Raw genomic sequence first — 139,215 nt, 5'->3', positions numbered from 1 at the left:
TTTTTCTCTTTTGCGAATATTGATTATTTATGTAGGGAGAAAAATTCTGAGTCAGTTTAATTAATCGACCTGTAAATTTCAAAGTGTTTGAATCAATAATTACCAAGGTGCATTTTTTGTTTTTATTATATTTAAGACTTCCATCGACAGAGCTCCGATAGCCTAATGGCTAGACCGTTGGGTTCCTAGCGCGTGGTACTGGGTTCGAGTCCCGGCCGGAAAGGAAATCTTAAATGCAAATATTTTTTTCTAATTTTATAATTCTTTTTTTTTTATTTTTCCCTTTTGCGAAGTCAGTCAGTCAGTCTGACAGTCAATCAGTCAAGCACTCAGTTATTCAGTCTCAGTCAGTCAGTCCAGTCAGTCAGTCACTCAGTCAGTCAGTTAGTCCTTCAGCCAGTCAGTCAAGCAGTCAGTCATTTAGTCTCAGTCAGTCAGTCATTCAGTCAGTCAGTCAGTCAGGCAGTCAGTCAGTCAGTCAGTCGGTCAGTCCTGTGCAGTCAGTTAGTCACTAAAGCAGTCAGTCAGTCTCAGTCAGTCAGTCAGTCCAGTCCAGTCTCAGTCAGTCAGTCAGTCAGTCTCGGTCAGTCAGTCAGTCAGTCATTCAGTCAGTCAGTCAGTCAGTCAGGCAGTCAGTCAGTCGGTCAGCCTTATTCAGTCAGTCTGTCAGTCAGTCAGTCAGTCAGCCTTATTCAGTCAGTCTGTCAGTCATCCTTATTCAGTCAGTCTGTCAGTCAGTCAGTCAAGCAGTCAGTCAGGTAGTCAAGCAGTCAGTCAGTCAGTGTCAGTCAGTCATTTAGTCATTCAGTCAGTCAGTGAAATAGCCAGTCAGAGAGTCAAGCAGTCAGTCATTCAGTCTCAGTCAGTCTGTTAGTCAGTCAGTCAGTCAGTCAGTCAGTCAGTCCAGTCTCAGTCAGTCAGGCAGTTAGTCAGTCAGTCTCGGTCAGTCAGTGAGTCAGTCAGTCAGTATCAGTCAGTCAGTGAGTCAGTCTGTCAGTCAGGCAGTATCAGTCAGGCAGTAAGACTCCGCTCGACAGAACTCCGATAGCCTAATGGCTAGACCGCTGGTCTTCCAAGCGAGTGGCCTGGGTTCGAGTCCCAGCCGGAGCGAATATCTACGATGTATATATTTCTTTTCTAATTTGAAAATCCTTTTTTTTTTTCAATTTCTTTCCTTTGCAATTATTGATTATTTATGTAGGGAAGAAAATTCTGAGTCAGTTTAATTTTTCGACACTAAGATTTCAAAGTGTTTAAATAAAAAATTACCAAGGTGAATTTTTTGTTTTTATTATATTTAAAACTCCCTCCGACAGAGCTCCCATAGACTAATGGCTAGAGTGTTAGGCTTCCAAGCGAGTGGCCCTGGGTTCGAGTCCCAGCCTGAACGAAAATCTTCAATGTATACTTTTAGTTTCTAATTTGAAATTTCTTCTTCTTTTTTTTTTAATTTTTCTCTTTTGCGAATATTGATTATTTATGTAGGGAGAAAAATTCTGAGTCAGTTTAATTATTCGACCTGTAAATTTCAAAGTGTTTGAATCAATAATTACCAAGGTGCATTTTTTGTTTTTATTATATTTAAGACTTCCATCGACAGAGCTCCGATAGCCTAATGGCTAGACCGTTGGGTTCCTAGCGCGTGGTACTGGGTTCGAGTCCCGGCCGGAAAGGAAATCTTAAATGCAAATATTTTTTTCTAATTTTATAATTCTTTTTTTTTATTTTTCCCTTTTGCGAAGTCAGTCAGTCAGTCTGACAGTCAATCAGTCAAGCACTCAGTCATTCAGTCTCAGTCAGTCAGTCCAGTCAGTCAGTCACTCAGTCAGTCAGTTAGTCCTTCAGCCAGTCAGTCAAGCAGTCAGTCATTTAGTCTCAGTCAGTCACTCATTCAGTCAGTCAGTCAGTCAGGCAGTCAGTCAGTCAGTCAGTCGGTCAGTCCTGTGCAGTCAGTTAGTCACTAAAGCAGTCAGTCAGTCTCAGTCAGTCAGTCAGTCAGTCAGTCCAGTCCAGTCTCAGTCAGTCAGTCAGTCAGTCTCGGTCAGTCAGTCAGTCAGTCATTCAGTCAGTCAGTCAGTCAGGCAGTCAGTCAGTCGGTCAGCCTTATTCAGTCAGTCTGTCAGTCAGTCAGTCAGTCAGCCTTATTCAGTCAGCCTTATTCAGTCAGTCTGTCAGTCATCCTTATTCAGTCAGTCTGTCAGTCAGTCAGTCGGTCAGTCCTGTCCAGTCAGTTAGTCAGTCAAGCAGTCAGTCAGGTAGTCAAGCAGTCAGTCAGGTAGTCAAGCAGTCAGTCAGTCAGTGTCAGTCAGTCATTTAGTCATTCAGTCAGTCAGTGAAATAGCCAGTCAGAGAGTCAAGCAGTCAGTCAGTCAGTCTCAGTCAGTCAGTTAGTCAGTCAGTCAGTCAGTCAGTCCAGTCTCAGTCAGTCAGTCAGTCCTGTCTCAGTCAGTCAGGCAGTTAGTCAGTCAGTCTCGGTCAGTCAGTGAGTCAGTCAGTCAGTATCAGTCAGTCAGTATCAGTCAGTCAGTGAGTCAGTCTGTCAGTCAGGCAGTATCACTCAGGCAGTAAGACTCCGCTCGACGGAACTCCGATAGCCTAATGGCTAGACCGCTGGTCTTCCAAGCGAGTGGCCTGGGTTCGAGTCCCAGCCGGAGCGAATATCTTCAATGTATATATTTCTTTTCTAATTTGAAAATTCTTTTTTTTTTTTTTTCAATTTCTTTCCTTTGCAATTATTGATTATTTATGTAGGGAAGAAAATTCTGAGTCAGTTTAATTTTTCGACACGAAGATTTCAAAGTGTTTAAATAAACAATTACCAAGGTGCATTTTTTGTTTTTATTATATTTAAAACTCCCACCGACAGAGCTCCCATTGACTAATGGCTAGAGTGTTAGGCTTCCAAGCGAGTGGCCCTGGGTTCGAGTCCCAGCCTGAACGAAAATCTTCAATGTATACTTTTAGTTTCTAATTTGAAAATTCTTCTTTTTTTTTAATTTTTCTCTTTTGCGAATATTGATTATTTATGTAGGGAGAAAAATTCTGAGTCAGTTTAATTATTCGACCTGTAAATTTCAAAGTGTTTGAATCAATAATTACCAAGGTGCATTTTTTGTTTTTATTATATTTAAGACTTCCATCGACAGAGCTCCGATAGCCTAATGGCTAGACCGTTGGGTTCCTAGCGCGTGGTACTGGGTTCGGGTGCCGGCCGGAAAGGAAATCTTAAATGCAAATATTTTTTTCTAATTTTATAATTCTTTTTTTTTTATTTTTCCCTTTTGCGAAGTCAGTCAGTCAGTCTGACAGTCAAGCACTCAGTCATTCAGTCTCAGTCAGTCAGTCCAGTCAGTCAGTCACTCAGTCAGTCAGTTAGTCCTTCAGCCAGTCAGTCAAGCAGTCAGTCATTTAGTCTCAGTCAGTCAGTCATTCAGTCAGTCAGTCAGTCAGGCAGTCAGTCAGTCAGTCAGTCGGTCAGTCCTGTGCAGTCAGTTAGTCACTAAAGCAGTCAGTCAGTCTCAGTCAGTCAGTCAGTCAGTCAGTCCAGTCCAGTCTCAGTCAGTCAGTCAGTCAGTCTCGGTCAGTCAGTCAGTCAGTCAGTCATTCAGTCAGTCAGGCAGTCAGTCAGTCGGTCAGCCTTATTCAGTCAGTCCGTCAGTCAGTCAGTCAGTCAGCCTTATTCAGTCAGTCAGTCGGTCAGTCCTGTCCAGTCAGTTAGTCAGTCAAGCAGTCAGTCAGGTAGTCAAGCAGTCAGTCAGTCAGTGTCAGTCAGTCATTTAGTCATTCAGTCAGTCAGTGAAATAGCCAGTCAGAGAGTCAAGCAGTCAGTCAGTCAGTCTCAGTCAGTCTCAGTCAGTCTCAGTCAGTCAGTTCGTCAGTCAGTCAGTCAGTCAGTCAGTCAGTCAGTCAGTCCAGTCTCAGTCAGTCAGGCAGTTAGTCAGTCAGTCTCGGTCAGTCAGTGAGTCAGTCAGTCAGTATCAGTCAGTCAGTAAGACTCCGCTCGACAGAACTCCGATAGCCTAATGGCTAGACCGCTGGTCTTCCAAGCGAGTGGCCTGGGTTCGAGTCCCAGCCGGAGCGAATATCTTCAATGTATATATTTCTTTTCTAATTTGAAAATTCTTTTTTTTTTCAATTTCTTTCTTTTGCAAATATGGATTATTTATGTACGGAAGAAAATTCTGAGTCAGTTTAATCATTCGACCTTTAGATTTCAAAGATTTTAGATCAATAATTACTAAGGTGCATTTTTTGTTTTTATTATAATTAAGACACCGATCAACAGAGATCCGATAGTATATTGGCGAGAGCGTTGGGCTTCCATGAGTGTCGCCCTGGGTTCAAATCCCAGCCGGAAAGGAAATCTTAAATGCAAATATTTTTTTCTAATTTTATAATTCTTTTTTTTTATTTTTCCCTTTTGCGAAGTCAGTCAGTCAGTCTGACAGTCAATCAGTCAAGCACTCAGTCATTCAGTCTCAGTCAGTCAGTCCAGTCAGTCAGTCACTCAGTCAGTCAGTTAGTCCTTCAGCCAGTCAGTCAAGCAGTCAGTCATTTAGTCTCAGTCAGTCAGTCATTCAGTCAGTCAGTCAGTCAGGCAGTCAGTCAGTCAGTCAGTCGGTCAGTCCTGTGCAGTCAGTTAGTCACTAAAGCAGTCAGTCAGTCTCAGTCAGTCAGTCAGTCAGTCAGTCCAGTCCAGTCTCAGTCAGTCAGTCAGTCAGTCTCGGTCAGTCAGTCAGTCAGTCATTCAGTCAGTCAGTCAGTCAGGCAGTCAGTCAGTCGGTCAGCCTTATTCAGTCAGTCTGTCAGTCAGTCAGTCAGTCAGCCTTATTCAGTCAGTCTGTCAGTCAGTCAGTCGGTCAGTCCTGTCCAGTCAGTTAGACAGTCAAGCAGTCAGTCAGGTAGTCAAGCAGTCAGTCATTTAGTCATTCAGTCAGTCATTTAGTCACTCAGTCAGTCAGTGAAATAGCCAGTCAGAGAGTCAAGCAGTCAGTCAGTCAGTCTCAGTCAGTCAGTTAGTCAGTCAGTCAGTCAGTCAGTCAGTCAGTCCAGTCTCAGTCAGTCAGGCAGTTAGTCAGTCAGTCTCGGTCAGTCAGTGAGTCAGTCAGTCAGTATCAGTCAGTCAGTATCAGTCAGTCAGTGAGTCAGTCTGTCAGTCAGGCAGTATCACTCAGGCAGTAAGACTCCGCTCGACAGAACTCCGATAGCCTAATGGCTAGACCGCTGGTCTTCCAAGCGAGTGGCCTGGGTTCGAGTCCCAGCCGGAGCGAATATCTTCAATGTATATATTTCTTTTCTAATTTGAAAATTCTTTTTTTTTTTCAATTTCTTTCCTTTGCAATTATTGATTATTTATGTAGGGAAGAAAATTCTGAGTCAGTTTAATTTTTCGACACGAAGATTTCAAAGTGTTTAAATAAACAATTACCAAGGTGCATTTTTTGTTTTTATTATATTTAAAACTCCCACCGACAGAGCTCCCATAGACTAATGGCTAGAGTGTTAGGCTTCCAAGCGAGTGGCCCTGGGTTCGAGTCCCAGCCTGAACGAAAATCTTCAATGTATACTTTTAGTTTCTAATTTGAAATTTCTTCTTCTTTTTTTTTTTAATTTTTCTCTTTTGCGAATATTGATTATTTATGTAGGGAGAAAAATTCTGAGTCAGTTTAATTATTTGACCTGTAAATTTCAAAGTGTTTGAATCAATAATTACCAAGGTGCATTTTTTGTTTTTATTATATTTAAGACTTCCATCGACAGAGCTCCGATAGCCTAATGGCTAGACAGTTGGGTTCCTAGCGCGTGGTACTGGGTTCGAGTCCCGGCCGGAAAGGAAATCTTAAATGCAAATATTTTTTTCTAATTTTATAATTCTTTTTTTTTTTTATTTTTCCCTTTTGCGAAGTCAGTCAGTCAGTCTGACAGTCAATCAGTCAAGCACTCAGTCATTCAGTCTCAGTCAGTCAGTCCAGTCAGTCAGTCACTCAGTCAGTCAGTTAGTCCTTCAGCCAGTCAGTCAAGCAGTCAGTCATTTAGTCTCAGTCAGTCAGTCATTCAGTCAGTCAGTCAGTCAGGCAGTCAGTCAGTCAGTCAGTCGGTCAGTCCTGTGCAGTCAGTTAGTCACTAAAGCAGTCAGTCAGTCTCAGTCAGTCAGTCAGTCAGTCAGTCCAGTCCAGTCTCAGTCAGTCAGTCAGGCAGTCAGTCAGTCGGTCAGCCTTATTCAGTCAGACTGTCAGTCAGTCAGTCAGTCAGCCTTATTCAGTCAGTCTGTCGGTCATCCTTATTCAGTCAGTCTGTCAGTCAGTCAGTCGGTCAGTCCTGTCCAGTCAGTTAGTCAGTCAAGCAGTCAGTCAGGTAGTCAAGCAGTCAGTCAATCAGTGTCAGTCAGTCATTTAGTCATTCAGTCAGTCAGTGAAATAGCCAGTCAGAGAGTCAAGCAGTCAGTCAGTCAGTCTCAGTCAGTCAGTTAGTCAGTTAGTCAGTCAGTCAGTCAGTCAGTCCAGTCTCAGTCAGTCAGGCAGTTAGTCAGTCAGTCTCGGTCAGTCAGTGAGTCAGTCAGTCAGTATCAGTCAGTCAGTGAGTCAGTCTGTCAGTCAGGCAGTATCACTCAGGCAGTAAGACTCCGCTCGACAGAACTCCGATAGCCTAATGGCTAGACCGCTGGTCTTCCAAGCGAGTGGCCTGGGTTCGAGTCCCAGCCGGAGCGAATATCTTCAATGTATATATTTCTTTTCTAATTTGAAAATTCTTTTTTTTTTCAATTTCTTTCCTTTGCAAGTATTGATTATTTATGTAGGGAAGAAAATTCTGAGTCAGTTTAATTTTTCGACACGAAGATTTCAAAGTGTTTAAATAAACAATTACCAAGGTGCATTTTTTGTTTTTATTATATTTAAAACTCCCACCGACAGAGCTCCCATAGACTAATGGCTAGAGTGTTAGGCTTAAAAGCGAGTGGCCCTGGGTTCGAGTCCCAGCCTGAACGAAAATCTTCAATGTATACTTTTAGTTTCTAATTTGAAATTTCTTCTTCTTTTTTTTTTAATTTTTCTCTTTTGCGAATATTGATTATTTATGTAGGGAGAAAAATTCTGAGTCAGTTTAATTATTCGACCTGTAAATTTCAAAGTGTTTGAATCAATAATTACCAAGGTGCATTTTTTGTTTTTATTATATTTAAGACTACCATCGACAGAGCTCCGATAGCCTAATGGCTAGACCGTTGGGTTCCTAGCGCGTGGTACTGGGTGCGAGTCCCGGCCGGAAAGGAAATCTTAAATGCAAATATTTTTTTCTAATTTTATAATTCTTTTTTTTTATTTTTCCCTTTTGCGAAGTCAGTCAGTCAGTCTGACAGTCAATCAGTCAAGCACTCAGTCATTCAGTCTCAGTCAGTCAGTCCAGTCAGTCAGTCACTCAGTCAGTCAGTTAGTCCTTCAGCCAGTCAGTCAAGCAGTCAGTCATTTAGTCTCAGTCAGTCAGTCATTCAGTCAGTCAGTCAGTCAGGCAGTCAGTCAGTCAGTCAGTCGGTCAGTCCTGTGCAGTCAGTTAGTCACTAAAGCAGTCAGTCAGTCTCAGTCAGTCAGTCAGTCAGTCAGTCCAGTCCAGTCTCATTCAGTCAGTCAGTCAGTCTCGGTCAGTCAGTCAGTCAGTCAGGCAGTCAGTCAGTCGGTCAGCCTTATTCAGTCAGTCTGTCAGTCAGTCTGTCAGTCATCCTTATTCAGTCAGTCTGTCAGTCAGTCAGTCGGTCAGTCCTGTCCAGTCAGTTAGTCAGTCAAGCAGTCAGTCAGGTAGTCAAGCAGTCAGTCAGTCAGTGTCAGTCAGTCATTTAGTCATTCAGTCAGTCAGTGAAATAGCCAGTCAGAGAGTCAAGCAGTCAGTCAGTCAGTCTCAGTCAGTCAGTTAGTCAGACAGTCAGTCAGTCAGTCAGTCAGTCAGTCCAGTCTCAGTCAGTCAGGCAGTTAGTCAGTCAGTCTCGGTCAGTCAGTGAGTCAGTCAGTCAGTATCAGTCAGTCAGTGAGTCAGTCTGTCAGTCAGGCATTATCAGTCAGGCAGTAAGACTCCGCTCGACAGAACTCCGATAGCCTAATGGCTAGACCGCTGGTCTTCCAAGCGAGTGGCCTGGGTTCGAATCCCAGCCGGAGCGAATATCTTCAATGTATATATTTCTTTTCTAATTTGAAAATTCTTTTTTTTTCAATTTCTTTCCTTTGCAATTATTGATTATTTATGTAGGGAAGAAAATTCTGAGTCAGTTTAATTTTTCGACACGAAGATTTCAAAGTGTTTAAATAAACAATTACCAAGGTGCATTTTTTGTTTTTATTATATTTAAAACTGCCACCGACAGAGCTCCCATAGACTAATGGCTAGAGTGTTAGGCTTCCAAGCGAGTGGCCCTGGGTTCGAGTCCCAGCCTGAACGAAAATCTTCAATGTGTACTTTTAGTTTCTAATTTGAAATTTCTTCTTCTTTTTTTTTTAATTTTTCTCTTTTGCGAATATTGATTATTTATGTAGGGAGAAAAATTCTGAGTCAGTTTAATTATTCGACCTGTAAATTTCAAAGTGTTTGAATCAATAATTACCAAGGTGCATTTTTTGTTTTTATTATATTTAAGACTTCCATCGACAGAGCTCCGATAGCCTAATGGCTAGACCGTTGGGTTCCTAGCGCGTGGTACTGGGTTCGAGTCCCGGCCGGAAAGGAAATCTTAAATGTAAATATTTTTTTCTAATTTTATAATTCTTTTTTTTTTATTTTTCCCTTTTGCGAAGTCAGTCAGTCAGTCTGACAGTCAATCAGTCAAGCACTCAGTCATTCAGTCTCAGTCAGTCAGTCCAGTCAGTCAGTCACTCAGTCAGTCAGTTAGTCCTTCAGCCAGTCAGTCAAGCAGTCAGTCATTTAGTCTCAGTCAGTCAGTCATTCAGTCAGTCAGTCAGTCAGGCAGTCAGTCAGTCAGTCAGTCGGTCAGTCCTGTGCAGTCAGTTAGTCACTAAAGCAGTCAGTCAGTCTCAGTCAGTCAGTCAGTCAGTCAGTCCAGTCCAGTCTCAGTCAGTCAGACAGTCAGTCTCGGTCAGTCAGTCAGTCAGTCAGTCAGTCAGTCAGGCAGTCAGTCAGTCGGTCAGCCTTATTCAGTCAGTCTGTCAGTCAGTCAGTCAGTCAGCCTTATTCAGTCAGTCTGTCAGTCATCCTTATTCAGTCAGTCTGTCAGTCAGTCAGTCGGTCAGTCCTGTCCAGTCAGTTAGTCAGTCAAGCAGTCAGTCAGGTAGTCAAGCAGTCAGTCAGTCAGTGTCAGTCAGTCATTTAGTCATTCAGTCAGTCAGTGAAATAGCCAGTCATAGAGTCAAGCAGTCAGTCAGTCAGTCTCAGTCAGTCAGTCAGTCAGTCAGTCAGTCAGTCAGTCCAGTCTCAGTCAGTCAGGCAGTTAGTCAGTCAGTCTCGGTCAGTCAGTGAGTCAGTCAGTCAGTATCAGTCAGTCAGTGAGTCAGTCTGTCAGTCAGGCAGTAAGACTCCGCTCGACAGAACTCCGATAGCCTAATGGCTAGACCGCTGGTCTTCCAAGCGAGTGGCCTGGGTTCGAGTCCCAGCCGGAGCGAATGTCTTCAATGTATATATTTCTTTCCTAATTTGAAAATTCTTTTTTTTTTTCAATTTCTTTCCTTTGCAATTATTGATTATTTATGTAGGGAAGAAAATTCTGAGTCAGTTTAATTTTTCGACACGAAGATTTCAAAGTGTTTAAATAAACAATTACCAAGGTGCATTTTTTGTTTTTATTATATTTAAAACTCCCACCGACAGAGCTCCCATAGACTAATGGCTAGAGTGTTAGGCTTCCAAGCGAGTGGCCCTGGGTTCGAGTCCCAGCCTGAACGAAAATCTTCAATGTATACTTTTAGTTTCTAATTTGAAATTTCTTCTTCTTTTTTTTTAATTTTTCTCTTTTGCGAATATTGATTATTTATGTAGGGAGAAAAATTCTGAGTCAGTTTAATTATTCGACCTGTAAATTTCAAAGTGTTTGAATCAATAATTACCAAGGTGCATTTTTTGTTTTTATTATATTTAAGACTTCCATCGACAGAGCTCCGATAGCCTAATGGCTAGACCGGTGGGTTGCTAGCGCGTGGTACTGGGTTCGAGTCCCGGCCGGAAAGGAAATCTTAAATGCAAATATTTTTTTCTAATTTTATAATTCTTTTTTTTTATTTTTCCCTTTTGCGAAGTCAGTCAGTCAGTCTGACAGTCAATCAGTCAAGCACTCAGTCATTCAGTCTCAGTCAGTCAGTCCAGTCAGTCAGTCACTCAGTCAGTCAGTTAGTCCTTCAGCCAGTCAGTCAAGCAGTCAGTCATTTAGTCTCAGTCAGTCAGTCATTCAGTCAGTCAGTCAGTCAGTCAGTCAGTCAGTCAGTCAGTCTCAGTCAGTCAGTCAGTCAGTCAGTCCAGTCCAGTCTCAGTCAGTCAGTCAGTCAGTCTCGGTCAGTCAGTCAGTCAGTCATTCAGTCAGTCAGTCAGTCAGGCAGTCAGTCAGTCGGTCAGCCTTATTCAGTCAGTCTGTCAGTCAGTCAGTCAGTCAGCCTTATTCAGTCAGTCTGTCAGTCATCCTTATTCAGTCGGTCTGTCAGTCAGTCAGTCGGTCAGTCCTGTCCAGTCAGTTAGTCAGTCAAGCAGTCAGTCAGGTAGTCAAGCAGTCAGTCAGTCAGTGTCAGTCAGTCATTTAGTCATTCAGTCAGTCAGTGAAATAGCCAGTCAGAGAGTCAAGCAGTCAGTCAGTCAGTCTCAGTCAGTCAGTTAGTCAGTCAGTTAGTCAGTCAGTCAGTCAGTCCAGTCTCAGTCAGTCAGGCAGTTAGTCAGTCAGTCTCAGTCAGTCAGTGAGTCAGTCAGTCAGTATCAGTCAGTCAGTGAGTCAGTCTGTCAGTCAGGCAGTATCAGTCAGGCAGTAAGACTCCGCTCGACAGAACTCCGATAGCCTAATGGCTAGACCGCTGGTCTTCCAAGCGAGTGGCCTGGGTTCGAGTCCCAGCCGGAGCGAATATCTTCAATGTATATATTTCTTTTCTAATTTGAAAATTCTTTTTTTTTTCAATTTCTTTCCTTTGCAATTATTGATTATTTATGTAGGGAAGAAAATTCTGAGTCAGTTTAATTTTTCGACACGAAGATTTCAAAGTGTTTAAATAAACAATTACCAAGGTGCATTTTTTGTTTTTATTATATTTAAAACTCCCACCGACAGAGCTCCCATAGACTAATGGCTAGAGTGTTAGGCTTCCAAGCGAGTGGCCCTGGGTTCGAGTCCCAGCCTGAACGAAAATCTTCAATGTATACTTTTAGTTTCTAATTTGAAATTTCTTCTTCTTTTTTTTAATTTTTCTCTTTTGCGAATATTGATTATTTATGTAGGGAGAAAAATTCTGAGTCAGTTTAATTATTCGACCTGTAAATTTCAAAGTGTTTGAATCAATAATTACCAAGGTGCATTTTTTGTTTTTATTATATTTAAGACTTCCATCGACAGAGCTCCGATAGCCTAATGGCTAGACCGTTGGGTTCCAAGCGCGTGGTACTGGGTTCGAGTCCCGGCCGGAACGAAAATCTTCCATGTATATATTTCTCTTCTAATTTGAAGATTCTTTTTTTTTCAATTTCTTTCTTTTGCAAATATGGATTATTTATGTACGGAAGAAAATTCTGAGTCAGTTTAATCATTCGACCTTTAGATTTCAAAGATTTTAGATCAATAATTACTAAGGTGCATTTTTTGTTTTTATTATAATTAAGACACCGATCAACAGAGATCCGATAGTATATTGGCGAGAGCGTTGGGCTTCCATGAGTGTCGCCCTGGGTTCAAATCCCAGCCGGAAAGGAAATCTTAAATGCAAATATTTTTTTCTAATTTTATAATTCTTTTTTTTTTATTTTTCCCTTTTGCGAAGTCAGTCAGTCAGTCTGACAGTCAATCAGTCAAGCACTCAGTCATTCAGTCTCAGTCAGTCAGTCCAGTCAGTCAGTCACTCAGTCAGTCAGTTAGTCCTTCAGCCAGTCAGTCAAGCAGTCAGTCATTTAGTCTCAGTCAGTCAGTCATTCAGTCAGTCAGTCAGTCAGGCAGTCAGTCAGTCAGTCAGTCGGTCAGTCCTGTGCAGTCAGTTAGTCACTAAAGCAGTCAGTCAGTCTCAGTCAGTCAGTCAGTCAGTCAGTCCAGTCCAGTCTCAGTCAGTCAGTCAGTCAGTCTCGGTCAGTCAGTCAGTCAGTCATTCAGTCAGTCAGACAGTCAGCCTTATTCAGTCAGTCTGTCAGTCAGTCAGTCAGTCAGTCAGTCAGCCTTATTCAGTCAGTCTGTCAGTCAGTCAGTCGGTCAGTCCTGTCCAGTCAGTTAGTCAGTCAAGCAGTCAGTCAGGTAGTCAAGCAGTCAGTCAGTCAGTGTCAGTCAGTCATTCAGTCAGTCAGTGAAATAGCCAGTCAGAGAGTCAAGCAGTCAGTCAGTCAGTCTCAGTCAGTCAGTTAGTCAGTCAGTCAGTCAGTCAGTCAGTCAGTCCAGTCTCAGTCAGTCAGGCAGTTAGTCAGTCAGTCTCGGTCTGTCAGTGAGTCAGTCAGTCAGTATCAGTCAGTCAGTGAGTCAGTCTGTCAGTCAGGCAGTATCATTCAGGCAGTAAGACTCCGCTCGACAGAACTCCGATAGCCTAATGGCTAGACCGCTGGTCTTCCAAGCGAGTGGCCTGGGTTCGAGTCCCAGCCGGAGCGAATATCTTCAATGTATATATTTCTTTTCTAATTTGAAAATTCTTTTTTTTTTCAATTTCTTTCCTTTGCAATTATTGATTATTTATGTAGGGAAGAAAATTCTGAGTCAGTTTAATTTTTCGACACGAAGATTTCAAAGTGTTTAAATAAACAATTACCAAGGTGCATTTTTTGTTTTTATTATATTTAAAACTCCCACCGACAAAGCTCCCATAGACTAATGGCTAGAGTGTTAGGCTTCCAAGCGAGTGGCCCTGGGTTCGAGTCCCAGCCTGAACGAAAATCTTCAATGTATACTTTTAGTTTCTAATTTGAAATTTCTTCTTCTTTTTTTTTAATTTTTCTCTTTTGCGAATATTGATTATTTATGTAGGGAGAAAAATTCTGAGTCAGTTTAATTATTCGACCTGTAAATTTCAAAGTGTTTGAATCAATAATTACCAAGGTGTATTTTTTGTTTTTATTATATTTAAGACTTCCATGGACAGAGCTCCGATAGCCTAATGGCTAGACCGTTGGGTTCCAAGCGCGTGGTACTGGGTTCGAGTCCCGGCCGGAACGAAAATCTTCCATGTATATATTTCTCTTCTAATTTGAAGATTCTTTTTTTTTTCAATTTCTTTCTTTTGCAAATATGGATTATTTATGTACGGAAGAAAATTCTGAGTCAGTTTAATCATTCGACCTTTAGATTTCAAAGATTTTAGATCAATAATTACTAAGGTGCATTTTTTGTTTTTAGTATAATTAAGACACCGATCAACAGAGATCCGATAGTATATTGGCGAGAGCGTTGGGCTTCCATGAGTGTCGCCCTGGGTTCAAATCCCAGCCGGAAAGGAAATCTTAAATGCAAATATTTTTTTCTAATTTTATAATTCTTTTTTTTTTATTTTTCCCTTTTGCGAAGTCAGTCAGTCAGTCTGACAGTCAATCAGTCAAGCACTCAGTCATTCAGTCTCAGTCAGTCAGTCCAGTCAGTCAGTCACTCAGTCAGTCAGTTAGTCCTTCAGCCAGTCAGTCAAGCAGTCAGTCATTTAGTCTCAGTCAGTCAGTCATTCAGTCAGTCAGTCAGTCAGGCAGTCAGTCAGTCAGTCAGTCGGTCAGTCCTGTGCAGTCAGTTAGTCACTAAAGCAGTCAGTCTCAGTCAGTCAGTCAGTCAGTCAGTCCAGTCCAGTCTCAGTCAGTCAGTCAGTCAGTCTCGGTCAGTCAGTCAGTCAGTCATTCAGTCAGTCAGTCGGTCAGCCTTATTCAGTCAGTCTGTCAGTCAGTCAGTCAGTCAGCCTTATTCAGTCAGTCTGTCAGTCATCCTTATTCAGTCAGTCTGTCAGTCAGTCAGTCGGTCAGTCCTGTCCAGTCAGTTAGTCAGTCAAGCAGTCAGTCCGGTAGTCAAGCAGTCAGTCAGTCAGTGTCAGTCAGTCATTTAGTCATTCAGTCAGTCAGTGAAATAGTCAGTCAGTGAAATAGCCAGTCAGAGAGTCAAGCAGTCAGTCAGTCAGTCTCAGTCAGTCAGTTAGTCAGTCAGTCAGTCAGTCAGTCAGTGAGTCCAGTCTCAGTCAGTCAGGCAGTTAGTCAGTCAGTCTCGGTCAGTCAGTGAGTCAGTCAGTCAGTATCAGTCAGTCAGTGAGTCAGTCTGTCAGTCAGGCAGTATCAGTCAGGCAGTAAGACTCCGCTCGACAGAACTCCGATAGCCTAATGGCTAGACCGCTGGTCTTCCAAGCGAGTGGCCTGGGTTCGAGTCCCAGCCGGAGCGAATATCTTCAATGTATAAATTTCTTTTCTAATTTGAAAATTCTTTTTTTTTTTCAATTTCTTTCCTTTGCAATTATTGATTATTTATGTAGGGAAGAAAATTCTGAGTCAGTTTAATTTTTCGACACGAAGATTTCAAAGTGTTTAAATAAACAATTACCAAGGTGCATTTTTTGTTTTTATTATATTTAAAACTCCCACCGACAGAGCTCCCATAGACTAATGGCTAGAGTGTTAGGCTTCCAAGCGAGTGGCCCTGGGTTCGAGTCCCAGCCTGAACGAAAATCTTCAATGTATACTTTTAGTTTCTTATTTGAAATTTCTTCTTCTTTTTTTTAATTTTTCTCTTTTGCGAATATTGATTATTTATGTAGGGAGAAAAATTCTGAGTCAGTTTAATTATTCGACCTGTAAATTTCAAAGTGTTTGAATCAATAATTACCAAGGTGCATTTTTTGTTTTTATTATATTTAAGACTTCCATCGACAGAGCTCCGATAGCCTAATGGCTAGACCGTTGGGTTCCTAGCGCGTGGTACTGGGTTCGAGTCCCGGCCGGAAAGGAAATCTTAAATGCAAATATTTATTTCTAATTTTATAATTCTTTTTTTTTATTTTTCCCTTTTGCGAAGTAGGTTAGTCAGTCTGACAGTCAATCAGTCAAGCACTCAGTCATTCAGTCTCAGTCAGTCAGTCCAGTCAGTCAGTCACTCAGTCAGTCAGTTAGTCCTTCAGCCAGTCAGTCAAGCAGTCAGTCATTTAGTCTCAGTCAGTCAGTCATTCAGTCAGCCAGTCAGTCAGGCAATCAGTCAGTCAGTCAGTCGGTCAGTCCTGTGCAGTCAGTTAGTCACTAAAGCAGTCAGTCAATCTCAGTCAGTCAGTCAGTCAGTCAGTCCAGTCCAGTCTCAGTCAGTCAGTCAGTCAGTCTCGGTCAGTCAGTCAGTCAGTCATTCAGTCAGTCAGTCAGTCAGGCAGTCAGTCAGTCGGTCAGCCTTATTCAGTCAGTCTGTCAGTCAGTCAGTCAGTCAGCCTTATTCAGTCAGTCTGTCAGTCAGCCTTATTCAGTCGGTCTGTCAGTCAGTCAGTCGGTCAGTCCTGTCCAGTCAGTTAGTCAGTCAAGCAGTCAGTCAGGTAGTCAAGCAGTCAGTCAGTCAGTGTCAGTCAGTCATTTAGTCATTCAGTCAGTCAGTGAAATAGCCAGTCAGAGAGTCAAGCAGTCAGTCAGTCAGTCTCAGTCAGTCAGTTAGTCAGTCAGTTAGTCAGTCAGTCAGTCAGTCCAGTCTCAGTCAGTCAGGCAGTTAGTCAGTCAGTCTCGGTCAGTCAGTGAGTCAGTCAGTCAGTATCAGTCAGTCAGTGAGTCAGTCTGTCAGTCAGGCAGTATCAGTCAGGCAGTAAGACTCCGCTCGACAGAACTCCGATAGCCTAATGGCTAGACCGCTGGTCTTCCAAGCGAGTGGCCTGGGTTCGAGTCCCAGCCGGAGCGAATATCTTCAATGTATATATTTCTTTTCTAATTTGAAAATTCTTTTTTTTTTCAATTTCTTTCCTTTGCAATTATTGATTATTTATGTAGGGAAGAAAATTCTGAGTCAGTTTAATTTTTCGACACGAAGATTTCAAAGTGTTTAAATAAACAATTACCAAGGTGCATTTTTTGTTTTTATTATATTTAAAACTCCCACCGACAGAGCTCCCATAGACTAATGGCTAGAGTGTTAGGCTTCCAAGCGAGTGGCCCTGGGTTCGAGTCCCAGCCTGAACGAAAATCTTCAATGTATACTTTTAGTTTCTAATTTGAAATTTCTTCTTCTTTTTTTTAATTTTTCTCTTTTGCGAATATTGATTATTTATGTAGGGAGAAAAATTCTGAGTCAGTTTAATTATTCGACCTGTAAATTTCAAAGTGTTTGAATCAATAATTACCAAGGTGCATTTTTTGTTTTTATTATATTTAAGACTTCCATCGACAGAGCTCCGATAGCCTAATGGCTAGACCGTTGGGTTCCAAGCGCGTGGTACTGGGTTCGAGTCCCGGCCGGAACGAAAATCTTCCATGTATATATTTCTCTTCTAATTTGAAGATTCTTTTTTTTTCAATTTCTTTCTTTTGCAAATATGGATTATTTATGTACGGAAGAAAATTCTGAGTCAGTTTAATCATTCGACCTTTAGATTTCAAAGATTTTAGATCAATAATTACTAAGGTGCATTTTTTGTTTTTATTATAATTAAGACACCGATCAACAGAGATCCGATAGTATATTGGCGAGAGCGTTGGGCTTCCATGAGTGTCGCCCTGGGTTCAAATCCCAGCCGGAAAGGAAATCTTAAATGCAAATATGTTTTCTAATTTTATAATTCTTTTTTTTTTATTTTTCCCTTTTGCGAAGTCAGTCAGTCAGTCTGACAGTCAATCAGTCAAGCACTCAGTCATTCAGTCTCAGTCAGTCAGTCCAGTCAGTCAGTCACTCAGTCAGTCAGTTAGTCCTTCAGCCAGTCAGTCAAGCAGTCAATCATTTAGTCTCAGTCAGTCAGTCATTCACTCAGGCAGTCAGTCAGGCAGTCAGTCAGTCAGTCAGTCGGTCAGTCCTGTGCAGTCAGTTAGTCACTAAAGCAGTCAGTCAGTCTCAGTCAGTCAGTCAGTCAGTCAGTCCAGTCCAGTCTCAGTCAGTCAGTCAGTCAGTCTCGGTCAGTCAGTCAGTCAGTCATTCAGTCAGTCAGTCAGTCAGGCAGTCAGTCAGTCGGTCAGCCTTATTCAGTCAGTCTGTCAGTCAGTCAGTCAGTCAGCCTTATTCAGTAAGTCTGTCAGTCAGTCAGTCGGTCAGTCCTGTCCAGTCAGTTAGTCAGTCAAGCAGTCAGTCAGGTAGTCAAGCAGTCAGTCAGTCAGTGTCAGTCAGTCATTCAGTCAGTCAGTGAAATAGCCAGTCAGAGAGTCAAGCAGTCAGTCAGTCAGTCTCAGTCAGTCAGTTAGTCAGTCAGTCAGTCAGTCAGTCAGTCAGTCCAGTCTCAGTCATTCAAGCAGTTAGTCAGTCAGTCTCGGTCAGTCAGTGAGTCAGTCTGTCAGTCAGGCAGTATCATTCAGGCAGTAAGACTCCGCTCGACAGAACTCCGATAGCCTAATGGCTAGACCGCTGGTCTTCCAAGCGAGTGGCCTGGGTTCGAGTCCCAGCCGGAGCGAATATCTTCAATGTATATATTTCTTTTCTAATTTGAAAATTCTTTTTTTTTCAATTTCTTTCCTTTGCAATTATTGATTATTTATGTAGGGAAGAAAATTCTGAGTCAGTTTAATTTTTCGACACGAAGATTTCAAAGTGTTTAAATAAACAATTACCAAGGTGCATTTTTTGTTTTTATTATATTTAAAACTCCCACCGACAGAGCTCCCATAGACTAATGGCTAGAGTGTTAGGCTTCCAAGCGAGTGGCCCTGGGTTCGAGTCCCAGCCTGAACGAAAATCTTCAATGTATACTATTAGTTTCTAATTTGAAATTTCTTCTTCTTTTTTTTTAATTTTTCTCTTTTGCGAATATTGATTATTTATGTAGGGAGAAAAATTCTGAGTCAGTTTAATTATTCGACCTGTAAATTTCAAAGTGTTTGAATCAATAATTACCAAGGTGTATTTTTTGTTTTTATTATATTTAAGACTTCCATGGACAGAGCTCCGATAGCCTAATGGCTAGACCGTTGGGTTCCAAGCGCGTGGTACTGGGTTCGAGTCCCGGCCGGAACGAAAATCTTCCATGTATATATTTCTCTTCTAATTTGAAGATTCTTTTTTTTTTCAATTTCTTTCTTTTGCAAATATGGATTATTTATGTACGGAAGAAAATTCTGAGTCAGTTTAATCATTCGACCTTTAGATTTCAAAGATTTTAGATCAATAATTACTAAGGTGCATTTTTTGTTTTTAGTATAATTAAGACACCGATCAACAGAGATCCGATAGTATATTGGCGAGAGCGTTGGGCTTCCATGAGTGTCGCCCTGGGTTCAAATCCCAGCCGGAAAGGAAATCTTAAATGCAAATATTTTTTTCTAATTTTATAATTCTTTTTTTTTTATTTTTCCCTTTTGCGAAGTCAGTCAGTCAGTCTGACAGTCAATCAGTCAAGCACTCAGTCATTCAGTCTCAGTCAGTCAGTCCAGTCAGTCAGTCAGTTAGTCCTTCAGCCAGTCAGTCAAGCAGTCAGACATTTAGTCTCAGTCAGTCAGTCATTCAGTCAGTCAGTCAGTCAGGCAGTCAGTCAGTCAGTCAGTCGGTCAGTCCTGTGCAGTCAGTTAGTCACTAAAGCAGTCAGTCAGTCTCAGTCAGTCAGTCAGTCAGTCAGTCCAGTCCAGTCTCAGTCAGTCAGTCAGTCAGTCTCGGTCAGTCAGTCAGTCAGTCATTCAGTCAGTCAGTCAGTCAGTCGGTCAGCCTTATTCAGTCAGTCTGTCAGTCAGTCAGTCAGTCAGCCTTATTCAGTCAGTCTGTCAGTCATCCTTATTCAGTCAGTCTGTCAGTCAGTCAGTCGGTCAGTCCTGTCCAGTCAGTTAGTCAGTCAAGCAGTCAGTCAGGTAGTCAAGCAGTCAGTCAGTCAGTGTCAGTCAGTCATTTAGTCATTCAGTCAGTCAGTGAAATAGTCAGTCAGTGAAATAGCCAGTCAGAGAGTCAAGCAGTCAGTCAGTCAGTCTCAGTCAGTCAGTTAGTCAGTCAGTCAGTCAGTCAGTCAGTGAGTCCAGTCTCAGTCAGTCAGGCAGTTAGTCAGTCAGTCTCGGTCAGTCAGTGAGTCAGTCAGTCAGTATCAGTCAGTCAGTGAGTCAGTCTGTCAGTCAGGCAGTATCAGTCAGGCAGTAAGACTCCGCTCGACAGAACTCCGATAGCCTAATGGCTAGACCGCTGGTCTTCCAAGCGAGTGGCCTGGGTTCGAGTCCCAGCCGGAGCGAATATCTTCAATGTATATATTTCTTTTCTAATTTGAAAATTCTTTTTTTTTTCAATTTCTTTCCTTTGCAATTATTGATTATTTATGTAGGGAAGAAAATTCTGAGTCAGTTTAATTTTTCGACACGAAGATTTCAAAGTGTTTAAATAAACAATTACCAAGGTGCATTTTTTGTTTTTATTATATTTAAAACTCCCACCGACAGAGCTCCCATAGACTAATGGCTAGAGTGTTAGGCTTCCAAGCGAGTGGCCCTGGGTTCGAGTCCCAGCCTGAACGAAAATCTTCAATGTATACTTTTAGTTTCTAATTTGAAATTTCTTCTTCTTTTTTTTAATTTTTCTCTTTTGCGAATATTGATTATTTATGTAGGGAGAAAAATTCTGAGTCAGTTTAATTATTCGACCTGTAAATATCAAAGTGTTTGAATCAATAATTACCAAGGTGCATTTTTTGTTTTTATTATATTTAAGACTTCCATCGACAGAGCTCCGATAGCCTAATGGCTAGACCGTTGGGTTCCAAGCGCGTGGTACTGGGTTCGAGTCCCGGCCGGAACGAAAATCTTCCATGTATATATTTCTCTTCTAATTTGAAGATTCTTTTTTTTTCAATTTCTTTCTTTTGCAAATATGGATTATTTATGTACGGAAGAAAATTCTGAGTCAGTTTAATCATTCGACCTTTAGATTTCAAAGATTTTAGATCAATAATTACTAAGGTGCATTTTTTGTTTTTATTATAATTAAGACACCGATCAACAGAGATCCGATAGTATATTGGCGAGAGCGTTGGGCTTCCATGAGTGTCGCCCTGGGTTCAAATCCCAGCCGGAAAGGAAATCTTAAATGCAAATATTTTTTTCTAATTTTATAATTCTTTTTTTTTTATTTTTCCCTTTTGCGAAGTCAGTCAGTCAGTCTGACAGTCAATCAGTCAAGCACTCAGTCATTCAGTCTCAGTCAGTCAGTCCAGTCAGTCAGTCACTCAGTCAGTCAGTTAGTCCTTCAGCCAGTCAGTCAAGCAGTCAGTCATTTAGTCTCAGTCAGTCAGTCATTCAGTCAGTCAGTCAGTCAGGCAGTCAGTCAGTCAGTCAGTCGGTCAGTCCTGTGCAGTCAGTTAGTCACTAAAGCAGTCAGTCAGTCTCAGTCAGTCAGTCAGTCAGTCAGTCCAGTCCAGTCTCAGTCAGTCAGTCAGTCAGTCTCGGTCAGTCAGTCAGTCAGTCATTCAGTCAGTCAGACAGTCAGCCTTATTCAGTCAGTCTGTCAGCCTTATTCAGTCAGTCTGTCAGTCAGTCAGTCAGTCAGTCTGTCAGTCAGTCAGTCAGTCAGCCTTATTCAGTCAGTCTGTCAGTCAGTCAGTCGGTCAGTCCTGTCCAGTCAGTTAGTCAGTCAAGCAGTCAGTCAGGTAGTCAAGCAGTCAGTCAGTCAGTGTCAGTCAGTCATTCAGTCAGTCAGTGAAATAGCCAGTCAGAGAGTCAAGCAGTCAGTCAGTCAGTCTCAGTCAGTCAGTTAGTCAGTCAGTCAGTCAGTCAGTCCAGTCTCAGTCAGTCAGGCAGTTAGTCAGTCAGTCTCGGTCTGTCAGTGAGTCAGTCAGTCAGTATCAGTCAGTCAGTGAGTCAGTCTGTCAGTCAGGCAGTATCATTCAGGCAGTAAGACTCCGCTCGACAGAACTCCGATAGCCTAATGGCTAGACCGCTGGTCTTCCAAGCGAGTGGCCTGGGTTCGAGTCCCAGCCGGAGCGAATATCTTCAATGTATATATTTCTTTTCCAATTTGAAAATTCTTTTTTTTTTCAATTTCTTTCCTTTGCAATTATTGATTATTTATGTAGGGAAGAAAATTCTGAGTCAGTTTTATTTTTCGACACGAAGATTTCAAAGTGTTTAAATAAACAATTACCAAGGTGCATTTTTTGTTTTTATTATATTTAAAACTCCCACCGACAAAGCTCCCATAGACTAATGGCTAGAGTGTTAGGCTTCCAAGCGAGTGGCCCTGGGTTCGAGTCCCAGCCTGAACGAAAATCTTCAATGTATACTTTTAGTTTCTAATTTGAAATTTCTTCTTCTTTTTTTTTTAATTTTTCTCTTTTGCGAATATTGATTATTTATGTAGGGAGAAAAATTCTGAGTCAGTTTAATTATTCGACCTGTAAATTTCAAAGTGTTTGAATCAATAATTACCAAGGTGTATTTTTTGTTTTTATTATATTTAAGACTTCCATGGACAGAGCTCCGATAGCCTAATGGCTAGACCGTTGGGTTCCAAGCGCGTGGTACTGGGTTCGAGTCCCGGCCGGAACGAAAATCTTCCATGTATATATTTCTCTTCTAATTTGAAGATTCTTTTTTTTTTCAATTTCTTTCTTTTGCAAATATGGATTATTTATGTACGGAAGAAAATTCTGAGTCAGTTTAATCATTCGACCTTTAGATTTCAAAGATTTTAGATCAATAATTACTAAGGTGCATTTTTTGTTTTTAGTATAATTAAGACACCGATCAACATAGATCCGATAGTATATTGGCGAGAGCGTTGGGCTTCCATGAGTGTCGCCCTGGGTTCAAATCCCAGCCGGAAAGGAAATCTTAAATGCAAATATTTTTTTCTAATTTTATAATTCTTTTTTTTTTATTTTTCCCTTTTGCGAAGTCAGTCAGTCAGTCTGACAGTCAATCAGTCAAGCACTCAGTCATTCAGTCTCAGTCAGTCAGTCCAGTCAGTCAGTCACTCAGTCAGTCAGTTAGTCCTTCAGCCAGTCAGTCAAGCAGTCAGTCATTTAGTCTCAGTCAGTCAGTCATTCAGTCAGTCAGTCAGTCAGGCAGTCAGTCAGTCAGTCAGTCGGTCAGTCCTGTGCAGTCAGTTAGTCACTAAAGCAGTCAGTCTCAGTCAGTCAGTCAGTCAGTCAGTCCAGTCCAGTCTCAGTCAGTCAGTCAGTCAGTCTCGGTCAGTCAGTCAGTCAGTCATTCAGTCAGTCAGTCGGTCAGCCTTATTCAGTCAGTCTGTCAGTCAGTCAGTCAGTCAGCCTTATTCAGTCAGTCTGTCAGTCATCCTTATTCAGTCAGTCTGTCAGTCAGTCAGTCGGTCAGTCCTGTCCAGTCAGTTAGTCAGTCAAGCAGTCAGTCCGGTAGTCAAGCAGTCAGTCAGTCAGTGTCAGTCAGTCATTTAGTCATTCAGTCAGTCAGTGAAATAGTCAGTCAGTGAAATAGCCAGTCAGAGAGTCAAGCAGTCAGTCAGTCAGTCTCAGTCAGTCAGTCAGTCAGTCAGTGAGTCCAGTCTCAGTCAGTCAGGCAGTTAGTCAGTCAGTCTCGGTCAGTCAGTGAGTCAGTCAGTCAGTATCAGTCAGTCAGTGAGTCAGTCTGTCAGTCAGGCAGTATCAGTCAGGCAGTAAGACTCCGCTCGACAGAACTCCGATAGCCTAATGGCTAGACCGCTGGTCTTCCAAGCGAGTGGCCTGGGTTCGAGTCCCAGCCGGAGCGAATATCTTCAATGTATAAATTTCTTTTCTAATTTGAAAATTCTTTTTTTTTTTTCAATTTCTTTCCTTTGCAATTATTGATTATTTATGTAGGGAAGAAAATTCTGAGTCAGTTTAATTTTTCGACACGAAGATTTCAAAGTGTTTAAATAAACAATTACCAAGGTGCATTTTTTGTTTTTATTATATTTAAAACTCCCACCGACAGAGCTCCCATAGACTAATGGCTAGAGTGTTAGGCTTCCAAGCGAGTGGCCCTGGGTTCGAGTCCCAGCCTGAACGAAAATCTTCAATGTATACTTTTAGTTTCTTATTTGAAATTTCTTCTTCTTTTTTTTAATTTTTCTCTTTTGCGAATATTGATTATTTATGTAGGGAGAAAAATTCTGAGTCAGTTTAATTATTCGACCTGTAAATTTCAAAGTGTTTGAATCAATAATTACCAAAGTGCATTTTTTGTTTTTATTATATTTAAGACTTCCATCGACAGAGCTCCGATAGCCTAATGGCTAGACCGTTGGGTTCCTAGCGCGTGGTACTGGGTTCGAGTCCCGGCCGGAAAGGAAATCTTAAATGCAAATATTTATTTCTAATTTTATAATTCTTTTTTTTTATTTTTCCCTTTTGCGAAGTAGGTTAGTCAGTCTGACAGTCAATCAGTCAAGCACTCAGTCATTCAGTCTCAGTCAGTCAGTCCAGTCAGTCAGTCACTCAGTCAGTCAGTTAGTCCTTCAGCCAGTCAGTCAAGCAGTCAGTCATTTAGTCTCAGTCAGTCAGTCATTCAGTCAGCCAGTCAGTCAGGCAGTCAGTCAGTCAGTCAGTCGGTCAGTCCTGTGCAGTCAGTTAGTCACTAAAGCAGTCAGTCAATCTCAGTCAGTCAGTCAGTCAGTCAGTCCAGTCCAGTCTCAGTCAGTCAGTCAGTCAGTCTCGGTCAGTCAGTCAGTCAGTCATTCAGTCAGTCAGTCAGTCAGGCAGTCAGTCAGTCGGTCAGCCTTATTCAGTCAGTCTGTCAGTCAGTCAGTCAGTCAGCCTTATTCAGTCAGTCTGTCAGTCAGCCTTATTCAGTCGGTCTGTCAGTCAGTCAGTCGGTCAGTCCTGTCCAGTCAGTTAGTCAGTCAAGCAGTCAGTCAGGTAGTCAAGCAGTCAGTCAGTCAGTGTCAGTCAGTCATTTAGTCATTCAGTCAGTCAGTGAAATAGCCAGTCAGAGAGTCAAGCAGTCAGTCAGTCAGTCTCAGTCAGTCAGTTAGTCAGTCAGTTAGTCAGTCAGTCAGTCAGTCCAGTCTCAGTCAGTCAGGCAGTTAGTCAGTCAGTCTCGGTCAGTCAGTGAGTCAGTCAGTCAGTATCAGTCAGTCAGTGAGTCAGTCTGTCAGTCAGGCAGTATCAGTCAGGCAGTAAGTCTCCGCTCGACAGAACTCCGATAGCCTAATGGCTAGACCGCTGGTCTTCCAAGCGAGTGGCCTATGTTCGAGTCCCAGCCGGAGCGAATATCTTCAATGTATATATTTCTTTTCTAATTTGAAAATTCTTTTTTTTTCAATTTCTTTCCTTTGCAATTATTGATTATTTATGTACGGAAGAAAATTCTGAGTCAGTTTAATCATTCGACCTTTAGATTTCAAAGATTTTAGATCAATAATTACTAAGGTGCATTTTTTGTTTTTATTATAATTAAGACACCGATCAACAGAGATCCGATAGTATATTGGCGAGAGCGTTGGGCTTCCATGAGTGTCGCCCTGGGTTCAAATCCCAGCCGGAAAGGAAATCTTAAATGCAAATATATTTTCTAATTTTATAATTCTTTTTTTTTTTATTTTTCCCTTTTGCGAAGTCAGTCAGTCAGTCTGACAGTCAATCAGTCAAGCACTCAGTCATTCAGTCTCAGTCAGTCAGTCCAGTCAGTCAGTCACTCAGTCAGTCAGTTAGTCCTTCAGCCAGTCAGTCAAGCAGTCAGTCATTTAGTCTCAGTCAGTCAGTCATTCAGTCAGTCAGTCAGTCAGGCAGTCAGTCAGTCAGTCAGTCGGTCAGTCCTGTGCAGTCAGTTAGTCACTAAAGCAGTCAGTCAGTCTCAGTCAGTCAGTCAGTCAGTCAGTCCAGTCCAGTCTCAGTCAGTCAGTCAGTCAGTCTCGGTCAGTCAGTCAGTCAGTCATTCAGTCAGTCAGTCAGTCAGGCAGTCAGTCAGTCGGTCAGCCTTATTCAGTCAGTCTGTCAGTCAGTCAGTCAGTCAGCCTTATTCAGTAAGTCTGTCAGTCAGTCACTCGGTCAGTCCTGTCCAGTCAGTTAGTCAGTCAAGCAGTCAGTCAGGTAGTCAAGCAGTCAGTCAGTCAGTGTCAGTCAGTCATTCAGTCAGTCAGTGAAATAGCCAGTCAGAGAGTCAAGCAGTCAGTCAGTCAGTCTCAGTCAGTCAGTTAGTCAGTCAGTCAGTCAGTCAGTCAGTCAGTCCAGTCTCAGTCATTCAAGCAGTTAGTCAGTCAGTCTCGGTCAGTCAGTGAGTCAGTCTGTCAGTCAGGCAGTATCATTCAGGCAGTAAGACTCCGCTCGACAGAACTCCGATAGCCTAATGGCTAGACCGCTGGTCTTCCAAGCGAGTGGCCTGGGTTCGAGTCCCAGCCGGAGCGAATATCTTCAATGTATATATTTCTTTTCTAATTTGAAAATTCTTTTTTTTTCAATTTCTTTCCTTTGCAATTATTGATTATTTATGTAGGGAAGAAAATTCTGAGTCAGTTTAATTTTTCGACACGAAGATTTCAAAGTGTTTAAATAAACAATTACCAAGGTGCATTTTTTGTTTTTATTATATTCAAAACTCCCACCGACAGAGCTCCCATAGACTAATGGCTAGAGTGTTAGGCTTCCAAGCGAGTGGCCCTGGGTTCGAGTCCCAGCCTGAACGAAAATCTTCAATGTATACTTTTAGTTTCTAATTTGAAATTTCTTCTTCTTTTTTTTTAATTTTTCTCTTTTGCGAATATTGATTATTTATGTAGGGAGAAAAATTCTGAGTCAGTTTAATTATTCGACCTGTAAATTTCAAAGTGTTTGAATCAATAATTACCAAGGTGTATTTTTTGTTTTTATTATATTTAAGACTTCCATGGACAGAGCTCCGATAGCCTAATGGCTAGACCGTTGGGTTCCAAGCGCGTGGTACTGGGTTCGAGTCCCGGCCGGAACGAAAATCTTCCATGTATATATTTCTCTTCTAATTTGAAGATTCTTTTTTTTTTCAATTTCTTTCTTTTGCAAATATGGATTATTTATGTACGGAAGAAAATTCTGAGTCAGTTTAATCATTCGACCTTTAGATTTCAAAGATTTTAGATCAATAATTACTAAGGTGCATTTTTTGTTTTTAGTATAATTAAGACACCGATCAACAGAGATCCGATAGTATATTGGCGAGAGCGTTGGGCTTCCATGAGTGTCGCCCTGGGTTCAAATCCCAGCCGGAAAGGAAATCTTAAATGCAAATATTTTTTTCTAATTTTATAATTCTTTTTTTTTTTATTTTTCCACTTTGCGAAGTCAGTCAGTCAGTCTGACAGTCAATCAGTCAAGCACTCAGTCATTCAGTCTCAGTCAGTCAGTCCAGTCAGTCAGTCAGTTAGTCCTTCAGCCAGTCAGTCAAGCAGTCAGTCATTTAGTCTCAGTCAGTCAGTCATTCAGTCAGTCAGTCAGTCAGGCAGTCAGTCAGTCAGTCAGTCGGTCAGTCCTGTGCAGTCAGTTAGTCACTAAAGCAGTCAGTCAGTCTCAGTCAGTCAGTCAGTCAGTCAGTCCAGTCCAGTCTCAGTCAGTCAGTCAGTCAGTCTCGGTCAGTCAGTCAGTCAGTCATTCAGTCAGTCAGTCAGTCAGTCGGTCAGCCTTATTCAGTCAGTCTGTCAGTCAGTCAGCCTTATTCAGTCAGTCTGTCAGTCATCCTTATTCAGTCAGTCTGTCAGTCAGTCAGTCGGTCAGTCCTGTCCAGTCAGTTAGTCAGTCAAGCAGTCAGTCAGGTAGTCAAGCAGTCAGTCAGTCAGTGTCAGTCAGTCATTTAGTCATTCAGTCAGTCAGTGAAATAGTCAGTCAGTGAAATAGCCAGTCAGAGAGTCAAGCAGTCAGTCAGTCAGTCTCAGTCAGTCAGTTAGTCAGTCAGTCAGTCAGTCAGTCAGTGAGTCCAGTCTCAGTCAGTCAGGCAGTTAGTCAGTCAGTCTCGGTCAGTCAGTGAGTCAGTCAGTCAGTATCAGTCAGTCAGTGAGTCAGTCTGTCAGTCAGGCAGTATCAGTCAGGCAGTAAGACTCCGCTCGACAGAACTCCGATAGCCTAATGGCTAGACCGCTGGTCTTCCAAGCGAGTGGCCTGGGTTCGAGTCCCAGCCGGAGCGAATATCTTCAATGTATAAATTTCTTTTCTAATTTGAAAATTCCTTTTTTTTTCAATTTCTTTCCTTTGCAATTATTGATTATTTATGTAGGGAAGAAAATTCTGAGTCAGTTTAATTTTTCGACACGAAGATTTCAAAGTGTTTAAATAAACAATTACCAAGGTGCATTTTTTGTTTTTATTATATTTAAAACTCCCACCGACAGAGCTCCCATAGACTAATGGCTAGAGTGTTAGGCTTCCAAGCGAGTGGCCCTGGGTTCGAGTCCCAGCCTGAACGAAAATCTTCAATGTATATACTTTTAGTTTCTAATTTGAAATTTCTTCTTCTTTTTTTTTTAATTTTTCTCTTTTGCGAATATTGATTATTTATGTAGGGAGAAAAATTCTGAGTCAGTTTAATTATTCGACCTGTAAATTTCAAAGTGTTTGAATCAATAATTACCAAGGTGCATTTTTTGTTTTTATTATATTTAAGACTTCCATCGACAGAGCTCCGATAGCCTAATGGCTAGACCGTTGGGTTCCTAGCGCGTGGTACTGGGTTCGAGTCCCGGCCGGAAAGGAAATCTTAAATGCAAATATTTTTTTCTAATTTTATAATTCTTTTTTTTTATTTTCCCCTTTTGCGAAGTCAGTCAGTCAGTCTGACAGTCAATCAGTCAAGCACTCAGTCATTCAGTCTCAGTCAGTCAGTCCAGTCAGTCAGTCACTCAGTCAGTCAGTTAGTCCTTCAGCCAGTCAGTCAAGCAGTCAGTCATTTAGTCTCAGTCAGTCAGTCAGGCAGTCAGTCAGTCAGTCAGGCAGTCAGTCAGTCAGTCAGTCGGTCAGTCCTGTGCAGTCAGTTAGTCACTAAAGCAGTCAGTCAGTCTCAGTCAGTCAGTCAGTCAGTCAGTCCAGTTCAGTCTCAGTCAGTCAGTCAGTCAGTCTCGGTCAGTCAGTCCGTCAGTCATTCAGTCAGTCAGTCAGTCAGGCAGTCAGTCAGTCGGTCAGCCTTATTCAGTCAGTCTGTCAGTCAGTCAGTCAGTCAGCCTTATTCAGTCAGTCTGTCAGTCATCCTTATTCAGTCAGTCTGTCAGTCAGTCAGTCGGTCAGTCCTGTCCAGTCAGTTAGTCAGTCAAGCAGTCAGTCAGGTAGTCAAGCAGTCAGTCAGTCAGTGTCAGTCAGTCATTCAGTCAGTCAGTGAAATAGCCAGTCAGAGAGTCAAGCAGTCAGTCAGTCAGTCTCAGTCAGTCAGTTAGTCAGTCAGTCAGTCAGTCAGTCAGTCAGTCCAGTCTCAGTCAGTCAGGCAGTTAGTCAGTCAGTCTCGGTCAGTCAGTGAGTCAGTCAGTCAGTATCAGTCAGTCAGTGAGTCAGTCTGTCAGTCAGGCAGTATCAGTCAGGCAGTAAGACTCCGCTCGACAGAACTCCGATAGCCTAATGGCTAGACCGCTGGTCTTCCAAGCGAGTGGCCTGGGTTCGAGTCCCAGCCGGAGCGAATATCTTCAATGTAAATATTTCTTTTCTAATTTGAAAATTCTTTTTTTTTCAATTTCTTTCCTTTGCAATTATTGATTATTTATGTAGGGAAGAAAATTCTGAGTCAGTTTAATTTTTCGACACGAAGATTTCAAAGTGTTTAAATAAACAATTACCAAGGTGCATTTTTTGTTTTTATTATATTTAAAACTCCCACCGACAGAGCTCCCATAGACTAATGGCTAGAGTGTTAGGCTTCCAAGCGAGTGGCCCTGGGTTCGAGTCCCAGCCTGAACGAAAATCTTCAATGTATACTTTTAGTTTCTAATTTGAAATTTCTTCTTCTTTTTTTTTTAATTTTTCTCTTTTGCGAATATTGATTATTTATGTAGGGAGAAAAATTCTGAGTCAGTTTAATTATTCGACCTGTAAATTTCAAAGTGTTTGAACCAATAATTACCAAGGTGCATTTTTTGTTTTTATTATATTTAAGACTTCCATCGACAGAGCTCCGATAGCCTAATGGCTAGACCGTTGGGTTCCTAGCGCGTGGTACTGGGTTCGAGTCCCGGCCGGAAAGGAAATCTTAAATGCAAATATTTTTTTCTAATTTTATAATTCTTTTTTTTTTATTTTTCCCTTTTGCGAAGTCAGTTAGTCAGTCTGACAGTCAATCAGTCAAGCACTCAGTCATTCAGTCTCAGTCAGTCAGTCCAGTCAGTCAGTCACTCAGTCAGTCAGTTAGTCCTTCAGCCAGTCAGTCAAGCAGTCAGTCATTTAGTCTCAGTCAGTCAGTCATTCAGTCAGTCAGTCAGTCAGGCAGTCAGTCAGTCAGTCAGTCGGTCAGTCCTGTGCAAACAGTTAGTCACTAAAGCAGTCAGTCAGTCTCAGTCAGTCAGTCAGTCAGTCAGTCCAGTCCTGTCCCAGTCAGTCAGTCAGTCAGTCTCGGTCAGTCAGTCAGTCAGTCATTCAGTCAGTCAGTCAGTCAGGCAGTCAGTCAGTCGGTCAGCCTTATTCAGTCAGTCTGTCAGTCAGTCAGTCAGTCAGCCTTATTCAGTCAGTCTGTCAGTCATCCTTATTCAGTCGGTCTGTCAGTCAGTCAGTCGGTCAGTCCTGTCCAGTCAGTTAGTCAGTCAAGCAGTCAGTCAGGTAGTCAAGCAGTCAGTCAGTCAGTGTCAGTCAGTCATTTAGTCATTCAGTCAGTCAGTGAAATAGCCAGTCAGAGAGTCAAGCAGTCAGTCAGTCAGTCTCAGTCAGTCAGTTAGTCAGTCAGTCAGTCAGTCAGTCAGTCAGTCCAGTCTCAGTCAGTCAGGCAGTTAGTCAGTCAGTCTCGGTCAGTCAGTGAGTCAGTCAGTCAGTATCAGTGAGTCAGTCTGTCAGTCTGTCAGTCAGGCAGTATCAGTCAGGCAGTAAGACTCCGCTCGACAGAACTCCGATAGCCTAATGGCTAGACCGCTGGTCTTCCAAGCGAGTGGCCTGGGTTCGAGTCCCAGCCGGAGCGAATATCTTCAATGTATATATTTCTTTTCTAATTTGAAAATTCTTTTTTTTTTCAATTTCTTTCCTTTGCAATTATTGATTATTTATGTAGGGAAGAAAATTCTGAGTCAGTTTAATTTTTCGACACGAAGATTTCAAAGTGTTTAAATAAACAATTACCAAGGTGCATTTTTTGTTTTTATTATATTTAAAACTCCCACCGACAGAGCTCCCATAGACTAATGGCTAGAGTGTTAGGCTTCCAAGCGAGTGGCCCTGGGTTCGAGTCCCAGCCTGAACGAAAATCTTCAATGTATACTTTTAGTTTCTAATTTGAAATTTCTTCTTCTTTTTTTTTTAATTTTTCTCTTTTGCGAATATTGATTATTTATGTAGGGAGAAAAATTCTGAGTCAGTTTAATTATTCGACCTGTAAATTTCAAAGTGTTTGAATCAATAATTACCAAGGTGCATTTTTTGTTTTTATTATATTTAAGACTTCCATCGACAGAGCTCCGATAGCCTAATGGCAAGACCGTTGGGTTCCAAGCGCGTGGTACAGGGTTCGAGTCCCGGCCGGAACGAAAATCTTCCATGTATATATTTCTCTTCTAATTTGAAGATTCTTTTTTTTTTCAATTTCTTTCTTTTGCAAATATGGATTATTTATGTACGGAAGAAAATTCTGAGTCAGTTTAATCATTCGACCTTTAGATTTCAAAGATTTTAGATCAATAATTACTAAGGTGCATTTTTTGTTTTTATTATAATTAAGACACCGATCAACAGAGATCCGATAGTATATTGGCGAGAGCGTTGGGCTTCCATGAGTGTCGCCCTGGGTTCAAATCCCAGCCGGAAAGGAAATCTTAAATGCAAATATTTTTTTCTAATTTTATAATTTTTTTTTTTTTATTTTTCCCTTTTGCGAAGTCAGTCAGTCAGTCTGACAGTCAATCAGTCAAGCACTCAGTCATTCAGTCTCAGTCAGTCAGTTAGTCCTTCAGCCAGTCAGTCAAGCAGTCAGTCATTTAGTCTCAGTCAGTCAGTCAGTCAGTCAGTCAGGCAGTCAGTCAGTCAGTCAGTCAGTCGGTCAGTCCTGTGCAGTCAGTTAGTCACTAAAGCAGTCAGTCAGTCAGTCAGTCAGTCCAGTCCAGTCTCAGTCAGTCAGTCAGTCAGTCTCGGTCAGTCAGTCAGTCAGTCATTCAGTCAGTCAGTCAGTCAGGCAGTCAGTCAGTCGGTCAGTTAGTCCTTCAGCCAGTCAGTCAAGCAGTCAGTCATTTAGTCTCAGTCAGTCAGTCATTCAGTCAGTCAGTCAGTCAGGCAGTCAGTCAGTCAGTCAGTCGGTCAGTCCTGTGCAGTCAGTTAGTCACTAAAGCAGTCAGTCAGTCTCAGTCAGTCAGTCAGTCAGTCCAGTCCAGTCTCAGTCAGTCAGTCAGTCAGTCTCGGTCAGTCAGTCAGTCAGTCATTCAGTCAGTCAGTCAGTCAGTCGGTCAGCCTTATTCAGTCAGTCTGTCAGTCAGTCAGTCAGTCAGCCTTATTCAGTCAGTCTGTCAGTCATCCTTATTCAGTCAGTCTGTCAGTCAGTCAGTCGGTCAGTCCTGTCCAGTCAGTTAGTCAGTCAAGCAGTCAGTCAGGTAGTCAAGCAGTCAGTCAGTCAGTGTCAGTCAGTCAGTGAAATAGTCAGTCAGTGAAATAGCCAGTCAGAGAGTCAAGCAGTCAGTCAGTCAGTCTCAGTCAGTCAGTTAGTCAGTCAGTCAGTCAGTCAGTCAGTGAGTCCAGTCTCAGTCAGTCAGGCAGTTAGTCAGTCAGTCTCGGTCAGTCAGTGAGTCAGTCAGTCAGTATCAGTCAGTCAGTGAGTCAGTCTGTCAGTCAGGCAGTATCAGTCAGGCAGTAAGACTCCGCTCGACAGAACTCCGATAGCCTAATGGCTAGACCGCTGGTCTTCCAAGCGAGTGGCCTGGGTTCGAGTCCCAGCCGGAGCGAATATCTTCAATGTAAATATTTCTTTTCTAATTTGAAAATTCTTTTTTTTTCAATTTCTTTCCTTTGCAATTATTGATTATTTATGTAGGGAAGAAAATTCTGAGTCAGTTTAATTTTTCGACACGAAGATTTCAAAGTGTTTAAATAAACAATTACCAAGGTGCATTTTTTGTTTTTATTATATTTAAAACTCCCACCGACAGAGCTCCCATAGACTAATGGCTAGAGTGTTAGGCTTCCAAGCGAGTGGCCCTGGGTTCGAGTCCCAGCCTGAACGAAAATCTTCAATGTATACTTTTAGTTTCTAATTTGAAATTTCTTCTTCTTTTTTTTTTAATTTTTCTCTTTTGCGAATATTGATTATTTATGTAGGGAGAAAAATTCTGAGTCAGTTTAATTATTCGACCTGTAAATTTCAAAGTGTTTGAACCAATAATTACCAAGGTGCATTTTTTGTTTTTATTATATTTAAGACTTCCATCGACAGAGCTCCGATAGCCTAATGGCTAGACCGTTGGGTTCCTAGCGCGTGGTACTGGGTTCGAGTCCCGGCCGGAAAGGAAATCTTAAATGCAAATATTTTTTTCTAATTTTATAATTCTTTTTTTTTTATTTTTCCCTTTTGCGAAGTCAGTTAGTCAGTCTGACAGTCAATCAGTCAAGCACTCAGTCATTCAGTCTCAGTCAGTCAGTCCAGTCAGTCAGTCACTCAGTCAGTCAGTTAGTCCTTCAGCCAGTCAGTCAAGCAGTCAGTCATTTAGTCTCAGTCAGTCAGTCATTCAGTCAGTCAGTCAGTCAGGCAGTCAGTCAGTCAGTCAGTCGGTCAGTCCTGTGCAAACAGTTAGTCACTAAAGCAGTCAGTCAGTCTCAGTCAGTCAGTCAGTCAGTCAGTCCAGTCCTGTCCCAGTCAGTCAGTCAGTCAGTCTCGGTCAGTCAGTCAGTCAGTCATTCAGTCAGTCAGTCAGTCAGGCAGTCAGTCAGTCGGTCAGCCTTATTCAGTCAGTCTGTCAGTCAGTCAGTCAGTCAGCCTTATTCAGTCAGTCTGTCAGTCATCCTTATTCAGTCGGTCTGTCAGTCAGTCAGTCGGTCAGTCCTGTCCAGTCAGTTAGTCAGTCAAGCAGTCAGTCAGGTAGTCAAGCAGTCAGTCAGTCAGTGTCAGTCAGTCATTTAGTCATTCAGTCAGTCAGTGAAATAGCCAGTCAGAGAGTCAAGCAGTCAGTCAGTCAGTCTCAGTCAGTCAGTTAGTCAGTCAGTCAGTCAGTCAGTCAGTCAGTCCAGTCTCAGTCAGTCAGGCAGTTAGTCAGTCAGTCTCGGTCAGTCAGTGAGTCAGTCAGTCAGTATCAGTGAGTCAGTCTGTCAGTCTGTCAGTCAGGCAGTATCAGTCAGGCAGTAAGACTCCGCTCGACAGAACTCCGATAGCCTAATGGCTAGACCGCTGGTCTTCCAAGCGAGTGGCCTGGGTTCGAGTCCCAGCCGGAGCGAATATCTTCAATGTATATATTTCTTTTCTAATTTGAAAATTCTTTTTTTTTTCAATTTCTTTCCTTTGCAATTATTGATTATTTATGTAGGGAAGAAAATTCTGAGTCAGTTTAATTTTTCGACACGAAGATTTCAAAGTGTTTAAATAAACAATTACCAAGGTGCATTTTTTGTTTTTATTATATTTAAAACTCCCACCGACAGAGCTCCCATAGACTAATGGCTAGAGTGTTAGGCTTCCAAGCGAGTGGCCCTGGGTTCGAGTCCCAGCCTGAACGAAAATCTTCAATGTATACTTTTAGTTTCTAATTTGAAATTTCTTCTTCTTTTTTTTTTAATTTTTCTCTTTTGCGAATATTGATTATTTATGTAGGGAGAAAAATTCTGAGTCAGTTTAATTATTCGACCTGTAAATTTCAAAGTGTTTGAATCAATAATTACCAAGGTGCATTTTTTGTTTTTATTATATTTAAGACTTCCATCGACAGAGCTCCGATAGCCTAATGGCAAGACCGTTGGGTTCCAAGCGCGTGGTACAGGGTTCGAGTCCCGGCCGGAACGAAAATCTTCCATGTATATATTTCTCTTCTAATTTGAAGATTCTTTTTTTTTTCAATTTCTTTCTTTTGCAAATATGGATTATTTATGTACGGAAGAAAATTCTGAGTCAGTTTAATCATTCGACCTTTAGATTTCAAAGATTTTAGATCAATAATTACTAAGGTGCATTTTTTGTTTTTATTATAATTAAGACACCGATCAACAGAGATCCGATAGTATATTGGCGAGAGCGTTGGGCTTCCATGAGTGTCGCCCTGGGTTCAAATCCCAGCCGGAAAGGAAATCTTAAATGCAAATATTTTTTTCTAATTTTATAATTCTTTTTTTTTTATTTTTCCCTTTTGCGAAGTCAGTCAGTCAGTCTGACAGTCAATCAGTCAAGCACTCAGTCATTCAGTCTCAGTCAGTCAGTTAGTCCTTCAGCCAGTCAGTCAAGCAGTCAGTCATTTAGTCTCAGTCAGTCAGTCAGTCAGTCAGTCAGGCAGTCAGTCAGTCAGTCAGTCAGTCGGTCAGTCCTGTGCAGTCAGTTAGTCACTAAAGCAGTCAGTCAGTCAGTCAGTCAGTCCAGTCCAGTCTCAGTCAGTCAGTCAGTCAGTCTCGGTCAGTCAGTCAGTCAGTCATTCAGTCAGTCAGTCAGTCAGGCAGTCAGTCAGTCGGTCAGTTAGTCCTTCAGCCAGTCAGTCAAGCAGTCAGTCATTTAGTCTCAGTCAGTCAGTCATTCAGTCAGTCAGTCAGTCAGGCAGTCAGTCAGTCAGTCAGTCGGTCAGTCCTGTGCAGTCAGTTAGTCACTAAAGCAGTCAGTCAGTCTCAGTCATTCAGTCAGTCAGTCCAGTCCAGTCTCAGTCAGTCAGTCAGTCAGTCTCGGTCAGTCAGTCAGTCAGTCATTCAGTCAGTCAGTCAGTCAGTCGGTCAGCCTTATTCAGTCAGTCTGTCAGTCAGTCAGTCAGTCAGCCTTATTCAGTCAGTCTGTCAGTCATCCTTATTCAGTCAGTCTGTCAGTCAGTCAGTCGGTCAGTCCTGTCCAGTCAGTTAGTCAGTCAAGCAGTCAGTCAGGTAGTCAAGCAGTCAGTCAGTCAGTGTCAGTCAGTCAGTGAAATAGTCAGTCAGTGAAATAGCCAGTCAGAGAGTCAAGCAGTCAGTCAGTCAGTCTCAGTCAGTCAGTTAGTCAGTCAGTCAGTCAGTCAGTCAGTGAGTCCAGTCTCAGTCAGTCAGGCAGTTAGTCAGTCAGTCTCGGTCAGTCAGTGAGTCAGTCAGTCAGTATCAGTCAGTCAGTGAGTCAGTCTGTCAGTCAGGCAGTATCAGTCAGGCAGTAAGACTCCGCTCGACAGAACTCCGATAGCCTAATGGCTAGACCGCTGGTCTTCCAAGCGAGTGGCCTGGGTTCGAGTCCCAGCCGGAGCGAATATCTTCAATGTATAAATTTCTTTTCTAATTTGAAAATTCCTTTTTTTTTCAATTTCTTTCCTTTGCAATTATTGATTATTTATGTAGGGAAGAAAATTCTGAGTCAGTTTAATTTTTCGACACGAAGATTTCAAAGTGTTTAAATAAACAATTACCAAGGTGCATTTTTTGTTTTTATTATATTTAAAACTCCCACCGACAGAGCTCCCATAGACTAATGGCTAGAGTGTTAGGCTTCCAAGCGAGTGGCCCTGGGTTCGAGTCCCAGCCTGAACGAAAATCTTCAATGTATACTTTTAGTTTCTAATTTGAAATTTCTTCTTCTTTTTTTTTTAATTTTTCTCTTTTGCGAATATTGATTATTTATGTAGGGAGAAAAATTCTGAGTCAGTTTAATTATTCGACCTGTAAATTTCAAAGTGTTTGAATCAATAATTACCAAGGTGCATTTTTTGTTTTTATTATATTTAAGACTTCCATCGACAGAGCTCCGATAGCCTAATGGCTAGACCGTTGGGTTCCAAGCGCGTGGTACTGGGTTCGAGTCCCGGCCGGAACGAAAATCTTCCATGTATATATTTCTCTTCTAATTTGAAGATTTTTTTTTTTTCAATTTCTTTCTTTTGCAAATATGGATTATTTATGTACGGAAGAAAATTCTGAGTCAGTTTAATCATTCGACCTTTAGATTTCAAAGATTTTAGATCAATAATTACTAAGGTGCATTTTTTGTTTTTATTATAATTAAGACACCGATCAACAGAGATCCGATAGTATATTGGCGAGAGCGTTGGGCTTCCATGAGTGTCGCCCTGGGTTCAAATCCCAGCCGGAAAGGAAATCTTAAATGCAAATATTTTTTTCTAATTTTATAATTCTTTTTTTTTATTTTTCCCTTTTGCGAAGTCAGTCAGTCAGTCTGACAGTCAATCAGTCAAGCACTCAGTCATTCAGTCTCAGTCAGTCAGTCCAGTCAGTCAGTCACTCAGTCAGTCAGTTAGTCCTTCAGCCAGTCAGTCAAGCAGTCAGTCATTTAGTCTCAGTCAGTCAGTCATTCAGTCAGTCAGGCAGTCAGTCAGTCAGTCAGTCGGTCAGTCCTGTGCAGTCAGTTAGTCACTAAAGCAGTCAGTCAGTCTCAGTCAGTCAGTCAGTCCAGTCCAGTCTCAGTCAGTCAGTCAGTCAGTCTCGGTCAGTCAGTCAGTCAGTCATTCAGTCAGTCAGTCAGTCAGGCAGTCAGTCAGTCGGTCAGCCTTATTCAGTCAGTCTGTCAGTCAGTCAGTCAGTCAGCCTTATTCAGTCAGTCTGTCAGTCAGTCAGTCGGTCAGTCCTGTCCAGTCAGTTAGTCAGTCAAGCAGTCAGTCAGGTAGTCAAGCAGTCAGTCAGTCAGTGTCAGTCAGTCATTTAGTCATTCAGTCAGTCAGTGAAATAGCCAGTAAGAGAGTCAAGCAGTCAGTCAGTCAGTCTCAGTCAGTCAGTTAGTCAGTCAGTCAGTCAGTCAGTCAGTCAGAGTCAGTCAGTCCAGTCTCAGTCAGTCAGGCAGTTAGTCAGTCAGTCTCGGTCAGTCAGTGAGTCAGTCAGTCAGTATCAGTCAGTCAGTGAGTCAGTCTGTCAGTCAGGCAGTATCAGTCAGGCAGTAAGACTCCGCTCGACAGAACTCCGATAGCCTAATGGCTAGACCGCTGGTCTTCCAAGCGAGTGGCCTGGGTTCGAGTCCCAGCCGGAGCGAATATCTTCAATGTATATATTTCTTTTCTAATTTGAAAATTCTTTTTTTTTTCAATTTCTTTCCTTTGCAATTATTGATTATTTATGTAGGGAAGAAAATTCTGAGTCAGTTTAATTTTTCGACACGAAGATTTCAAAGTGTTTAAATAAACAATTACCAAGGTGCATTTTTTGTTTTTATTATATTTAAAACTCCCACCGACAGAGCTCCCATAGACTAATGGCTAGAGTGTTAGGCTTCCAAGCGAGTGGCCCTGGGTTCGAGTCCCAGCCTGAACGAAAATCTTCAATGTATACTTTTAGTTTCTAATTTGAAATTTCTTCTTCTTTTTTTTTAATTTTTCTCTTTTGCGAATATTGATTATTTATGTAGGGAGAAAAATTCTGAGTCAGTTTAATTATTCGACCTGTAAATTTCAAAGTGTTTGAATCAATAATTACCAAGGTGCACTTTTTGTTTTTATTATATTTAAGACTTCCACCGACAGAGCTCCGATAGCCTAATGGCTAGACCGTTGGGTTCCAAGCGCGTGGTACTGGGTTCGAGTCCCGGCCGGAACGAAAATCTTCCATGTATATATTTCTCTTCTAATTTGAAGATTCTTTTTTTTTTCAATTTCTTTCTTTTGCAAATATGGATTATTTATGTACGGAAGAAAATTCTGAGTCAGTTTAATCATTCGACCTTTAGATTTCAAAGATTTTAGATCAATAATTACTAAGGTGCATTTTTTGTTTTTATTATAATTAAGACACCGATCAACAGAGATCCGATAGTATATTGGCGAGAGCGTTGGGCTTCCATGAGTGTCGCCCTGGGTTCAAATCCCAGCCGGAAAGAAAATCTTAAATGCAAATATTTTTTTCTAATTTTATAATTCTTTTTTTTTTATTTTTCCCATTTGCGAAGTCAGTCAGTCAGTCTGACAGTCAATCAGTCAAGCACTCAGTCATTCAGTCTCAGTCAGTCAGTCCAGTCAGTCAGTCACTCAGTCAGTCAGTTAGTCCTTCAGCCAGTCAGTCAAGCAGTCAGTCATTTAGTCTCAGTCAGTCAGTCATTCAGTCAGTCAGTCAGTCAGTCAGTCAGTCAGTCAGTCAGTCAGTCAGTCAGTCGGTCAGTCCTGTGCAGTCAGTTAGTCACTAAAGCAGTCAGTCAGTCTCAGTCAGTCAGTCAGTCAGTCAGTCCAGTCCAGTCTCAGTCAGTCAGTCTCGGTCAGTCAGTCAGTCAGTCATTCAGTCAGTCAGTCAGTCAGGCAGTCAGTCAGTCGGTCAGCCTTATTCAGTCAGTCTGTCAGTCAGTCAGTCAGTCAGCCTTATTCAGTCAGTCTGTCAGTCATCCTTATTCAGTCAGTCTGTCAGTCAGTCAGTCGGTCAGTCCTGTCCAGTCAGTTAGTCAGTCAAGCAGTCAGTCAGGTAGTCAAGCAGTCAGTCAGTCAGTGTCAGTCAGTCATTTAGTCATTCAGTCAGTCAGTGAAATAGCCAGTCAGAGAGTCAAGCAGTCAGTCAGTCAGTCTCAGTCAGTCAGTTAGTCAGTCAGTCAGTCAGTCAGTCCAGTCTCAGTCAGTCAGGCAGTTAGTCAGTCAGTCTCGGTCAGTCAGTGAGTCAGTCAGTCAGTATCAGTCAGTCAGTGAGTCAGTCTGTCAGTCAGGCAGTATCAGTCAGGCAGTAAGACTCCGCTCAACAGAACTCCGATAGCCTAATGGCTAGACCGCTGGTCTTCCAAGCGAGTGGCCCTGGTTCGAGTCCCAGCCGGAGCGAATATCTTCAATGTATATATTTCTTTTCTAATTTGAAAATTCTTTTTTTTTTCAATTTCTTTCCTTTGCAATTATTGATTATTTATGTAGGGAAGAAAATTCTGAGTCAGTTTAATTTTTCGACACGAAGATTTCAAAGTGTTTAAATAAACAATTACCAAGGTGCATTTTTTGTTTTTATTATATTTAAAACTCCCACCGACAGAGCTCCCATAGACTAATGGCTAGAGTGTTAAGCTTCCAAGCGAGTGGCCCTGGGTTCGAGTCCCAGCCTGAACGAAAATCTTCAATGTATACTTTTAGTTTCTAATTTGAAATTTCTTCTTCTTTTTTTTTAAATTTTTCTCTTTTGCGAATATTGATTATTTATGTAGGGAGAAAAATTCTGAGTCAGTTTAATTATTCGACCTGTAAATTTCAAAGTGTTTGAATCAATAATTACCAAGGTGCATTTTTTGTTTTTATTATATTTAAGACTTCCATCGACAGAGCTCCGATAGCCTAATGGCTAGACCGTTGGGTTCCAAGCGCGTGGTACTGGGTTCGAGTCCCGGCCGGAACGAAAATCTTCCATGTATATATTTCTGTTCTAATTTGAAGATTCTTTTTTTTTTCAATTTCTTTCTTTTGCAAATATGGATTATTTATGTACGGAAGAAAATTCTGAGTCAGTTTAATCATTCGACCTTTAGATTTCAAAGATTTTAGATCAATAATTACTAAGGTGCATTTTTTGTTTTTATTATAATTAAGACACCGATCAACAGAGATCCGATAGTATATTGGCGAGAGCGTTGGGCTTCCATGAGTGTCGCCCTGGGTTCAAATCCCAGCCGGAAAGAAAATCTTAAATGCAAATATTTTTTTCTAATTTTATAATTCTTTTTTTTTTATTTTTCCCATTTGCGAAGTCAGTCAGTCAGTCTGACAGTCAATCAGTCAAGCACTCAGTCATTCAGTCTCAGTCAGTCAGTCCAGTCAGTCAGTCACTCAGTCAGTCAGTTAGTCCTTCAGCCAGTCAGTCAAGCAGTCAGTCATTTAGTCTCAGTCAGTCAGTCATTCAGTCAGTCAGTCAGTCAGTCAGTCAGTCAGTCAGTCAGTCGGTCAGTCCTGTGCAGTCAGTTAGTCACTAAAGCAGTCAGTCAGTCTCAGTCAGTCAGTCAGTCAGTCAGTCCAGTCCAGTCTCAGTCAGTCAGTCTCGGTCAGTCAGTCAGTCAGTCATTCAGTCAGTCAGTCAGTCAGGCAGTCAGTCAGTCGGTCAGCCTTATTCAGTCAGTCTGTCAGTCAGTCAGTCAGTCAGCCTTATTCAGTCAGTCTGTCAGTCATCCTTATTCAGTCAGTCTGTCAGTCAGTCAGTCGGTCAGTCCTGTCCAGTCAGTTAGTCAGTCAAGCAGTCAGTCAGGTAGTCAAGCAGTCAGTCAGTCAGTGTCAGTCAGTCATTTAGTCATTCAGTCAGTCAGTGAAATAGCCAGTCAGAGAGTCAAGCAGTCAGTCAGTCAGTCTCAGTCAGTCAGTCAGTGAGTCAGTCTGTCAGTCAGGCAGTATCAGTCAGGCAGTAAGACTCCGCTCGACAGAACTCCGATAGCCTAATGGCTAGACCGCTGGTCTTCCAAGCGAGTGGCCTGGGTTCGAGTCCCAGCCGGAGCGAATATCTTCAATGTATATATTTCTTTTCTAATTTGAAAATTCTTTTTTTTTTCAATTTCTTTCCTTTGCAATTATTGATTATTTATGTAGGGAAGAAAATTCTGAGTCAGTTTAATTTTTCGACACGAAGATTTCAAAGTGTTTAAATAAACAATTACCAAGGTGCATTTTTTGTTTTTATTATATTTAAAACTCCCACCGACAGAGCTCCCATAGTCTAATGGCTAGAGTGTTAGGCTTCCAAGTGAGTGGCCCTGCGTTCGAGTCCCAGCCTGAACGAAAATCTTCAATGCATACTTTTAGTTTCTAATTTGAAATTTCTTCTTCTTTTTTTTTAATTTTTCTCTTTTGCGAATATTGATTATTTATGTAGGGAGAAAAATTCTGAGTCAGTTTAATTATTCGACCTGTAAATTTCAAAGTGTTTGAATCAATAATTACCAAGGTGCATTTTTTGTTTTTATTATATTTAAGACTTCCATCGACAGAGCTCCGATAGCCTAATGGCTAGACCGTTGGGTTCCAAGCGCGTGGTACTGGGTTCGAGTCCCGGCCGGAACGAAAATCTTCCATGTATATATTTCTCTTCTAATTTGAAGATTCTTTTTTTTTTCAATTTCTTTCTTTTGCAAATATGGATTATTTATGTACGGAAGAAAATTCTGAGTCAGTTTAATCATTCGACCTTTAGATTTCAAAGATTTTAGATCAATAATTACTAAGGTGCATTTTTTGTTTTTATTATAATTAAGACACCGATCATCAGAGATCCGATAGTATATTGGCGAGAGCGTTGGGCTTCCATGAGTGTCGCCCTGGGTTCAAATCCCAGCCGGAAAGAAAATCTTAAATGCAAATATTTTTCTATAATTCTTTTTTTTTTATTTTTCCCATTTGCGAAGTCAGTCAGTCAGTCTGACAGTCAATCAGTCAAGCACTCAGTCATTCAGTCTCAGTCAGTCAGTCCAGTCAGTCAGTCACTCAGTCAGTCAGTTAGTCCTTCAGCCAGTCAGTCAAGCAGTCAGTCATTTAGTCTCAGTCAGTCAGTCATTCAATCAGTCAGTCAGTCAGGCAGTCAGTCAGTCAGTCAGTCGGTCAGTCCTGTGCAGTCAGTTAGTCACTAAAGCAGTCAGTCAGTCTCAGTCAGTCAGTCAGTCAGTCAGTCCAGTCCAGTCTCAGTCAGTCAGTCTCGGTCAGTCAGTCAGTCAGTCATTCAATCAGTCAGTCAGTCAGGCAGTCAGTCAGTCGGTCAGCCTTATTCAGTCAGTCTGTCAGTCAGTCAGTCAGTCAGCCTTATTCAGTCAGTCTGTCAGTCATCCTTATTCAGTCAGTCTGTCAGTCAGTCAGTCGGTCAGTCCTGTCCAGTCAGTTAGTCAGTCAAGCAGTCAGTCAGGTAGTCAAGCAGTCAGTCAGTCAGTGTCAGTCAGTCATTTAGTCATTCAGTCAGTCAGTGAAATAGCCAGTCAGAGAGTCAAGCAGTCAGTCAGTCAGTCTCAGTCAGTCAGTTAGTCAGTCAGTCAGTCAGTCAGTCAGTCAGTCCAGTCTCAGTCAGTCAGGCAGTTAGTCAGTCAGTCTCGGTCAGTCAGTGAGTCAGTCAGTCAGTATCAGTCAGTCAGTGAGTCAGTCTGTCAGTCAGGCAGTATCAGTCAGGCAGTAAGACTCCGCTCGACAGAACTCCGATAGCCTAATGGCTAGACCGCTGGTCTTCCAAGCGAGTGGCCTGGGTTCGAGTCCCAGCCGGAGCGAATATCTTCAATGTATATATTTCTTTTCGAATTTGAAAATTCTTTTTTTTCAATTTCTTTCCTTTGCAATTATTGATTATTTATGTAGGGAAGAAAATTCTGAGTCAGTTTAATTTTTCGACACGAAGATTTCAAAGTGTTTAAATAAACAATTACCAAGGTGCATTTTTTGTTTTTATTATATTTAAAACTCCCACCGACAGAGCTCTCATAGACTAATGGCTAGAGTGTTAGGCTTCCAAGCGAGTGGCCCTGGGTTCGAGTCCCAGCTTGAACGAAAATCTTCAATGTATACTTTTAGTTTCTAATTTGAAATTTCTTCTTCTTTTTTTTTAATTTTTCTCTTTTGCGAATATTGATTATTTATGTAGGGAGAAAAATTCTGAGTCAGTTTAATTATTCGACCTGTAAATTTCAAAGTGTTTGAATCAATAATTACCAAGGTGCATTTTTTGTTTTTATTATATTTAAGACTTCCATCGACAGAGCTCCGATAGCCTAATGGCTAGACCGTTGGGTTCCAAGCGCGTGGTACTGGGTTCGAGTCCCAGCCGGAACGAAAAGCTTCCATGTATATATTTCTCTTCTAATTTGAAGATTCTTTTTTTTTCAATTTCTTTCTTTTGCAAATATGGATTATTTATGTACGGAAGAAAATTCTGAGTCAGTTTAATCATTCGACCTTTAGATTTCAAAGATTTTAGATCAATAATTACTAAGGTGCATTTTTTGTTTTTATTATAATTAAGACACCGATCATCAGAGATCCGATAGTATATTGGCGAGAGCGTTGGGCTTCCATGAGTGTCGCCCTGGGTTCAAATCCCAGCCGGAAAGGAAATCTTAAATGCAAATATTTTTTTCTAATTTTATAATTCTTTTTTTTTTTATTTTTCCCTTTTGCGAAGTCAGTCAGTCAGTCTGACAGTCAATCAGTCAAGCACTCAGTCATTCAGTCTCAGTCAGTCAGTCCAGTCAGTCAGTCACTCAGTCAGTCAGTTAGTCCTTCAGCCAGTCAGTCAAGCAGTCAGTCATTTAGTCTCAGTCAGTCAGTCATTCAGTCAGTCAGTCAGTCAGGCAGTCAGTCAGTCAGTCAGTCGGTCAGTCCTGTGCAGTCAGTTAGTCACTAAAGCAGTCAGTCAGTCTCAGTCAGTCCAGTCCAGTCTCAGTCAGTCAGTCTCGGTCAGTCAGTCAGTCAGTCATTCAGTCAGTCAGTCAGTCAGGCAGTCAGTCAGTCGGTCAGCCTTTTTCAGTCAGTCTGTCAGTCAGTCAGTCAGTCAGCCTTATTCAGTCAGTCTGTCAGTCATCCTTATTCAGTCAGTCTGTCAGTCAGTCAGTCGGTCAGTCCTGCTCAGTCAGTCAGGTAGTCAAGCAGTCAGTCAGTCAGTGTCAGTCAGTCATTTAGTCATTCAGTCAGTCAGTGAAATAGCCAGTCAGAGAGTCAAGCAGTCAGTCAGTCAGTCTCAGTCAGTCAGTTAGTCAGTCAGTCAGTCAGTCAGTCAGTCAGTCCAGTCTCAGTCAGTCAGGCAGTTAGTCAGTCAGTCTCGGTCAGTCAGTGAGTCAGTCAGTCAGTATCAGTGAGTCAGTCTGTCAGTCAGGCAGTATCAGTCAGGCAGTAAGACTCCGCTCGACAGAACTCCGATAGCCTAATGGCTAGACCGCTGGTCTTCCAAGCGAGTGGCCTGGGTTCGAGTCCCAGCCGGAGCGAATATCTTCAATGTATATATTTCTTTTCTAATTTGAAAATTCTTTTTTTTTTCAATTTCTTTCCTTTGCAATTATTGATTATTTATGTAGGGAAGAAAATTCTGAGTCAGTTTAATTTTTCGACACAAAGATTTCAAAGTGTTTAAATAAACAATTACCAAGGTGCATTTTTTGTTTTTATTATATTTAAAACTCCCACCGACAGAGCTCCCATAGACTAATGGCTAGAGTGTTAGGCTTCCAAGCGAGTGGCCCTGGGTTCGAGTCCCAGCCTGAACGAAAATCTTCAATGTATACTTTTAGTTTTTAATTTGAAATTTCTTCTTCTTTTTTTTTTAATTTTTCTCTTTTGCGAATATTGATTATTTATGTAGGGAGAAAAATTCTGAGTCAGTTTAATTATTCGACCTGTAAATTTCAAAGTGTTTGAATCAATAATTACCAAGGTGCATTTTTTGTTTTTATTATATCTAAGACTTCCATCGACAGAGCTCCGATAGCCTAATGGCTAGACCGTTGGGTTCCAAGCGCGTGGTACTGGGTTCGAGTCCCGGCCGGAACGAAAATCTTCCATGTATATATTTCTCTTCTAATTTGAAGATTCTTTTTTTTTTCAATTTCTTTCTTTTGCAAATATGGATTATTTATGTACGGAAGAAAATTCTGAGTCAGTTTAATCATTCGACCTTTAGATTTCAAAGATTTTAGATGAATAATTACTAAGGTGCATTTTTTGTTTTTATTATAATTAAGACACCGATCAACAGAGATCCGATAGTATATTGGCGAGAGCGTTGGGCTTCCATGAGTGTCGCCCTGGGTTCAAATCCCTGCCGGAAAGGAAATCTTAAATGCAAATATTTTTTTCTAATTTTATAATTCTTTTTTTTTAATTTTTCCCTTTTGCGAAGTCAGTCAGTCAGTCTGACAGTCAATCAGTCAAGCACTCAGTCATTCAGTCTCAGTCAGTCAGTCCAGTCAGTCAGTCACTCAGTCAGTCAGTTAGTCCTTCAGCCAGTCAGTCAAGCAGTCAGTCATTTAGTCTCAGTCAGTCAGTCATTCAGTCAGTCAGTCAATCAGGCAGTCAGTCAGTCGTTCAGTCCTGTGCAGTCAGTTAGTCACTAAAGCAGTCAGTCAGTCTCAGTCAGTCAGTCAGTCAGTCAGTCCAGTCCAGTCTCATTCAGTCAGTCAGTCAGTCTCGGTCAGTCAGTCAGTCAGTCATTCAGTCAGTCAGTCAGTCAGGCAGTCAGTCAGTCGGTCAGCCTTATTCAGTCAGTCTGTCAGTCAGTCAGTCAGTCAGCCTTATTCAGTCAGTCTGTCAGTCAGTCAGTCGGTCAGTCCTGTCCAGTCAGTTAGTCAGTCAAGCAGTCAGTCAGGTAGTCAAGCAGTCAGTCAGTCAGTGTCAGTCAGTCATTTAGTCATTCAGTCAGTCAGTGAAATAGCCAGTCAGAGAGTCAAGCAGTCAGTCAGTCAGTCTCAGTCAGTCAGTAAGTCAGTCAGTCAGTCAGTCAGTCAGTCAGTCAGTCCAGTCTCAGTCAGTCAGGCAGTTAGTCAGTCAGTCTCGGTCAGTCAGTGAGTCAGTCAGTCAGTATCAGTCAGTCAGTGAGTCAGTCTGTCAGTCAGGCAGTATCAGTCAGGCAGTAAGACTCCGCTCGACAGAACTTCGATAGCCTAATGGCTAGACCGCTGGTCTTTCAAGCGAGTGGCCTGGGTTCGAGTCCCAGCCGGAGCGAATATCTTCAATGTATATATTTCTTTTCTAATTTGAAAATTCTTTTTTTTTTCAATTTCTTTCCTTTGCAATTATTGATTATTTATGTAGGGAAGAAAATTCTGAGTCAGTTTAATTTTTCGACACGAAGATTTCAAAGTGTTTAAATAAACAATTACCAAGGTGCATTTTTTGTTTTTATTATATTTAAAACTCCCACCGACAGAGCTGCCATAGACTAATGGCTAGAGTGTTAGGCTTCCAAGCGAGTGGCCCTGGGTTCGAGTCCCAGCCTGAACGAAAATCTTCAATGTATACTTTTAGTTTCTTATTTGAAATTTCTTCTTCTTTTTTTTTAATTTTTCTCTTTTGCGAATATTGATTATTTATGTAGGGAGAAAAATTCTGAGTCAGTTTAATTATTCGACCTGTAAATTTCAAAGTGTTTGAATCAATAATTACCAAGGTGCATTTTTTGTTTTTATTATATTTAAGACTTCCATCGACAGAGCTCCGATAGCCTAATGGCTAGACCGTTGGGTTCCAAGCGCGTGGTACTGGGTTCGAGTCCCGGCCGGAACGAAAATCTTCCATGTATATATTTCTCTTCTAATTTGAAGATTCTTTTTTTTTTCAATTTCTTTCTTTTGCAAATATGGATTATTTATGTACGGAAGAAAATTCTGAGTCAGTTTAATCATTCGACCTTTAGATTTCAAAGATTTTAGATCAATATTTACTAAGGTGCATTTTTTGTTTTTATTATAATTAAGACACCGATCAACAGAGATCCGATAGTATATTGGCGATAGCGTTGGGCTTCCATGAGTGTCGCCCTGGGTTCAAATCCTAGCCGGAAAGGAAATCTTAAATGCAAATATTTTTTTCTAATTTTATAATTCTTTTTTTTTTATTTTTCCCTTTTGCGAAGTCAGTCAGTCAGTCTGACAGTCAATCAGTCAAGCACTCAGTCATTCAGTCTCAGTCAGTCAGTCCAGTCAGTCAGTCACTCAGTCAGTCAGTTAGTCCTTCAGCCAGTCAGTCAAGCAGTCAGTCATTTAGTCTCAGTCAGTCAGTCATTCAGTCAGTCAGTCAGTCAGGCAGTCAGTCAGTCAGTCAGTCGGTCAGTCCTGTGCAGTCAGTTAGTCACTAAAGCAGTCAGTCAGTCTCAGTCAGTCAGTCAGTCAGTCAGTCCAGTCCAGTCAGTCAGTCTCGGTCAGTCAGTCAGTCTCGGTCAGTCAGTCAGTCAGTCATTCAGTCAGTCAGTCAGTCAGGCAGTCAGTCAGCCTTATTCAGTCAGTCTGTCAGTCAGTCAGTCAGTCAGCCTTATTCAGTCAGTGTGTCAGTCATCCTTATTCAGTCAGTCTGTCAGTCAGTCAGTCGGTCAGTCCTGCCCAGTCAGTTAGTCAGTCAAGCAGTCAGTTAGGTAGTCAAGCAGTCAGTCAGTCAGTGTCAGTCAGTCATTTAGTCATTCAGTCAGTCAGTGAAATAGCCAGTCAGAGAGTCAAGCAGTCAGTCAGTCAGTCTCAGTCAGTCAGTTAGTCAGTCAGTCAGTCAGTCAGTCAGTCAGTCCAGTCTCAGTCAGTCAGGCAGTTAGTCAGTCAGTCTCGGTCAGTCAGTGAGTCAGTCAGTCAGTATCAGTGAGTCAGTCTGTCAGTCAGGCAGTATCAGTCAGGCAGTAAGACTCCGCTCGACAGAACTCCGATAGCCTAATGGCTAGACCGTTGGTCTTCCAAGCGAGTGGCCTGGGTTCGAGTCCCAGCCGGAGCGAATATCTTCAATGTATATATTTCTTTTCTAATTTGAAAATTCTTTTTTTTTTCAATTTCTTTCCTTTGCAATTATTGATTATTTATGTAGGGAAGAAAATTCTGAGTCAGTTTAATTTTTCGACACGAAGATTTCAAAGTGTTTAAATAAACAATTACCAAGGTGCATTTTTTGTTTTTATTATATTTAAAACTCCCACCGACAGAGCTCCCATAGACTAATAGCTAGAGTGTTAGGCTTCCAAGCGAGTGGCCCTGGGTTCGAGTCCCAGCCTGAACGAAAATCTTCAATGTATACTTTTAGTTTCTAATTTGAAATTTCTTCTTCTTTTTTTTTTAATTTTTCTCTTTTGCGAATATTGATTATTTATGTAGGGAGAAAAATTCTGAGTCAGTTTAATTATTCGACCTGTAAATTTCAAAGTGTTTGAATCAATAATTACCAAGGTGCATTTTCTGTTTTTATTATATTTAAGACTTCCATCGACAGAGCTCCGATAGCCTAATGGCTAGACCGTTGGGTTCCAAGCGCGTGGTACTGGGTTCGAGTCCCGGCCGGAACGAAAATCTTCCATGTCTATATTTCTCTTCTAATTTGAAGATTCTTTTTTTTTTAATTTCTTTCTTTTGCAAATATGGATTATTTATGTACGGAAGAAAATTCTGAGTCAGTTTAATCATTCGACCTTTAGATTTCAAAGATTTTAGATCAATAATTACTAAGGTGCATTTTTTGTTTTTATTATAATTAAGACACTGATCAACAGAGATCCGATAGTATATTGGCGAGAGCGTTGGGCTTCCATGAGTGTCGCCCTGGGTTCAAATCCCAGCCGGAAAGGAAATCTTAAATGCAAATATTTTTTTCTAATTTTATAATTCTTTTTTTTTATTTTTCCCTTTTGCGAAGTCAGTCAGTCAGTCTGACTGTCAATCAGTCAAGCACTCAGTCATTCAGTCTCAGTCAGTCAGTCCAGTCAGTCAGTCACTCAGTCAGTCAGTTAGTCCTTCAGCCAGTCAGTCAAGCAGTCAGTCATTTAGTCTCAGTCAGTCAGTCATTCAGTCAGTCAGTCAGTCAGTCAGTCAGTCGGTCAGTCCAGTCCAGTCTCAGTCAGTCAGTCAGTCAGTCTCGGTCAGTCAGTCAGTCAGTCATTCAGTCAGTCAGTCAGTCAGGCAGTCAGTCAGTCGGTCAGCCTTATTCAGTCAGTCTGTCAGTCAGTCAGTCAGTCAGCCTTATTCAGTCAGTCTGTCAGTCAGTCAGTCGGTCAGTCCTGTCCAGTCAGTTAGTCAGTCAAGCAGTCAGTCAGGTAGTCAAGCAGTCAGTCATTTAGTCTCAGTCAGTCAGTCATTCAGTCAGTCAGTCAGTCAGGCAGTCAGTCAGTCAGTCAGTCGGTCAGTCCTGTAAAGTCAGTTAGTCACTAGAGCAGTCAGTCTCAGTCAGTCAGTCAGTCAGTCAGTCCAGTCCAGTCTCAGTCAGTCAGTCAGTCAGTCTCGGTCAGTCAGTCAGTCAGTCATTCAGTCAGTCAGTCAGTCAGGCAGTCAGTCAGTCGGTCAGCCTTATTCAGTCAGTCTGTCAGTCAGTCAGTCAGTCAGCCTTATTCAGTCAGTCTGTCAGTCATCCTTATTCAGTCAGTCTGTCAGTCAGTCAGTCGGTCAGTCCTGTCCAGTCAGTTAGTCAGTCAAGCAGTCAGTCAGGTAGTCAAGCAGTCAGTCAGTCAGTGTCAGTCAGTATTTTAGTCATTCAGTCAGTCAGTGAAATAGCCAGTCAGAGAGTCAAGCAGTCAGTCAGTCAGTCTCAGTCAGTCAGTTAGTCAGTCAGTCAGTCAGTCAGTCAGTCAGTCCAGTCTCAGTCAGTCAGGCAGTTAGTCAGTCAGTCTCGGTCAGTCAGTAAGTCAGTCAGTCAGTATCAGTCAGTCAGTGAGTCAGTCTGTCAGTCAGGCAGTATCAGTCAGGCAGTAAGACTCCGCTCGACAGAACTCCGATAGCCTAATGGCTAGACCACTGGTCTTCCAAGCGAGTGGCCTGGGTTCGAGTCCCAGCCGGAGCGAATATCTTCAATGTATATATTTCTTTTCTAATTTGAAAATTCTTTTTTTTTTCAATTTCTTTCCTTTGCAATTATTGATTATTTATGTAGGGAAGAAAATTCTGAGTCAGTTTAATTTTTCGACACGAAGATTTCAAAGTGTTTAAATAAACAATTACCAAGGTGCATTTTTTGTTTTTATTATATTTAAAACTCCCACCGACAGAGCTCCCATAGACTAATGGCTAGAGTGTTAGGCTTCCAAGCGAGTGGCCCTGGGTTCGAGTCCCAGCCTGAACGAAAATCTTCAATGTATACTTTTAGTTTCTAATTTGAAATTTCTTCTTCTTTTTTTTTAATTTTTCTCTTTTGCGAATATTGATTATTTATGTAGGGAGAAAAATTCTGAGTCAGTTTAATTATTCGACCTGTAAATTTCAAAGTGTTTGAATCAATAATTACCAAGGTGCATTTTTTGTTTTTATTATATTTAAGACTTCCATCGACAGAGCTCCGATAGCCTAATGGCTAGACCGTTGGGTTCCAAGCGCGTGGTACTGGGTTCGAGTCCCGGCCGGATCGAAAAGCTTCCATGTATATATTTCTCTTCTAATTTGAAGATTCTTTTTTTTTTTCCATTTCTTTCTTTTGCAAATATGGATTATTTATGTACGGAAGAAAATTCTGAGTCAGTTTAATCATTCGACCTTTAGATTTCAAAGATTTTAGATCAATAATTACTAAGGTGCATTTTTTGTTTTTATTATAATTAAGACACCGATCAACAGAGATCCGATAGTATATTGGCGAGAGCGTTGGGCTTCCATGAGTGTCGCCCTGGGTTCAAATCCCAGCCGGAAAGGAAATCTTAAATGCAAATATTTTTTTCTAATTTTATAATTCTTTTTTTTTATTTTTCCCTTTTGCGAAGTCAGTCAGTCAGTCTGACAGTCAATCAGTCAAGCACTCAGTCATTCAGTCTCAGTCAGTCAGTCCAGTCAGTCAGTCACTCAGTCAGTCAGTTAGTCCTTCAGCCAGTCAGTCAAGCAGTCAGTCATTTAGTCTCAGTCAGTCAGTCATTCAGTCAGTCAGTCAGTCAGGCAGTCAGTCAGTCAGTCAGTCGGTCAGTCCTGTGCAGTCAGTTAGTCACTAAAGCAGTCAGTCAGTCTCAGTCAGTCAGTCAGTCAGTCAGTCCAGTCCAGTCTCAGTCAGTCAGTCTCGGTCAGTCAGTCAGTCAGTCATTCAGTCAGTCAGTCAGTCAGGCAGTCAGTCAGTCGGTCAGCCTTATTCAGTCAGTCTGTCAGTCAGTCAGTCAGTCAGCCTTATTCAGTCAGTCTGTCAGTCATCCTTATTCAGTCAGTCTGTCAGTCAGTCAGTCGGTCAGTCCTGTCCAGTCAGTTAGTCAGTCAGGTAGTCAAGCAGTCAGTCAGTCAGTGTCAGTCAGTCATTTAGTCATTCAGTCAGTCAGTGAAATAGCCAGTCAGAGAGTCAAGCAGTCAGTCAGTCAGTCTCAGTCAGTCAGTTAGTCAGTCAGTCAGTCAGTCAGTCCAGTCTCAGTCAGTCAGGCAGTTAGTCAGTCAGTCTCGGTCAGTCAGTGAGTCAGTCAGTCAGTATCAGTCAGTCAGTGAGTCAGTCTGTCAGTCAGGCAGTATCAGTCAGGCAGTAAGACTCCGCTCGACAGAACTCCGATAGCCTAATGGCTAGACCGCTGGTCTTCCAAGCGAGTGGCCTGGGTTCGAGTCCCAGTCGGAGCGAATATCTTCAATGTATATATTTCTTTTCTAATTTGAAAATTCTTTTTTTTTCAATTTCTTTCTTTTGCAAATATGGATTATTTATGTACGGAAGAAAATTCTGAGTCAGTTTAATCATTCGACCTTTAGATTTCAAAGATTTTAGATCAATAATTACTAAGGTGCATTTTTTGTTTTTATTATAATTAAGACACCGATCAACAGAGATCCGATAGTATATTGGCGAGAGCGTTGGGCTTCCATGAGTGTCGCCCTGGGTTCAAATCCCAGCCGGAAAGGAAATCTTAAATGCAAATATTTTTTTCTAATTTTATAATTCTTTTTTTTTTATTTTTCCCTTTTGCGAAGTCAGTCAGTCAGTCTGACAGTCAATCAGTCAAGCACTCAGTCATTCAGTCTCAGTCAGTCAGTCCAGTCAGTCAGTCACTCAGTCAGTCAGTTAGTCCTTCATCCAGTCAGTCAAGCAGTCAGTCATTTAGTCTCAGTCAGTCAGTCATTCAGTCAGTCAGTCAGTCAGTCAGGCAGTCAGTCATTCAGTCAGTCGGTCAGTCCTGTGCAGTCAGTTAGTCACTAAAGCAGTCAGTCAGTCTCAGTCAGTCAGTCAGTCAGTCAGTCAGTCTCGGTCAGTCAGTCAGTCAGTCATTCAGTCAGTCAGTCAGTCAGGCAGTCGGTCAGCCTTATTCAGTCAGTCTGTCAGTCAGTCAGTCAGTCAGCCTTATTCAGTCAGTCTGTCAGTCATCCTTATTCAGTCAGTCTGTCAGTCAGTCAGTCAGTCAGTCGGTCAGTCCTGTCCAGTCAGTTAGTCAGTCAAGCAGTCAGTCAGGTAGTCAAGCAGTCAGTCAGTCAGTGTCAGTCAGTCATTTAGTCATTCAGTCAGTCAGTGAAATAGCCAGTCAGAGAGTCAAGCAGTTAGTCAGTCAGTCTCAGTCAGTCAGTTAGTCAATCAGTCAGTCAGTCAGTCAGTCAGTCCAGTCTCAGTCAGTCAGGCAGTTAGTCAGTCAGTCTCGGTCAGTCAGTGAGTCAGTCAGTCAGTATCAGTCAGTCAGTGAGTCAGTCTGTCAGTCAGGCAGTATCAGTCAGGCAGTAAGACTCTGCTCGACAGAACTCCGATAGCCTAATGGCTAGACCGCTGGTCTTCCAAGCGAGTGGCCTGGGTTCGAGTCCCAGCCGGAGCGAATATCTTCAATGTATATATTTCTTTTCTAATTTGAAAATTCTTTTTTTTTCAATTTCTTTCCTTTGCAATTATTGATTATTTATGTAGGGAAGAAAATTCTGAGTCAGTTTAATTTTTCGACACGAAGATTTCAAAGTGTTTAAATAAACAATTACCAAGGTGCATTTTTTGTTTTTATTATATTTAAAACTCCCACCGACAGAGCTCCCATAGACTAATGGCTAGAGTGTTAGGCTTCCAAGCGAGTGGCCCTGGGTTCGAGTCCCAGCCTGAACGAAAATCTTCAATGTATACTTTTAGTTTCTAATTTGAAATTTCTTCTTCTTTTTTTTTTATTTTTCTCTTTTGCGAATATTGATTATTTATGTAGGGAGAAAAATTCTGAGTCAGTTTAGTTATTCGACCTGTAAATTTCAAAGTGTTTGAATCAATAATTACCAAGGTGCATTTTTTGTTTTTATTATATTTAAGACTTCCATCGACAGAGCTCCGATAGCCTAATGGCTAGACCGTTGGGTTCCTAGCGCGTGGTACTGGGTTCGAGTCCCGGCCGGAAAGGAAATCTTAAATGCAAATATTTTTTTCTATTTTTATAATTCTTTTTTTTTATTTTTCCCTTTTGCGAAGTCAGTCAGTCAGTCTGACAGTCAATCAGTCAAGCACTCAGTCATTCAGTCTCAGTCAGTCAGTCCAGTCAGTCAGTCAGTCAGTCAGTTAGTCCTTCAGCCAGTCAGTCAAGCAGTCAGTCATTTAGTCTCAGTCAGTCAGTCATTCAGTCAGTCAGTCAGTCAGGCAGTCAGTCAGTCAGTCAGTCGGTCAGTCCTGTAAAGTCAGTTAGTCACTAAAGCAGTCAGTCTCAGTCAGTCAGTCAGTCAGTCAGTCCAGTCCAGTCTCAGTCAGTCAGTCAGTCAGTCTCGGTCAGTCAGTCAGTCAGTCATTCAGTCAGTCAGTCAGTCAGGCAGTCAGTCAGTCGGTCAGCCTTATTCAGTCAGTCTGTCAGTCAGTCAGTCAGTCAGCCTTATTCAGTCAGTCTGTCAGTCATCCTTAATCAGTCAGTCTGTCAGTCAGTCAGTCGGTCAGTCCTGTCCAGTCAGTTAGTCAGTCAAGCAGTCAGTCAGGTAGTCAAGCAGTCAGTCAGTCAGTGTCAGTCAGTCTGTCAGTCATCCTTATTCAGTCAGTCTGTCAGTCAGTCAGTCGGTCAGTCCTGTCCAGTCAGTCAGGTAGTCAAGCAGTCAGTCAGGTAGTCAAGCAGTCAGTCAGTCAGTGTCAGTCAGTCATTTAGTCATTCAGTCAGTCAGTGAAATAGCCAGTCAGAGAGTCAAGCAGTCAGTCAGTCAGTCTCAGTCAGTCAGTTAGTCAGTCAGTCAGTCAGTCAGTCCAGTCTCAGTCAGTCAGGCAGTTAGTCAGTCAGTCTCGGTCAGTCAGTGAGTCAGTCAGTCAGTATCAGTCAGTCAGTGAGTCAGTCTGTCAGTCAGGCAGTATCAGTCAGGCAGTAAGACTCCGCTCGACAGAACTCCGATAGCCTAATGGCTAGACCGCTGGTCTTCCAAGCGAGTGGCCTGGGTTCGAGTCCCAGCCGGAGCGAATATCTTCAATGTATATATTTCTTTTCTAATTTGAAAATTCTTTTTTTTTTCAATTTCTTTCCTTTGCAATTATTGATTATTTATGTAGGGAAGAAAATTCTGAGTCAGTTTAATTTTTCGACACGAAGATTTCAAAGTGTTTAAATAAACAATTACCAAGGTGCATTTTTTGTTTTTATTATATTTAAAACTCCCACCGACAGAGCTCCCATAGACTAATGGCTAGAGTGTTAGGCTTCCAAGCGAGTGGCCCTGGGTTCGAGTCCCACCCTGAACGAAAATCTTCAATGTATACTTTTAGTTTCTAATTTGAAATTTCTTCTTCTTTTTTTTTTTTTTAATTTTTCTCTTTTGCGAATATTGATTATTTATGTAGGGAGAAAAATTCTGAGTCAGTTTAATTATTCGACCTGTAAATTTCAAAGTGTTTGAATCAATAATTACCAAGGTGCATTTTTTGTTTTTATTATATTTAAGACTTCCATCGACAGAGCTCCGATAGCCTAATGGCTAGACCGTTGGGTTCCAAGCGCGTGGTACTGGGTTCGAGTCCCGGCCGGAACGAAAATCTTCCATGTATATATTTCTCTTCTAATTTGAAGATTCTTTTTTTTTCAATTTCTTTCTTTTGCAAATATGGATTATTTATGTACGGAAGAAAATTCTGAGTCAGTTTAATCATTCGACCTTTAGATTTCAAAGATTTTAGATCAATAATTACTAAGGTGCATTTTTTGTTTTTATTATAATTAAGACACCGATCAACAGAGATCCGATAGTATATTGGCGAGAGCGTTGGGCTTCCATGAGTGTCGCCCTGGGTTCAAATCCCAGCCGGAAAGGAAATCTTAAATGCAAATATTTTTTTCTAATTTTATAATTCTTTTTTTTTTATTTTTCCCTTTTGCGAAGTCAGTCAGTCAGTCTGACAGTCAATCAGTCAAGCACTCAGTCATTCAGTCTCAGTCAGTCAGTCCAGTCAGTCAGTCACTCAGTCAGTCAGTTAGTCCTTCATCCAGTCAGTCAAGCAGTCAGTCATTTAGTCTCAGTCAGTCAGTCATTCAGTCAGTCAGTCAGTCAGGCAGTCAGTCATTCAGTCAGTCGGTCAGTCCTGTGCAGTCAGTTAGTCACTAAAGCAGTCAGTCAGTCTCAGTCAGTCAGTCAGTCAGTCAGTCAGTCTCGGTCAGTCAGTCAGTCAGTCATTCAGTCAGTCAGTCAGTCAGGCAGTCGGTCAGCCTTATTCAGTCAGTCTGTCAGTCAGTCAGTCAGCCTTATTCAGTCAGTCTGTCAGTCATCCTTATTCAGTCAGTCTGTCAGTCAGTCAGTCGGTCAGTCCTGTCCAGTCAGTTAGTCAGTCAAGCAGTCAGTCAGGTAGTCAAGCAGTCAGTCAGTCAGTGTCAGTCAGTCATTTAGTCATTCAGTCAGTCAGTGAAATAGCCAGTCAGAGAGTCAAGCAGTCAGTCAGTCAGTCTCAGTCAGTCAGTTAGTCAATCAGTCAGTCAGTCAGTCAGTCAGTCCAGTCTCAGTCAGTCAGGCAGTTAGTCAGTCAGTCTCGGTCAGTCAGTGAGTCAGTCAGTCAGTATCAGTCAGTCAGTGAGTCAGTCTGTCAGTCAGGCAGTATCAGTCAGGCAGTAAGACTCCGCTCGACAGAACTCCGATAGCCTAATGGCTAGACCGCTGGTCTTCCAAGCGAGTGGCCTGGGTTCGAGTCCCAGCCGGAGCGAATATCTTCAATGTATATATTTCTTTTCTAATTTGAAAATTCTTTTTTTTTCAATTTCTTTCCTTTGCAATTATTGATTATTTATGTAGGGAAGAAAATTCTGAGTCAGTTTAATTTTTCGACACGAAGATTTCAAAGTGTTTAAATAAACAATTACCAAGGTGCATTTTTTGTTTTTATTATATTTAAAACTCCCACCGACAGAGCTCCCATAGACTAATGGCTAGAGTGTTAGGCTTCCAAGCGAGTGGCCCTGGGTTCGAGTCACAGCCTGAACGAAAATCTTCAATGTATACTTTTAGTTTCTAATTTGAAATTTCTTCTTCTTTTTTTTTATTTTTCTCTTTTGCGAATATTGATTATTTATGTAGGGAGAAAAAATCTGAGTCAGTTTAGTTATTCGACCTGTAAATTTCAAAGTGTTTGAATCAATAATTACCAAGGTGCATTTTTTGTTTTTATTATATTTAAGACTTCCATCGACAGAGCTCCGATAGCCTAATGGCTAGACCGTTGGGTTCCAAGCGCGTGGTACTGGGTTCGAGTCCCGGCCGGAACGAAAATCTTCCATGTATATATTTCTCTTCTAATTTGAAGATTCTTTTTTTTTTCAATTTCTTTCTTTTGCAAATATGGATTATTTATGTACGGAAGAAAATTCTGAGTCAGTTTAATCATTCGACCTTTAGATTTCAAAGATTTTAGATCAATAATTACTAAGGTGCATTTTTTGTTTTTATTATAATTAAGACACCGATCAACAGAGATCCGATAGTATATTGGCGAGAGCGTTGGGCTTCCATGAGTGTCGCCCTGGGTTCAAATCCCAGCCGGAAAGGAAATCTTAAATGCAAATATTTTTTTCTAATTTTATAATTCTTTTTTTTTATTTTTCCCTTTTGCGAAGTCAGTCAGTCAGTCTGACAGTCAATCAGTCAAGCACTCAGTCATTCAGTCTCAGTCAGTCAGTCCAGTCAGTCAGTCACTCAGTCAGTCAGTTAGTCCTTCAGCCAGTCAGTCAAGCAGTCAGTCATTTAGTCTCAGTCAGTCAGTCATTCAGTCAGTCAGGCAGTCAGTCAGTCAGTCAGTCGGTCAGTCCTGTGCAGTCAGTTAGTCACTAAAGCAGTCAGTCAGTCTCAGTCAGTCAGTCAGTCAGTCAGTCCAGTCCAGTCTCAGTCAGTCAGTCAGTCAGTCGCGGTCAGTCAGTCAGTCAGTCATTCAGTCAGTCAGTCAGTCAGGCAGTCAGTCAGTCGGTCAGCCTTATTCAGTCAGTCTGTCAGTCAGTCAGTCAGTCAGCCTTATTCAGTCAGTCTGTCAGTCATCCTTATTCAGTCAGTCTGTCAGTCAGTCAGTCGGTCAGTCCTGTCCAGTCAGTTAGTCAGTCAAACAGTCAGTCAGGTAGTCAAGCAGTCAGTCAGTCAGTGTCAGTCAGTCATTTAGTCATTCAGTCAGTCAGTGAAATAGCCAGTCAGAGAGTCAAGCAGTCAGTCAGTCAGTCTCAGTCAGTCAGTTAGTCAGTCAGTCAGTCAGTCAGTCAGTCAGTCCAGTCTCAGTCAGTCAGGCAGTTAGTCAGTCAGTCTCGGTCAGTCAGTGAGTCAGTCAGTCAGTATCAGTCAGTCAGTGAGTCAGTCTGTCAGTCAGGCAGTATCAGTCAGGCAGTAAGACTCCGGTCGACAGAACTCCGATAGCCTAATGGCTAGACCGCTGGTCTTCCAAGCGAGTGGCCTTGGTTCGAGTCCCAGCCGGAGCGAATATCTTCAATGTATATATTTCTTTTCTAATTTGAAAATTCTTTTTTTTTTCAATTTCTTTCCTTTGCAATTATTGATTATTTATGTAGGGAAGAAAATTCTGACTCAGTTTAATTTTTCGACACGAAGATTTCAAAGTGTTTAAATAAACAATTACCAAGGTGCATTTTTTGTTTTTATTATATTTAAGACTTCCATCGACAGAGCTCCGATAGCCTAATGGCTACACCGTTGGGTTCCTAGCGCGTGGTACTGGGTTCGAGTCCCGGCCGGAAAGGAAATCTTAAATGCAAATATTTTTTTCTAATTTTATAATTCTTTTTTTTTTATTTTTCCCTTTTGCGAAGTCAGTCAGTCAGTCTGACAGTCAATCAGTCAAGCACTCAGTCATTCAGTCTCAGTCAGTCAGTCCAGTCAGTCAGTCACTCAGTCAGTCAGTTAGTCCTTCAGCCAGTCAGTCAAGCAGTCAGTCATTTAGTCTCAGTCAGTCAGTCATTCAGTCAGTCAGTCAGTCAGGCCGTCAGTCAGTCAGTCAGTCGGTCAGTCCTGTGCAGTCAGTTAGTCACTAAAGCAGTCAGTCAGTCTCAGTCAGTCAGTCAGTCAGTCAGTCCAGTCCAGTCTCAGTCAGTCAGTCAGTCAGTCTCGGTCAGTCAGTCAGTCAGTCATTCAGTCAGTCAGTCAGTCAGGCAGTCAGTCAGTCGGTCAGCCTTATTCAGTCAGTCTGTCAGTCAGTCAGTCAGTCAGCCTTATTCAGTCAGTCTGTCAGTCATCCTTATTCAGTCAGTCTGTCAGTCAGTCAGTCGGTCAGTCCTGTCCAGTCAGTTAGTCAGTCAAGCAGTCAGTCAGGTAGTCAAGCAGTCAGTCAGTCAGTGTCAGTCAGTCATTTAGTCATTCAGTCAGTCAGTGAAATAGCCAGTTAGAGAGTCAAGCAGTCAGTCAGTCAGTCTCAGTCAGTCAGTTAGTCAGTCAGTCAGTCAGTCAGTCAGTCAGTCCAGTCTCAGTCAGTCAGGCAGTTAGTCAGTCAGTCTCGGTCAGTCAGTGAGTCAGTCAGTCAGTATCAGTCAGTCAGTGAGTCAGTCTGTCAGTCAGGCAGTATCAGTCAGGCAGTAAGACTCCGCTCGACAGAACTCCGATAGCCTAATGGCTAGACCGCTGGTCTTCCAAGCGAGTGGCCTTGGTTCGAGTCCCAGCCGGAGCGAATATCTTCAATGTATATATTTCTTTTCTAATTTGAAAATTCTTTTTTTTTTCAATTTCTTTCCTTTGCAATTATTGATTATTTATGTAGGGAAGAAAATTCTGAGTCAGTTTAATTTTTCGACACGAAGATTTCAAAGTGTTTAAATAAACAATTACCAAGGTGCATTTTTTGTTTTTATTATATTTAAAACTCCCACCGACAGAGCTCCCATAGACTAATGGCTAGAGTGTTAGGCTTCCAAGCGAGTGGCCCTGGGTTCGAGTCCCAGCCTGAACGAAAATCTTCAATGTATACTTTTAGTTTCTAATTTGAAATTTCTTCTTCTTTTTTTTTTAATTTTTCTCTTTTGCGAATATTGATTATTTATGTAGGGAGAAAAATTCTGAGTCAGTTTAATTATTCGACCTGTAAATTTCAAAGTGTTTGAATCAATAATTACCAAGGTGCATTTTTTGTTTTTATTATATTTAAGACTTCCATCGACAGAGCTCCGATAGCCTAATGGCTAGACCGTTGGGTTCCTAGCGCGTGGTACTGGGTTCGAGTCCCGGCCGGAAAGGAAATCTTAAATGCAAATATTTTTTTCTAATTTTATAATTCTTTTTTTTTTATTTTTCCCTTTTGCGAAGTCAGTCAGTCAGTCTGACAGTCAATCAGTCAAGCACTCAGTCATTCAGTCTCAGTCAGTCAGTCCAGTCAGTCAGTCACTCAGTCAGTCAGTTAGTCCTTCAGCCAGTCAGTCAAGCAGTCAGTCATTTAGTCTCAGTCAGTCAGTCATTCAGTCACTAAAGCAGTCAGTCAGTCTCAGTCAGTCAGTCAGTCGGTCAGTCCAGTCCAGTCTCAGTCAGTCAGTCAGTCAGTCTCGGTCAGTCAGTCAGTCAGTCAGTCAGTCAGTCAGGCAGTCAGTCAGTCGGTCAGCCTTATTCAGTCAGTCTGTCAGTCAGTCAGTCAGCCTTATTCAGTCAGTCTGTCAGTCATCCTTATTCAGTCAGTCTGTCAGTCAGTCAGTCGGTCAGTCCTGTCCAGTCAGTTAGTCAGTCAAGCAGTCAGTCAGGTAGTCAAGCAGTCAGTCAGTCAGTGTCAGTCAGTCATTTAGTCATTCAGTCAGTCAGTGAAATAGCCAGTCAGAGAGTCAAGCAGTCAGTCAGTCAGTCTCAGTCAGTCAGTTAGTCAGTCAGTCAGTCAGTCAGTCAGTCAGTCCAGTCTCAGTCAGTCAGGCAGTTAGTCAGTCAGTCTCGGTCAGTCAGTGAGTCAGTCAGTCAGTATCAGTCAGTCAGTGAGTCAGTCTGTCAGTCAGGCAGTATCAGTCAGGCAGTAAGACTACGGTCGACAGAACTCCGATAGCCTAATGGCTAGACCGCTGGTCTTCCAAGCGAGTGGCCTGGGTTCGAGTCCCAGCCGGAGCGAATATCTTCAATGTATATATTTCTTTTCTAATTTGAAAATTCTTTTTTTTTTCAATTTCTTTCCTTTGCAATTATTGATTATTTATGTAGGGAAGAAAATTCTGAGTCAGTTTAATTTTTCGACACAAAGATTTCAAAGTGTTTAAATAAACAATTACCAAGGTGCATTTTTTGTTTTTATTATATTTAAAACTCCCACCGACAGAGCTCCCATAGACTAATGGCTAGAGTGTTAGGCTTCCAAGCGAGTGGCCCTGGGTTCGAGTCCCAGCCTGAACGAAAATCTTCAATGTATACTTTTAGTTTCTAATTTGAAATTTCTTCTTCTTTTTTTTTAATTTTTCTCTTTTGCGAATATTGATTATTTATGTAGGGAGAAAAATTCTGAGTCAGTTTAATTACTCGACCTGTAAATTTCAAAGTGTTTGAATCAATAATTACCAAGGTGCATTTTTTGTTTTTATTATATTTAAGACTTCCATCGACAGAGCTCCGATAGCCTAATGGCTAGACCGTTGGGTTCCAAGCGCGTGGTACTGGGTTCGAGTCCCGGCCGGAACAAAAATCTTCCATGTATATATTTCTCTTCTAATTTGAAGATTCTTTTTTTTTTCAATTTCTTTCTTTTGCAAATATGGATTATTTATGTACGGAAGAAAATTCTGAGTCAGTTTAATCATTCGACCTTTAGATTTCAAAGATTTTAGATCAATAATTACTAAGGTGCATTTTTTGTTTTTATTATAATTAAGACACCGATCAACAGAGATCCGATAGTATATTGGCGAGAGCGTTGGGCTTCCATGAGTGTCGCCCTGGGTTCAAATCCCAGCCGGAAAGGAAATCTTAAATGCAAATATTTTTTTCTAATTTTATAATTCTTTTTTTTTTATTTTTCCCTTTTGCGAAGTCAGTCAGTCAGTCTGACAGTCAATCAGTCAAGCACTCAGTCATTCAGTCTCAGTCATTCAGTCTCAGTCAGTCAGTCCAGTCAGTCAGTCACTCAGTCAGTCAGTTAGTCCTTCATCCAGTCAGTCAAGCAGTCAGTCATTTAGTCTCAGTCAGTCAGTCATTCAGTCAGTCAGTCAGTCAGGCAGTCAGTCATTCAGTCAGTCGGTCAGTCCTGTGCAGTCAGTTAGTCACTAAAGCAGTCAGTCAGTCTCAGTCAGTCAGTCAGTCAGTCAGTCAGTCTCGGTCAGTCAGTCAGTCAGTCATTCAGTCAGTCAGTCAGTCAGGCAGTCGGTCAGCCTTATTCAGTCAGTCTGTCAGTCAGTCAGTCAGCCTTATTCAGTCAGTCTGTCAGTCATCCTTATTCAGTCAGTCTGTCAGTCAGTCAGTCGGTCAGTCCTGTCCAGTCAGTTAGTCAGTCAAGCAGTCAGTCAGGTAGTCAAGCAGTCAGTCAGTCAGTGTCAGTCAGTCATTTAGTCATTCAGTCAGTCAGTGAAATAGCCAGTCAGAGAGTCAAGCAGTCAGTCAGTCAGTCTCAGTCAGTCAGTTAGTCAATCAGTCAGTCAGTCAGTCAGTCAGTCCAGTCTCAGTCAGTCAGGCAGTTAGTCAGTCAGTCTCGGTCAGTCAGTGAGTCAGTCAGTCAGTATCAGTCAGTCAGTGAGTCAGTCTGTCAGTCAGGCAGTATCAGTCAGGCAGTAAGACTCCGCTCGACAGAACTCCGATAGCCTAATGGCTAGACCGCTGGTCTTCCAAGCGAGTGGCCTGGGTTCGAGTCCCAGCCGGAGCGAATATCTTCAATGTATATATTTCTTTTCTAATTTGAAAATTCTTTTTTTTTCAATTTCTTTCCTTTGCAATTATTGATTATTTATGTAGGGAAGAAAATTCTGAGTCAGTTTAATTTTTCGACACAAAGATTTCAAAGTGTTTAAATAAACAATTACCAAGGTGCATTTTTTGTTTTTATTTTATTTAAAACTCCCACCGACAGAGCTCCCATAGACTAATGGCTAGAGTGTTAGGCTTCCAAGCGAGTGGCCCTGGGTTCGAGTCCCAGCCTGAACGAAAATCTTCAATGTATACTTTTAGTTTCTAATTTGAAATTTCTTCTTCTTTTTTTTTATTTTTCTCTTTTGCGAATATTGATTATTTATGTAGGGAGAAAAAATCTGAGTCAGTTTAGTTATTCGACCTGTAAATTTCAAAGTGTTTGAATCAATAATTACCAAGGTGCATTTTTTGTTTTTATTATATTTAAGACTTCCATCGACAGAGCTCCGATAGCCTAATGGCTAGACCGTTGGGTTCCAAGCGCGTGGTACTGGGTTCGAGTCCCGGCCGGAACGAAAATCTTCCATGTATATATTTCTCTTCTAATTTGAAGATTCTTTTTTTTTTCAATTTCTTTCTTTTGCAAATATGGATTATTTATGTACGGAAGAAAATTCTGAGTCAGTTTAATCATTCGACCTTTAGATTTCAAAGATTTTAGATCAATAATTACTAAGGTGCATTTTTTGTTTTTATTATAATTAAGACACCGATCAACAGAGATCCGATAGTATATTGGCGAGAGCGTTGGGCTTCCATGAGTGTCGCCCTGGGTTCAAATCCCAGCCGGAAAGGAAATCTTAAATGCAAATATTTTTTTCTAATTTTATAATTCTTTTTTTTTTATTTTTCCCTTTTGCGAAGTCAGTCAGTCAGTCTGACAGTCAATCAGTCAAGCACTCAGTCATTCAGTCTCAGTCAGTCAGTCCAGTCAGTCAGTCACTCAGTCAGTCAGTTAGTCCTTCAGCCAGTCAGTCAAGCAGTCAGTCATTTAGTCTCAGTCAGTCAGTCATTCAGTCAGTCAGTCAGTCAGGCAGTCAGTCAGTCAGTCAGTCGGTCAGTCCTGTGCAGTCAGTTAGTCACTAAAGCAGTCAGTCAGTCTCAGTCAGTCAGTCAGTCAGTCAGTCCAGTCCAGTCTCAGTCAGTCAGTCAGTCAGTCGCGGTCAGTCAGTCAGTCAGTCATTCAGTCAGTCAGTCAGTCAGGCAGTCAGTCAGTCGGTCAGCCTTATTCAGTCAGTCTGTCAGTCAGTCAGTCAGTCAGCCTTATTCAGTCAGTCTGTCAGTCATCCTTATTCAGTCAGTCTGTCAGTCAGTCAGTCGGTCAGTCCTGTCCAGTCAGTTAGTCAGTCAAACAGTCAGTCAGGTAGTCAAGCAGTCAGTCAGTCAGTGTCAGTCAGTCATTTAGTCATTCAGTCAGTCAGTGAAATAGCCAGTCAGAGAGTCAAGCAGTCAGTCAGTCAGTCTCAGTCAGTCAGTTAGTCAGTCAGTCAGTCAGTCAGTCAGTCAGTCCAGTCTCAGTCAGTCAGGCAGTTAGTCAGTCAGTCTCGGTCAGTCAGTGAGTCAGTCAGTCAGTATCAGTCAGTCAGTGAGTCAGTCTGTCAGTCAGGCAGTATCAGTCAGGCAGTAAGACTCCGCTCGACAGAACTCCGATAGCCTAATGGCTAGACCGCTGGTCTTCCAAGCGAGTGGCCTGGGTTCGAGTCCCAGCCGGAGCGAATATCTTCAATGTATATATTTCTTTTCTAATTTGAAAATTCTTTTTTTTTCAATTTCTTTCCTTTGCAAGTATTGATTATTTATGTAGGGAAGAAAATTCTGAGTCAGTTTAATTTTTCGACACGAAGATTTCAAAGTGTTTAAATAAACAATTACCAAGGTGCATTTTTTGTTTTTATTATATTTAAAACTCCCACCGACAGAGCTCCCATAGACTAATGGCTAGAGTGTTAGGCTTCCAAGCGAGTGGCCCTGGGTTCGAGTCCCAGCCTGAACGAAAATCTTCAATGTATACTTTTAGTTTCTAATTTGAAATTTCTTCTTCTTTTTTTTTTAATTTTTCTCTTTTGCGAATATTGATTATTTATGTAGGGAGAAAAATTCTGAGTCAGTTTAATTATTCGACCTGTAAATTTCAAAGTGTTTGAATCAATAATTACCAAGGTGCATTTTTTGTTTTTATTATATTTAAGACTTCCATCGACAGAGCTCCGATAGCCTAATGGCTAGACCGTTGGGTTCCTAGCGCGTGGTACTGGGTTCGAGTCCCGGCCGGAAAGGAAATCTTAAATGCAAATATTTTTTTCTAATTTTATAATTCTTTTTTTTTTATTTTTCCCTTTTGCGAAGTCAGTCAGTCAGTCTGACAGTCAATCAGTCAAGCACTCAGTCATTCAGTCTCAGTCAGTCAGTCCAGTCAGTCAGTCACTCAGTCAGTCAGTTAGTCCTTCAGCCAGTCAGTCAAGCAGTCAGTCATTTAGTCTCAGTCAGTCAGTCATTCAGTCAGTCAGTCAGTCAGGCAGTCAGTCAGTCAGTCAGTCGGTCAGTCCTGTGCAGTCAGTTAGTCACTAAAGCAGTCAGTCAGTCTCAGTCAGTCAGTCAGTCAGTCAGTCCAGTCCAGTCTCAGTCAGTCAGTCAGTCAGTCTCGGTCAGTCAGTCAGTCAGTCAGTCAGTCAGTCAGGCAGTCAGTCAGTCGGTCAGCCTTATTCAGTCAGTCTGTCAGTCAGTCAGTCAGCCTTATTCAGTCAGTCTGTCAGTCATCCTTATTCAGTCAGTCTGTCAGTCAGTCAGTCGGTCAGTCCTGTCCAGTCAGTTAGTCAGTCAAGCAGTCAGTCAGGTAGTCAAGCAGTCAGTCAGTCAGTGTCAGTCAGTCATTTAGTCATTCAGTCAGTCAGTGAAATAGCCAGTCAGAGAGTCAAGCAGTCAGTCAGTCAGTCTCAGTCAGTCAGTTAGTCAGTCAGTCAGTCAGTCAGTCAGTCAGTCCAGTCTCAGTCAGTCAGGCAGTTAGTCAGTCAGTCTCGGTCAGTCAGTGAGTCAGTCAGTCAGTATCAGTCAGTCAGTGAGTCAGTCTGTCAGTCAGGCAGTATCAGTCAGGCAGTAAGACTCCGGTCGACAGAACTCCGATAGCCTAATGGCTAGACCGCTGGTCTTCCAAGCGAGTGGCCTGGGTTCGAGTCCCAGCCGGAGCGAATATCTTCAATGTATATATTTCTTTTCTAATTTGAAAATTCTTTTTTTTTTTCAAATTCTTTCCTTTGCAATTATTGATTATTTATGTAGGGAAGAAAATTCTGAGTCAGTTTAATTTTTCGACACGAAGATTTCAAAGTGTTTAAATAAACAATTACCAAGGTGCATTTTTTGTTTTTATTATATTTAAAACTCCCACCGACAGAGCTCCCATAGACTAATGGCTAGAGTGTTAGGCTTCCAAGCGAGTGGCCCTGGGTTCGAGTCCCAGCCTGAACGAAAATCTTCAATGTATACTTTTAGTTTCTAATTTGAAATTTCTTCTTCTTTTTTTTTAATTTTTCTCTTTTGCGAATATTGATTATTTATGTAGGGAGAAAAATTCTGAGTCAGTTTAATTACTCGACCTGTAAATTTCAAAGTGTTTGAATCAATAATTACCAAGGTGCATTTTTTGTTTTTATTATATTTAAGACTTCCATCGACAGAGCTCCGATAGCCTAATGGCTAGACCGTTGGGTTCCAAGCGCGTGGTACTGGGTTCGAGTCCCGGCCGGAACAAAAATCTTCCATGTATATATTTCTCTTCTAATTTGAAGATTCTTTTTTTTTTCAATTTCTTTCTTTTGCAAATATGGATTATTTATGTACGGAAGAAAATTCTGAGTCAGTTTAATCATTCGACCTTTAGATTTCAAAGATTTTAGATCAATAATTACTAAGGTGCATTTTTTTGTTTTTATTATAATTAAGACACCGATCAACAGAGATCCGATAGTATATTGGCGAGAGCGTTGGGCTTCCATGAGTGTCGCCCTGGGTTCAAATCCCAGCCGGAAAGGAAATCTTAAATGCAAATATTTTTTTCTAATTTTATAATTCTTTTTTTTTTATTTTTCCCTTTTGCGAAGTCAGTCAGTCAGTCTGACAGTCAATCAGTCAAGCACTCAGTCATTCAGTCTCAGTCAGTCAGTCCAGTCAGTCAGTCACTCAGTCAGTCAGTTAGTCCTTCAGCCAGTCAGTCAAGCAGTCAGTCATTTAGTCTCAGTCAGTCAGTCATTCAGTCAGTCAGTCAGTCAGGCAGTCAGTCAGTCAGTCAGTCGGTCAGTCCTGTGCAGTCAGTTAGTCACTAAAGCAGTCAGTCAGTCTCAGTCAGTCAGTCAGTCAGTCAGTCCAGTCCAGTCTCAGTCAGTCAGTCAGTCAGTCTCGGTCAGTCAGTCAGTCAGTCAGTCAGTCAGTCAGGCAGTCAGTCAGTCGGTCAGCCTTATTCAGTCAGTCTGTCAGTCAGTCAGTCAGTCAGCCTTATTCAGTCAGTCTGTCAGTCAGTCAGTCGGTCAGTCCTGTCCAGTCAGTTAGTCAGTCAAGCAGTCAGTCAGGTAGTCAAGCAGTCAGTCAGTCAGTGTCAGTCAGTCATTTAGTCATTCAGTCAGTCAGTGAAATAGCCAGTCAGAGAGTCAAGCAGTCAGTCAGTCAGTCTCAGTCAGTCAGTTAGTCAGTCAGTCAGTCAGTCAGTCAGTCCAGTCCAGTCTCAGTCAGTCAGTCAGTCAGTCTCGGTCAGTCAGTCAGTCAGTCATTCAGTCAGTCAGTCAGTCAGGCAGCCAGTCAGTCGGTCAGCCTTATTCAGTCAGTCTGTCAGTCAGTCAGTCAGTCAGCCTTATTCAGTCAGTCTGTCAGTCATCCTTATTCAGTCAGTCTGTCAGTCAGTCAGTCGGTCAGTCCTGTCCAGTCAGTTAGTCAGTCAAGCAGTCAGTCAGGTAGTCAAGCAGTCAGTCAGTCAGTGTCAGTCAGTCATTTAGTCATTCAGTCAGTCAGTGAAATAGCCAGTCAGAGAGTCAAGCAGTCAGTCAGTCAGTCTCAGTCAGTCAGTTAGTCAGTCAGTCAGTCAGTCAGTCCAGTCTCAGTCAGTCAGGCAGTTAGTCAGTCAGTCTCGGTCAGTCAGTGAGTCAGTCAGTCAGTATCAGTCAGTCAGTGAGTCAGTCTGTCAGTCAGGCAGTATCAGTCAGGCAGTAAGACTCCGCTCGACAGAACTCCGATAGCCTAATGGCTAGACCGCTGGTCTTCCAAGCGAGTGGCCTGGGTTCGAGTCCCAGCCGGAGCGAATATCTTCAATGTATATATTTCTTTTCTAATTTGAAAATTCTTTTTTTTTTCAATTTCTTTCCTTTGCAATTATTGATTATTTATGTAGGGAAGAAAATTCTGAGTCAGTTTAATTTTTCGACACGAAGATTTCAAAGTGTTTAAATAAACAATTACCAAGGTGCATTTTTTGTTTTTATTATATTTAAAACTCCCACCGACAGAGCTCCCATAGACTAATGGCTAGAGTGTTAGGCTTCCAAGCGAGTGGCCCTGGGTTCGAGTCCCAGCCTGAACGAAAATCTTCAATGTATACTTTTAGTTTCTAATTTGAAATTTCTTCTTCTTTTTTTTTTAATTTTTCTCTTTTGCGAATATTGATTATTTATGTAGGGAGAAAAATTCTGAGTCAGTTTAATTATTCGACCTGTAAATTTCAAAGTGTTTGAATCAATAATTACCAAGGTGCATTTTTTGTTTTTATTATATTTAAGACTTCCATCGACAAAGCTCCGATAGCCTAATGGCTAGACCGTTGGGTTCCAAGCGCGTGGTACTGGGTTCGAGTCCCGGCCGGAACGAAAATCTTCCATGTATATTCTCTTCTAATTTGAAGATTCTTTTTTTTTCAATTTCTTTCTTTTGCAAATATGGATTATTTATGTACGGAAGAAAATTCTGAGTCAGTTTAATCATTCGACCTTTAGATTTCAAAGATTTTAGATCAATAATTACTAAGGTGCATTTTTTGTTTTTATTATAATTAAGACACCGATCAACAGAGATCCGATAGTATATTGGCGAGAGCGTTGGGCTTCCATGAGTGTCGCCCTGGGTTCAAATCCCAGCCGGAAAGGAAATCTTAAATGCAAATATTTTTTTCTAATTTTATAATTCTTTTTTTTTATTTTTCCCTTTTGCGAAGTCAGTCAGTCAGTCTGACAGTCAATCAGTCAAGCACTCAGTCATTCAGTCTCAGTCAGTCAGTCCAGTCAGTCAGTCACTCAGTCAGTCAGTTAGTCCTTCAGCCAGTCAGTCAAGCAGTCAGTCATTTAGTCTCAGTCAGTCAGTCATTCAGTCAGTCAGTCAGTCAGGCAGTCAGTCAGTCAGTCAGTCGGTCAGTCCTGTGCAGTCAGTTAGTCACTAAAGCAGTCAGTCAGTCTCAGTCAGTCAGTCAGTCAGTCAGTCCAGTCCAGACTCAGTCAGTCAGTCAGTCAGTCTCGGTCAGTCAGTCAGTCAGTCATTCAGTCAGTCAGTCAGTCAGGCAGTCAGTCAGTCGGTCAGCCTTATTCAGTCAGTCTGTCAGTCAGTCAGTCAGTCAGCCTTATTCAGTCAGTCTGTCAGTCATCCTTATTCAGTCAGTCTGTCAGTCAGTCAGTCGGTCAGTCCTGTCCAGTCAGTTAGTCAGTCAAGCAGTCAGTCAGGTAGTCAAGCAGTCAGTCAGTCAGTGTCAGTCAGTCATTTAGTCATTCAGTCAGTCAGTGAAATAGCCAGTCAGAGAGTCAAGCAGTCAGTCAGTCAGTCTCAGTCAGTCAGTTAGTCAGTCAGTCAGTCAGTCAGTCAGTCAGTCCAGTCTCAGTCAGTCAGGCAGTTAGTCAGTCAGTCTCGGTCAGTCAGTGAGTCAGTCAGTCAGTGAGTCAGTCTGTCAGTCAGGCAGTATCAGTCAGGCAGTAAGACTCCGCTCGACAGAACTCCGATAGCCTAATGGCTAGACCGCTGGTCTTCCAAGCGAGTGGCCTGGGTTCGAGTATCAGCCGGAGCGAATATCTTCAATGTATATATTTCTTTTCTAATTTGAAAATTCTTTTTTTTTTCAATTTCTTTCCTTTGCAATTATTGATTATTTATGTAGGGAAGAAAATTCTGAGTCAGTTTAATTTTTCGACACGAAGATTTCAAAGTGTTTAAATAAACAATTACCAAGGTGCATTTTTTGTTTTTATTATATTTAAAACTCCCACCGACAGAGATCCCATAGACTAATGGCTAGAGTGTTAGGCTTCCAAGCGAGTGGCCCTGGGTTCGAGTCCCAGCCTGAACGAAAATCTTCAATGTATACTTTTAGTTTCTAATTTGAAATTTCTTCTTCTTTTTTTTTTAATTTTTCTCTTTTGCGAATATTGATTATTTATGTAGGGAGAAAAATTCTGAGTCAGTTTAATTATTCGACCTGTAAATTTCAAAGTGTTTGAATCAATAATTACCAAGGTGCATTTTTTGTTTTTATTATATTTAAGACTTCCACCGACAGAGCTCCGATAGCCTAATGGCTAGACCGTTGGGTTCCTAGCGCGTGGTACTGGGTTCGAGTCCCGGCCGGAAAGGAAATCTTAAATGCAAATATTTTTTTCTAATTTTATAATTCTTTTTTTTTATTTTTACCTTTTGCGAAGTCAGTCAGTCAGTCTGACAGTCAATCAGTCAAGCACTCAGTCATTCAGTCTCAGTCAGTCAGTCCAGTCAGTCAGTCACTCAGTCAGTCAGTTAGTCCTTCAGCCAGTCAGTCAAGCAGTCAGTCATTTAGTCTCAGTCAGTCAGTCATTCAGTCAGTCAGTCAGTCAGGCAGTCAGTCAGTCAGTCAGTCGGTCAGTCCTGTGCAGTCAGTTAGTCACTAAAGCAGTCAGTCAGTCTCAGTTAGTCAGTCAGTCAGTCAGTCCAGTCCAGTCTCAGTCAGTCAGTCAGTCAGTCTCGGTCAGTCAGTCAGTCAGTCAGTCAGTCAGTCAGGCAGTCAGTCAGTCGGTCAGCCTTATTCAGTCAGTCTGTCAGTCAGTCAGTCAGCCTTATTCAGTCAGTCTGTCAGTCATCCTTATTCAGTCAGTCTGTCAGTCAGTCAGTCGGTCAGTCCTGTCCAGTCAGTTAGTCAGTCAAGCAGTCAGTCAGGTAGTCAAGCAGTCAGTCAGTCAGTGTCAGTCAGTCATTTAGTCATTCAGTCAGTCAGTGAAATAGCCAGTCAGAGAGTCAAGCAGTCAGTCAGTCAGTCTCAGTCAGTCAGTTAGTCAGTCAGTCAGTCAGTCAGTCAGTCAGTCCAGTCTCAGTCAGTCAGGCAGTTAGTCAGTCAGTCTCGGTCAGTCAGTGAGTCAGTCAGTCAGTATCAGTCAGTCAGTGAGTCAGTCTGTCAGTCAGGCAGTATCAGTCAGGCAGTAAGACTCCGGTCGACAGAACTCCGATAGCCTAATGGCTAGACCGCTGGTCTTCCAAGCGAGTGGCCTGGGTTCGAGTCCCAGCCGGAGCGAATATCTTCAATGTATATATTTCTTTTCTAATTTGAAAATTCTTTTTTTTTTTCAAATTCTTTCCTTTGCAATTATTGATTATTTATGTAGGGAAGAAAATTCTGAGTCAGTTTAATTTTTCGACACGAAGATTTCAAAGTGTTTAAATAAACAATTACCAAGGTGCATTTTTTGTTTTTATTATATTTAAAACTCCCACCGACAGAGCTCCCATAGACTAATGGCTAGAGTGTTAGGCTTCCAAGCGAGTGGCCCTGGGTTCGAGTCCCAGCCTGAACGAAAATCTTCAATGTATACTTTTAGTTTCTAATTTGAAATTTCTTCTTCTTTTTTTTTAATTTTTCTCTTTTGCGAATATTGATTATTTATGTAGGGAGAAAAATTCTGAGTCAGTTTAATTACTCGACCTGTAAATTTCAAAGTGTTTGAATCAATAATTACCAAGGTGCATTTTTTGTTTTTATTATATTTAAGACTTCCATCGACAGAGCTACGATAGCCTAATGGCTAGACCGTTGGGTTCCAAGCGCGTGGTACTGGGTTCGAGTCCCGGCCGGAACAAAAATCTTCCATGTATATATTTCTCTTCTAATTTGAAGATTCTTTTTTTTTTCAATTTCTTTCTTTTGCAAATATGGATTATTTATGTACGGAAGAAAATTCTGAGTCAGTTTAATCATTCGACCTTTAGATTTCAAAGATTTTAGATCAATAATTACTAAGGTGCATTTTTTGTTTTTATTATAATTAAGACACCGATCAACAGAGATCCGATAGTATATTGGCGAGAGCGTTGGGCTTCCATGAGTGTCGCCCTGGGTTCAAATCCCAGCCGGAAAGGAAATCTTAAATGCAAATATTTTTTTCTAATTTTATAATTCTTTTTTTTTTATTTTTCCCTTTTGCGAAGTCAGTCAGTCAGTCTGACAGTCAATCAGTCAAGCACTCAGTCATTCAGTCTCAGTCAGTCAGTCCAGTCAGTCAGTCACTCAGTCAGTCAGTTAGTCCTTCAGCCAGTCAGTCAAGCAGTCAGTCATTTAGTCTCAGTCAGTCAGTCATTCAGTCAGTCAGTCAGTCAGGCAGTCAGTCAGTCAGTCAGTCGGTCAGTCCTGTGCAGTCAGTTAGTCACTAAAGCAGTCAGTCAGTCTCAGTCAGTCAGTCAGTCAGTCAGTCCAGTCCAGTCTCAGTCAGTCAGTCAGTCAGTCTCGGTCAGTCAGTCAGTCAGTCAGTCAGTCAGTCAGGCAGTCAGTCAGTCGGTCAGCCTTATTCAGTCAGTCTGTCAGTCAGTCAGTCAGTCAGCCTTATTCAGTCAGTCTGTCAGTCAGTCAGTCGGTCAGTCCTGTCCAGTCAGTTAGTCAGTCAAGCAGTCAGTCAGGTAGTCAAGCAGTCAGTCAGTCAGTGTCAGTCAGTCATTTAGTCATTCAGTCAGTCAGTGAAATAGCCAGTCAGAGAGTCAAGCAGTCAGTCAGTCAGTCTCAGTCAGTCAGTTAGTCAGTCAGTCAGTCAGTCAGTCAGTCCAGTCCAGTCTCAGTCAGTCAGTCAGTCAGTCTCGGTCAGTCAGTCAGTCAGTCATTCAGTCAGTCAGTCAGTCAGGCAGCCAGTCAGTCGGTCAGCCTTATTCAGTCAGTCTGTCAGTCAGTCAGTCAGTCAGCCTTATTCAGTCAGTCTGTCAGTCATCCTTATTCAGTCAGTCTGTCAGTCAGTCAGTCGGTCAGTCCTGTCCAGTCAGTTAGTCAGTCAAGCAGTCAGTCAGGTAGTCAAGCAGTCAGTCAGTCAGTGTCAGTCAGTCATTTAGTCATTCAGTCAGTCAGTGAAATAGCCAGTCAGAGAGTCAAGCAGTCAGTCAGTCAGTCTCAGTCAGTCAGTTAGTCAGTCAGTCAGTCAGTCAGTCCAGTCTCAGTCAGTCAGGCAGTTAGTCAGTCAGTCTCGGTCAGTCAGTGAGTCAGTCAGTCAGTATCAGTCAGTCAGTGAGTCAGTCTGTCAGTCAGGCAGTATCAGTCAGGCAGTAAGACTCCGCTCGACAGAACTCCGATAGCCTAATGGCTAGACCGCTGGTCTTCCAAGCGAGTGGCCTGGGTTCGAGTCCCAGCCGGAGAGAATATCTTCAATGTATATATTTCTTTTCTAATTTGAAAATTCTTTTTTTTTTCAATTTCTTTCCTTTGCAATTATTGATTATTTATGTAGGGAAGAAAATTCTGAGTCAGTTTAATTTTTCGACACGAAGATTTCAAAGTGTTTAAATAAACAATTACCAAGGTGCATTTTTTGTTTTTATTATATTTAAAACTCCCACCGACAGAGCTCCCATAGACTAATGGCTAGAGTGTTAGGCTTCCAAGCGAGTGGCCCTGGGTTCGAGTCCCAGCCTGAACGAAAATCTTCAATGTATACTTTTAGTTTCTAATTTGAAATTTCTTCTTCTTTTTTTTTTAATTTTTCTCTTTTGCGAATATTGATTATTTATGTAGGGAGAAAAATTCTGAGTCAGTTTAATTATTCGACCTGTAAATTTCAAAGTGTTTGAATCAATAATTACCAAGGTGCATTTTTTGTTTTTATTATATTTAAGACTTCCATCGACAAAGCTCCGATAGCCTAATGGCTAGACCGTTGGGTTCCAAGCGCGTGGTACTGGGTTCGAGTCCCGGCCGGAACGAAAATCTTCCATGTATATTCTCTTCTAATTTGAAGATTCTTTTTTTTTCAATTTCTTTCTTTTGCAAATATGGATTATTTATGTACGGAAGAAAATTCTGAGTCAGTTTAATCATTCGACCTTTAGATTTCAAAGATTTTAGATCAATAATTACTAAGGTGCATTTTTTGTTTTTATTATAATTAAGACACCGATCAACAGAGATCCGATAGTATATTGGCGAGAGCGTTGGGCTTCCATGAGTGTCGCCCTGGGTTCAAATCCCAGCCGGAAAGGAAATCTTAAATGCAAATATTTTTTTCTAATTTTATAATTCTTTTTTTTTATTTTTCCCTTTTGCGAAGTCAGTCAGTCAGTCTGACAGTCAATCAGTCAAGCACTCAGTCATTCAGTCTCAGTCAGTCAGTCCAGTCAGTCAGTCACTCAGTCAGTCAGTTAGTCCTTCAGCCAGTCAGTCAAGCAGTCAGTCATTTAGTCTCAGTCAGTCAGTCATTCAGTCAGTCAGTCAGTCAGGCAGTCAGTCAGTCAGTCAGTCGGTCAGTCCTGTGCAGTCAGTTAGTCACTAAAGCAGTCAGTCAGTCTCAGTCAGTCAGTCAGTCAGTCAGTCCAGTCCAGACTCAGTCAGTCAGTCAGTCAGTCTCGGTCAGTCAGTCAGTCAGTCATTCAGTCAGTCAGTCAGTCAGGCAGTCAGTCAGTCGGTCAGCCTTATTCAGTCAGTCTGTCAGTCAGTCAGTCAGTCAGCCTTATTCAGTCAGTCTGTCAGTCATCCTTATTCAGTCAGTCTGTCAGTCAGTCAGTCGGTCAGTCCTGTCCAGTCAGTTAGTCAGTCAAGCAGTCAGTCAGGTAGTCAAGCAGTCAGTCAGTCAGTGTCAGTCAGTCATTTAGTCATTCAGTCAGTCAGTGAAATAGCCAGTCAGAGAGTCAAGCAGTCAGTCAGTCAGTCTCAGTCAGTCAGTTAGTCAGTCAGTCAGTCAGTCAGTCAGTCAGTCCAGTCTCAGTCAGTCAGGCAGTTAGTCAGTCAGTCTCGGTCAGTCAGTGAGTCAGTCAGTCAGTGAGTCAGTCTGTCAGTCAGGCAGTATCAGTCAGGCAGTAAGACTCCGCTCGACAGAACTCCGATAGCCTAATGGCTAGACCGCTGGTCTTCCAAGCGAGTGGCCTGGGTTCGAGTATCAGCCGGAGCGAATATCTTCAATGTATATATTTCTTTTCTAATTTGAAAATTCTTTTTTTTTTCAATTTCTTTCCTTTGCAATTATTGATTATTTATGTAGGGAAGAAAATTCTGAGTCAGTTTAATTTTTCGACACGAAGATTTCAAAGTGTTTAAATAAACAATTACCAAGGTGCATTTTTTGTTTTTATTATATTTAAAACTCCCACCGACAGAGATCCCATAGACTAATGGCTAGAGTGTTAGGCTTCCAAGCGAGTGGCCCTGGGTTCGAGTCCCAGCCTGAACGAAAATCTTCAATGTATACTTTTAGTTTCTAATTTGAAATTTCTTCTTCTTTTTTTTTTAATTTTTCTCTTTTGCGAATATTGATTATTTATGTAGGGAGAAAAATTCTGAGTCAGTTTAATTATTCGACCTGTAAATTTCAAAGTGTTTGAATCAATAATTACCAAGGTGCATTTTTTGTTTTTATTATATTTAAGACTTCCACCGACAGAGCTCCGATAGCCTAATGGCTAGACCGTTGGGTTCCTAGCGCGTGGTACTGGGTTCGAGTCCCGGCCGGAAAGGAAATCTTAAATGCAAATATTTTTTTCTAATTTTATAATTCTTTTTTTTTATTTTTACCTTTTGCGAAGTCAGTCAGTCAGTCTGACAGTCAATCAGTCAAGCACTCAGTCATTCAGTCTCAGTCAGTCAGTCCAGTCAGTCAGTCACTCAGTCAGTCAGTTAGTCCTTCAGCAAGTCAGTCAAGCAGTCAGTCATTTAGTCTCAGTCAGTCAGTCATTCAGTCAGTCAGTCAGTCAGGCAGTCAGTCAGTCAGTCAGTCGGTCAGTCCTGTGCAGTCAGTTAGTCACTAAAGCAGTCAGTCAGTCTCAGTCAGTCAGTCAGTCAGTCAGTCCAGTCCAGTCTCAGTCAGTCAGTCAGTCAGTCTCGGTCAGTCAGTCAGGCAGTCAGTCAGTCGGTCAGCCTTATTCAGTCAGTCTGTCAGTCAGTCAGTCAGTCAGCCTTATTCAGTCAGTCTGTCAGTCATCCTTATTCAGTCAGTCTGTCAGTCAGTCAGTCGGTCAGTCCTGTCCAGTCAGTTAGTCAGTCAAGCAGTCAGTCAGGTAGTCAAGCAGTCAGTCAGTCAGTGTCAGTCAGTCATTTAGTCATTCAGTCAGTCAGTGAGTCAGTCTGTCAGTCAGGCAGTATCAGTCAGGCAGTAAGACTCCGCTCGACAGAGCTCCGATAGCCTAATGGCTAGACCGTTGGGTTCCTAGCGCGTGGTACTGGGTTCGAGTCCCGGCCGGAAAGGAAATCTTAAATGCAAATATTTTTTTCTAATTTTATAATTCTTTTTTTTTATTTTTACCTTTTGCGAAGTCAGTCAGTCAGTCTGACAGTCAATCAGTCAAGCACTCAGTCATTCAGTCTCAGTCAGTCAGTCCAGTCAGTCAGTCACTCAGTCAGTCAGTTAGTCCTTCAGCAAGTCAGTCAAGCAGTCAGTCATTTAGTCTCAGTCAGTCAGTCATTTAGTCAGTCAGTCAGTCAGGCAGTCAGTCAGTCAGTCAGTCGGTCAGTCCTGTGCAGTCAGTTAGTCACTAAAGCAGTCAGTCAGTCTCAGTCAGTCAGTCAGTCAGTCAGTCCAGTCCAGTCTCAGTCAGTCAGTCAGTCAGTCTCGGTCAGTCAGTCAGTCATTCAGTCAGTCAGTCAGTCAGGCAGTCAGTCAGTCGGTCAGCCTTATTCAGTCAGTCTGTCAGTCAGTCAGTCAGTCATCCTTATTCAGTCAGTCTGTCAGTCAGTCAGTCGGTCAGTCCTGTCCAGTCAGTTAGTCAGTCAAGCAGTCAGTCAGGTAGTCAAGCAGTCAGTCAGTCAGTGTCAGTCAGTCATTTAGTCATTCAGTCAGTCAGTGAGTCAGTCTGTCAGTCAGGCAGTATCAGTCAGGCAGTAAGACTCCTCTCGACAGAACTCCGATAGCCTAATGGCTAGACCGCTGGTCTTCCAAGCGAGTGGCCTGGCTTCGAGTCCCAGCCGGAGCGAATATCTTCAATGTATATATTTCTTTTCTAATTTGAAAATTATTTTTTTTTTTCAATTTCTTTCCTTTGCAATTATTGATTATTTATGTAGGGAAGAAAATTCTGAGTCAGTTTAATTTTTCGACACGAAGATTTCAAAGTGTTTAAATAAACAATTACCAAGGTGCATTTTTTGTTTTTATTATATTTAAAACTCCCACCGACAGAGCTCCCATAGACTAATGGCTAGAGTGTTAGGCTTCCAAGCGAGTGGCCCTGGGTTCGAGTCCCAGCCTGAACGAAAATCTTCAATGTATACTTTTAGTTTCTAATTTGAAATTTCTTCTTCTTTTTTTTTAATTTTTCTCTTTTGCGAATATTGATTATTTATGTAGGGAGAAAAATTCTGAGTCAGTTTAATTACTCGACCTGTAAATTTCAAAGTGTTTGAATCAATAATTACCAAGGTGCATTTTTTGTTTTTATTATATTTAAGACTTCCATCGACAGAGCTCCGATAGCCTAATGGCTAGACCGTTGGGTTCCAAGCGCGTGGTACTGGGTTCGAGTCCCGGCCGGAACAAAAATCTTCCATGTATATATTTCTCTTCTAATTTGAAGATTCTTTTTTTTTTCAATTTCTTTCTTTTGCAAATATGGATTATTTATGTACGGAAGAAAATTCTGAGTCAGTTTAATCATTCGACCTTTAGATTTCAAAGATTTTAGATCAATAATTACTAAGGTGCATTTTTTGTTTTTATTATAATTAAGACACCGATCAACAGAGATCCGATAGTATATTGGCGAGAGCGTTGGGCTTCCATGAGTGTCGCCCTGGGTTCAAATCCCAGCCGGAAAGGAAATCTTAAATGCAAATATTTTTTTCTAATTTTATAATTCTTTTTTTTTTATTTTTCCCTTTTGCGAAGTCAGTCAGTCAGTCTGACAGTCAATCAGTCAAGCACTCAGTCATTCAGTCTCAGTCAGTCAGTCCAGTCAGTCAGTCACTCAGTCAGTCAGTTAGTCCTTCAGCCAGTCAGTCAAGCAGTCAGTCATTTAGTCTCAGTCAGTCAGTCATTCAGTCAGTCAGTCAGTCAGGCAGTCAGTCAGTCAGTCAGTCGGTCAGTCCTGTGCAGTCAGTTAGTCACTAAAGCAGTCAGTCAGTCTCAGTCAGTCAGTCAGTCAGTCAGTCCAGTCCAGTCTCAGTCAGTCAGTCAGTCAGTCTCGGTCAGTCAGTCAGTCAGTCAGTCAGTCAGTCAGGCAGTCAGTCAGTCGGTCAGCCTTATTCAGTCAGTCTGTCAGTCAGTCAGTCAGTCAGCCTTATTCAGTCAGTCTGTCAGTCATCCTTATTCAGTCAGTCTGTCAGTCAGTCAGTCGGTCAGTCCTGTCCAGTCAGTTAGTCAGTCAAGCAGTCAGTCAGGTAGTCAAGCAGTCAGTCAGTCAGTGTCAGTCAGTCATTTAGTCATTCAGTCAGTCAGTGAAATAGCCAGTCAGAGAGTCAAGCAGTCAGTCAGTCAGTCTCAGTCAGTCAGTTAGTCAGTCAGTCAGTCAGTCAGTCCAGTCTCAGTCAGTCAGGCAGTTAGTCAGTCAGTCTCGGTCAGTCAGTGAGTCAGTCAGTCAGTATCATTCAGTCAGTGAGTCAGTCTGTCAGTCAGGCAGTATCAGTCAGGCAGTAAGACTCCGCTCGACAGAACTCCGATAGCCTAATGGCTAGACCGCTGGTCTTCCAAGCGAGTGGCCTGGGTTCGAGTCCCAGCCGGAGCGAATATCTTCAATGTATATATTTCTTTTCTAATTTGAAAATTCTTTTTTTTTTCAATTTCTTTCCTTTGCAATTATTGATTATTTATGTAGGGAAGAAAATTCTGAGTCAGTTTAATTTTTCGACACGAAGATTTCAAAGTGTTTAAATAAACAATTACCAAGGTGCATTTTTTGTTTTTATTATATTTAAAACTCCCACCGACAGAGCTCCCGTAGACTAATGGCTAGAGTGTTAGGCTTCCAAGCGAGTGGCCCTGGGTTCGAGTCCCAGCCTGAACGAAAATCTTCAATGTATACTTTTAGTTTCTAATTTGAAATTTCTTCTTCTTTTTTTTTTAATTTTTCTCTTTTGCGAATATTGATTATTTATGTAGGGAGAAAAATTCTGAGTCAGTTTAATTATTCGACCTGTAAATTTCAAAGTGTTTGAATCAATAATTACCAAGGTGCATTTTTTGTTTTTATTATATTTAAGACTTCCACCGACAGAGCTCCGATAGCCTAATGGCTAGACCGTTGGGTTCCAAGCGCGTGGTACTGGGTTCGAGTCCCGGCCGGAACGAAAATCTTCCATGTATATATTTCTCTTCTAATTTGAAGATTCTTTTTTTTTTCAATTTCTTTCTTTTGCAAATATGGATTATTTATGTACGGAAGAAAATTCTGAGTCAGTTTAATCATTCGACCTTTAGATTTCAAAGATTTTAGATCAATAATTACTAAGGTGCATTTTTTGTTTTTATTATAATTAAGACACCGATCAACAGAGATCCGATAGTATATTGGCGAGAGCGTTGGGCTTCCATGAGTGTCGCCCTGGGTTCAAATCCCAGCCGGAAAGGAAATCTTAAATGCAAATATTTTTTTCTAATTTTATAATTCTTTTTTTTTTATTTTTCCCTTTTGCGAAGTCAGTCAGTCAGTCTGACAGTCAATCAGTCAAGCACTCAGTCATTCAGTCTCAGTCAGTCAGTCCAGTCAGTCAGTCACTCAGTCAGTCAGTTAGTCCTTCATCCAGTCAGTCAAGCAGTCAGTCATTTAGTCTCAGTCAGTCAGTCATTCAGTCAGTCAGTCAGTCAGTCAGGCAGTCAGTCATTCAGTCAGTCGGTCAGTCCTGTGCAGTCAGTTAGTCACTAAAGCAGTCAGTCAGTCTCAGTCAGTCAGTCAGTCAGTCAGTCAGTCTCGGTCAGTCAGTCAGTCAGTCATTCAGTCAGTCAGTCAGTCAGGCAGTCGGTCAGCCTCATTCAGTCAGTCTGTCAGTCAGTCAGTCAGTCAGCCTTATTCAGTCAGTCTGTCAGTCATCCTTATTCAGTCAGTCTGTCAGTCAGTCAGTCAGTCAGTCGGTCAGTCCTGTCCAGTCAGTTAGTCAGTCAAGCAGTCAGTCAGGTAGTCAAGCAGTCAGTCAGTCAGTCATTTAGTCATTCAGTCAGTCAGTGAAATAGCCAGTCAGAGAGTCAAGCAGTTAGTCAGTCAGTCTCAGTCAGTCAGTTAGTCAATCAGTCAGTCAGTCAGTCAGTCAGTCCAGTCTCAGTCAGTCAGGCAGTTAGTCAGTCAGTCTCGGTCAGTCAGTGAGTCAGTCAGTCAGTATCAGTCAGTCAGTGAGTCAGTCTGTCAGTCAGGCAGTATCAGTCAGGCAGTAAGACTCTGCTCGACAGAACTCCGATAGCCTAATGGCTAGACCGCTGGTCTTCCAAGCGAGTGGCCTGGGTTCGAGTCCCAGCCGGAGCGAATATCTTCAATGTATATATTTCTTTTCTAATTTGAAAATTCTTTTTTTTTCAATTTCTTTCCTTTGCAATTATTGATTATTTATGTAGGGAAGAAAATTCTGAGTCAGTTTAATTTTTCGACACGAAGATTTCAAAGTGTTTAAATAAACAATTACCAAGGTGCATTTTTTGTTTTTATTATATTTAAAACTCCCACCGACAGAGCTCCCATAGACTAATGGCTAGAGTGTTAGGCTTCCAAGCGAGTGGCCCTGGGTTCGAGTCCCAGCCTGAACGAAAATCTTCAATGTATACTTTTAGTTTCTAATTTGAAATTTCTTCTTCTTTTTTTTTTATTTTTCTCTTTTGCGAATATTGATTATTTATGTAGGGAGAAAAATTCTGAGTCAGTTTAGTTATTCGACCTGTAAATTTCAAAGTGTTTGAATCAATAATTACCAAGGTGCATTTTTTGTTTTTATTATATTTAAGACTTCCATCGACAGAGCTCCGATAGCCTAATGGCTAGACCGTTGGGTTCCTAGCGCGTGGTACTGGGTTCGAGTCCCGGCCGGAAAGGAAATCTTAAATGCAAATATTTTTTTCTATTTTTATAATTCTTTTTTTTTTTATTTTTCCCTTTTGCGAAGTCAGTCAGTCAGTCTGACAGTCAATCAGTCAAGCACTCAGTCATTCAGTCTCAGTCAGTCAGTCCAGTCAGTCAGTCAGTCAGTCAGTTAGTCCTTCAGCCAGTCAGTCAAGCAGTCAGTCATTTAGTCTCAGTCAGTCAGTCATTCAGTCAGTCAGTCAGTCAGGCAGTCAGTCAGTCAGTCAGTCGGTCAGTCCTGTGCAGTCAGTTAGTCACTAAAGCAGTCAGTCAGTCTCAGTCAGTCAGTCAGTCAGTCAGTCCAGTCCAGTCTCAGTCAGTCAGTCAGTCAGTCTCGGTCAGTCAGTCAGTCAGTCATTCAGTCAGTCAGTCAGCCTTATTCAGTCAGTCTGTCAGTCAGTCAGTCGGTCAGTCCTGTCCAGTCAGTTAGTCAGTCAAGCAGTCAGTCAGGTAGTCAAGCAGTCAGTCAGTCAGTGTCAGTCAGTCATTTAGTCATTCAGTCAGTCAGTGAAATAGCCAGTCAGAGAGTCAAGCAGTCAGTCAGTCAGTCTCAGTCAGTCAGTTAGTCAGTCAGTCAGTCAGTCAGTCAGTCAGTCCAGTCTCAGTCAGTCAGGCAGTTAGTCAGTCAGTCTCGGTCAGTCAGTGAGTCAGTCAGTCAGTATCAGTCAGTCAGTGAGTCAGTCTGTCAGTCAGGCAGTATCAGTCAGGCAGTAAGACTCCGCTCGACAGAACTCCGATAGCCTAATGGCTAGACCGCTGGTCTTCCAAGCGAGTGGCCTGGGTTCGAGTCCCAGCCGGAGCGAATATCTTCAATGTATATATTTCTTTTCTAATTTGAAAATTCTTTTTTTTTTCAATTTCTTTCCTTTGCAATTATTGATTATTTATGTAGGGAAGAAAATTCTGAGTCAGTTTAATTTTTCGACACGAAGATTTCAAAGTGTTTAAATAAACAATTACCAAGGTGCATTTTTTGTTTTTATTGTATTTAAAACTCCCACCGACAGAGCTCCCATAGACTAATGGCTAGAGTGTTAGGCTTCCAAGCGAGTGGCCCTGGGTTCGAGTCCCAGCCAGAACGAAAATCTTCAATGTATACTTTTAGTTTCTAATTTGAAATTTCTTCTTCTTTTTTTTTTAATTTTTCTCTTTTGCGAATATTGATTATTTATGTAGGGAGAAAAATTCTGAGTCAGTTTAATTATTCGACCTGTAAATTTCAAAGTGTTTGAATCAATAATTACCAAGGTGCATTTTTTGTTTTTATTATATTTAAGACTTCCATCGACAGCGCTCCGATAGCCTAATGGCTAGACCGTTGGGTTCCTAGCGCGTGGTACTGGGTTCGAGTCCCGGCCGGAAAGGAAATCTTAAATGCAAATATTTTTTTCTAATTTTATAATTCTTTTTTTTTATTTTTCCCTTTTGCGAAGTCAGTCAGTCAGTCTGACAGTCAATCAGTCTAGCACTCAGTCATTCAGTCTCAGTCAGTCAGTCCAGTCAGTCAGTCACTCAGTCAGTCAGTTAGTCCTTCAGCCAGTCAGTCAAGCAGTCAGTCATTTAGTCTCAGTCAGTCAGTCATTCATTCAGTCAGTCAGTCAGGCAGTCAGTCAGTCAGTCAGTCGGTCAGTCCTGTGCAGTCAGTTAGTCACTAAAGCAGTCAGTCAGTCTCAGTCAGTCAGTCAGTCAGTCAGTTCAGTCCAGTCTCAGTCAGTCAGTCAGTCAGTCTCGGTCAGTCAGTCAGTCAGTCATTCAGTCAGTCAGTCAGTCAGGCAGTCAGTCAGTCGGTCAGCCTTATTCAGTCAGTCTGTCAGTCAGTCAGTCAGTCAGCCTTATTCAGTCAGTCTGTCAGTCATCCTTATTCAGTCAGTCTGTCAGTCAGTCAGTCGGTCAGTCCTGTCCAGTCAGTTAGTCAGTCAAGCAGTCAGTCAGGTAGTCAAGCAGTCAGTCAGTCAGTGTCAGTCAGTCATTTAGTCATTCAGTCAGTCAGTGAAATAGCCAGTCAGAGAGTCAAGCAGTCAGTCAGTCAGTCTCAGTCAGTCAGTTAGTCATTCAGTCAGTCAGTCAGTCCAGTCTCAGTCAGTCAGGCAGTTAGTCAGTCAGTCTCGGTCAGTCAGTGAGTCAGGCAGTCAGTATCAGTCAGTCAGTGAGTCAGTCTGTCAGTCAGGCAGTATCAGTCAGGCAGTAAGACTCCGCTCGACAGAACTCCGATAGCCTAATGGCTAGACCGCTGGTCTTCCAAGCGAGTGGCCTGGGTTCGAGTCCCAGCCGGAGCGAATATCTTCAATGTATATATTTCTTTTCTAATTTGAAAATTCTTTTTTTTTTCAATTTCTTTCCTTTGCAATTATTGATTATTTATGTAGGGAAGAAAATTCTGAGTCAGTTTAATTTTTCGACACGAAGATTTCAAAGTGTTTAAATAAACAATTACCAAGGTGCATTTTTTGTTTTTATTATATTTAAAACTCCCACCGACAGAGCTCCCATAGACTAATGGCTAGAGTGTTAGGCTTCCAAGCGAGTGGACCTGGGTTCGAGTCCCAGCCTGAACGAAAATCTTCAATGTATACTTTTAGTTTCTAATTTGAAATTTCTTCTTCTTTTTTTTTTAATTTTTCTCTTTTGCGAATATTGATTATTTATGTAGGGAGAAAAATTCTGAGTCAGTTTAATTATTCGACCTGTAAATTTCAAAGTGTTTGAATCAATAATTACCAAGGTGCATTTTTTGTTTTTATTATATTTAGGACTTCCATCGACAGAGCTCTGATAGCCTAATGGCTAGACCGTTGGGTTCCTAGCGCGTGGTACTGGGTTCGAGTCCCGGCCGGAAAGGAAGTCTTAAATGCAAATATTTTTTTCTAATTTTATAATTCTTTTTTTTTATTTTTCCCTTTTGCGAAGTCAGTCAGTCAGTCTGACAGTCAATCAGTCAAGCACTCAGTCATTCAGTCTCAGTCAGTCAGTCCAGTCAGTCAGTCACTCAGTCAGTCAGTTAGTCCTTCAGCCAGTCAGTCAAGCAGTCAGTCATTTAGTCTCAGTCAGTCAGTCAGGCAGTCAGTCAGTCAGTCAGTCGGTCAGTCCTGTGCAGTCAGTTAGTCACTAAAGCAGTCAGTCAGTCTCAGTCAGTCAGTCAGTCAGTCAGTCCAGTCCAGTCTCAGTCAGTCAGTCAGTCAGTCTCGGTCAGTCAGTCAGTCAGTCATTCAGTCAGTCAGTCAGTCAGGCAGTCAGTCAGTCGGTCAGCCTTATTCAGTCAGTCTGTCAGTCAGTCAGTCAGTCAGCCTTATTCAGTCAGTCTGTCAGTCATCCTTATTCAGTCAGTCTGTCAGTCAGTCAGTCGGTCAGTCCTGTCCAGTCAGTTAGTCAGTCAAGCAGTCAGTCAGGTAGTCAAGCAGTCAGTCAGTCAGTGTCAGTCAGTCATTTAGTCATTCAGTCAGTCAGTGAAATAGCCAGTCAGAGAGTCAAGCAGTCAGTCAGTCAGTCTCAGTCAGTCAGTTAGTCAGTCAGTCAGTCAGTCAGTCAGTCAGTCCAGTCTCAGTCAGTCAGGCAGTTAGTCAGTCAGTCTCGGTCAGTCAGTGAGTCAGTCAGTCAGTATCAGTCAGTCAGTGAGTCAGTCTGTCAGTCAGGCAGTATCAGTCCGGCAGTAAGAATCCGCTCGACAGAACTCCGATAGCCTAATGGCTAGACCGCTGGTCTTCCAAGCGAGTGGCCTGGGTTCGAGTCCCAGCCGGAGCGAATATCTTCAATGTATATATTTCTTTTCTAATTTGAAAATTCTTTTTTTTTTTCAATTTCTTTCCTTTGCAATTATTGATTATTTATGTAGGGAAGAAAATTCTGAGTCAGTTTAATTTTTCGACACGAAGATTTCAAAGTGTTTAAATAAACAATTACCAAGGTGCATTTTTTGTTTTTCTTATATTTAAAACTCCCACCGACAGAGCTCCCATAGACTAATGGCTAGAGTGTTAGGCTTCCAAGCGAGTGGCCCTGGGTTCGAGTCCCAGCCTGAACGAAAATCTTCAATGTATACTTTTAGTTTCTAATTTGAAATTTCTTCTTCTTTTTTTTTAATTTTTCTCTTTTGCGAATATTGATTATTTATGTAGGGAGAAAAATTCTGAGTCAGTTTAATTATTCGACCTGTAAATTTCAAAGTGTTTGAATCAATAATTACCAAGGTGCATTTTTTGTTTTTATTATATTTAAGACTTCCATCGACAGAGCTCCGATAGCCTAATGGCTAGACCGTTGAGTTCCTAGCGCGTGGTACTGGGTTCGAGTCCCGGCCGGAAAGGAAATCTTAAATGCAAATATTTTTTTCTAATTTTATAATTCTTTTTTTTTATTTTTCCCTTTTGCGAAGTCAGTCAGTCAGTCTGACAGTCAATCAGTCAAGCACTCAGTCATTCAGTCTCAGTCAGTCAGTCCAGTCAGTCAGTCACTCAGTCAGTCAGTTAGTCCTTCAGCCAGTCAGTCAAGCAGTCAGTCATTTAGTCTCAGTCAGTCAGTCATTCAGTCAGTCAGGCAGTCAGTCAGTCAGTCAGTCGGTCAGTCCTGTGCAGTCAGTTAGTCACTAAAGCAGTCAGTCAGTCTCAGTCAGTCAGTCAGTCAGTCAGTCCAGTCCAGTCTCAGTCAGTCAGTCAGTCAGTCTCGGTCAGTCAGTCAGTCAGTCATTCAGTCAGTCAGGCAGTCAGTCAGTCGGTCAGCCTTATTCAGTCAGTCTGTCAGTCAGTCAGTCAGTCAGCCTTATTCAGTCAGTCTGTCAGTCATCCTTATTCAGTCAGTCTGTCAGTCAGTCAGTCGGTCAGTCCTGTCCAGTCAGTTAGTCAGTCAAGCAGTCAGTCAGGTAGTCAAGCAGTCAGTCAGTCAGTGTCAGTCAGTCATTTAGTCATTCAGTCAGTCAGTAAAATTGCCAGTCAGAGAGTCAAGCAGTCAGTCAGTCAGTCTCAGTCAGTCAGTTAGTCAGTCAGTCAGTCAGTCAGTCAGTCAGTCAGTCCAGTCTCAGTCAGTCAGGCAGTTAGTCAGTCAGTCTCGGTCAGTCAGTGAGTCAGTCAGTCAGTATCAGTCAGTCAGTGAGTCAGTCTGTCAGTCAGGCAGTATCAGTCAGGCAGTAAGACTCCGCTCGACAGAACTCCGATAGCCTAATGGCTAGACCGCTGGTCTTCCAAGCGAGTGGCCTGGGTTCGAGTCCCAGCCGGAGCGAATATCTTCAATGTATATATTTCTTTTCTAATTTGAAAATTCTTTTTTTTTTCAATTTCTTTCCTTTGCAATTATTGGTTATTTATGTAGGGAAGAAAATTCTGAGTCAGTTTAATTTTTCGACACGAAGATTTCAAAGTGTTTAAATAAACAATTACCAAGGTGCATTTTTTGTTTTTATTATATTTAAAACTCCCACCGACAGAGCTCCCATAGACTAATGGCTAGAGTGTTAGGCTTCCAAGCGAGTGGCCCTGGGTTCGAGTCCCAGCCTGAACGAAAATCTTCAATGTATACTTTTAGTTTCTAATTTGAAATTTCTTCTTCTTTTTTTTTTAATTTTTCTCTTTTGCGAATATTGATTATTTATGTAGGGAGAAAAATTCTGAGTCAGTTTAATTATTCGACCTGTAAATTTCAAAGTGTTTGAATCAATAATTACCAAGGTGCATTTTTTGTTTTTATTATATTTAAGACTGCCATCGACAGAGCTCTGATAGCCTAATGGCTAGACCGTTGGGTTCCTAGCGCGTGGTACTGGGTTCGAGTCCCGGCCGGAAAGGAAATCTTAAATGCAAATATTTTTTTCTAATTTTATAATTCTTTTTTTTTTATTTTTCCCTTTTGCGAAGTCAGTCAGTCAGTCTGACACTCAATCAGTCAAGCACTCAGTCATTCAGTCTCAGTCAGTCAGTCCAGTCAGTCAGTCACTCAGTCAGTCAGTTAGTCCTTCAGCCAGTCAGTCAAGCAGTCAGTCATTTAGTCTCAGTCAGTCAGTCAGGCAGTCAGTCAGTCAGTCAGTCGGTCAGTCCTGTGCAGTCAGTTAGTCACTAAAGCAGTCAGTCAGTCTCAGTCAGTCAGTCAGTCAGTCAGTCCAGTCCAGTCTCAGTCAGTCAGTCAGTCAGTCTCGGTCAGTCAGTCAGTCAGTCATTCAGTCAGTCAGTCAGGCAGTCAGTCAGTCGGTCAGCCTTATTCAGTCAGTCTGTCAGTCAGTCAGTCAGTCAGCCTTATTCAGTCAGTCTGTCAGTCATCCTTATTCAGTCAGTCTGTCAGTCAGTCAGTCGGTCAGTCCTGTCCAGTCAGTTAGTCAGTCAAGCAGTCAGTCAGGTAGTCAAGCAGTCAGTCAGTCATTTAGTCATTCAGTCAGTCAGTGAAATAGCCAGTCAGAGAGTCAAGCAGTCAGTCAGTCAGTCTCAGTCAGTCAGTTAGTCAGTGAGTCAGTCAGTCAGTCAGTCAGTCCAGTCTCAGTCAGTTAGGCAGTTAGTCAGTCAGTCTCGGTCAGTCAGTGAGTCAGTCAGTCAGTATCAGTCAGTCAGTGAGTCAGTCTGTCAGTCAGGCAGTATCAGTCAGGCAGTAAGACTCCGCTCGACAGAACTCCGATAGCCTAATGGCTAGACCGCTGGTCTTCCAAGCGAGTGGCCTGGGTTCGAGTCCCAGCCGGAGCGAATATCTTCAATGTATATATTTCTTTTCTAATTTGAAAATTCTTTTTTTTTTTTCAATTTCTTTCCTTTGCAATTATTGATTATTTATGTAGGGAAGAAAATTCTGAGTCAGTTTAATTTTTCGACACGAAGATTTCAAAGTGTTTAAATAAACAATTACCAAGGTGCATTTTTTGTTTTTATTATATTTAAAACTCCCACCGACAGAGCTCCCATAGACTAATGGCTAGAGTGTTAGGCTTCCAAGCGAGTGGCCCTGGGTTCGAGTCCCAGCCTGAACGAAAATCTTCAATGTATACTTTTAGTTTCTAATTTGAAATTTCTTCTTTTTTTTTTAATTTTTCTCTTTTGCGAATATTGATTATTTATGTAGGGAGAAAAATTCTGAGTCAGTTTAATTATTCGACCTGTAAATTTCAATGTGTTTGAATCAATAATTACCAAGGTGCATTTTTTGTTTTTATTATATTTAAGACTTCCATCGACAGAGCTCCGATAGCCTAATGGCTAGACCGTTGGGTTCCAAGCGCGTGGTACTGGGTTCGAGTCCCGGCCGGAACGAAAATCTTCCATGTATATATTTCTCTTCTAATTTGAAGATTCTTTTTTTTTTCAATTTCTTTCTTTTGCAAATATGGATTATTTATGTACGGAAGAAAATTCTGAGTCAGTTTAATCATTCGACCTTTAGATTTCAAAGATTTTAGATCAATAATTACTAAGGTGCATTTTTTGTTTTTATTATAATTAAGACACCGATCAACAGAGATCCGATAGTATATTGGCGAGAGCGTTGGGCTTCCATGAGTGTCGCCCTGGGTTCAAATCCCAGCCGGAAAGGAAATCTTAAGTGCAAATATTTTTTTCTAATTTTATAATTCTTTTTTGTTTTATTTTTCCCTTTTGCGAAGTCAGTCAGTCAGTCTGACAGTCAATCAGTCAAGCACTCAGTCATTCAGTCTCAGTCAGTCAGTCCAGTCAGTCAGTCACTCAGTCAGTCAGTTAGTCCTTCAGCCAGTCAGTCAAGCAGTCAGTCATTTAGTCTCAGTCAGTCAGTCATTCAGTCAGTCAGTCAGTCAGGCAGTCAGTCAGTCAGTCAGTCGGTCAGTCCTGTGCAGTCAGTTAGTCACTAAAGCAGTCAGTCAGTCTCAGTCAGTCAGTCAGTCAGTCAGTCCAGTCCAGTCTCAGTCAGTCAGTCAGTCAGTCTCGGTCAGTCAGTCAGTCAGTCATTCAGTCAGTCAGTCAGTCAGGCAGTCAGTCAGTCGGTCAGCCTTATTCAGTCAGTCTGTCAGTCAGTCAGTCAGTCAGCCTTATTCAGTCAGTCTGTCAGTCATCCTTATTCAGTCAGTCTGTCAGTCAGTCAGTCGGTCAGTCCTGTCCAGTCAGTTAGTCAGTCAAGCAGTCAGTCAGGTAGTCAAGCAGTCAGTCAGTCAGTGTCAGTCAGTCATTTAGTCATTCAGTCAGTCAGTGAAATAGCCAGTAAGAGAGTCAAGCAGTCAGTCAGTCAGTCTCAGTCAGTCAGTTAGCCAGTCAGTCAGTCAGTCAGTCAGTCAGTCCAGTCTCAGTCAGTCAGGCAGTTAGTCAGTCAGTCTCGGTCAGTCAGTGAGTCAGTCAGTCAGTATCAGTCAGTCAGTGAGTCAGTCTGTCAGTCAGGCAGTATCAGTCAGGCAGTAAGACTCCGCTCGACAGAACTCCGATAGCCTAATGGCTAGACCGCTGGTCTTCCAAGCGAGTGGCCTGGGTTCGAGTCCCAGCCGGAGCGAATATCTTCAATGTATATATTTCTTTTCTAATTTGAAAATTCTTTTTTTTTTCAATTTCTTTCCTTTGCAATAATTGATTATTTATGTAGGGAAGAAAATTCTGAGTTAGTTTAATTTTTCGACACGAAGATTTCAAAGTGTTTAAATAAACAATTACCAAATTGCATTTTTTGTTTTTATTATATTTAAAACTCCCACCGACAGAGCTCCCATAGACTAATGGCTAGAGTGTTAGGCTTCCAAGCGAGTGGCCCTGGGTTCGAGTCCCAGCCTGAACGAAAATCTTCAATGTATACTTTTAGTTTCTAATTTGAAATTTCTTCTTCTTTTTTTTTAATTTTTCTCTTTTGCGAATATTGATTATTTATGTAGGGAGAAAAATTCTGAGTCAGTTTAATTATTCGACCTGTAAATTTCAAAGTGTTTGAATCAATAATTACCAAGGTGCATTTTTTGTTTTTATTATATTTAAGACTTCCATCGACAGAGCTCCGATAGCCTAATGGCTAGACCGTTGGGTTCCAAGCGCGTGGTACTGGTTTCGAGTCCCGGCCGGAACGAAAATCTTTAATGTATATATTTCTCTTCTAATTTGAAGATTCTTTTTTTTTTTCAATTTCTTTCTTTTGCAAATATGGATTATTTATGTACGGAAGAAAATTCTGAGTCAGTTTAATCATTCGACCTTTAGATTTCAAAGATTTTAGATCAATAATTACTAAGGTGCATTTTTTGTTTTTATTATAATTAAGACACCGATCAACAGAGATCCGATAGTATATTGGCGAGAGCGTTGGGCTTCCATGAGTGTCGCCCTGGGTGCAAATCCAAGCCGGAAAGGAAATCTTAAATGCAAATATTTTTTTCTAATTTTATAATTCTTTTTTTTTTATTTTTCCCTTTTGCGAAGTCAGTCAGTCAGTCTGACAGTCAATCAGTCAAGCACTCAGTCATTCAGTCTCAGTCAGTCAGTCCAGTCAGTCAGTCACTCAGTCAGTCATTTAGTCTCAGTCAGTCAGTCATTCAGTCAGTCAGTCAGTCAGGCAGTCAGTCAGTCAGTCAGTCGGTCAGTCCTGTGCAGTCAGTTAGTCACTAAAGCAGTCAGTCAGTCTCAGTCAGTCAGTCAGTCAGTCAGTCCAGTCCAGTCTCAGTCAGTCAGTCAGTCAGTCTCGGTCAGTCAGTCAGTCAGTCGGTCAGCCTTATTCAGTCAGTCTGTCAGTCTGTCAGTCAGTCAGCCTTATTCAGTCAGTCTGTCAGTCATCCTTATTCAGTCAGTCTGTCAGTCAGTCAGTCGGTCAGTCCTGTCCAGTCAGTTAGTCAGTCAAGCAGTCAGTCAGGTAGTCAAGCAGTCAGTCAGTCAGTGTCAGTCAGTCATTTAGTCATTCAGTTAGTCAGTGAAATAGCCAGTCAGAGAGTCAAGCAGTCAGTCAGTCTGTCTCAGTCAGTCAGTTAGTCAGTCAGTCAGTCAGTCAGTCAGTCCAGTCTCAGTCAGTCAGGCACTTAGTCAGTCAGTCTCGGTCAGTCAGTGAGTCAGTCTGTCAGCCAGGCAGTATCAGTCAGGCAGTAAGACTCCGCTCGACAGAACTCCGATAGCCTAATGGCTAGACCGCTGGTCTTCCAAGCGAGTGGCCTGGGTTCGAGTCCAAGCCGGAGCGAATATCTTCAATGTATATATTTCTTTTCTAATTTGAAAATTCTTTTTTTTTTCAATTTCTTTCCTTTGCAATTATTGATTATTTATGTAGGGAAGAAAATTCTGAGTCAGTTTAATTTTTCGACACGAAGATTTCAAAGTGTTTAAATAAACAATTACCAAGGTGCATTTTTTGTTTTTATTATATTTAAAACTCCCACCGACAGAGCTCCCATAGACTAATGGCTAGAGTGTTAGGCTTCCAAGCGAGTGGCCCTGGGTTCGAGTCCCAGCCTGAACGAAAATCTTCAATGTATACTTTTAGTTTCTAATTTGAAATTTCTTCTTCTTTTTTTTAAATTTTTCTCTTTTGCGAATATTGATTATTTATGTAGGGAGAAAAATTCTGAGTCAGTTTAATTATTCGACCTGTAAATTTCAAAGTGTTTGAATCAATAATTACCAAGGTGCATTTTTTGTTTTTATTATATTTAAGACTTCCATCGACAGAGCTCCGATAGCCTAATGGCTAGACCGTTGGGTTCCTAGTGCGTGGTACTGGGTTCGAGTCCCGGCCGGAAAGGAAATCTTAAATGCAAATATTTTTTTCTAATTTTATAATTCTTTTTTTTTATTTTTCCATTTTGCGAAGTCAGTCAGTCAGTCTGACAGTCAATCAGTCAAGCACTCAGTCATTCAGTCTCAGTCAGTCAGTCCAGTCAGTCAGTCACTCAGTCAGTCAGTTAGTCCTTCAGCCAGTCAGTCAAGCAGTCAGTCATTTAGTCTCAGTCAGTCAGTCATTCAGTCAGTCAGTCAGTCAGGCAGTCAGTCAGTCAGTCAGTCGGTCAGTCCTGTGCAGTCAGTTAGTCACTAAAGCAGTCAGTCAGTCTCAGTCAGTCAGTCCAGTCCAGTCTCAGTCAGTCAGTCAGTCAGTCTCGGTCAGTCAGTCAGTCAGTCATTCAGTCAGTCAGTCAGTCAGGCAGTCAGTCAGTCGGTCAGCCTTATTCAGTCAGTCTGTCAGTCAGTCAGTCAGTCAGCCTTATTCAGTCAGTCTGTCAGTCATCCTTATTCAGTCAGTCTGTCAGTCAGTCAGTCGGTCAGTCCTGTCCAGTCAGTTAGTCAGTCAAGCAGTCAGTCAGGTAGTCAAGCAGTCAGTCAGTCAGTGTCAGTCAGTCATTTAGTCATTCAGTCAGTCAGTGAAATAGCCAGTCAGAGAGTCAAGCAGTCAGTCAGTCAGTCTCAGTCAGTCAGTTAGTCAGTCAGTCAGTCAGTCAGTCCAGTCTCAGTCAGTCAGGCAGTTAGTCAGTCAGTCTCGGTCAGTCAGTGAGTCAGTCAGTCAGTGAGTCAGTCTGTCAGTCAGGCAGTATCAGTCAGGCAGTAAGACTCCGCTCGACAGAACTCCGATAGCCTAATGGCTAGACCGCTGGTCTTCCAAGCGAGTGGCCTGGGTTCGAGTCCCAGCCGGAGCGAATATCTTCAATGTATATATTTCTTTTCTAATTTGAAAATTCTTTTTTTTTTCAATTTCTTTCCTTTGCAATTATTGATTATTTATGTAGGGAAGAAAATTCTGAGTCAGTTTAATTTTTCGACCTGTAAATTTCAAAGTGTTTGAATCAATAATTACCAAGGTGCATTTTTTGTTTTTATTATATTTAAGACTTCCATCTACAGAGCTCCGATAGCCTAATGGCTAGACCGTTGGGTTCCAAGTGTGTGGTCCTGGGTTCGAGTCCCGGCCGGAACGAAAATCTTCCATGTATATATTTCTCTTCTAATTTGAAGATTCTTTTTTTTTTCAATTTCTTTCTTTTGCAAATATGGATTATTTATGTACGGAAGAAAATTCTGAGTCAGTTTAATCATTCGACCTTTAGATTTCAAAGATTTTAGATCAATAATTACTAAGGTGCATTTTTTGTTTTTATTATAATTAAGACACCGATCAACAGAGATCCGATAGTATATTGGCGAGAGCGTTGGGCTTCCATGAGTGTCGCCCTGGGTTCAAATCCCAGCCGGAAAGGAAATCTTAAATGCAAATATTTTTTTCTAATTTTATAATTCTTTTTTTTTTATTTTTCCCTTTTGCGAAGTCAGTCAGTCAGTCTGACAGTCAATCAGTCAAGCACTCAGTCATTCAGTCTCAGTCAGTCAGTCCAGTCAGTTAGTCACTCAGTCAGTCAGTTAGTCCTTCAGCCAGTCAGTCAAGCAGTCAGTCATTTAGTCTCAGTCAGTCAGTCATTCAGTCAGTCAGTCAGTCAGGCAGTCAGTCAGTCAGTCTGTCAGTCAGGCAGTATCAGTCAGGCAGTAAGACTCCGCTCGACAGAACTCCGATAGCCTAATGGCTAGACCGCTGGTCTTCCAAGCGAGTGGCCTGGGTTCGAGTCCCAGCCTGAGCGAATATATTCAATGTATATATTTCTTTTCTAATTTGAAAATTCTTTTTTTTTTCAATTTCTTTCCTTTGCAATTATTGATTATTTATGTAGGGAGGAAAATTCTGAGTCAGTTTAATTTTTCGACACGAAGATTTCAAAGTGTTTAAATAAACAATTACCAAGGTGCATTTTTTGTTTTTATTATATTTAAAACTCCCACCGACAGAGCTCCCATAGACTAATGGATAGAGTGTTAGGCTTCCAAGCGAGTGGCCCTGGGTTCGAGTCCCAGCCTGAACGAAAATCTTCAATGAATGCTTTTAGTTTCTAATTTGAAATTTCTTCTTCTTTTTCTTTTAATTTTTCTCTTTTGCGAATATTGATTATTTATGTAGGGAGAAAAATTCTGAGTCAGTTTAATTATTCGACCTGTAAATTTCAAAGTGTTTGAATCAATAATTACCAAGGTGCATTTTTTGTTTTTATTATATTTAAGACTTCCATCGACAGAGCTCCGATAGCCTAATGGCTAGACCGTTGGGTTCCTAGCGCGTGGTACTGGGTTCGAGTCCCGGCCGGAAAGGAAATCTTAAATGCAAATATTTTTTTCTAATTTTATAATTCTTTTTTTTTTATTTTTCCCTTTTGCGAAGTCAGTCAGTCAGTCTGACAGTCAATCAGTCAAGCACTCAGTCATTCAGTCTCAGTCAGTCAGTCCAGTCAGTCAGTCACTCAGTCAGTCAGTTAGTCCTTCAGCCAGTCAGTCAAGCAGTCAGTCATTTAGTCCTTCAGCCAGTCAGTCAAGCAGTCAGTCATTTAGTCTCAGTCAGTCAGTCATTCAGTCAGTCAGTCAGTCAGTCAGTCAGTCAGTCAGTCAGTCGGTCAGTCCTGTGCAGTCAGTTAGTCACTAAAGCAGTCAGTCAGTCTCAGTCAGTCAGTCAGTCAGTCAGTCCAGTCCAGTCCAGTCTCAGTCAGTCAGTCAGTCAGTCTCGGTCAGTCAGTCAGTCAGTCATTCAGTCAGTCAGTCAGTCAGGCAGTCAGTCAGTCGGTCAGCCTTATTCAGTCAGTCTGTCAGTCAGTCAGTCAGTCAGCCTTATTCAGTCAGTCTGTCAGTCAGTCAGTCGGTCAGTCCTGTCCAGTCAGTTAGTCAGTCAAGCAGTCAGTCAGGTAGTCAAGCAGTCAGTCAGTCAGTGTCAGTCAGTCATTTAGTCATTCAGTCAGTCAGTGAAATAGCCAGTCAGAGAGTCAAGCAGTCAGTCAGTCAGTCTCAGTCAGTCAGTTAGTCAGTCAGTCAGTCAGTCAGTCAGTCAGTCCAGTCTCAGTCAGTCAGGCAGTTAGTCAGTCAGTCTCGGTCAGTCAGTGAGTCAGTCAGTCAGTATCAGTCAGTCAGTGAGTCAGTCTGTCAGTCAGGCAGTATCAGTCAGGCAGTAAGACTCCGCGCGACAGAACTCCGATAGCCTAATGGCTAGACCGCTGGTCTTCCAAGCGAGTGGCCTGGGTTCGAGTCCCAGCCGGAGCGAATATCTTCAATGTATATATTTCTTTTCTACTTTGAAAATTCTTTTTTTTTTCAATTTCTTTCCTTTGCAATTATTGATTATTTATGTAGGGAAGAAAATTCTGAGTCAGTTTAATTTTTCGACACGAAGATTTCAAAGTGTTTAAATAAACAATTACCAAGGTGCATTTTTTGTTTTTATTATATTTAAAACTCCCACCGACAGAGCTCCCATAGACTAATGGCTAGAGTGTTAGGCTTCCAAGCGAGTGGCCCTGGGTTCGAGTCCCAGCCTGAACGAAAATCTTCAATGTATACTTTTAGTTTCTAATTTGAAATTTCTTCTTCTTTTTTTTTTTAATTTTTCTCTTTTGCGAATATTGATTATTTATGTAGGGAGAAAAATTCTGAGTCAGTTTAATTATTCGACCTGTAAATTTCAAAGTGTTTGAATCAATAATTACCAAGGTGCATTTTTTGTTTTTATTATATTTAAGACTTCCATCGACAGAGCTCCGATAGCCTAATGGCTAGACCGTTGGGTTCCAAGCGCGTGGTACTGGGTTCGAGTCCCGGCCGGAACGAAAATCTTCCATGTATATATTTCTCTTCTAATTTGAAGATTCTTTTTTTTTTCAATTTCTTTCTTTTGCAAATATGGATTATTTATGTACGGAAGAAAATTCTGAGTCAGTTTAATCATTCGACCTTTAGATTTCAAAGATTTTAGATCAATAATTACTAAGGTGCATTTTTTGTTTTTATTATAATTAAGACACCGATCAACAGAGATCCGATAGTATATTGGCGAGAGCGTTGGGCTTCCATGAGTGTCGCCCTGGGTTCAAATCCCAGCCGGAAAGGAAATCTTAAATGCAAATATTTTTTTCTAATTTTATAATTCTTTTTTTTTTATTTTTCCCTTTTGCGAAGTCAGTCAGTCAGTCTGACAGTCAATCAGTCAAGCACTCAGTCATTCAGTCTCAGTCAGTCAGTCCAGTCAGTTAGTCACTCAGTCAGTCAGTTAGTCCTTCAGCCAGTCAGTCAAGCAGTCAGTCATTTAGTCTCAGTCAGTCAGTCATTCAGTCAGTCAGTCAGTCAGGCAGTCAGTCAGTCAGTCTGTCAGTCAGGCAGTATCAGTCAGGCAGTAAGACTCCGCTCGACAGAACTCCGATAGCCTAATGGCTAGACCGCTGGTCTTCCAAGCGAGTGGCCTGGGTTCGAGTCCCAGCCGGAGCGAATGTCTTCAATGTATATATTTCTTTTCTAATTTGAAAATTCTTTTTTTTTTCAATTTCTTTCCTTTGCAATTACTGATTATTTATGTAGGGAAGAAAATTCTGAGTCAGTTTAATTTTTCGACACGAAGATTTCAAAGTGTTTAAATAAACAATTACCAAGGTGCATTTTTTGTTTTTATTATATTTAAAACTCCCACCGACAGAGCTCCCATAGACTAATGGATAGAGTGTTAGGCTTCCAAGCGAGTGGCCCTGGGTTCGAGTCCCAGCCTGAACGAAAATCTTCAATGAATACTTTTAGTTTCTAATTTGAAATTTCTTCTTCTTTTTCTTTTAATTTTTCTCTTTTGCGAATATTGATTATTTATGTAGGGAGAAAAATTCTGAGTCAGTTTAATTATTCGACCTGTAAATTTCAAAGTGTTTGAATCAATAATTACCAAGGTGCATTTTTTGTTTTTATTATATTTAAGACTTCCATCGACAGAGCTCCGATAGCCTAATGGCTAGACCGTTGGGTTCCTAGCGCGTGGTACTGGGTTCGAGTCCCGGCCGGAAAGGAAATCTTAAATGCAAATATTTTTTTCTAATTTTATAATTCTTTTTTTTTATTTTTCCCTTTTGCGAAGTCAGTCAGTCAGTCTGACAGTCAATCAGTCAAGCACTCAGTCATTCAGTCTCAGTCAGTCAGTCCAGTCAGTCAGTCACTCAGTCAGTCAGTTAGTCCTTCAGCCAGTCAGTCAAGCAGTCAGTCATTTAGTCTCAGTCAGTCAGTCATTCAGTCAGTCAGTCAGTCAGTCAGTCAGTCAGTCAGTCAGTCGGTCAGTCCTGTGCAGTCAGTTAGTCACTAAAGCAGTCAGTCAGTCTCAGTCAGTCAGTCAGTCAGTCAGTCCAGTCCAGTCCAGTCTCAGTCAGTCAGTCAGTCAGTCTCGGTCAGTCAGTCAGTCAGTCAGTCAGTCGGTCAGCCTTATTCAGTCAGTCTGTCAGTCAGTCAGTCAGTCAGCCTTATTCAGTCAGTCTGTCAATCAGTCAGTCGGTCAGTCCTGTCCAGTCAGTTAGTCAGTCAAGCAGTCAGTCAGGTAGTCAAGCAGTCAGTCAGTCAGTGTCAGTCAGTCATTTAGTCATTCAGTCAGTCAGTGAAATAGCCAGTCAGAGAGTCAAGCAGTCAGTCAGTCAGTCTCAGTCAGTCAGTTAGTCAGTCAGTCAGTCAGTCAGTCAGTCAGTCCAGTCTCAGTCAGTCAGGCAGTTAGTCAGTCAGTCTCGGTCAGTCAGTGAGTCAGTCAGTCAGTATCAGTCAGTCAGTGAGTCAGTCTGTCAGTCAGGCAGTATCAGTCAGGCAGTAAGACTCCGCGCGACAGAACTCCGATAGCCTAATGGCTAGACCGCTGGTCTTCCAAGCGAGTGGCCTGGGTTCGAGTCCCAGCCGGAGCGAATATCTTCAATGTATATATTTCTTTTCTACTTTGAAAATTCTTTTTTTTTTCAATTTCTTTCCTTTGCAATTATTGATTATTTATGTAGGGAAGAAAATTCTGAGTCAGTTTAATTTTTCGACACGAAGATTTCAAAGTGTTTAAATAAACAATTACCAAGGTGCATTTTTTGTTTTTATTATATTTAAAACTCCCACCGACAGAGCTCCCATAGACTAATGGCTAGAGTGTTAGGCTTCCAAGCGAGTGGCCCTGGGTTCGAGTCCCAGCCTGAACGAAAATCTTCAATGTATACTTTTAGTTTCTAATTTGAAATTTCTTCTTCTTTTTTTTTTTAATTTTTCTCTTTTGCGAATATTGATTATTTATGTAGGGAGAAAAATTCTGAGTCAGTTTAATTATTCGACCTGTAAATTTCAAAGTGTTTGAATCAATAATTACCAAGGTGCATTTTTTGTTTTTATTATATTTAAGACTTCCATCGACAGAGCTCCGATAGCCTAATGGCTAGACCGTTGGGTTCCAAGCGCGTGGTACTGGGTTCGAGTCCCGGCCGGAACGAAAATCTTCCATGTATATATTTCTCTTCTAATTTGAAGATTCTTTTTTTTTTCAATTTCTTTCTTTTGCAAATATGGATTATTTATGTACGGAAGAAAATTCTGAGTCAGTTTAATCATTCGACCTTTAGATTTCAAAGATTTTAGATCAATAATTACTAAGGTGCATTTTTTGTTTTTATTATAATTAAGACACCGATCAACAGAGATCCGATAGTATATTGGCGAGAGCGTTGGGCTTCCATGAGTGTCGCCCTGGGTTCAAATCCCAGCCGGAAAGGAAATCTTAAATGCAAATATTTTTTTCTAATTTTATAATTCTTTTTTTTTTATTTTTCCCTTTTGCGAAGTCAGTCAGTCAGTCTGACAGTCAATCAGTCAAGCACTCAGTCATTCAGTCTCAGTCAGTCAGTCCAGTCAGTTAGTCACTCAGTCAGTCAGTTAGTCCTTCAGCCAGTCAGTCAAGCAGTCAGTCATTTAGTCTCAGTCAGTCAGTCATTCAGTCAGTCAGTCAGTCAGGCAGTCAGTCAGTCAGTCTGTCAGTCAGGCAGTATCAGTCAGGCAGTAAGACTCCGCTCGACAGAACTCCGATAGCCTAATGGCTAGACCGCTGGTCTTCCAAGCGAGTGGCCTGGGTTCGAGTCCCAGCCGGAGCGAATGTCTTCAATGTATATATTTCTTTTCTAATTTGAAAATTCTTTTTTTTTTCAATTTCTTTCCTTTGCAATTACTGATTATTTATGTAGGGAAGAAAATTCTGAGTCAGTTTAATTTTTCGACACGAAGATTTCAAAGTGTTTAAATAAACAATTACCAAGGTGCATTTTTTGTTTTTATTATATTTAAAACTCCCACCGACAGAGCTCCCATAGACTAATGGATAGAGTGTTAGGCTTCCAAGCGAGTGGCCCTGGGTTCGAGTCCCAGCCTGAACGAAAATCTTCAATGAATACTTTTAGTTTCTAATTTGAAATTTCTTCTTCTTTTTCTTTTAATTTTTCTCTTTTGCGAATATTGATTATTTATGTAGGGAGAAAAATTCTGAGTCAGTTTAATTATTCGACCTGTAAATTTCAAAGTGTTTGAATCAATAATTACCAAGGTGCATTTTTTGTTTTTATTATATTTAAGACTTCCATCGACAGAGCTCCGATAGCCTAATGGCTAGACCGTTGGGTTCCTAGCGCGTGGTACTGGGTTCGAGTCCCGGCCGGAAAGGAAATCTTAAATGCAAATATTTTTTTCTAATTTTATAATTCTTTTTTTTTATTTTTCCCTTTTGCGAAGTCAGTCAGTCAGTCTGACAGTCAATCAGTCAAGCACTCAGTCATTCAGTCTCAGTCAGTCAGTCCAGTCAGTCAGTCACTCAGTCAGTCAGTTAGTCCTTCAGCCAGTCAGTCAAGCAGTCAGTCATTTAGTCTCAGTCAGTCAGTCATTCAGTCAGTCAGTCAGTCAGTCAGTCAGTCAGTCAGTCAGTCGGTCAGTCCTGTGCAGTCAGTTAGTCACTAAAGCAGTCAGTCAGTCTCAGTCAGTCAGTCAGTCAGTCAGTCCAGTCCAGTCCAGTCTCAGTCAGTCAGTCAGTCAGTCTCGGTCAGTCAGTCAGTCAGTCAGTCAGTCGGTCAGCCTTATTCAGTCAGTCTGTCAGTCAGTCAGTCAGTCAGCCTTATTCAGTCAGTCTGTCAATCAGTCAGTCGGTCAGTCCTGTCCAGTCAGTTAGTCAGTCAAGCAGTCAGTCAGGTAGTCAAGCAGTCAGTCAGTCAGTGTCAGTCAGTCATTTAGTCATTCAGTCAGTCAGTGAAATAGCCAGTCAGAGAGTCAAGCAGTCAGTCAGTCAGTCTCAGTCAGTCAGTTAGTCAGTCAGTCAGTCAGTCAGTCAGTCAGTCCAGTCTCAGTCAGTCAGGCAGTTAGTCAGTCAGTCTCGGTCAGTCAGTGAGTCAGTCAGTCAGTATCAGTCAGTCAGTGAGTCAGTCTGTCAGTCAGGCAGTATCAGTCAGGCAGTAAGACTCCGCTCGACAGAACTCCGATAGCCTAATGGCTAGACCGCTGGTCTTCCAAGCGAGTGGCCTGGGTTCGAGTCCCAGCCGGAGCGAATATCTTCAATGTATATATTTCTTTTCTAATTTGAAAATTCTTTTTTTTTTTTTTTCAATTTCTTTCCTTTGCAATTATTGATTATTTATGTAGGGAAGAAAATTCTGAGTCAGTTTAATTTTTCGACACGAAGATTTCAAAGTGTTTAAATAAACAATTACCAAGGTGCATTTTTTGTTTTTATTATATTTAAGGGGTCTAAGGACCCTTAACCTTCGAAAATTTCGACTTTGTGTAAAAAATATATGTTATGCATATTTTAATTCTGAACAATTTGATACCTTATTTATTACCATACGCCAAAAACTTTTCAAGTTATTGTAAAAATGCGTAAACTTTCCCCGTAGAGATTTATGTTAACAGCAGCTGTTTAAGCCTCTTTTTCTCAGGTGCCGGTTTCTTTGGTTTTCTCGTTTTGCGCGCATGATATCTCAGAAAGATTCTTATATATTTCCGTAAAACTTTTCATACATGTTTGTCTGGTATATATTTATGATCTGAACCTAAATTTTAACTAAAAATGGAAATTAATATTTAAAAAAAATATTTTTTTGCCCAAAATTTTGGAAAATGTTAATTATGACTTATAAAATTTCAAAAAAATAAATAAATAATTTAAAAAAAAAATAAACAAATTTAGGTTCAGGTCATAAATATAAACCAAACAAACAAGTATGAAAAGTTTTACAGAAATATATAAGAAACTTTCTGAGATATCATGCGCGAAAAAAGAGAAAACCGAAGAAACCGGCACCTGAGAAAAAGAGGCTTAAACAGCTGCTGTTAACATAAATCTCTACGGGGAAAGTTTACGCATTTTTACAATAACTTGAAAAGTTTTTGGCGTATGGTAATAAAAAAGGTATCAAATTGTTCAGAATTAAAATATGCATAACATATATTTTTTCCAGAAAGTCGAAAATTTTGAAGGTTAAGGGTCCTTAGACCCCTTAAAACTCCCACCGACAGAGCTCCCATAGACTAATGGCTAGAGTGTTAGGCTTCCAAGCGAGTGGCCCTGGGTTCGAGTCCCAGCCTGAACGAAAATCTTCAATGTATACTTTTAGTTTCTAATTTGAAATTTCTTCTTTTTTTTTTAATTTTTCTCTTTTGCGAATATTGATTATTTATGTAGGGAGAAAAATTCTGAGTCAGTTTAATTATTCGACCTGTAAATTTCAAAGTGTTTGAATCAATAATGACCAAGGTGCATTTTTTGTTTTTATTATATTTAAGACTTCCATCGACAGAGCTCCGATAGCCTAATGGCTAGACCGTTGGGTTCCTAGCGCGTGGTACTGGGTTCGAGTCCCGGCCGGAAAGGAAATCTTAAATGCAAATATTTTTTTCTAATTTTATAATTCTTTTTTTTTTATTTTTCCCTTTTGCGAAGTCAGTCAGTCAGTCTGACAGTCAATCAGTCAAGCACTCAGTCATTCAGTCTCAGTCAGTCAGTCCAGTCAGTCAGTCACTCAGTCAGTCAGTTAGTCCTTCAGCCAGTCAGTCAAGCAGTCAGTCATTTAGTCTCAGTCAGTCAGTCATTCAGTCAGTCAGTCAGTCAGGCAGTCAGTCAGTCAGTCAGTCGGTCAGTCCTGTGCAGTCAGTCACTAAAGCAGTCAGTCAGTCTCAGTCAGTCAGTCAGTCAGTCAGTCCAGTCCAGTCTCAGTCAGTCAGTCAGTCTCGGTCAGTCAGTCAGTCAGTCATTCAGTCAGTCAGTCAGTCAGGCAGTCAGTCAGTCGGTCAGCCTTATTCAGTCAGTCTGTCAGTCAGTCAGTCAGTCAGCCTTATTCAGTCAGTCTGTCAGTCATCCTTATTCAGTCAGTCTGTCAGTCAGTCAGTCGGTCAGTCCTGTCCAGTCAGTTAGTCAGTCAAGCAGTCAGTAAGGTAGTCAAGCAGTCAGTCAGGTAGTCAAGCAGTCAGTCAGTCAGTGTCAGTCAATCATTTAGTCATTCAGTCAGTCAGTGAAATAGCCAGTCAGAGAGTCAAGCAGTCAGTCAGTCAGTCTCAGTCAGTCAGTTAGTCAGTCAGTCAGTCAGTCAGTCAGTCAGTCAGTCCAGTCTCAGTCAGTCAGGCAGTTAGTCAGTCAGTCTCGGTCAGTCAGTCAGTCAGTCAGTCAGTATCAGTCAGTCAGTGAGTCAGTCTGTCAGTCAGGCAGTATCAGTCAGGCAGTAAGACTCCGCTCGACAGAACTCTGATAGCCTAATGGCTAGACCGCTGGTCTTCCAAGCGAGTGGCCTGGGTTCGAGTCCCAGCCGGAGCGAATATCTTCAATGTATATATTTCTTTTCTAATTTGAAAATTCTTTTTTTTTCAATTTCTTTCCTTTGCAATTATTGATTATTTATGTAGGGAAGAAAATTCTGAGTCAGTTTAATTTTTTGACACGAAGATTTCAAAGTGTTTAAATAAACAATTACCAAGGTGCATTTTTTGTTTTTATTATATTTAAAACTCCCACCGACAGAGCTCCCATAGACTAATGGCTAGAGTGTTAGGCTTCCAAGCGAGTGGCCCTGGGTTCGAGTCCCAGCCTGAACGAAAATCTTCAATGTATACTTTTAGTTTCTAATTTGAAATTTCTTCTTCTTTTTTTTTTAATTTTTCTCTTTTGCGAATATTGATTATTTATGTAGGGAGAAAAATTCTGAGTCAGTTTAATTATTCGACCTGTAAATTTCAAAGTGTTTGAATCAATAATTACCAAGGTGCATTTTTTGTTTTTATTATATTTAAGACTTCCATCGAAAGAGCTCCGATAGCCTAATGGCTAGACCGTTGGGTTCATAGCGCGTGGTACTGGGTTCGAGTCCCGGCCGGAAAGGAAATCTTAAATGCAAATATTTTTTTCTAATTTTATAATTCTTTTTTTTTATTTTTCCCTTTTGCGAAGTCAGTCAGTCAGTCTGACAGTCAATCAGTCAAGCACTCAGTCATTCAGTCTCAGTCAGTCAGTCCAGTCAGTCAGTCACTCAGTCAGTCAGTTAGTCCTTCAGCCAGTCAGTCAAGCAGTCAGTCATTTAGTCTCAGTCAGTCAGTCATTCAGTCAGTCAGTCAGTCAGGCAGTCAGTCAGTCAGTCAGTCGGTCAGTACTGTGCAGTCAGTTAGTCACTAAAGCAGTCAGTCAGTCTCAGTCAGTCAGTCAGTCCAGTCCAGTCTCAGTCAGTCAGTCAGTCAGTCTCGGTCAGTCAGTCAGTCAGTCATTCAGTCAGTCAGTCAGTCAGGCAGTCAGTCAGTCGGTCAGCCTTATTCAGTCAGTCTGTCAGTCAGTCAGTCAGTCAGCCTTATTCAGTCAGTCTGTCAGTCATCCTTATTCAGTCAGTCTGTCAGTCAGTCAGTCGGTCAGTCCTGTCCAGTCAGTTAGTCAGTCAAGCAGTCAGTCAGGTAGTCAAGCAGTCAGTCAGTCAGTGTCAGTCAGTCATTTAGTCATTCAGTCAGTCAGTGAAATAGCCAGTCAGAGAGTCTAGCAGTCAGTCAGTCAGTCTCAGTCAGTCAGTTAGTCAGTCAGTCAGTCAGTCAGTCAGTCAGTCCAGTCTCAGTCAGTCAGGCAGTTAGTCAGTCAGTCTCGGTCAGTCAGTGAGTCAGTCAGTCAGTATCAGTCAGTCAGTGAGTCAGTCTGTCAGTCAGGCAGTATCAGTCAGGCAGTAAGACTCCGCTCGACAGAACTCCGATAGCCTAATGGCTAGACCGCTGGTCTTCCAAGCGAGTGGCCTGGGTTCGCGTCCCAGCCAGAGCGAATATCTTTAATGTATATATTTCTTTTCTAATTTGAAAATTCTTTTTTTTTTCAATTTCTTTCCTTTGCAATTATTGATTATTTTTGTAGGGAAGAAAATTCTGAGTCAGTTTAATTTTTCGACACGAAGACTTCAAAGTGTTTAAATAAACAATTACCAAGGTGCATTTTTTGTTTTTATTATATTTAAAACTCCCACCGACAGAGCTCCCATAGACTAATTGCTAGAGTGTTAGGCTTCCAAGCGCGTGGCCCTGGGTTCGAGTCCCAGCCTGAACGAAAATCTTCAATGTATACTTTTAGTTTCTAATTTGAAATTTCTTCTTCTTTTTTTTTTTTAATTTTTCTCTTTTGCGAATATTGATTATTTATGTAGGGAGAAAAATTCTGAGTCAGTTTAATTATTCGACCTGTAAATTTCAAAGTGTTTGAATTAATAATTACCAAGGTGCATTTTTTGTTTTTATTATATTTAAGACTTCCATCGACAGAGCTCCGATAGCCTAATGGCTAGACCGTTGGGTTCCTAGCGCGTGGTACTGGGTTCGAGTCCCGGCCGGAAAGGAAATCTTAAATGCAAATATTTTTTTCTAATTTTATAATTCTTTTTTTTTATTTTTCCCTTTTGCGAAGTCAGTCAGTCAGTCTGACAGTCAATCAGTCAAGCACTCAGTCATTCAGTCTCAGTCAGTCAGTCCAGTCAGTCAGTCACTCAGTCAGTCAGTTAGTCCTTCAGCCAGTCAGTCAAGCAGTCAGTCATTTAGTCTCAGTCAGTCAGTCATTCAGTCAGTCAGTCAGGCAGTCAGTCAGTCAGTCAGTCGGTCAGTCCTGTGCAGTCAGTTAGTCACTAAAGCAGTCAGTCAGTCTCAGTCAGTCAGTCAGTCAGTCAGTCCAGTCCAGTCTCAGTCAGTCAGTCAGTCTCGGTCAGTCAGTCAGTCAGTCATTCAGTCAGTCAGTCAGTCAGGCAGTCAGTCAGTCGGTCATTCTTATTCAGTCAGTCTGTCAGTCAGTCAGTCAGTCAGCCTTATTCAGTCAGTCTGTCAGTCATCCTTATTCAGTCAGTCTGTCAGTCAGTCAGTCGGTCAGTCCTGTCCAGTCAGTTAGTCAGTCAAGCAGTCAGTCAGGTAGTCAAGCAGTCAGTCAGTCAGTGTCAGTCAGTCATTTAGTCATTCAGTCAGTCAGTGAAATAGCCAGTCAGAGAGTCAAGCAGTCAGTCAGTCAGTCTCAGTCAGTCAGTTAGTCAGTCAGTCAGTCAGTCAGTCAGTCAGTCAGTCCAGTCTCAGTCAGTCAGGCAGTTAGTCAGTCAGTCTCGGTCAGTCAGTGAGTCAGTCAGTCAGTATCAGTCAGTCAGTGAGTCAGTCTGTCAGTCAGGCAGTATCAGTCAGGCAGTAAGACTCCGCTCGACAGAACTCCGATAGCCTAATGGCTAGACCGCTGGTCTTCCAAGCGAGTGGCCTGGGTTCGAGTCCCAGCCGGAGCGAATATCTTCAATGTATATATTTCTTTTCTAATTTGAAAATTCTTTTTTTTTCAATTTCTTTCCTTTGCAATTATTGATTATTTATGTAGGGAAGAAAATTCTGAGTCAGTTTAATTTTTCGACACGAAGATTTCAAAGTGTTTAAATAAACAATTACCAAGGTGCATTTTTTGTTTTTATTATATTTAAAATTCCCACCGACAGAGCTCCCATAGACTAATGGCTAGAGTGTTAGGCTTCCAAGCGAGTGGCCCTGGGTTCGAGTCCCAGCCTGAACGAAAATCTTCAATGTATACTTTTAGTTTCTAATTTGAAATTTCTTCTTCTTTTTTTTTAATTTTTCTCTTTTGCGAATATTGATTATTTATGTAGGGAGAAAAATTCTGAGTCAGTTTAATTATTCGACCTGTAAATTTCAAAGTGTTTGAATCAATAATTACCAAGGTGCATTTTTTGTTTTTATTATATTTAAGACTTCCATCGACAGAGCTCCGATAGCCTAATGGCTAGACCGTTGGGTTCCTAGCGCGTGGTACTGGGTTCGAGTCCCGGCCCGAAAGGAAATCTTAAATGCAAATATTTTTTTCTAATTTTATAATTCTTTTTTTTTTATTTTTCCCTTTTGCGAAGTCAGTCAGTCAGTCTGACAGTCAATCAGTCAAGCACTCAGTCATTCAGTCTCAGTCAGTCAGTCCAGTCAGTCAGTCACTCAGTCAGTCAGTTAGTCCTTCAGCCAGTCAGTCAAGCAGTCAGTCATTTAGTCTCAGTCAGTCAGTCATTCAGTCAGTCAGTCAGTCAGGCAGTCAGTCAGTCAGTCAGTCGGTCAGTCCTGTGCAGTCAGTTAGTCACTAAAGCAGTCAGTCAGTCTCAGTCAGTCAGTCAGTCAGTCCAGTCCAGTCTCAGTCAGTCAGTCAGTCAGTCTCGGTCAGTCAGTCAGTCAGTCATTCAGTCAGTCAGTCAGTCAGGCAGTCAGTCAGTCGGTCAGCCTTATTCAGTCAGTCTGTCAGTCAGTCAGTCAGTCAGCCTTATTCAGTCAGTCTGTCAGTCATCCTTATTCAGTCAGTCTGTCAGTCAGTCAGTCGGTCAGTCCTGTCCAGTCAGTTAGTCAGTCAAGCAGTCAGTCAGTCAGTGTCAGTCAGTCATTTAGTCATTCAGTCAGTCAGTGAAATAGCCAGTCAGAGAGTCAAGCAGTCAGTCAGTCAGTCTCAGTCAGTCAGTTAGTCAGTCAGTCAGTCAGTCAGTCAGTCAGTCCAGTCTCAGTCAGTCAGGCAGTTAGTCAGTCAGTCTCGGTCAGTCAGTGAGTCAGTCAGTCAGTATCAGTCAGTATCAGTCAGTCAGTGAGTCAGTCTGTCAGTGAGGCAGTATCAGTCAGGCAGTAAGACTCCGCTCGACAGAACTCCGATAGCCTAATGGCTAGACCGCTGGTCTTCCAAGCGAGTGGCCTGGGTTCGAGTCCCAACCGGAGCGAATATCTTCAATGTATATATTTCTTTTCTAATTTGAAAATTCTTTTTTTTTTCAATTTCTTTCCTTTGCAATTATTGATTATTTATGTAGGGAAGAAAATTCTGAGTCAGTTTAATTTTTCGACACGAAGATTTCAAAGTGTTTAAATAAACAATTACCAAGGTGCATTTTTTGTTTTTATTATATTTAAAACTCCTACCGACAGAGCTCCCATAGACTAATGGCTAGAGTGTTAGGCTTCCAAGCGAGTGGCCCTGGGTTCGAGTCCCAGCCTGAACGAAAATCTTCAATGTATACTTTAAGTTTCTAATTTGAAATTTCTTCTTCTTTTTTTTTTAATTTTTCTCTTTTGCGAATATTGATTATTTATGTAGGGAGAAAAATTCTGAGTCAGTTTAATTATTCGACCTGTAAATTTCAAAATGTTTGAATCAATAATTACCAAGGTGCATTTTTTGTTTTTATTATATTTAAGACTTCCATCGACAGAGCTCCGATAGCCTAATGGCTAGACCGTTGGGTTCATAGCGCGTGGTACTGGGTTCGAGTCCCGGCCGGAAAGGAAATCTTAAATGCAAATATTTTTTTCTAATTTTATAATTCTTTTTTTTTTATTTTTCCCTTTTGCGAAGTCAGTCAGTCAGTCTGACAGTCAATCAGTCAAGCACTCAGTCATTCAGTCTCAGTCAGTCAGTCCAGTCAGTCAGTCACTCAGTCAGTCAGTTAGTCCTTCAGCCAGTCAGTCAAGCAGTCAGTCATTTAGTCTCAGTCAGTCAGTCATTCAGTCAGTCAGTCAGTCAGGCAGTCAGTCAGTCAGTCCTGTGCAGTCAGTTAGTCACTAAAGCAGTCAGTCAGTCTCAGTCAGTCAGTCAGTCAGTCAGTCCAGTCCAGTCTCAGTCAGTCAGTCAGTCAGTCTCGGTCAGTCAGTCTCGGTCAGTCAGTCAGTCAGTCATTCAGTCAGTCAGTCAGTCATGCAGTCAGTCAGTCGGTCAGCCTTATTCAGTCAGTCTGTCAGTCAGTCAGTCAGTCAGCCTTATTCAGTCAGTCTGTCAGTCATCCTTATTCAGTCAGTCTGTCAGTCAGTCAGTCGGTCAGTCCTGTCCAGTCAGTTAGTCAGTCAAGCAGTCAGTCAGGTAGTCAAGCAGTCAGTCAGTCAGTGTCAGTCAGTCATTTAGTCATTCAGTAAGTCAGTGAAATAGCCAGTCAGAGAGTCAAGCAGTCAGTCAGTCAGTCTCAGTCAGTCAGTTAGTCAGTCAGTCAGTCAGTCAGTCAGTCAGTCCAGTCTCAGTCAGTCAGGCAGTTAGTCAGTCAGTCTCGGTCAGTCAGTGAGTCAGTCAGTCAGTATCAGTCAGTCAGTGAGTCAGTCTGTCAGTCAGGCAGTATCAGTCAGGCAGTAAGACTCCGCTCGACAGAACTCCGATAGCCTAATGGCTAGACCGCTGGTCTTCCAAGCGAGTGGCCTGTGTTCGAGTCCCAGCCGGAGCGAATATCTTCAATGTATATATTTCTTTTCTAATTTGAAAATTCTTTTTTTTTCAATTTCTTTCCTTTGCAATTATTGATTATTTATGTAGGGAAGAAAATTCTGAGTCAGTTTAATTTTTCGACACGAAGATTTCAAAGTGTTTAAATATACAATTACCAAGGTGCATTTTTTGTTTTTATTATATTTAAAATTCCCACCGACAGAGCTCTCATAGACTAATGGCTAGAGTGTTAGGCTTCCAAGCGAGTGGCCCTGGGTTCGAGTCCCAGCCTGAACGAAAATCTTCAATGTATACTTTTAGTTTCTAATTTGAAATTTCTTCTTCTTTTTTTTTAATTTTTCTCTTTTGCGAATATTGATTATTTATGTAGGGAGAAAAATTCTGAGTCAGTTTAATTATTCGACCTGTAAATTTCAAAGTGTTTGAATCAATAATTACCAAGGTGCATTTTTCGTTTTTATTATATTTAAGACTTCCAGCGACAGAGCTCCGATAGCCTAATGGCTAGACCGTTGGGTTCCTAGCGCGTGGTACTGGGTTCGAGTCCCGGCCGGAAAGGAAATCTTAAATGCAAATATTTTTTTCTAATTTTATAATTCTTTTTTTTTTATTTTTCCCTTTTGCGAAGTCAGTCAGTCAGTCTGACAGTCAATCAGTCAAGCACTCAGTCATTCAGTCTCAGTCAGTCAGTCCAGTCAGTCAGTCACTCAGTCAGTCAGTTAGTCCTTCAGCCAGTCAGTCAAGCAGTCAGTCATTTAGTCTCAGTCAGTCAGTCATTCAGTCAGTCAGTCAGTCAGGCAGTCAGTCAGTCAGTCAGTCGGTCAGTCCTGTGCAGTCAGTTAGTCACTAAAGCAGTCAGTCAGTCTCAGTCAGTCAGTCAGTCAGTCCAGTCCAGTCTCAGTCAGTCAGTCAGTCAGTCTCGGTCAGTCAGTCAGTCAGTCATTCAGTCAGTCAGTCAGTCAGGCAGTCAGTCAGTCAGTCAGCCTTATTCAGTCAGTCTGTCAGTCAGTCAGTCAGTCAGCCTTATTCAGTCAGTCTGTCAGTCATCCTTATTCAGTCAGTCTGTCAGTCAGTCAGTCGGTCAGTCCTGTCCAGTCAGTTAGTCAGTCAAGCAGTCAGTCAGGTAGTCAAGCAGTCAGTCAGTCAGTGTCAGTCAGTCATTTAGTCATTCAGTCAGTCAGTGAAATAGCCAGTCAGAGAGTCAAGCAGTCAGTCAGTCAGTCTCAGTCAGTCAGTTAGTCAGTCAGTCAGTCAGTCAGTCAGTCAGTCCAGTCTCAGTCAGTCAGGCAGTTAGTCAGTCAGTCTCGGTCAGTCAGTGAGTCAGTCAGTCAGTATCAGTCAGTATCAGTCAGTCAGTGAGTCAGTCTGTCAGTGAGGCAGTATCAGTCAGGCAGTAAGACTCCGCTCGACAGAACTCCGATAGCCTAATGGCTAGACCGCTGGTCTTCCAAGCGAGTGGCCTGGGTTCGAGTCCCAACCGGAGCGAATATCTTCAATGTATATATTTCTTTTCTAATTTGAAAATTCTTTTTTTTTTCAATTTCTTTCCTTTGCAATTATTGATTATTTATGTAGGGAAGAAAATTCTGAGTCAGTTTAATTTTTCGACACGAAGATTTCAAAGTGTTTAAATAAACAATTACCAAGGTGCATTTTTTGTTTTTATTATATTTAAAACTCCTACCGACAGAGCTCCCATAGACTAATGGCTAGAGTGTTAGGCTTCCAAGCGAGTGGCCCTGGGTTCGAGTCCCAGCCTGAACGAAAATCTTCAATGTATACTTTAAGTTTCTAATTTGAAATTTCTTCTTCTTTTTTTTTTAATTTTTCTCTTTTGCGAATATTGATTATTTATGTAGGGAGAAAAATTCTGAGTCAGTTTAATTATTCGACCTGTAAATTTCAAAATGTTTGAATCAATAATTACCAAGGTGCATTTTTTGTTTTTATTATATTTAAGACTTCCATCGACAGAGCTCCGATAGCCTAATGGCTAGACCGTTGGGTTCATAGCGCGTGGTACTGGGTTCGAGTCCCGGCCGGAAAGGAAATCTTAAATGCAAATATTTTTTTCTAATTTTATAATTCTTTTTTTTTTTATTTTTCCCTTTTGCGAAGTCAGTCAGTCAGTCTGACAGTCAATCAGTCAAGCACTCAGTCATTCAGTCTCAGTCAGTCAGTCCAGTCAGTCAGTCACTCAGTCAGTCAGTTAGTCCTTCAGCCAGTCAGTCAAGCAGTCAGTCATTTAGTCTCAGTCAGTCAGTCATTCAGTCAGTCAGTCAGTCAGGCAGTCAGTCAGTCAGTCCTGTGCAGTCAGTTAGTCACTAAAGCAGTCAGTCAGTCTCAGTCAGTCAGTCAGTCAGTCAGTCCAGTCCAGTCTCAGTCAGTCAGTCAGTCAGTCTCGGTCAGTCAGTCTCGGTCAGTCAGTCAGTCAGTCATTCAGTCAGTCAGTCAGTCATGCAGTCAGTCAGTCGGTCAGCCTTATTCAGTCAGTCTGTCAGTCAGTCAGTCAGTCAGCCTTATTCAGTCAGTCTGTCAGTCATCCTTATTCAGTCAGTCTGTCAGTCAGTCAGTCGGTCAGTCCTGTCCAGTCAGTTAGTCAGTCAAGCAGTCAGTCAGGTAGTCAAGCAGTCAGTCAGTCAGTGTCAGTCAGTCATTTAGTCATTCAGTAAGTCAGTGAAATAGCCAGTCAGAGAGTCAAGCAGTCAGTCAGTCAGTCTCAGTCAGTCAGTTAGTCAGTCAGTCAGTCAGTCAGTCAGTCAGTCCAGTCTCAGTCAGTCAGGCAGTTAGTCAGTCAGTCTCGGTCAGTCAGTGAGTCAGTCAGTCAGTATCAGTCAGTCAGTGAGTCAGTCTGTCAGTCAGGCAGTATCAGTCAGGCAGTAAGACTCCGCTCGACAGAACTCCGATAGCCTAATGGCTAGACCGCTGGTCTTCCAAGCGAGTGGCCTGTGTTCGAGTCCCAGCCGGAGCGAATATCTTCAATGTATATATTTCTTTTCTAATTTGAAAATTCTTTTTTTTTCAATTTCTTTCCTTTGCAATTATTGATTATTTATGTAGGGAAGAAAATTCTGAGTCAGTTTAATTTTTCGACACGAAGATTTCAAAGTGTTTAAATATACAATTACCAAGGTGCATTTTTTGTTTTTATTATATTTAAAATTCCCACCGACAGAGCTCTCATAGACTAATGGCTAGAGTGTTAGGCTTCCAAGCGAGTGGCCCTGGGTTCGAGTCCCAGCCTGAACGAAAATCTTCAATGTATACTTTTAGTTTCTAATTTGAAATTTCTTCTTCTTTTTTTTTAATTTTTCTCTTTTGCGAATATTGATTATTTATGTAGGGAGAAAAATTCTGAGTCAGTTTAATTATTCGACCTGTAAATTTCAAAGTGTTTGAATCAATAATTACCAAGGTGCATTTTTCGTTTTTATTATATTTAAGACTTCCAGCGACAGAGCTCCGATAGCCTAATGGCTAGACCGTTGGGTTCCTAGCGCGTGGTACTGGGTTCGAGTCCCGGCCGGAAAGGAAATCTTAAATGCAAATATTTTTTTCTAATTTTATAATTCTTTTTTTTTTATTTTTCCCTTTTGCGAAGTCAGTCAGTCAGTCTGACAGTCAATCAGTCAAGCACTCAGTCATTCAGTCTCAGTCAGTCAGTCCAGTCAGTCAGTCACTCAGTCAGTCAGTTAGTCCTTCAGCCAGTCAGTCAAGCAGTCAGTCATTTAGTCTCAGTCAGTCAGTCATTCAGTCAGTCAGTCAGTCAGGCAGTCAGTCAGTCAGTCAGTCGGTCAGTCCTGTGCAGTCAGTTAGTCACTAAAGCAGTCAGTCAGTCTCAGTCAGTCAGTCAGTCAGTCCAGTCCAGTCTCAGTCAGTCAGTCAGTCAGTCTCGGTCAGTCAGTCAGTCAGTCATTCAGTCAGTCAGTCAGTCAGGCAGTCAGTCAGTCAGTCAGCCTTATTCAGTCAGTCTGTCAGTCAGTCAGTCAGTCAGCCTTATTCAGTCAGTCTGTCAGTCATCCTTATTCAGTCAGTCTGTCAGTCAGTCAGTCGGTCAGTCCTGTCCAGTCAGTTAGTCAGTCAAGCAGTCAGTCAGGTAGTCAAGCAGTCAGTCAGTCAGTGTCAGTCAGTCATTTAGTCATTCAGTCAGTCAGTGAAATAGCCAGTCAGAGAGTCAAGCAGTCAGTCAGTCAGTCTCAGTCAGTCAGTTAGTCAGTCAGTCAGTCAGTCAGTCAGTCAGTCCAGTCTCAGTCAGTCAGGCAGTTAGTCAGTCAGTCTCGGTCAGTCAGTGAGTCAGTCAGTCAGTATCAGTCAGTCAGTGAGTCAGTCTGTCAGTCAGGCAGTATCAGTCAGGCAGTAAGACTCCGCTCGACAGAACTCCGATAGCCTAATGGCTAGACCGCTGGTCTTCCAAGCGAGTGGCCTGGGTTCGAGTCCCAGCCGGAGCGAATATCTTCAATGTATATATTTCTTTTCTAATTTGAAAATTCTTTTTTTTTTCAATTTCTTTCCTTTGCAATTATTGATTATTTATGTAGGGAAGAAAATTCTGAGTCAGTTTAATTTTTCGACACGAAGATTTCAATGTGTTTAAATAAACAATTACCAAGGTGCATTTTTTGTTTTTATTATATTTAAAACTCCCACCGACAGAGCTCCCATAGACTAATGGCTAGAGTGTTAGGCTTCCAAGCGAGTGGCCCTGGGTTCGAGTCCCAGCCTAAACGAAAATCTTCAATGTATACTTTTAGTTTCTAATTTGAAATGTCTTCTTCTTTTTTTTTTTAATTTTTCTCTTTTGCGAATATTGATTATTTATGTAGGGAGAAAAATTCTGAGTCAGTTTAATTATTCGACCTGTAAATTTCAAAGTGTTTGAATCAATAATTACCAAGGTGCTTTTTTTGTTTTTATTATATTTAAGACTTCCATCGACAGAGCTCCGATAGCCTAATGGCTAGACCGTTGGGTTCCAAGCGCGTGGTACTGGGTTCGAGTCCCGGCCGGAAAGGAAATCTTAAATGCAAATATTTTTTTCTAATTTTATAATTCTTTTTTTTTATTTTTCCCTTTTGCGAAGTCAGTCAGTCAGTCTGACAGTCAATCAGTCAAGCACTCAGTCATTCAGTCTCAGTCAGTCAGTCCAGTCAGTCAGTCACTCAGTCAGTCAGTTAGTCCTTCAGCCAGTCAGTCAAGCAGTCAGTCATTTAGTCTCAGTCAGTCAGTCATTCAGTCAGTCAGTCAGTCAGGCAGTCAGTCAGTCAGTCGGTCAGTCCTGTGCAGTCAGTTAGTCACTAAAGCAGTCAGTTAGTCTCAGTCAGTCAGTCAGTCAGTCAGTCCAGTCCAGTCTCAGTCAGTCAGTCAGTCAGTCTCGGTCAGTCAGTCAGTCAGTCATTCAGTCAGTCAGTCAGTCAGGCAGTCAGTCAGTCGGTCAGCCTTATTCAGTCAGTCTGTCTGTCAGTCAGTCAGTCAGCCTTATTCAGTCAGTCTGTCAGTCATCCTTATTCAGTCAGTCTGTCAGTCAGTCAGTCGGTCAGTCCTGTCCAGTCAGTTAGTCAGTCAAGCAGTCAGTCAGGTAGTCAAGCAGTCAGTCAGTCAGTGTCAGTCAGTCATTTAGTCATTCAGTCAGTCAGGCAGTTAGTCAGTCAGTCTCGGTCAGTCAGTGAGTCAGTCAGTCAGTATCAGTCAGTCAGTGAGTCAGTCTGTCAGTCAGGCAGTATCAGTCAGGCAGTAAGACTCCGCTCGACAGAACTCCGATAGCCTAATGGCTAGACCGCTGGTCTTCCAAGCGAGTGGCCTGGGTTCGAGTCCCAGCCGGAGCGAATATCTTCAATGTATATATTTCTTTTCTAATTTGAAAATTCTTTTTTTTTTCAATTTCTTTCCTTTGCAATTATTGATTATTTATGTAGGGAAGAAAATTCTGAGTCAGTTTAATTTTTCGACACGAAGATTTCAAAGTGTTTAAATAAACAATTACCAAGGTGCATTTTTTGTTTTTATTATATTTAAAACTCCTACCGACAGAGCTCCCATAGACTAATGGCTAGAGTGTTAGGCTTCCAAGCGAGTGGCCCTGGGTTCGAGTCCCAGCCTGAACGAAAATCTTCAATGTATACTTTTAGTTTCTAATTTGAAATTTCTTCTTCTTTTTTTTTTAATTTTTCTCTTTTGCGAATATTGATTATTTATGTAGGGAGAAAAATTCTGAGTCAGTTTAATTATTCGACCTGTAAATTTCAAAATGTTTGAATCAATAATTACCAAGGTGCATTTTTTGTTTTTATTATATTTAAGACTTCCATCGACAGAGCTCCGATAGCCTAATGGCTAGACCGTTGGGTTCATAGCGCGTGGTACTGGGTTCGAGTCCCGGCCGGAAAGGAAATCTTAAATGCAAATATTTTTTTCTAATTTTATAATTCTTTTTTTTTATTTTTCCCTTTTGCGAAGTCAGTCAGTCAGTCTGACAGTCAGTCAGTCACTCAGTCAGTCAGTTAGTCCTTCAGCCAGTCAGTCAAGCAGTCAGTCATTTAGTCTCAGTCAGTCAGTCATTCAGTCAGTCAGTCAGTCAGTCAGTCATTTAGTCTCAGTCAGTCAGTCATTCAGTCAGTCAGTCAGTCAGGCAGTCAGTCAGTCAGTCGGTCAGTCCTGTGCAGTCAGTTAGTCACTAAAGCAGTCAGTCAGTCTCAGTCAGTCAGTCAGTCAGTCAGTCCAGTCCAGTCTCAGTCAGTCAGTCAGTCAGTCTCGGTCAGTCAGTCAGTCAGTCATTCAGTCAGTCAGTCAGTCAGGCAGTCAGTCAGTCGGTCAGCCTTATTCAGTCAGTCTGTCAGTCAGTCAGTCAGTCAGCCTTATTCAGTCAGTCTGTCAGTCATCCTTATTCAGTCAGTCTGTCAGTCAGTCAGTCGGTCAGTCCTGTCCAGTCAGTTAGTCAGTCAAGCAGTCAGTCAGGTAGTCAAGCAGTCAGTCAGACAGTGTCAGTTAGTCATTTAGTCATTCAGTAAGTCAGTGAAATAGCCAGTCAGAGAGTCAAGCAGTCAGTCAGTCAGTCTCAGTCAGTCAGTTAGTCAGTCAGTCAGTCAGTCAGTCAGTCAGTCCAGTCTCAGTCAGTCAGGCAGTTAGTCAGTCAGTCTCGGTCAGTCAGTGAGTCAGTCAGTCAGTATCAGTCAGTCAGTGAGTCAGTCTGTCAGTCAGGCAGTATCAGTCAGGCAGTAAGACTCCGCTCGACAGAACTCCGATAGCCTAATGGCTAGACCGCTGGTCTTCCAAGCGAGTGGCCTGGGTTCGAGTCCCAGCCGGAGCGAATATCTTCAATGTATATATTTCTTTTCTAATTTGAAAATTCTTTTTTTTTTCAATTTCTTTCCTTTGCAATTATTGATTATTTATGTAGGGAAGAAAATTCTGAGTCAGTTTAATTTTTCGACACGAAGATTTCAATGTGTTTAAATAAACAATTACCAAGGTGCATTTTTTGTTTTTATTATATTTAAAACTCCCACCGACAGAGCTCCCATAGACTAATGGCTAGAGTGTTAGGCTTCCAAGCGAGTGGCCCTGGGTTCGAGTCCCAGCCTAAACGAAAATCTTCAATGTATACTTTTAGTTTCTAATTTGAAATGTCTTCTTCTTTTTTTTTTTAATTTTTCTCTTTTGCGAATATTGATTATTTATGTAGGGAGAAAAATTCTGAGTCAGTTTAATTATTCGACCTGTAAATTTCAAAGTGTTTGAATCAATAATTACCAAGGTGCTTTTTTTGTTTTTATTATATTTAAGACTTCCATCGACAGAGCTCCGATAGCCTAATGGCTAGACCGTTGGGTTCCAAGCGCGTGGTACTGGGTTCGAGTCCCGGCCGGAAAGGAAATCTTAAATGCAAATATTTTTTTCTAATTTTATAATTCTTTTTTTTTATTTTTCCCTTTTGCGAAGTCAGTCAGTCAGTCTGACAGTCAATCAGTCAAGCACTCAGTCATTCAGTCTCAGTCAGTCAGTCCAGTCAGTCAGTCACTCAGTCAGTCAGTTAGTCCTTCAGCCAGTCAGTCAAGCAGTCAGTCATTTAGTCTCAGTCAGTCAGTCATTCAGTCAGTCAGTCAGTCAGGCAGTCAGTCAGTCAGTCGGTCAGTCCTGTGCAGTCAGTTAGTCACTAAAGCAGTCAGTTAGTCTCAGTCAGTCAGTCAGTCAGTCAGTCCAGTCCAGTCTCAGTCAGTCAGTCAGTCAGTCTCGGTCAGTCAGTCAGTCAGTCATTCAGTCAGTCAGTCAGTCAGGCAGTCAGTCAGTCGGTCAGCCTTATTCAGTCAGTCTGTCTGTCAGTCAGTCAGTCAGCCTTATTCAGTCAGTCTGTCAGTCATCCTTATTCAGTCAGTCTGTCAGTCAGTCAGTCGGTCAGTCCTGTCCAGTCAGTTAGTCAGTCAAGCAGTCAGTCAGGTAGTCAAGCAGTCAGTCAGTCAGTGTCAGTCAGTCATTTAGTCATTCAGTCAGTCAGGCAGTTAGTCAGTCAGTCTCGGTCAGTCAGTGAGTCAGTCAGTCAGTATCAGTCAGTCAGTGAGTCAGTCTGTCAGTCAGGCAGTATCAGTCAGGCAGTAAGACTCCGCTCGACAGAACTCCGATAGCCTAATGGCTAGACCGCTGGTCTTCCAAGCGAGTGGCCTGGGTTCGAGTCCCAGCCGGAGCGAATATCTTCAATGTATATATTTCTTTTCTAATTTGAAAATTCTTTTTTTTTTCAATTTCTTTCCTTTGCAATTATTGATTATTTATGTAGGGAAGAAAATTCTGAGTCAGTTTAATTTTTCGACACGAAGATTTCAAAGTGTTTAAATAAACAATTACCAAGGTGCATTTTTTGTTTTTATTATATTTAAAACTCCTACCAACAGAGCTCCCATAGACTAATGGCTAGAGTGTTAGGCTTCCAAGCGAGTGGCCCTGGGTTCGAGTCCCAGCCTGAACGAAAATCTTCAATGTATACTTTTAGTTTCTAATTTGAAATTTCTTCTTCTTTTTTTTTTTAATTTTTCTCTTTTGCGAATATTGATTATTTATGTAGGGAGAAAAATTCTGAGTCAGTTTAATTATTCGACCTGTAAATTTCAAAATGTTTGAATCAATAATTACCAAGGTGCATTTTTTGTTTTTATTATATTTAAGACTTCCATCGACAGAGCTCCGATAGCCTAATGGCTAGACCGTTGGGTTCCTAGCACGTGGTACTGGGTTCGAGTCACGGCCGGAAAGGAAATCTTAAATGCAAATATTTTTTTCTAATTTTATAATTCTTTTTTTTTTATTTTTCCCTTTTGCGAAGTCAGTCAGTCAGTCTGACAGTCAATCAGTCAAGCACTCAGTCATTCAGTCTCAGTCAGTCAGTCCAGTCAGTCAGTCACTCAGTCAGTCAGTTAGTCCTTCAGCCAGTCAGTCAAGCAGTCAGTCATTTAGTCTCAGTCAGTCAGTCATTCAGTCAGTCAGTCAGTCAGGCAGTCAGTCAGTCAGTCAGTCGGTCAGTCCTGTGCAGTCAGTTAGTCACTAAAGCAGTCAGTCAGTCTCAGTCAGTCAGTCAGTCAGTCAGTCCAGTCCAGTCTCAGTCAGTCAGTCAGTCAGTCTCGGTCAGTCAGTCAGTCAGTCAGTCAGTCAGTCATTCAGTCAGTCAGTCAGTCGGTCAGCCTTATTCAGTCAGTCTGTCAGTCAGTCAGTCAGTCAGCCTTATTCAGTCAGTCTGTCAGTCATCCTTATTCAGTCAGTCTGTCAGTCAGTCAGTCGGTCAGTCCTGTCCAGTCAGTTAGTCAGTCAAGCAGTCAGTCAGGTAGTCAAGCAGTCAGTCAGTCAGTGTCAGTCAGTCATTTAGTCATTCAGTCAGTCAGTGAAATAGCCAGTCAGAGAGTCAAGCAGTCAGTCAGTCAGTCTCAGTCAGTCAGTTAGTCAGTCAGTCAGTCAGTCAGTCAGTCAGTCCAGTCTCAGTCAGTCAGGCAGTTAGTCAGTCAGTCTCGGTCAGTCAGTGAGTCAGTCAGTCAGTATCAGTCAGTCAGTGAGTCAGTCTGTCAGTCAGGCAGTATCAGTCAGGCAGTAAGACTCCGCTCGACAGAACTCCGATAGCCTAATGGCTAGACCGCTGGTCTTCCAAGCGAGTGGCCTGGGTTCGAGTCCCAGCCGGAGCGAATATCTTCAATGTATATATTTCTTTTCTAATTTGAAAATTCTTTTTTTTTTTCAATTTCTTTCCTTTGCAATTATTGATTATTTATGTAGGGAAGAAAATTCTGAGTCAGTTTAATTTTTCGACACGAAGATTTCAAAGTGTTTAAATAAACAATTACCAAGGTGCATTTTTTGTTTTTATTATATTTAAAACTCCTACCGACAGAGCTCCCATAGACTAATGGCTAGAGTGTTAGGCTTCCAAGCGAGTGGCCCTGGGTTCGAGTCCCAGCCTGAACGAAAATCTTCAATGTATACTTTTAGTTTCTAATTTGAAATTTCTTCTTCTTTTTTTTTTAATTTTTCTCTTTTGCGAATATTGATTATTTATGTAGGGAGAAAAATTCTGAGTCAGTTTAATTATTCGACCTGTAAATTTCAAAATGTTTGAATCAATAATTACCAAGGTGCATTTTTTGTTTTTATTATATTTAAGACTTCCATCGACAGAGCTCCGATAGCCTAATGGCTAGACCGTTGGGTTCATAGCGCGTGGTACTGGGTTCGAGTCCCGGCCGGAAAGGAAATCTTAAATGCAAATATTTTTTTCTAATTTTATAATTCTTTTTTTTTATTTTTCCCTTTTGCGAAGTCAGTCAGTCAGTCTGACAGTCAGTCAGTCACTCAGTCAGTCAGTTAGTCCTTCAGCCAGTCAGTCAAGCAGTCAGTCATTTAGTCTCAGTCAGTCAGTCATTCAGTCAGTCAGTCAGTCAGTCAGTCATTTAGTCTCAGTCAGTCAGTCATTCAGTCAGTCAGTCAGTCAGGCAGTCAGTCAGTCAGTCGGTCAGTCCTGTGCAGTCAGTTAGTCACTAAAGCAGTCAGTCAGTCTCAGTCAGTCAGTCAGTCAGTCAGTCCAGTCCAGTCTCAGTCAGTCAGTCAGTCAGTCTCGGTCAGTCAGTCAGTCAGTCATTCAGTCAGTCAGTCAGTCAGGCAGTCAGTCAGTCGGTCAGCCTTATTCAGTCAGTCTGTCAGTCAGTCAGTCAGTCAGCCTTATTCAGTCAGTCTGTCAGTCATCCTTATTCAGTCAGTCTGTCAGTCAGTCAGTCGGTCAGTCCTGTCCAGTCAGTTAGTCAGTCAAGCAGTCAGTCAGGTAGTCAAGCAGTCAGTCAGACAGTGTCAGTTAGTCATTTAGTCATTCAGTAAGTCAGTGAAATAGCCAGTCAGAGAGTCAAGCAGTCAGTCAGTCAGTCTCAGTCAGTCAGTTAGTCAGTCAGTCAGTCAGTCAGTCAGTCAGTCCAGTCTCAGTCAGTCAGGCAGTTAGTCAGTCAGTCTCGGTCAGTCAGTGAGTCAGTCAGTCAGTATCAGTCAGTCAGTGAGTCAGTCTGTCAGTCAGGCAGTATCAGTCAGGCAGTAAGACTCCGCTCGACAGAACTCCGATAGCCTAATGGCTAGACCGCTGGTCTTCCAAGCGAGTGGCCTGGGTTCGAGTCCCAGCCGGAGCGAATATCTTCAATGTATATATTTCTTTTCTAATTTGAAAATTCTTTTTTTTTTCAATTTCTTTCCTTTGCAATTATTGATTATTTATGTAGGGAAGAAAATTCTGAGTCAGTTTAATTTTTCGACACGAAGATTTCAATGTGTTTAAATAAACAATTACCAAGGTGCATTTTTTGTTTTTATTATATTTAAAACTCCCACCGACAGAGCTCCCATAGACTAATGGCTAGAGTGTTAGGCTTCCAAGCGAGTGGCCCTGGGTTCGAGTCCCAGCCTAAACGAAAATCTTCAATGTATACTTTTAGTTTCTAATTTGAAATTTCTTCTTCTTTTTTTTTTAATTTTTCTCTTTTGCGAATATTGATTATTTATGTAGGGAGAAAAATTCTGAGTCAGTTTAATTATTCGACCTGTAAATTTCAAAATGTTTGAATCAATAATTACCAAGGTGCATTTTTTGTTTTTATTATATTTAAGACTTCCATCGACAGAGCTCCGATAGCCTAATGGCTAGACCGTTGGGTTCATAGCGCGTGGTACTGGGTTCGAGTCCCGGCCGGAAAGGAAATCTTAAATGCAAATATTTTTTTCTAATTTTATAATTCTTTTTTTTTATTTTTCCCTTTTGCGAAGTCAGTCAGTCAGTCTGACAGTCAGTCAGTCACTCAGTCAGTCAGTTAGTCCTTCAGCCAGTCAGTCAAGCAGTCAGTCATTTAGTCTCAGTCAGTCAGTCATTCAGTCAGTCAGTCAGTCAGTCAGTCATTTAGTCTCAGTCAGTCAGTCATTCAGTCAGTCAGTCAGTCAGGCAGTCAGTCAGTCAGTCGGTCAGTCCTGTGCAGTCAGTTAGTCACTAAAGCAGTCAGTCAGTCTCAGTCAGTCAGTCAGTCAGTCAGTCCAGTCCAGTCTCAGTCAGTCAGTCAGTCAGTCTCGGTCAGTCAGTCAGTCAGTCATTCAGTCAGTCAGTCAGTCAGGCAGTCAGTCAGTCGGTCAGCCTTATTCAGTCAGTCTGTCAGTCAGTCAGTCAGTCAGCCTTATTCAGTCAGTCTGTCAGTCATCCTTATTCAGTCAGTCTGTCAGTCAGTCAGTCGGTCAGTCCTGTCCAGTCAGTTAGTCAGTCAAGCAGTCAGTCAGGTAGTCAAGCAGTCAGTCAGACAGTGTCAGTTAGTCATTTAGTCATTCAGTAAGTCAGTGAAATAGCCAGTCAGAGAGTCAAGCAGTCAGTCAGTCAGTCTCAGTCAGTCAGTTAGTCAGTCAGTCAGTCAGTCAGTCAGTCAGTCCAGTCTCAGTCAGTCAGGCAGTTAGTCAGTCAGTCTCGGTCAGTCAGTGAGTCAGTCAGTCAGTATCAGTCAGTCAGTGAGTCAGTCTGTCAGTCAGGCAGTATCAGTCAGGCAGTAAGACTCCGCTCGACAGAACTCCGATAGCCTAATGGCTAGACCGCTGGTCTTCCAAGCGAGTGGCCTGGGTTCGAGTCCCAGCCGGAGCGAATATCTTCAATGTATATATTTCTTTTCTAATTTGAAAATTCTTTTTTTTTTCAATTTCTTTCCTTTGCAATTATTGATTATTTATGTAGGGAAGAAAATTCTGAGTCAGTTTAATTTTTCGACACGAAGATTTCAATGTGTTTAAATAAACAATTACCAAGGTGCATTTTTTGTTTTTATTATATTTAAAACTCCCACCGACAGAGCTCCCATAGACTAATGGCTAGAGTGTTAGGCTTCCAAGCGAGTGGCCCTGGGTTCGAGTCCCAGCCTAAACGAAAATCTTCAATGTATACTTTTAGTTTCTAATTTGAAATGTCTTCTTCTTTTTTTTTTTAATTTTTCTCTTTTGCGAATATTGATTATTTATGTAGGGAGAAAAATTCTGAGTCAGTTTAATTATTCGACCTGTAAATTTCAAAGTGTTTGAATCAATAATTACCAAGGTGCTTTTTTTGTTTTTATTATATTTAAGACTTCCATCGACAGAGCTCCGATAGCCTAATGGCTAGACCGTTGGGTTCCAAGCGCGTGGTACTGGGTTCGAGTCCCGGCCGGAAAGGAAATCTTAAATGCAAATATTTTTTTCTAATTTTATAATTCTTTTTTTTTATTTTTCCCTTTTGCGAAGTCAGTCAGTCAGTCTGACAGTCAATCAGTCAAGCACTCAGTCATTCAGTCTCAGTCAGTCAGTCCAGTCAGTCAGTCACTCAGTCAGTCAGTTAGTCCTTCAGCCAGTCAGTCAAGCAGTCAGTCATTTAGTCTCAGTCAGTCAGTCATTCAGTCAGTCAGTCAGTCAGGCAGTCAGTCAGTCAGTCGGTCAGTCCTGTGCAGTCAGTTAGTCACTAAAGCAGTCAGTTAGTCTCAGTCAGTCAGTCAGTCAGTCAGTCCAGTCCAGTCTCAGTCAGTCAGTCAGTCAGTCTCGGTCAGTCAGTCAGTCAGTCATTCAGTCAGTCAGTCAGTCAGGCAGTCAGTCAGTCGGTCAGCCTTATTCAGTCAGTCTGTCTGTCAGTCAGTCAGTCAGCCTTATTCAGTCAGTCTGTCAGTCATCCTTATTCAGTCAGTCTGTCAGTCAGTCAGTCGGTCAGTCCTGTCCAGTCAGTTAGTCAGTCAAGCAGTCAGTCAGGTAGTCAAGCAGTCAGTCAGTCAGTGTCAGTCAGTCATTTAGTCATTCAGTCAGTCAGGCAGTTAGTCAGTCAGTCTCGGTCAGTCAGTGAGTCAGTCAGTCAGTATCAGTCAGTCAGTGAGTCAGTCTGTCAGTCAGGCAGTATCAGTCAGGCAGTAAGACTCCGCTCGACAGAACTCCGATAGCCTAATGGCTAGACCGCTGGTCTTCCAAGCGAGTGGCCTGGGTTCGAGTCCCAGCCGGAGCGAATATCTTCAATGTATATATTTCTTTTCTAATTTGAAAATTCTTTTTTTTTTCAATTTCTTTCCTTTGCAATTATTGATTATTTATGTAGGGAAGAAAATTCTGAGTCAGTTTAATTTTTCGACACGAAGATTTCAAAGTGTTTAAATAAACAATTACCAAGGTGCATTTTTTGTTTTTATTATATTTAAAACTCCTACCAACAGAGCTCCCATAGACTAATGGCTAGAGTGTTAGGCTTCCAAGCGAGTGGCCCTGGGTTCGAGTCCCAGCCTGAACGAAAATCTTCAATGTATACTTTTAGTTTCTAATTTGAAATTTCTTCTTCTTTTTTTTTTAATTTTTCTCTTTTGCGAATATTGATTATTTATGTAGGGAGAAAAATTCTGAGTCAGTTTAATTATTCGACCTGTAAATTTCAAAATGTTTGAATCAATAATTACCAAGGTGCATTTTTTGTTTTTATTATATTTAAGACTTCCATCGACAGAGCTCCGATAGCCTAATGGCTAGACCGTTGGGTTCCTAGCACGTGGTACTGGGTTCGAGTCACGGCCGGAAAGGAAATCTTAAATGCAAATATTTTTTTCTAATTTTATAATTCTTTTTTTTTTTATTTTTCCCTTTTGCGAAGTCAGTCAGTCAGTCTGACAGTCAATCAGTCAAGCACTCAGTCATTCAGTCTCAGTCAGTCAGTCCAGTCAGTCAGTCACTCAGTCAGTCAGTTAGTCCTTCAGCCAGTCAGTCAAGCAGTCAGTCATTTAGTCTCAGTCAGTCAGTCATTCAGTCAGTCAGTCAGTCAGGCAGTCAGTCAGTCAGTCAGTCGGTCAGTCCTGTGCAGTCAGTTAGTCACTAAAGCAGTCAGTCAGTCTCAGTCAGTCAGTCAGTCAGTCAGTCCAGTCCAGTCTCAGTCAGTCAGTCAGTCAGTCTCGGTCAGTCAGTCAGTCAGTCAGTCAGTCAGTCATTCAGTCAGTCAGTCAGTCAGTCAGTCGGTCAGCCTTATTCAGTCAGTCTGTCAGTCAGTCAGTCAGTCAGCCTTATTCAGTCAGTCTGTCAGTCATCCTTATTCAGTCAGTCTGTCAGTCAGTCAGTCGGTCAGTCCTGTCCAGTCAGTTAGTCAGTCAAGCAGTCAGTCAGGTAGTCAAGCAGTCAGTCAGTCAGTGTCAGTCAGTCATTTAGTCATTCAGTCAGTCAGTGAAATAGCCAGTCAGAGAGTCAAGCAGTCAGTCAGTCAGTCTCAGTCAGTCAGTTAGTCAGTCAGTCAGTCAGTCAGTCAGTCAGTCCAGTCTCAGTCAGTCAGGCAGTTAGTCAGTCAGTCTCGGTCAGTCAGTGAGTCAGTCAGTCAGTATCAGTCAGTCAGTGAGTCAGTCTGTCAGTCAGGCAGTATCAGTCAGGCAGTAAGACTCCGCTCGACAGAACTCCGATAGCCTAATGGCTAGACCGCTGGTCTTCCAAGCGAGTGGCCTGGGTTCGAGTCCCAGCCGGAGCGAACATCTTCAATGTATATATTTCTTTTCTAATTTGAAAATTCTTTTTTTTTTTCAATTTCTTTCCTTTGCAATTATTGATTATTTATGTAGGGAAGAAAATTCTGAGTCAGTTTAATTTTTCGACACGAAGATTTCAAAGTGTTTAAATAAACAATTACCAAGGTGCATTTTTTGTTTTTATTATATTTAAAACTCCTACCGACAGAGCTCCCATAGACTAATGGCTAGAGTGTTAGGCTTCCAAGCGAGTGGCCCTGGGTTCGAGTCCCAGCCTGAACGAAAATCTTCAATGTATACTTTTAGTTTCTAATTTGAAATTTCTTCTTCTTTTTTTTTTAATTTTTCTCTTTTGCGAATATTGATTATTTATGTAGGGAGAAAAATTCTGAGTCAGTTTAATTATTCGACCTGTAAATTTCAAAATGTTTGAATCAATAATTACCAAGGTGCATTTTTTGTTTTTATTATATTTAAGACTTCCATCGACAGAGCTCCGATAGCCTAATGGCTAGACCGTTGGGTTCATAGCGCGTGGTACTGGGTTCGAGTCCCGGCCGGAAAGGAAATCTTAAATGCAAATATTTTTTTCTAATTTTATAATTCTTTTTTTTTATTTTTCCCTTTTGCGAAGTCAGTCAGTCAGTCTGACAGTCAGTCAGTCACTCAGTCAGTCAGTTAGTCCTTCAGCCAGTCAGTCAAGCAGTCAGTCATTTAGTCTCAGTCAGTCAGTCATTCAGTCAGTCAGTCAGTCAGTCAGTCATTTAGTCTCAGTCAGTCAGTCATTCAGTCAGTCAGTCAGTCAGGCAGTCAGTCAGTCAGTCGGTCAGTCCTGTGCAGTCAGTTAGTCACTAAAGCAGTCAGTCAGTCTCAGTCAGTCAGTCAGTCAGTCAGTCCAGTCCAGTCTCAGTCAGTCAGTCAGTCAGTCTCGGTCAGTCAGTCAGTCAGTCATTCAGTCAGTCAGTCAGTCAGGCAGTCAGTCAGTCGGTCAGCCTTATTCAGTCAGTCTGTCAGTCAGTCAGTCAGTCAGCCTTATTCAGTCAGTCTGTCAGTCATCCTTATTCAGTCAGTCTGTCAGTCAGTCAGTCGGTCAGTCCTGTCCAGTCAGTTAGTCAGTCAAGCAGTCAGTCAGGTAGTCAAGCAGTCAGTCAGACAGTGTCAGTTAGTCATTTAGTCATTCAGTAAGTCAGTGAAATAGCCAGTCAGAGAGTCAAGCAGTCAGTCAGTCAGTCTCAGTCAGTCAGTTAGTCAGTCAGTCAGTCAGTCAGTCAGTCAGTCCAGTCTCAGTCAGTCAGGCAGTTAGTCAGTCAGTCTCGGTCAGTCAGTGAGTCAGTCAGTCAGTATCAGTCAGTCAGTGAGTCAGTCTGTCAGTCAGGCAGTATCAGTCAGGCAGTAAGACTCCGCTCGACAGAACTCCGATAGCCTAATGGCTAGACCGCTGGTCTTCCAAGCGAGTGGCCTGGGTTCGAGTCCCAGCCGGAGCGAATATCTTCAATGTATATATTTCTTTTCTAATTTGAAAATTCTTTTTTTTTTCAATTTCTTTCCTTTGCAATTATTGATTATTTATGTAGGGAAGAAAATTCTGAGTCAGTTTAATTTTTCGACACGAAGATTTCAATGTGTTTAAATAAACAATTACCAAGGTGCATTTTTTGTTTTTATTATATTTAAAACTCCCACCGACAGAGCTCCCATAGACTAATGGCTAGAGTGTTAGGCTTCCAAGCGAGTGGCCCTGGGTTCGAGTCCCAGCCTAAACGAAAATCTTCAATGTATACTTTTAGTTTCTAATTTGAAATGTCTTCTTCTTTTTTTTTTTAATTTTTCTCTTTTGCGAATATTGATTATTTATGTAGGGAGAAAAATTCTGAGTCAGTTTAATTATTCGACCTGTAAATTTCAAAGTGTTTGAATCAATAATTACCAAGGTGCTTTTTTTGTTTTTATTATATTTAAGACTTCCATCGACAGAGCTCCGATAGCCTAATGGCTAGACCGTTGGGTTCCAAGCGCGTGGTACTGGGTTCGAGTCCCGGCCGGAAAGGAAATCTTAAATGCAAATATTTTTTTCTAATTTTATAATTCTTTTTTTTTATTTTTCCCTTTTGCGAAGTCAGTCAGTCAGTCTGACAGTCAATCAGTCAAGCACTCAGTCATTCAGTCTCAGTCAGTCAGTCCAGTCAGTCAGTCACTCAGTCAGTCAGTTAGTCCTTCAGCCAGTCAGTCAAGCAGTCAGTCATTTAGTCTCAGTCAGTCAGTCATTCAGTCAGTCAGTCAGTCAGGCAGTCAGTCAGTCAGTCGGTCAGTCCTGTGCAGTCAGTTAGTCACTAAAGCAGTCAGTTAGTCTCAGTCAGTCAGTCAGTCAGTCAGTCCAGTCCAGTCTCAGTCAGTCAGTCAGTCAGTCTCGGTCAGTCAGTCAGTCAGTCATTCAGTCAGTCAGTCAGTCAGGCAGTCAGTCAGTCGGTCAGCCTTATTCAGTCAGTCTGTCTGTCAGTCAGTCAGTCAGCCTTATTCAGTCAGTCTGTCAGTCATCCTTATTCAGTCAGTCTGTCAGTCAGTCAGTCGGTCAGTCCTGTCCAGTCAGTTAGTCAGTCAAGCAGTCAGTCAGGTAGTCAAGCAGTCAGTCAGTCAGTGTCAGTCAGTCATTTAGTCATTCAGTCAGTCAGGCAGTTAGTCAGTCAGTCTCGGTCAGTCAGTGAGTCAGTCAGTCAGTATCAGTCAGTCAGTGAGTCAGTCTGTCAGTCAGGCAGTATCAGTCAGGCAGTAAGACTCCGCTCGACAGAACTCCGATAGCCTAATGGCTAGACCGCTGGTCTTCCAAGCGAGTGGCCTGGGTTCGAGTCCCAGCCGGAGCGAATATCTTCAATGTATATATTTCTTTTCTAATTTGAAAATTCTTTTTTTTTTCAATTTCTTTCCTTTGCAATTATTGATTATTTATGTAGGGAAGAAAATTCTGAGTCAGTTTAATTTTTCGACACGAAGATTTCAAAGTGTTTAAATAAACAATTACCAAGGTGCATTTTTTGTTTTTATTATATTTAAAACTCCTACCAACAGAGCTCCCATAGACTAATGGCTAGAGTGTTAGGCTTCCAAGCGAGTGGCCCTGGGTTCGAGTCCCAGCCTGAACGAAAATCTTCAATGTATACTTTTAGTTTCTAATTTGAAATTTCTTCTTCTTTTTTTTTTAATTTTTCTCTTTTGCGAATATTGATTATTTATGTAGGGAGAAAAATTCTGAGTCAGTTTAATTATTCGACCTGTAAATTTCAAAATGTTTGAATCAATAATTACCAAGGTGCATTTTTTGTTTTTATTATATTTAAGACTTCCATCGACAGAGCTCCGATAGCCTAATGGCTAGACCGTTGGGTTCCTAGCACGTGGTACTGGGTTCGAGTCACGGCCGGAAAGGAAATCTTAAATGCAAATATTTTTTTCTAATTTTATAATTCTTTTTTTTTTATTTTTCCCTTTTGCGAAGTCAGTCAGTCAGTCTGACAGTCAATCAGTCAAGCACTCAGTCATTCAGTCTCAGTCAGTCAGTCCAGTCAGTCAGTCACTCAGTCAGTCAGTTAGTCCTTCAGCCAGTCAGTCAAGCAGTCAGTCATTTAGTCTCAGTCAGTCAGTCATTCAGTCAGTCAGTCAGTCAGGCAGTCAGTCAGTCAGTCAGTCGGTCAGTCCTGTGCAGTCAGTTAGTCACTAAAGCAGTCAGTCAGTCTCAGTCAGTCAGTCAGTCAGTCAGTCCAGTCCAGTCTCAGTCAGTCAGTCAGTCAGTCTCGGTCAGTCAGTCAGTCAGTCAGTCAGTCAGTCATTCAGTCAGTCAGTCAGTCAGTCAGTCGGTCAGCCTTATTCAGTCAGTCTGTCAGTCAGTCAGTCAGTCAGCCTTATTCAGTCAGTCTGTCAGTCATCCTTATTCAGTCAGTCTGTCAGTCAGTCAGTCGGTCAGTCCTGTCCAGTCAGTTAGTCAGTCAAGCAGTCAGTCAGGTAGTCAAGCAGTCAGTCAGTCAGTGTCAGTCAGTCATTTAGTCATTCAGTCAGTCAGTGAAATAGCCAGTCAGAGAGTCAAGCAGTCAGTCAGTCAGTCTCAGTCAGTCAGTTAGTCAGTCAGTCAGTCAGTCAGTCAGTCAGTCCAGTCTCAGTCAGTCAGGCAGTTAGTCAGTCAGTCTCGGTCAGTCAGTGAGTCAGTCAGTCAGTATCAGTCAGTCAGTGAGTCAGTCTGTCAGTCAGGCAGTATCAGTCAGGCAGTAAGACTCCGCTCGACAGAACTCCGATAGCCTAATGGCTAGACCGCTGGTCTTCCAAGCGAGTGGCCTGGGTTCGAGTCCCAGCCGGAGCGAATATCTTCAATGTATATATTTCTTTTCTAATTTGAAAATTCTTTTTTTTTTTCAATTTCTTTCCTTTGCAATTATTGATTATTTATGTAGGGAAGAAAATTCTGAGTCAGTTTAATTTTTCGACACGAAGATTTCAAAGTGTTTAAATAAACAATTACCAAGGTGCATTTTTTGTTTTTATTATATTTAAAACTCCTACCGACAGAGCTCCCATAGACTAATGGCTAGAGTGTTAGGCTTCCAAGCGAGTGGCCCTGGGTTCGAGTCCCAGCCTGAACGAAAATCTTCAATGTATACTTTTAGTTTCTAATTTGAAATTTCTTCTTCTTTTTTTTTTAATTTTTCTCTTTTGCGAATATTGATTATTTATGTAGGGAGAAAAATTCTGAGTCAGTTTAATTATTCGACCTGTAAATTTCAAAATGTTTGAATCAATAATTACCAAGGTGCATTTTTTGTTTTTATTATATTTAAGACTTCCATCGACAGAGCTCCGATAGCCTAATGGCTAGACCGTTGGGTTCCTAGCACGTGGTACTGGGTTCGAGTCACGGCCGGAAAGGAAATCTTAAATGCAAATATTTTTTTCTAATTTTATAATTCTTTTTTTTTATTTTTCCCTTTTGCGAAGTCAGTCAGTCAGTCTGACAGTCAATCAGTCAAGCACTCAGTCATTCAGTCTCAGTCAGTCAGTCCAGTCAGTCAGTCACTCAGTCAGTCAGTTAGTCCTTCAGCCAGTCAGTCAAGCAGTCAGTCATTTAGTCTCAGTCAGTCAGTCATTCAGTCAGTCAGTCAGTCAGGCAGTCAGTCAGTCAGTCAGTCGGTCAGTCCTGTGCAGTCAGTTAGTCACTAAAGCAGTCAGTCAGTCTCAGTCAGTCAGTCAGTCAGTCAGTCCAGTCCAGTCTCAGTCAGTCAGTCAGTCAGTCTCGGTCAGTCAGTCAGTCAGTCAGTCAGTCAGTCATTCAGTCAGTCAGTCAGTCAGTCAGTCGGTCAGCCTTATTCAGTCAGTCTGTCAGTCAGTCAGTCAGTCAGCCTTATTCAGTCAGTCTGTCAGTCATCCTTATTCAGTCAGTCTGTCAGTCAGTCAGTCGGTCAGTCCTGTCCAGTCAGTTAGTCAGTCAAGCAGTCAGTCAGGTAGTCAAGCAGTCAGTCAGTCAGTGTCAGTCAGTCATTTAGTCATTCAGTCAGTCAGTGAAATAGCCAGTCAGAGAGTCAAGCAGTCAGTCAGTCAGTCTCAGTCAGTCAGTTAGTCAGTCAGTCAGTCAGTCAGTCAGTCAGTCCAGTCTCAGTCAGTCAGGCAGTTAGTCAGTCAGTCTCGGTCAGTCAGTGAGTCAGTCAGTCAGTATCAGTCAGTCAGTGAGTCAGTCTGTCAGTCAGGCAGTATCAGTCAGGCAGTAAGACTCCGCTCGACAGAACTCCGATAGCCTAATGGCTAGACCGCTGGTCTTCCAAGCGAGTGGCCTGGGTTCGAGTCCCAGCCGGAGCGAATATCTTCAATGTATATATTTCTTTTCTAATTTGAAAATTCTTTTTTTTTTCAATTTCTTTCCTTTGCAATTATTGATTATTTATGTAGGGAAGAAAATTCTGAGTCAGTTTAATTTTTCGACACGAAGATTTCAAAGTGTTTAAATAAACAATTACCAAGGTGCATTTTTTGTTTTTATTATATTTAAAACTCCTACCGACAGAGCTCCCATAGACTAATGGCTAGAGTGTTAGGCTTCCAAGCGAGTGGCCCTGGGTTCGAGTCCCAGCCTGAACGAAAATCTTCAATGTATACTTTTAGTTTCTAATTTGAAATTTCTTCTTCTTTTTTTTTTAATTTTTCTCTTTTGCGAATATTGATTATTTATGTAGGGAGAAAAATTCTGAGTCAGTTTAATTATTCGACCTGTAAATTTCAAAATGTTTGAATCAATAATTACCAAGGTGCATTTTTTGTTTTTATTATATTTAAGACTTCCATCGACAGAGCTCCGATAGCCTAATGGCTAGACCGTTGGGTTCATAGCGCGTGGTACTGGGTTCGAGTCCCGGCCGGAAAGGAAATCTTAAATGCAAATATTTTTTTCTAATTTTATAATTCTTTTTTTTTATTTTTCCCTTTTGCGAAGTCAGTCAGTCAGTCTGACAGTCAATCAGTCAAGCACTCAGTCATTCAGTCTCAGTCAGTCAGTCCAGTCAGTCAGTCACTCAGTCAGTCAGTTAGTCCTTCAGCCAGTCAGTCAAGCAGTCAGTCATTTAGTCTCAGTCAGTCAGTCATTCAGTCAGTCAGTCAGTCAGGCAGTCAGTCAGTCAGTCGGTCAGTCCTGTGCAGTCAGTTAGTCACTAAAGCAGTCAGTCAGTCTCAGTCAGTCAGTCAGTCCAGTCCAGTCTCAGTCAGTCAGTCAGTCAGTCTCGGTCAGTCAGTCAGTCAGTCATTCAGTCAGTCAGTCAGTCAGGCAGTCAGTCAGTCGGTCAGCCTTATTCAGTCAGTCTGTCAGTCAGTCAGCCTTATTCAGTCAGTCTGTCAGTCATCCTTATTCAGTCAGTCTGTCAGTCAGTCAGTCGGTCAGTCCTGTCCAGTCAGTTAGTCAGTCAAGCAGTCAGTCAGGTAGTCAAGCAGTCAGTCAGTCAGTGTCAGTCAGTCATTTAGTCATTCAGTCAGTCAGTGAAATAGCCAGTCAGAGAGTCAAGCAGTCAGTCAGTCAGTCTCAGTCAGTCAGTTAGTCAGTCAGTCAGTCAGTCAGTCAGTCAGTCCAGTCTCAGTCAGTCAGGCAGTTAGTCAGTCAGTCTCGGTCAGTCAGTGAGTCAGTCAGTCAGTATCAGTCAGTCAGTGAGTCAGTCTGTCAGTCAGGCAGTATCAGTCAGGCAGTAAGACTCCGCTCGACAGAACTCCGATAGCCTAATGGCTAGACCGCTGGTCTTCCAAGCGAGTGGCCTGGGTTCGAGTCCCAGCCGGAGCGAATATCTTCAATGTATATATTTCTTTTCTAATTTGAAAATTCTTTTTTTTTTCAATTTCTTTCCTTTGCAATTATTGATTATTTATGTAGGGAAGAAAATTCTGAGTCAGTTTAATTTTTCGACACTAAGATTTCAAAGTGTTTAAATAAACAATTACCAAGGTGCATTTTTTGTTTTTATTATATTTAAAACTCCTACCGACAGAGCTCCCATAGACTAATGGCTAGAGTGTTAGGCTTCCAAGCGAGTGGCCCTGGGTTCGAGTCCCAGCCTGAACGAAAATCTTCAATGTATACTTTTAGTTTCTAATTTGAAATTTCTTCTTCTTTTTTTTTTAATTTTTCTCTTTTGCGAATATTGATTATTTATGTAGGGAGAAAAATTCTGAGTCAGTTTAATTATTCGACCTGTAAATTTCAAAATGTTTGAATCAATAATTACCAAGGTGCATTTTTTGTTTTTATTATATTTAAGACTTCCATCGACAGAGCTCCGATAGCCTAATGGCTAGACCGTTGGGTTCCTAGCACGTGGTACTGGGTTCGAGTCACGGCCGGAAAGGAAATCTTAAATGCAAATATTTTTTTCTAATTTTATAATTCTTTTTTTTTTATTTTTCCCTTTTGCGAAGTCAGTCAGTCAGTCTGACAGTCAATCAGTCAAGCACTCAGTCATTCAGTCTCAGTCAGTCAGTCCAGTCAGTCAGTCATTCAGTCAGTCAGTTAGTCCTTCAGCCAGTCAGTCAAGCAGTCAGTCATTTAGTCTCAGTCAGTCAGTCATTCAGTCAGTCAGTCAGTCAGGCAGTCAGTCAGTCATTCAGTCAGTCAGTCAGTCAGGCAGTCAGTCAGTCAGTCAGTCGGTCAGTCCTGTGCAGTCAGTTAGTCAGTCAGTCCAGTCCAGTCTCAGTCAGTCAGTCAGTCAGTCTCGGTCAGTCAGTCAGTCAGTCAGTCAGTCAGTCATTCAGTCAGTCAGTCAGTCAGTCAGTCGGTCAGCCTTATTCAGTCAGTCTGTCAGTCAGTCAGTCAGCCTTATTCAGTCAGTCTGTCAGTCATCCTTATTCAGTCAGTCTGTCAGTCAGTCAGTCGGTCAGTCCTGTCCAGTCAGTTAGTCAGTCAAGCAGTCAGTCAGGTAGTCAAGCAGTCAGTCAGTCAGTGTCAGTCAGTCATTTAGTCATTCAGTCAGTCAGTGAAATAGCCAGTCAGAGAGTCAAGCAGTCAGTCAGTCAGTCTCAGTCAGTCAGTTAGTCAGTCAGTCAGTCAGTCAGTCAGTCAGTCCAGTCTCAGTCAGTCAGGCAGTTAGTCAGTCAGTCTCGGTCAGTCAGTGAGTCAGTCAGTCAGTATCAGTCAGTCAGTGAGTCAGTCTGTCAGTCAGGCAGTATCAGTCAGGCAGTAAGACTCCGCTCGACAGAACTCCGATAGCCTAATGGCTAGACCGCTGGTCTTCCAAGCGAGTGGCCTGGGTTCGAGTCCCAGCCGGAGCGAATATCTTCAATGTATATATTTCTTTTCTAATTTGAAAATTCTTTTTTTTTTCAATTTCTTTCCTTTGCAATTATTGATTATTTATGTAGGGAAGAAAATTCTGAGTCAGTTTAATTTTTCGACACGAAGATTTCAAAGTGTTTAAATAAACAATTACCAAGGTGCATTTTTTGTTTTTATTATATTTAAAACTCCCACCGACAGAGCTCCGATAGCCTAATGGCTAGACCGTTGGGTTCCAAGCGCGTGGTACTGGGTTCGAGTCCCGGCCGGAACGAAAATCTTCCATGTATATATTTCTCTTCTAATTTGAAGATTCTTTTTTTTTTCAATTTCTTTCTTTTGCAAATATGGATTATTTATGTACGGAAGAAAATTCTGAGTCAGTTTAATCATTCGACCTTTAGATTTCAAGGATTTTAGATCAATAATTACTAAGGTGCATTTTTTGTTTTAATTATAATTAAGACACCGATCAACAGAGATCCGATAGTATATTGGCGAGAGCGTTGGGCTTCCATGAGTGTCGCCCTGGGTTCAAATCCCAGCCGGAAAGGAAATCTTAAATGCAAATATTTTTTTCTAATTTTATAATTCTTTTTTTTTTATTTTTCCCTTTTGCGAAGTCAGTCAGTCAGTCTGACAGTCAATCAGTCAAGCACTCAGTCATTCAGTCTCAGTCAGTCAGTCCAGTCAGTCAGTCACTCAGTCAGTCAGTTAGTCCTTTAGCCAGTCAGTCAAGCAGTCAGTCATTTAGTCTCAGTCAGTCAGTCATTCAGTCAGTCAGTCAGTCAGGCAGTTAGTCAGTCAGTCAGTCGGTCAGTCCTGTGCAGTCAGTTAGTCACTAAAGCAGTCAGTCAGTCTCAGTCAGTCAGTCAGTCAGTCAGTCCAGTCCAGTCTCAGTCAGTCAGTCAGTCAGTCTCGGTCAGTCAGTCAGTCAGTCATTCAGTCAGTCAGTCAGTCAGGCAGTCAGTCAGTCGGTCAGCCTTATTCAGTCAGTCTGTCAGTCAGTCAGTCAGTCAGCCTTATTCAGTCATTCTGTCAGTCATCCTTATTCAGTCAGTCTGTCAGTCAGTCAGTCGGTCAGTCCTGTCCAGTCAGTTAGTCAGTCAAGCAGTCAGTCGTTTAGTCAAGCAGTCAGTCAGTCAGTGTCAGTCAGTCATTTAGTCATTCAGTCAGTCAGTGAAATAGCCAGTCAGAGAGTCAAGCAGTCAGTCAGTCAGTCTCAGTCAGTCAGTTAGTCAGTCAGTCAGTCAGTCAGTCAGTCAGTCCAGTCTCACTCAGTCAGGCAGTTAGTCAGTCAGTCTCGATCAGTCAGTGAGTCAGTCAGTCAGTATCAGTCAGTCAGTGAGTCAGTCTGTCAGTCAGGCAGTAAGACTCCGCTCGACAGAACTCCGATAGCCTAATGGCTAGACCGTTGGTCTTCCAAGCGAGTGGCCTGGGTTCGAGTCCCAGCCGGAGCGAATATCTTCAATGTATATATTTCTTTTCTAATTTGAAAATTCTTTTTTTTTCAATTTCTTTCCTTTGCAATTATTGATTATTTATGTAGGGAAGAAAATTCTGAGTCAGTTTAATTTTTCGACACGAAGATTTCAAAGTGTTTATATAAACAATTACCAAGGTGCATTTTTTGTTTTTATTATATTTAAAACTCCCACCGACAGAGCTCCCATAGACTAATGGCTAGAGTGTTAGGCTTCCAAGCGAGTGGCCCTGGGTTCGAGTCCCAGCCTGAACGAAAATCTTCAATGTATACTTTTAGTTTCTAATTTGAAATTTCTTCTTCTTTTTTTTTAATTTTTCTCTTTTGCGAATATTGATTATTTATGTAGGGAGAAAAATTCTGAGTCAGTTTAATTATTCGACCTGTAAATTTCAAAGTGTTTGAATCAATAATTACCAAGGTGCATTTTTTGTTTTTATTATATTTAAGACTTCCATCGACAGAGCTCCGATAGCCTAATGGCTAGACCGTTGGGTTCCAAGCGCGTGGTACTGGGTTCGAGTCCCGGCCGGAACGAAAATCTTCCATGTATATATTTCTCTTCTAATTTGAAGATTCTTTTTTTTTTCAATTTCTTTCTTTTGCAAATATGGATTATTTATGTACGGAAGAAAATTCTGAGTCAGTTTAATCATTCGACCTTTAGATTTCAAAGATTTTAGATCAATAATTACTAAGGTGCATTTTTTGTTTTTATTATAATTAAGACACCGATCAACAGAGATCCGATAGTATATTGGCGAGAGCGTTGGGCTTCCATGAGTGTCGCCCTGGGCTCAAATCCCAGCCGGAAAGGAAATCTTAAATGCAAATATTTTTTTCTAATTTTATAATTCTTTTTTTTTATTTTTCCCTTTTGCGAAGTCAGTCAGTCAGTCTGACAGTCAATCAGTCAAGCACTCAGTCATTCAGTCTCAGTCAGTCAGTCCAGTCAGTCAGTCACTCAGTCAGTCAGTTAGTCCTTCAGCCAGTCAGTCAAGCAGTCAGTCATTTAGTCTCAGTCAGTCAGTCATTCAGTCAGTCAGTCAGTCAGGCAGTCAGGCAGTCAGTCAGTCGGTCAGCCTTATTCAGTCAGTCTGTCAGTCAGTCAGTCAGTCAGCCTTATTCAGTCAGTCTGTCAGTCAGTCAGTCGGTCAGTCCTGTCCAGTCAGTTAGTCAGTCAAGCAGTCAGTCAGGTAGTCAAGCAGTCAGTCAGTCAGTGTCAGTCAGTCATTTAGTCATTCAGTCAGTCAGTGAAATAGCCAGTCAGAGAGTCAAGCAGTCAGTCACAGTCAGTCAGTTAGTCAGTCAGTCAGTCAGTCAGTCAGTCAGTCCAGTCTCAGTCAGTCAGGCAGTTAGTCAGTCAGTCTCGGTCAGTCAGTGAGTCAGTCAGTCAGTCAGTCAGTCAGTCAGTCAGTCAGTCCAGTCTCAGTCAGTCAGGCAGTTAGTCAGTCAGTCTCGGTCAGTCAGTGAGTCAGTCAGTCAGTATCAGTCAGTCAGTGAGTCAGTCTGTCAGTCAGGCAGTATCAGTCAGGCAGTAAGACTCCGCTCGACAGAACTCCGATAGCCTAATGGCTAGACCGCTGGTCTTCCAAGCGAGTGGCCTGGGTTCGAGTCCCAGCCGGAGCGAATATCTTCAATGTATATATTTCTTTTCTAATTTGAAAATTCTTTTTTTTTCAATTTCTTTCCTTTGCAATTATTGATTATTTATGTAGGGAAGAAAATTCTGAGTCAGTTTAATTTTTCGACACGAAGATTTCAAAGTGTTTAAATAAACAATTACCAAGGTGCATTTTTTGTTTTTATTATATTTAAAACTCCCACCGACAGAGCTCCCATAGACTAATGGCTAGAGTGTTAGGCTTCCAAGCGAGTGGCCCTGGGTTCGAGTCCCAGCCTGAACGAAAATCTTCAATGTATACTTTTAGTTTCTAATTTGAAATTTCTTCTTCTTTTTTTTTTAATTTTTCTCTTTTGCGAATATTGATTATTTATGTAGGGAGAAAAATTCTGAGTCAGTTTAATTATTCGACCTGTAAATTTCAAAGTGTTTGAATCAATAATTACCAAGGTGCATTTTTTGTTTTTATTATATTTAAGACTTCCATCGACAGAGCTCCGATAGCCTAATGGCTAGACCGTTGGGTTCCTAGCGCGTGGTACTGGGTTCGAGTCGCGGCCGGAAAGGAAATCTTAAATGCAAATATTTTTTTCTAATTTTATAATTCTTTTTTTTTTAATTTTTCCCTTTTGCGAAGTTAGTCAGTCAGTCTGACAGTCAATCAGTCAGTCAGTTAGTCCTTCAGCCAGTCAGTCAAGCAGTCAGTCATTTAGTCTCAGTCAGTCAGTCATTCAGTCAGTCAGTCATTTAGTCTCAGTCAGTCAGTCATTCAGTCAGTCAGTCAGTCAGGCAGTCAGTCAGTCAGTCAGTCGGTCAGTCCTGTGCAGTCAGTTAGTCACTAAAGCAGTCAGTCAGTCTCAGTCAGTCAGTCAGTCAGTCAGTCCAGTCCAGTCTCAGTCAGTCAGTCTCGGTCAGTCAGTCAGTCAGTCATTCAGTCAGTCAGTCAGTCAGGCAGTCAGTCAGTCGGTCAGCCTTATTCAGTCAGTCTGTCAGTCAGTCAGTCAGTCAGCCTTATTCAGTCAGTCTGTCAGTCATCCTTATTCAGTCAGTCTGTCAGTCAGTCAGTCGGTCAGTCCTGTCCAGTCAGTTAGTCAGTCAAGCAGTCAGTCAGGTAGTCAAGCAGTCAGTCAGTCAGTGTCAGTCAGTCATTTAGTCATTCAGTCAGTCAGTGAAATAGCCAGTCAGAGAGTCAAGCAGTCAGTCAGTCAGTCTCAGTCAGTCAGTTAGTCAGTCAGTCAGTCAGTCAGTCAGTCAGTCCAGTCTCAGTCAGTCAGGCAGTTAGTCAGTCAGTCTCGGTCAGTCAGTGAGTCAGTCAGTCAGTATCAGTCAGTCAGTGAGTCAGTCTGTCAGTCAGGCAGTATCAGTCAGGCAGTAAGACTCCGCTCGACAGAACTCCGATAGCCTAATGGCTAGACCGCTGGTCTTCCAAGCGAGTGGCCTGGGTTCGAGTCCCAGCCGGAGCGAATATCTTCAATGTATATATTTCTTTTCTAATTTGAAAATTCTTTTTTTTTTCAATTTCTTTCCTTTGCAATTATTGATTATTTATGTAGGGAAGAAAATTCTGAGTCAGTTTAATTTTTCGACACGAAGATTTCAAAGTGTTTAAATAAACAATTACCAAGGTGCATTTTTTGTTTTTATTATATTTAAAACTCCCACCGACAGAGCTCCCATAGACTAATGGCTAGAGTGTTAGGCTTCCAAGCGAGTGGCCCTGGGTTCGAGTCCCAGCCTGAACGAAAATCTTCAATGTATACTTTTAGTTTCTAATTTGAAATTTCTTCTTCTTTTTTTTTTAATTTTTTTACTTTTGCGAATATTGATTATTTATGTAGGGAGAAAAATTCTGAGTCAGTTTAATTATTCGACCTGTAAATTTCAAAGTGTTTGAATCAATAATTACCAAGGTGCATTTTTTGTTTTTATTATATTTAAGACTTCCATCGACAGAGCTCCGATAGCCTAATGGCTAGACCGTTGGGTTCCAAGCGCGTGGTACTGGGTTCGAGTCCCGGCCGGAACGAAAATCTTCCATGTATATATTTCTCTTCTAATTTGAAGATTCTTTTTTTTTTCAATTTCTTTCTTTTGCAAATATGGATTATTTATGTACGGAAGAAAATTCTGAGTCAGTTTAATCATTCGACCTTTAGATTTCAAGGATTTTAGATCAATAATTACTAAGGTGCATTTTTTGTTTTAATTATAATTAAGACACCGATCAACAGAGATCCGATAGTATATTGGCGAGAGCGTTGGGCTTCCATGAGTGTCGCCCTGGGTTCAAATCCCAGCCGGAAAGGAAATCTTAAATGCAAATATTTTTTTCTAATTTTATAATTCTTTTTTTTTTTTATTTTTCCCTTTTGCGAAGTCAGTCAGTCAGTCTGACAGTCAATCAGTCAAGCACTCAGTCATTCAGTCTCAGTCAGTCAGTCCAGTCACTCAGTCACTCAGTCAGTCAGTTAGTCCTTTAGCCAGTCAGTCAAGCAGTCAGTCATTTAGTCTCAGTCAGTCAGTCATTCAGTCAGTCAGTCAGTCAGGCAGTTAGTCAGTCAGTCAGTCGGTCAGTCCTGTGCAGTCAGTTAGTCACTAAAGCAGTCAGTCAGTCTCAGTCAGTCAGTCAGTCAGTCAGTCCAGTCCAGTCTCAGTCAGTCAGTCAGTCAGTCTCGGTCAGTCAGTCAGTCAGTCATTCAGTCAGTCAGTCAGTCAGGCAGTCAGTCAGTCGGTCAGCCTTATTCAGTCAGTCTGTCAGTCAGTCAGTCAGTCAGCCTTATTCAGTCAGTCTGTCAGTCATCCTTATTCAGTCAGTCTGTCAGTCAGTCAGTCGGTCAGTCCTGTCCAGTCAGTTAGTCAGTCAAGCAGTCAGTCGTTTAGTCAAGCAGTCAGTCAGTCAGTGTCAGTCAGTCATTTAGTCATTCAGTCAGTCAGTGAAATAGCCAGTCAGAGAGTCAAGCAGTCAGTCAGTCAGTCTCAGTCAGTCAGTTAGTCAGTCAGTCAGTCAGTCAGTCAGTCAGTCCAGTCTCACTCAGTCAGGCAGTTAGTCAGTCAGTCTCGATCAGTCAGTGAGTCAGTCAGTCAGTATCAGTCAGTCAGTGAGTCAGTCTGTCAGTCAGGCAGTAAGACTCCGCTCGACAGAACTCCGATAGCCTAATGGCTAGACCGCTGGTCTTCGAAGCGAGTGGCCTGGGTTCGAGTCCCAGCCGGAGCGAATATCTTCAATGTATATATTTCTTTTCTAATTTGAAAATTCTTTTTTTTTTCAATTTCTTTCCTTTGCAATTATTGATTATTTATGTAGGGAAGAAAATTCTGAGTCAGTTTAATTTTTCGACACGAAGATTTCAAAGTGTTTAAATAAACAATTACCAAGGTGCATTTTTTGTTTTTATTATATTTAAAACTCCCA

This window comes from Uloborus diversus, unplaced genomic scaffold (assembly GCF_026930045.1).
Source record: "Uloborus diversus isolate 005 unplaced genomic scaffold, Udiv.v.3.1 scaffold_81, whole genome shotgun sequence".
In the NCBI taxonomy this organism is placed as follows: Eukaryota; Metazoa; Arthropoda; class Arachnida; order Araneae; family Uloboridae; genus Uloborus; species Uloborus diversus.
This window is presented reverse-complemented; position numbering follows the sequence as displayed.